The sequence below is a fragment of the Tasmannia lanceolata genome, unplaced genomic scaffold (assembly GCF_043159265.1).
Source record: "Tasmannia lanceolata isolate RefF3 unplaced genomic scaffold, GAP_Taslan_0.1 ptg000005l, whole genome shotgun sequence".
In the NCBI taxonomy this organism is placed as follows: Eukaryota; Viridiplantae; Streptophyta; class Magnoliopsida; order Canellales; family Winteraceae; genus Tasmannia; species Tasmannia lanceolata.
Window position 1 is genome coordinate 3,619,641 of NW_027518682.1, and position 113,669 is coordinate 3,733,309.

General features: G+C 38.9%; 14 protein-coding genes and 4 pseudogenes across 14 annotated transcripts; 16 read left to right on the plus strand and 2 right to left on the minus strand.

Moving 5' to 3' along the window:
• Positions 1–12,444: 12,444 nt before the first annotated feature.
• Positions 12,445–12,861, plus strand: LOC143876902 (mannose-specific lectin-like). The gene has a single exon (XM_077378582.1). The coding sequence runs from the start codon at positions 12,445–12,447 to the stop codon at positions 12,859–12,861; it is 417 nt and encodes a 138-aa protein (XP_077234697.1).
• An 11,822-nt stretch (positions 12,862–24,683) lies between these two features.
• LOC143876903 (mannose-specific lectin-like) lies at positions 24,684–25,100 on the plus strand. The gene has a single exon (XM_077378583.1). It carries the CDS (start codon positions 24,684–24,686, stop codon positions 25,098–25,100), a length of 417 nt encoding a protein of 138 aa, XP_077234698.1.
• Positions 25,101–28,959: 3,859 nt separating this feature from the next.
• LOC143876904 (mannose-specific lectin-like) lies at positions 28,960–29,310 on the plus strand. Its single transcript, XM_077378584.1, has one exon. It carries the CDS (start codon positions 28,960–28,962, stop codon positions 29,308–29,310), a length of 351 nt encoding a protein of 116 aa, XP_077234699.1.
• Positions 29,311–32,782: 3,472 nt separating this feature from the next.
• On the plus strand, positions 32,783–33,133 carry LOC143876905 (mannose-specific lectin-like). Its single transcript, XM_077378585.1, has one exon. The coding sequence runs from the start codon at positions 32,783–32,785 to the stop codon at positions 33,131–33,133; it is 351 nt and encodes a 116-aa protein (XP_077234700.1).
• A 4,739-nt stretch (positions 33,134–37,872) lies between these two features.
• Positions 37,873–38,289, plus strand: LOC143876906 (mannose-specific lectin-like). Its single transcript, XM_077378587.1, has one exon. The coding sequence runs from the start codon at positions 37,873–37,875 to the stop codon at positions 38,287–38,289; it is 417 nt and encodes a 138-aa protein (XP_077234702.1).
• Positions 38,290–40,393: 2,104 nt separating this feature from the next.
• On the minus strand, positions 40,394–41,659 carry LOC143876907 (uncharacterized). Its single transcript, XM_077378588.1, has one exon. The coding sequence runs from the start codon at positions 41,657–41,659 to the stop codon at positions 40,394–40,396; it is 1,266 nt and encodes a 421-aa protein (XP_077234703.1).
• Positions 41,660–45,242: 3,583 nt separating this feature from the next.
• Positions 45,243–45,659, plus strand: LOC143876908 (mannose-specific lectin-like). Its single transcript, XM_077378589.1, has one exon. It carries the CDS (start codon positions 45,243–45,245, stop codon positions 45,657–45,659), a length of 417 nt encoding a protein of 138 aa, XP_077234704.1.
• Positions 45,660–49,805: 4,146 nt separating this feature from the next.
• On the minus strand, positions 49,806–61,691 carry LOC143876909 (uncharacterized; annotated as a pseudogene).
• Positions 61,692–70,532: 8,841 nt separating this feature from the next.
• LOC143876910 (mannose-specific lectin pseudogene) lies at positions 70,533–70,883 on the plus strand (annotated as a pseudogene).
• Positions 70,884–73,505: 2,622 nt separating this feature from the next.
• Positions 73,506–73,922, plus strand: LOC143876911 (mannose-specific lectin-like). Its single transcript, XM_077378590.1, has one exon. The coding sequence runs from the start codon at positions 73,506–73,508 to the stop codon at positions 73,920–73,922; it is 417 nt and encodes a 138-aa protein (XP_077234705.1).
• Positions 73,923–78,231: 4,309 nt separating this feature from the next.
• LOC143876912 (mannose-specific lectin-like) lies at positions 78,232–78,648 on the plus strand. Its single transcript, XM_077378591.1, has one exon. The coding sequence runs from the start codon at positions 78,232–78,234 to the stop codon at positions 78,646–78,648; it is 417 nt and encodes a 138-aa protein (XP_077234706.1).
• Positions 78,649–82,348: 3,700 nt separating this feature from the next.
• LOC143876913 (mannose-specific lectin pseudogene) lies at positions 82,349–82,699 on the plus strand (annotated as a pseudogene).
• A 2,035-nt stretch (positions 82,700–84,734) lies between these two features.
• Positions 84,735–85,085, plus strand: LOC143876914 (mannose-specific lectin-like). Its single transcript, XM_077378593.1, has one exon. It carries the CDS (start codon positions 84,735–84,737, stop codon positions 85,083–85,085), a length of 351 nt encoding a protein of 116 aa, XP_077234708.1.
• Positions 85,086–88,558: 3,473 nt separating this feature from the next.
• Positions 88,559–88,909, plus strand: LOC143876915 (mannose-specific lectin-like). Its single transcript, XM_077378594.1, has one exon. The coding sequence runs from the start codon at positions 88,559–88,561 to the stop codon at positions 88,907–88,909; it is 351 nt and encodes a 116-aa protein (XP_077234709.1).
• Positions 88,910–93,562: 4,653 nt separating this feature from the next.
• Positions 93,563–93,979, plus strand: LOC143876916 (mannose-specific lectin-like). The gene has a single exon (XM_077378595.1). The coding sequence runs from the start codon at positions 93,563–93,565 to the stop codon at positions 93,977–93,979; it is 417 nt and encodes a 138-aa protein (XP_077234710.1).
• A 3,431-nt stretch (positions 93,980–97,410) lies between these two features.
• LOC143876917 (mannose-specific lectin pseudogene) lies at positions 97,411–97,761 on the plus strand (annotated as a pseudogene).
• Positions 97,762–100,403: 2,642 nt separating this feature from the next.
• Positions 100,404–100,820, plus strand: LOC143876918 (mannose-specific lectin-like). Its single transcript, XM_077378596.1, has one exon. It carries the CDS (start codon positions 100,404–100,406, stop codon positions 100,818–100,820), a length of 417 nt encoding a protein of 138 aa, XP_077234711.1.
• A 4,309-nt stretch (positions 100,821–105,129) lies between these two features.
• LOC143876919 (mannose-specific lectin-like) lies at positions 105,130–105,546 on the plus strand. Its single transcript, XM_077378597.1, has one exon. It carries the CDS (start codon positions 105,130–105,132, stop codon positions 105,544–105,546), a length of 417 nt encoding a protein of 138 aa, XP_077234712.1.
• The last annotated feature ends 8,123 nt before the right edge of the window (positions 105,547–113,669 follow it).

A 113,669-nucleotide genomic window follows, 5' to 3' on the forward strand; every position in this document is an offset into this window, starting at 1 on the left:
TTTCTGGGTGGGCGCCCGTGTGGGGCCCGCCACTAGCCTACTACTTTGGCAAGAAGAGACGAGGCCTTTGGCCGACTTAGAAGAAAAAGTAAGAGACTACGTGGCGTCAAGCTAATTGACGTGGCGAAGTTTTAGTGGTTGCTATAAAGTAAATGTATACATACGTGGCATATTTCTGGAACCTTTAGCGTTCAGACGATCTGGACCGGCGTAGCCGCCTTTGCCGATTCCTCGTGAAATACTCGTACCTTTTTTGCTATTAATTTTGGGGGCCCTTGTTGCTACCCGTTGGTTTTAGTAACGCACACCCATCTCTTTTGTTTCTAGAAGTTTCATTGTTCGTAGTGTACAATGAAGAATATTTTGTACAAATACAGAACAGAGTGGTGGCAATACAAAACGAAGCTTCTAAGGATGCCGAGTGTGACGTATTAATATTTTAGCTGGAATTATACTGCGAGACGGTGTTACAAAAATGAAAACTTAGACGACACCCACGACGACTACGTGTGATGATGACAACTATTGAATCAGCCATAGGTGAAAGCTCAATGCTCAATTTCCATTGGGGAGATGATATTTTCACCCCTCTGTAGGATTTTGCGCCCCCCTTTTAACTTGAATTGTGGCAGACTTTAACGCTTTTTGTTGTCAAATCACGTTCAACGCGCAGGGTGCGGCCGGGGGCATAATCCTGAAGGGGGTAAAATAATCATCTCCCTTTCCATTGTCCGGATACAAATGACAGATGGGCATTTGTGGCCGTAGCAATCAAATGGCCTATAGACAACAGGGCATTCAACAAACACAAAGTGGCCTAATCCAATGGTTGGGATCCTTCCGTAGTGATGGCTTATCCCGAATAGTTGAACGATTGGGAATGATTCCGAATGAAGCACTCACCTATGAGCAAACGGTATCCCAACTAGGGGTGTAAACGAGCCGAGCTCGTTAAGCTCAAGAGCTTGGCTCGGGCTCGAACCAAGCTTGAGCTCGGGAGCGGTTCACAAGCCTTCCCAAGCTCGGGTTATATAAAGGGCAATGATATGTTCACACCATCTCATCTTCCCTGGACAGCCCTATTTAGTGTAATTTGACTACTCTTTTTACACCACGGGGGGTGGACCAAGTAACAAATGGGGTTCCAAAAAATAAGTGACATATTTTGCTTCCCCCTTTCACTCTTTGGACAACCCTTTTAGTGTGTATATTAATATATATTTAAATATATTAAATCCTTAACGAGCTGAGCCTGGCCTAGCTCGGGCTTAGCTCGTTAAGGATTGAGCCGAGCTTTTACCGAGCCGAGCTCGAGCGAGCTTCCAACCCGAGCCCAAATTGACACCCGTAATCCTAACCAATGAAATTGCTTCTCCTTTGCCTCTCACATAAGGCGCTTCTTGTAGCAACAATTTCCTATTTTAAAAGTCAAAATATTTTCTTTGATTTCATAAAGATAGCCCCTCATGTGAAAAGTTAAATGTTGCTCGGTTACGGTGTAACGTCCGTAACGGCCTAGTACCCTTCTGACATCATCAGGACTAAGATGGAGTCTAAGATGGAGTCCTCGTATGTTGGTCCTCATCATTCACCTTTTCAGTATTTTACTATTTTCTTTTGGAGGGAAAATCTCCTGTATTTATTGCATCTCACCACATTTACGTTTGGCGCATTGCACGAGGCTTCTTTTGGTTCGTCTCGATGAGTATTTGAACCAACAGTTGGGTTCATTTGGATCATAGTCGTTGGAAATAACTGCAAACGGAAGGATGCTTGAAACGTCGTAAAAAAAATTTCCCGAACAATGACGCCTTTATTGACAACTAATTTGGGTCGGATTTGAAATTTCCTTTAAACCAAGAGTCCCTTGGGTTCGTTTAAATCTTGGCTGTCTCCAATATGCATAGACAGTCAGATCCACGACACGTGGACATCAATATGGAACGATGACGTCTTGTAATAATACCGCATATATGTATGAGATTCCGCTGGTGTACTCCATTATTTCTGCCGGCGTACCCCTGGATTCCGCGGCGTATACCTTATTTCTACTTACACCTTATTTCCACCGACATACACCCTATTCCCACTTGTACACTATTTCTACCGGCGTACCCCTTAATATTCTGGCGGCGTACTCTAGAAGCCGGTAGCGTACTCGATACTTTTGGAACATATGTTTGAACCCAGAAAATTCGACGGCGTACTCTATATTCCGGCGGCGTACTTGATATCTTTGAACGATGGGTGTTTTGAGTATGTGATATTTCGGCAGTAAAACTCTAGAATCCGGTGGCATTCTCAGCCAAAGGAGACGTGAGAAATAATAAAATATTTAATAACGTCGTCGTTCTAAGCCAAAAGTGACGTATTCAATAATGTTACCGTTATAAGCCAAAAGAGTAATGAGGACATAAAGAGAAGTGAAAAGATTCTAAGCCAAAAGAGACATATTCAATAACGTTGCCGTTCTAAGCCAAAAGAGAAGTGAGAAAAGATTCTAATCCAAAAGAGGCTATTCAATAATAACGTTACCGTTATAAGCCAAAAGAGAAGTGAGGACCAAAAGAGAGGTGAAAAGATTCGAAGCTAAAAGAGACGTATTCAATAACGTTACCGTTCTAACCCAAAAGAGAAGTGAGAAAAGATTCTAATCCAAAAGAGACGTATTCAATAATAACGTCACCGTTATAAGCCAAAAGAGAAGTGATGACTAAAAGAGAAGTGAAAAGATTCTTAGCCAGAAGAGACGTATTCAATAATGTTACCGTTCTAAGTAAAAAAAAAAGTCAGAAAAGATAATGATTGACTTTCGGTTTTCAGCGTTCCAAAAAGTTTTCCAACACGTGTCAAGCATCCATCCGTCAATAATTATTTCCGACAACCAATATAGAAATGAACTCAAAGTTTTGTCTGTTCAAATAAACATTCAAACGAACCAAAAGAAGCCTCGTGAAGTGCGCCAATTTAATAGGCAGTAATGAAAAAGGAGGATTCTGCCGATGTCGGAAGCGTATCATGGTCTTTTTACCACCTGATTTTGAAGAATCAACCGTATTTGATGCTAGTTTTAAAAGGTACCCGAAATCCGTTTGATACTAGTTTTAAAAGGTACCAGAAATCCGTAATTCCTCGAAACTTCTACCTCATTCCGTACTTTTCTCATGATCGCTTACACACGGTTACATGGAAAGTCTCAAGGATAAATTGCTTGTGGTAGGGCTGGCAATTTCACCCGAAAAAGAGGGGATCCGCCCCGCCCCGCCCCGTTTGGGGAGGGGATTCCCCGATTTGAAAGGGGAAGGGGAAGGGGAAGGGGAATATAAAAATTCCCCGGTGCGGGGAGGGGAAGGGGAAGGGGATGGAGTTGTCCCCGCCCCGCCCCGCTAATCAATGTCATTTTTTTGTAAATTTTTAAGTATTTTTTTAAAGGAAAACGACTAGAAACTCTGTGGATCGGCTACAAGATTCCCCCAAACATAAACTTAGCTTGTCTTTTCCTTTTAATTAGCTTCTGAGAGCATTTTGGGAACTATAATAACCTTTTCACAGATGTTGAAATAATAAAGACAAGCTGAGAGCCTGAGACGCTGAGTGTATGCAATTATCAAAAAATCGTAGTGCCAACAGAATTTTAGGGTTGGATTGCAGGTTTTAATTTTCAACAAGAAAAATTTAGCTACTATAAATTTGTTTCATGTCAGCACTAGACTGAATTGCAATTAAAGAAATAAGTCATTTGTTGATTTTGTTCTCTTCTCCATTCTCATTTCTCATGCTCATTTGGGGGTTAACATGCTATACAGAATGAGCTAATGAACATTATTTTGCGTGTGTGAGCGCCCACTTATGGACTTTTAAAGTTCATTGTGACTACTGAAATAGTTACTTTTTGCACATTGGCTGCCTGTTAATGAAGGTAATCCTGGTGCTCATTTCCTATTTATCATTCCATAATTTATGCAGAAAATTGCTGAAAGATGAGGTCCTGTTGTTATTTATGTTTGTTGTCTCATCCATGCATTTCTGATTTTGTCCATCTGTTTGTTGATCACATGAATAGAATTATAGCATTCATCACAATATTGTCTGTAATGGACGTAGAAGAAAGAAGCTCTGTTTGTTGGTTTGGTTGGGTTCCAAAGAGGGGGCGGGGCGGGGATTTTGTCCCCGAAGGATGCGGGAAGGGGAAGGGGAAGGGGATTAGATATTCCCCGCGGGGAGGGGAGGGGGATTCCCCACCATCCCCGCAGAGGGGAAGGGGAAGGGGAGGGGGAAAATTCCCCGCAAAGGGGAAGGGTAAGGGGACCCCAACATCCGGCCCCGACCCGCCCCGTTGCCACCCCTAGCTTGTGGCCATGAGGCAGCCTCTTTAATTTTGACTAGCTTTTCCTGTAAACCATCTTTTTCTTCCCTGACAGCGATGGGGGACACGCGTATAGCAAATGAACGTTGGAGGAGCATCCGATCCCTTAATTAATGTGTTAAGCCAATGGGACGGTGCCACGTGCCGGTATTAGGCCAATAATTCAAGCTGCAGTCCAAGGCATCGTTTCTTTTTCCCCAAGGCTAAACGGGAAAAAGGTAATTCATCACGGCATTTCCTCGTGGGTGGTAAGCGCACATATGGAAATAATTTACAAGTGGGTTGGATGTGGATCTCACTCACCCATCTCCCTACTTCTTCAAAGGCCCATTTATTTTATGTTTTTCCTTCTTTGTGTACAGGGTCTTATTATACTTTATATCTTGCTTCTATCATTCCTCTCTCATTCTTTTTAACTTGTCTACCTTTGCCCACCTGCTTTAACAGTGCTGCTCTAGCATTTAATTAAACCATTTTTAAGGCCCATTAATAATGGGTTTATGTGAGGCCCACCTTATGGGCTTATCATGTATAAATAAAAGCCATCCTCATCCACTTCTCAATAGGACATATGAGCATTGATTGGCCCGCCGTTGCCTTTTCAGACCCATGTCATCTCGATGGACCCACATTTGCAAAATATCTGAAACTTATAAGAAAATTATTCCAGTGATCATCACTCATAATTCTTTACGCCCTGTCCGTTTTGGGTTTTGAGAATTGATTTTTAGTGCAAAACTCAAATTTGTGTTTAGACACTAATCGTTTTGGATTTTGAGTCCAAAATTGATTAGTGCACTTAATATTAAATGCAATTTTGGCTCTAAGTTTTGGACTCAAATCAATAATCGAAATCCAAAATGAACAATTTTCAGTACAATAATCCGGTTTTTTACTCAAAATCTAAAACGAACAGAGTTTTAGGGTCAGATGACTAGAGTTCTTGGTAGAAACAAAGAACTATTCTACTTTGTTTTGTTCAACTAGTGGTAGGGTATCCTTGGGTTAGAGATTTTCCTACCTTCTCATAGACAAGTGGAACCTTCACATACACAAGTGGAAGTGTATGGGGACCCATTCGTTAGGGATAAGGAGTGGCTACAATTGATGACATGTCTAGGCAAGGAGTGGCAATTAGTTATATAGTGTGACATAGATTGCCTTTGTGGGGCCATCATCTACAAGTGGGAGGAACCTCCTTCCAAAGGAAAATAGGAGAAAGAAACGAAAAAAATACCCACCTGGAATTATAGATTTAAGAATAGGTACACAGGGATGAGTGGTCTCTATTTTTTCTAGTGACCGAATCTTCAAGAAATTGTAATTCGCTTGAAGGGATAACTAGAAATAAGTATCCCCAACTTTACCAAAATTAATTTATTTAAAGTTGAGACTTATTAGAAGGCTAGATTTTGGAGGTGTTAAGGCTAAATTTCGCTCGCCTTTGTGTGGAAATAGAAGCCGGAAAGGAATATCTTATAGTAATAAACATCCACACCCCCAAATGGCATCCAGTACGAGAAAGTTGAATACGAATGAAAGACCCAGATCTTGCAATACATGTAAAAACTTTAGCCACTCCTCAAACACCTGCCCAAAAGACGAGAAACCAAAAGAAGCAAAGCGTTGGCAAAAATGGAGGCCCATAAACTTAAACAGATATCTCCAAAAAGAAAAGGCCCATCACCCTTACAAATCAACACCAGATCAGGAAAGAGGCCAAGCCCACCACAACCCAGCCCCCCTAACGAACGCCTTCTCAGCTCTTGATATTGCTCAGGAAGAAATTTTGAATAGTGAAGATAACTACCACACAGATTCAGAATGCTCCTCAACCAGTGAGGAAGACATATGCGAAGAAGAAATCAAGGGAAAAAGAAAAACAAACTGTTACGTGTCATGAAGTCTGGTCTTTTGAATAAATTAGATCAGTTTATACTTATCTATTGCTGTTGTAGTTTCTTTTTTATTGGTCATTGGAGTTTTTGTTAGATTAGGATGCTATTTTATTGGTGTTGGAGTTTTAGTTGGTTTAGGACTCTAAATGGTATTGGACGATCATGTAAAAATCTATTTAAAGCTATTGAATGAATAAGGGAAAGGCAGGCAAAAATTATCCCAAAAATTATGTATTGCGCACATATGAGGACGACCATTCCCTCGAAGTAGGTCAAGAGGTCAATCTTCCCTCTAAGAAGATCAATCCGTTGCGAACCAGATCGTGTTCGTAACAAAGTGGTATCAGAGCCGTCAATCATGCGCCATGGGTTGTGAGGATTGGTATTCCTTGCGTGACGATTTTTGCAATATTTTTTTCAGAATTTATGGATGAACAACGACGATTTTCGGAAGGCCTAATCAAAATCAGCACGCTGATCAAGGAAATTCGAGAAGAAAGAAAGCAAAATTTGAAAAATGTGCAAACTGATGTGGGTGAAGGTGATTTAGTTGAACGCTATCCCAAGGTTCATCTTGATTTTGTCGATCCATTCGATCATTCCATTTCTTCAATGCGCCGCTATGAAAAATCCTATTTATTTTCCAATCTGATCACAAGAGATTTTGAAGGTGGAGTTCAAATGATCGCGACCGTCCTTTTTGAAGACGGAAGTCCAACATTACCTGTGTTGGTCAACAAAATCATGTCTAATATGATTTGGGATCCCGGTGGAATAAATTATTTCTCCAACAATCCAACCTTGGGGACAAGGTTGATTTCAAGGGAGGAGGGATGTTATGTGTCATGAAGTCTGGTCTTTTGAATAAATTAGATCAGTTTATACTTATCTATTGCTGTTGTAGTTTCTTTTTTATTGGTCATTGGAGTTTTAGTTAGATTATGATGCTATTTTATTGGTGTTGGAGTTTTAGTTCGTTTAGGACTCTAAATGGTATTGGACAATCATGTAAAAATCTATTTAAAGCTATTGAATGAAGAAGGGAAACGCAGGCAAAAATTATCCCAGAAATTGTGTATTGGGCACAAAGGAGGACGACCCTTCCCTCGAAGTGGGTCAAGAGGCCGATCTTCCCTCTAAGAAGATCAATCCGTTGCGAACCAAATCGTGTTCGTAATACAAACTAGCAGATATCAAGCAGAAGATCACCTCCCGTTAGAGGAAGATGGCCACACCACACAAGCAAAGAGCGACCTCAAAAGTCCACAGAAAACAATAACTTGGAGGATGAAGTGTGGTAGGAGTTGAGAAGAAAGAAGTACATACCCATTCCTCAACGAGGATCCCCCCTAATAGTGGGCTGGATAAAACATTGAGAACAAGCCACCACAATAATAGCTACATTCACGGCAAAACAATCAAAGAGCTTCCACTACGATAACACTACTAAAGTACACCAAATGTCTAGAACTAAGACCTTAATAATTCCCTAACTCTAATACCAATACATAAGTTTCACCAAAACACAAAAATATGTGCTTTTGCATTACAAAAATACCCCTATCTGGTGCTATATATGGGGGTGTTGCTGTTGGGAAAAATTGGTTCAGCGGTGAATGGATTTGAAAATGATGCCGATGAGAAGGAAAACAATAATAATAATAATAATTTTAAAATATAGAGCCAGACACTCTTTAAGACACTAGATTCTTCCACAATCAGATAATATCCAAAAATAAAATGCAAGTAACTCTTGAAATCTCTGCCCAACACACTCTTGTGAAATCAACAGCTGCAATTTGTCGATTGACAATTAATCAAATTCCCTAAAATAAGTTAAAGAATAACATAGAGCTCTTGTTTTGGAAAAGATTCAACAAGAGGACTTGAAAATGAGAGAGAATAATTACTAGAGAGATAGAGAGCACTTTTTTAACTATTTGGAGAGGGATCACTTTTTAAAAAGGATACATATTTAATTTGGTAGTTATTGTTAGGTATAGTGTCGATCGAGAGCATGATTATCAAACATTGGACGAGTTTCTCCATCAATGGTTGAGATCGATCAACCCGCAATAAGAAGACATGTAATTACTCCAAAAGCTTAAGCTGTTGGAGTGGCGTTATTTAATATTTTATACTTTCAAACTCCCCTTCATGTGTGGCCCCTCTTTTTCTTTGGGTTGGCCTACACGTGGCACATGTGCCCCACTTTTGAGTTGACCATTGCATGTGGATTTTTACTAAAAAAAAAACGTTTGAACCAAGGACCTGTTGCTATGATATAATGTGAAAGAACCAGTTACTCCAAAAGCTTAAGCTGTTGGAGATGGCGTTATTAAATCTTTTATACTTTAATAGATCACTTCTAGCAAAAACGAGCGTAGAACCCAACTAATCCCTCCATGCCACATGGCATAGGAGTGGTAGTTTTGCCATTTTAGACAAATAGCCAAAAAAGAGGAAAAGATTGGTAATGTGAGAAAAGGATATTTGTTGGGTTCCACTATAGTTTCCATTCTCGGTTATCATATTATTATTCTAATACAGAACCTTTGAGAGCATCAATCCCAACCATTGGATTAGATTTCTCATCAACGATTGCGATCAACCAATAATGAGGAGACATATAACACACACAAAAAAAAATAGAATATTCTTGAGACTTGAACCCACGACCCATAATAAAGAAAAGGGGGCACAAGTCTATATTTGGATAAAATTCGAGACATGAATATAATTTCTAAAATAGTTGAGCCACAAGAGTATGGCATTTTCATCGTGTGGGGTCCCTCATGTAATGGTTTGGATCAGAGTAACCTTTCAAAAAAAGAAGAAGAAGGAAGGTGGATATTGTGGGTCCAATAAGTTGATAACAAGAAACAGTTGTGTATTGTATGGGTCCACGTACGTTTCTGTTAAACAATGGAAATGCCACTGAAAGTACTTCATGAACCACATAATGGATCCTTCCTAGGTGACCCATTCACATCACCATGCATATCACATGTATGATGGATGCGGTCCTTTTAATTTTTAATCATACTTTTTTTCTTTTTCTATTTTTCTATTTTTCAAAAGTCAAGTCAAAATAACTGGTCAAAGTCAATGGTCAAGGCCGAGCAATCAAAATTTTCAATCACGAACCATTACAAAGTCCGAGCTCTTGAATTTCAAGTTGTTAGTTTGCAACTTCGTAGAAAAATTAGGGAAGTGGTATTTACGCCCCTCTTGATCACTGGGGACACCCAGCACCAATGTATCAAGGACTAAAGGGGTGCTAATGTACTTGGCGTCAGAAAAATCTAGTGGGTTTGATTGTCTGTACACTGGCGCTGGGTGTCCCTGGTGATCAAAAGGGGCGTAAATATCATTTCCCAAAAATTATTGGGGATTAATTTCGGCACTACCCTGTTTTAGTAATGGTACTAATCTCCATGTTTACCCGTTTTTAACCAGTATCAAAGGCTATTACCAATCCCTAAAAGCTCTCAGCAAGCTAATCAGAAAAAATGTACATCAAAGTGATTAGTGCCATCATAAAAACATTGCAGTGTGGATATCACTCCCTGATATTCTATAATATTTTTTAAGAAGTCTAAAGAGAAATGATATTTAAATCCCTTTTCCAGCATTTCCACTGTCTTCTTTTTAAGAAAAAAAAATAACAATGAGAAAATTAATGTCGTCGTTTTTTAGAAAAGACAAACAAAAGATGTGTAAATGTTGAAAAAGGGGTGGAAATTAACATCATTTTTGAAGTTTAAACAACATAATTTCCAGGAATTCCAAGATTTTCATACGACCGAAATTGTGGAGTGTTAGGCCCTGTTCGTTTTAGATTTTGACAACCAATTGTGAGTTCAAATCTGATCATTTGACTCAAAATAAGTGTGTCCAAAACTATACGTCCAATAATAGGTTTTGGACTCACAATCGGTTGTCAAAAAAAAGAAAGAAAAAAAGAACAGGGCCATAGTTGTTAGATTTTAGTGGAGAGGTGATTAGTTAGTTACTAAATGTTGAATTATAAATGATTAAATAGCATCATCTCAAAAGGCTTAAACTTTTGGAATCATTGGTTGTTTCACATGGTATCAGATTTATTGCCTCACGGCAGGTCTTGGGTTCAAAACCCAACAACTCCTTAATATTAAAAATCCACATGTAATACCAACCCAAAAAACGAGGGGCCACATGTGAGGGGGTGTTGAAGTATAAATGATCAAATACACTATCTCTTACTGCTTAAGCTTTTGGAGTAATTGGTTGTTTCACATGTCTATACATTTTTCTAAGGATATTTGAGATTAAAAACAAAATTAGATTATGACGGGTGTTAGCCACCAAAAAACACAAAATTATATGGTGTAGGTACATAGCTGCACGTAATGGGGAGCCGACATAGGTGCGGTCCTTGATCCGTGTTCGTTTTAGATTTTGGCAACCGACTGTAAGTTCAAACCGGATTATCGGACTTAATATTAGTGGGTCCAAAACTGATTATTGAACTCAAAATTATACATTATTTGGAGTACAATAATAAGTTTTGGACTTGCAACCGGTTGTCAAAATCTAAAATGAACACGGCCATAGTTGATAGATTTTAGTGGAGAGGTGGTCGGGGCCATAGTTGCCAAAACGTGATTAGGCAAAAAAATGGGATGGGAAAAATTCGAGTTTAATACGATATTGGTTTAGAAAAACGTAGTAAAAAATTGGAAACACAAAAAAAAATGTGTTTAAAATTATGTCATTTATAAAATATGATGGGGGTGAAATTGGAAAGTTGGCCAAAAAATTGTGTTTAAAACGTCTAAAACATTTTCCTCAAAAAAATAAAATAAAATAGTGTAAAAGTTTTAAACGGACTATTAAACGGCACACCAATAAAGTGTGTTTACAAAAAAACGCAGCTTAAAAGGAAATTTTGCTAGCTACGGTCGGGACCAACTGTTGAAGTATAAATGATTAAATAGCCCCATCTCCAACAGCTTAAGCTTTTGGAGTAACTGGTTGCCTCATGGTGGGTTCAAAACCCAATGACTCTTTGATATTTAAAATCCACGTATAAGGCCAACCCGAAAAAAGAGGAGCCACAGGCTAGGAGTGTTGAATTATAAATGATTAAATAGCACCATCTCTAACAGCTTAAGCTTTTGGAATAATTGGCTGTTTCACATTTCCACATTAATAGTGCTTTCATGCATTTTCTAAGGACAGAGATTAAAATACAAAATTAGATTATGACCGGCGTTAGCCCCTAAAAAACTCGAAATAATATGGTATAGTCTAGGTGCATAGCTGTATGTAATGGGGAGCCGACATAGGTGCGGTCCTTTATAATTAATTTAACCTCATCTTATTATAAAGGCGGCTGTTGTTGGATCAAATATCAAGAGTGACGTTGGATCAAATATCTGAGGCCTAGGTTTGTTGACCTCTTCGGTTGATCCTAATCAACTTATATGTAGTTATGTTGCGTACTGTGCAAAAAAAGCAGTAGTACAACAAACGGAAAAAGAGCCAAAAACAAAAAGACCCTGGTGAGCCCCTTCAGAGGAAACCTATGTATCTGGCTCAATAGATCGTTGCCCTCTTTGGTTAATGATAATGACCCTGAAAATAATAAGAATAGGCAAAGGGAGAGCCTCAAGCTCTGCTTGTTAGCACTTCTATTGCGTGTTTTATTAATGGTTAATGATACTAATCCTTGTATGTTTATACATCCCATCAATGATCAATAGCTAATGAATGAGAATAGTATTATTCCATGGTTTTATATGAGATTCCCAGGTTGGCAACGATTGAAGTAGTCTTGTGAAAAGTAGGCCCTCTTTGTTTCGGATTTTGAGAACTGTGTGTGAGTCCAAAATAAATTATATATTGGACACAAAAGTAATATATTTAAATATTCTTCAGTTTGCAACAAAGTCTCCCCGGAAGAAGAAACCCAAGGTATACTTATACCTCTTCAACAAAAACAATCCGTCCAGGACCTCTTCTATGCGGACAATTTGAGGATTGGTGACAATAAATAAATACATAGTTGAAATTTTCCACATCCAATTTACCTATATAAGGAATACTCACTCTCTGTTTTCTCATCATCTTAGCTCTCATTTTTCTTCTTTATCTTCTCCAACATCACCTTATTCAGTAAGAAAAAAAAAAAAAACCATGGCACGTGCAATCAATGTCGTATCGACCCTTGCAATTCTCTCTCTCCTGTTCTTCAATGTTGTGATCGCAGAAGATATGCTCTTCAGCGGTGAGACCCTCGACACAGGAGCATTCATCGAGAATGGGCCGTACCGGTTTATAATGCAAACCGACTGCAACCTTGTGTTGTACATGAACAAGACAAGGGTACTTTGGGCATCTGGCACTAATGGTAGGGGCACCTCATGTAAGGCTACCTTCCAAGACAATTGCAACCTTGTTGTGTTATCAGGTAGTGAGACAGTGTGGAGCAGCAACATCTCTGGTGGGGGGAACAGTTGCCGTTTGATAGTTCAAGGAGATGGAAATGTTGTCATCTATGGCGCCCCTCTTTGGGCTACTAACACTGTGCAAAGCAGGAAACGCCTTCTCTAAGGATCTCTTTGTTTGTATGCTAGATTATTAAAATATTATTTGTTTTTCCCTTTGGGAGGTGGAAATAAGGTGTGATCTCAAGGTTTGCTCTGTTTAAGTATATTTTTTTATATTGGCATATATTGCGGAAAGTTTTATATACTTTCCATATATTGTTTGAAGAAATATAACTACTAAATTGTCTTTATGAATTCTGTCTTAATTAACTGTATTGTAGTGATTATATGAATTAAGAAACTTACATTTGGATTAAGAGATTGAGTAGCAAGTGTTGGGACAAACTGGTGGAGATGCAAATAGTCAAAGAAACACACAGAGGGTTAGAAATGGGAGTTAGAAAAATGAGAGGTAAGCAAGGCAAGCTGAAGCTTTCTCTCATAGACTTTAATTTCTTTACATATGGAGGTTGCTACCAGGAAATAAATCCCCAAGATAAAATGCCAACACCAAGAGAAAGGGCAGTAACCTGAGTTCAAGACATATAGTCAACCCGCACTTAGAAAAAAGGAAAAAGTGAGAAAGGAGAGAATCATATTAAAAATTGAGACCTTACTCCTTTTATAGAAGATAAAAATATATGAAGACACCCTCTCAATTGAAAGTATCAATTCATTTAAAATAACTCTTGGGGTCTTTCAAAATGAAAATACCATTTCATATTTCACAAAAGAAGTTTCCTTTTGAAAAAACTCATTTTTCAAAATTTAAAAATAAAATATTCTGAAAATATCCAACAGCAAGACCATATGCTGTGCTGATGAACCGAAATCACAATAACAGTCGAGGTCAACAGAGAGCTTATTAGCACCATTGGGGGTTGCGAATAATCAACGGTGCATGGGGGAACATCTTAATAGGCATTCTAACTTTTTTTTGGTAGGAAAGCTGGGATTGACCCTTCCACCTCACGTTGACCATTGAGAAAGAGGGCCCACAATAGGCCCCACTAGGATCTCCCACAATGTAGATGAATTACGACGCATAAGGCAATTTAGTGGCCCCCATCAGAAGAGCATTGGATCTCTGTGAGGATCCCACTCACAACTCACTAGACTCTCAAAGGATGGTTGGACAGCAATTTAGTGGTCCCCACCAGGACATTACCCTGAAGAAGACCATTGGATCTCTGTGAGGATCCCACTCACACCTCGCTAGATCCTTAAAGGATGGTTGGAGGGCAATTTTGTGGCCCCCACCAGGACAATACCCTGAAGAAGACCATTTGGATCTCTGTGAGGATCCCACTCACAACTCGCTAGACCCTTAAAGGATGGTTGGACAATCGGGGTTTCAGACTTTATTGCGCATGAGGAATGGATTGGATCCAATGTATGAGATACAGGGAGGAGACACCATACATAAGGTGCATACACACTTAATAGAAGAAGAGACACCATAATATGGTGCGGTTATGCTTAATTAACATGTGCCCAATAAATACTTAAATCCTATTGGTTGGGGGTTTGAGTTAAAAGCTTAAATCCTAGAAGAATGTTAGACTCACAGGAGCCCTCGCAAAAAAATAGGGAAAGGGCGCCTTCTTTGGTCAAAACTCCTTTATGGCTGTTATGACCGTGATTTTCTGCGCCATCCTAAACTGGTTTTGACCAATGAGGGCGCCCTTTCCCTGTTGTTTTTGCAAGGGCTCATGTGAGTCTAGCATTCCTCTAAATTCCTATTATTTGGGATTTAAGTGATTTACTGTGCATTTGCTCAATCCCTCATTGTGGGATTTATGAGGGATTAGGATCATTCAGTGCACAGGTAGGATCAGGGCAATGGAGTAGGATGACGGACACAAATCACACGCCCAATCACCTTTCCCGTGGTGGTGGGAGCTGAGGATATTAATTTTTTAATATGATTAATTAGCAAAATGGAAGTGAATAGCCTATTCAGGTATTGAAACCCCGTGTATGTGTCTGCATGCATTTATTTTAAAATAGACTAATTGTAGTCATAAACGATTTGCTTGTACTTCATCATTTCTCTAGGAAATTAGCTCTTGGATATTTTATAAAACGAAAAGTATCCGTGCTATAGATGATAGGAATGCTATACTGAAGTGTGCCCTTCCAAAAATACCGTTACAAGGGTGCACCATTGGATCCGCGTCACCCAACTGTATCTACAACATGCAAAATTAAAGGAATGATAAATGCTGTTCAGTAACATGGATCCAATAGGGTGCCCTTGTGGCTGGGTCTTTGCAAGGGCAACATTCAATTTAACGTTCTTCTATATATTATAGGAAAAGCAAACACTATAAAAACGGGATTAGTGTGGAAAATAATGACGGGAGTGAAATGACTGATCTGACGCTTTTCAAGGTTTTTTTTGGGCGCGGATACCCCCGTGCAACGTTAAACGTTAGGATTTAACGTATATGTCACTTTCCACCATTTGACCTCTCTCTCTCTCTCTATCCACACACACAACAGAAACAGTTGGTGGGCCCAACACAAACCGTTGGTGGAATGGTGGGCCCATCTTTGAACAACGTAGGCCCCACCCATACCACACCATAGGATAATCCAAACCGTCCATTTGATGGGCCATAAACGTAAATAGGTTGCGTCCCAAAATATCATTTCCATAGGCTGATCCTAGCCCTCCGATCTAAATAGAAACTACATCTTATGCAACCTCTATAGATTGTAGGGTTGTGATCATCCTATGGAAATGATTTATGGGGCACAACCTATTTACATTGTGGCCCATCAAATGAATGGTTTGGATCATTCTATGGTCTGGACGGTACACTTCACTTTCAAAAATATGGGTGGGGCCTAAATTGGGGGGGGGCGGAGGAGGAGAGGTGGGGTTGGGCAATTGCCTCCCTGAAATCCGGGATTTGTTGGGCCACAATGTGAATAGACTGTAGTATTTTACATTGTGGCCCATCAAATGAATGGTTTGGATCATTCTATGGTCTGGACGGCCTCCTCGGAGAACTCCGAGCAGGTTATTCGACCGTGCTTCAGCTCTTCTTTGATCAAAGCGAAGGTCATGTAGTCGTAACCCTTAAGGGCTGACTTCTGACTAAGGTTCTGGGTGTCCGGCGTTCTCCATTCCAACGAGAACGGCAAGTGGGAGCCCGGCTCGGTGTCCCTAGCATAGAAAAACCTGTTCTTCCATGTGTGAATGGAAGTAGGTATGCCAGTGATCATTTTCACTTCGGGCCGTTGGCTGATATAGATCCAGCCGCCCTCCTTGTGCCTCTTCAGGTGCGCACACATCCTGAAGACGGGTACGGTAGGGTTCCTACGGAGACGAACTCCCAAAAAATAAAGGAAGCCGACCAGCGTCCTCCAAGAGTTCGGCACGACCTGTGTAACCGCCAGCCCGTAGTACCTTAGCACATCGACAAAAAACGGATGCAAGGGAAGCCTGAGCCCGGCCCGGAAGGCTTCTTCGTATAGGCAGAGATCTGCACTATCGTTGCTAGCCCGGTCCCCTTCGACGGCCGCCCTCAAAGTATACCGATCAGGGATACAATATTTGTCCCTGACGGCCTGAAGTTTGTCCGGCCCCAGACGGTTCACCTCGCGCAAGGCCCCGATGTTGTACTGCGGATTGGCCTCCATCCGTGCCTCCGCTATCACCTCAACGGGCGCGCGCGGCAAGTGAGGAATTACTGCCTCAACGTCTTCTTCGTCGCCGCTGGTTTCTACCCGGCGCGGTCCGTCCCCACGGACCGGGATTGTGTCTAAGTCCACAATCACTTCCTCTCCGCTCTCCTCGTCTACAATTATTACTATCTCTTCGTCCTCAACACCGGCCTCCGTAGGCGAGGCCGGCCTCGTCCTCTCCGACGCCCCGGACCCCGTACTACTAGTCGAACCGGACTCCTTTGAGCTAGAGTCCGACTCGGAACTAGTGCTAGACATTAAAAGGGAAGAAAAGAAAAGCTAAAAGAAATTACCGAACTGAAGTGTTGACCGAAGATCTCCGGGCTCACTGATCCGAAGCGGGCAGAAATTTGAATAGCCGAGCAGCAGAGGAGGACAGCAAAATGTGAAAAGTGAAAAATGAGGAGTAAAAACTCCGGTATATATAGGCTGGGAAGAGCGGGAAAAATCCCGCCCTTTTCCCACCAGCCGGAGTGCGCCACGTCACCTACCGCATTAAATGCACCGCTCGCATTAAATGCGCCGTCCGCATTAAATGCGAGGTACAAGTTCCAAAGTGATCAGGCGACAAAAGACCTGCCCGGCCTGGCCGTTCAGCGCCTTAGCCGGACAGGATATGGCGCAATCGCTAGGCGACAAAAGACCTGCCCGGCCTGGCCGTTCAGAGCCTTAGCCGGACAGGATATGGCGCAACCGCTAAAAGCCAAAAGACCTGCCCGGCCTGGCCGTCCAGAGGCTTAGCCGGACAGGATATGGAGCAATCGCTAGGCGGCAAAAGACCTGCCCGGCCTGGCCGTCCAGAGCCTTAGCCGGACAGGATATGGCGCAACCGCTAAACGCCAAAAACCTGCCCGGCCTGGCCGTCCAGAGCCTTAGCCGGACAGGATATGGCGCAATCGCTAAACGCCAAAAGACCTGCCCGGCCTGGCCGTCCAGCGCCTTAGCCGGACAGGATATGGCGCAACCGCTAAACGCCAAAAGACCTGCCCGGCCTGGCCGTCCAGAGCCTTAGCCGGACAGGATATGGCGCAACCGCTAAACGCCAAAAGACCTGCCCGGCCTGGCCGTCCAGCGCCTTAGCCGGACATGATATGGCGCAATCACTATGCGACGGAGGACCTGTCCGGCCTAGCCGCCCCGTTCAGGAGATCTGCCCGGCCATGACGCCCAGGAGGTTTGGCCGGCCAGACTTCTGGTTCAAATTTCGACCGGACTGGATCGCCCAGAGGCTCCTGTCCGGCCGTGCTCCTTCAGGCCAAGCTTCAAGGCCGGCCAGGCCGCCCAGAGGCCCCTGTCCGGCCGCAGTTTTTTCTGGCCCCCGCCTGAGGCCGGCCTCAGCTGCCCAGAGGCCTTAAGGCTGGCCGGATGCTGTTTTAACCCTCTTTTTGCTTCCCCTAGCCGCTGTCACGACCTGGGGGCAACTGATGGGGTCCGAACTCTGCAACCAATTGGCTGTTGACACGTGGCCCTCACAGGGACCACTGCAAAGCCAACACCTGTCCCTGCTAGGTATGAAACTTGGACCAATCAGGGACTTCCACCTGCCCCTCCTAGGTATGAGACCTGGTCCATACAGGGGCCACCACCTGTCCTGGACAGGTGGCTCAGAACCACTATAAATAGCCTTCACTTGTGCTAAGGTGAGGGATCTGGGATCAAAACCCTAAGCTTTTTGCTCTGACATTGCTCTGAATTCCTGCTCATACTGACTTGAGTGTCGAAGCGCCCGTCCGGAGCACCACTCCGGGTTGGTCTTCTGACCCTTTGTCTTCTTGTCTGTGCCCTTGTGCAGCGCAGGACTCCATTAACCCTTCAGCTGTGGCTTGCCAGATCAGCCCTTCCGGCCCTACCATAACCTGTTACCAATTTTAGACCTAACAGTAATAAACATCCACACCCCCAAATGGCATCCAGTACGAGAAAGTTGAATACGAATGAAAGACCCAGATCTTGCAATACATGCAAAAACTTTAGCCACTCCTCAAACACCTGCCCAAAACACGAGAAACCAAAAGAAGCAAAGCGTTGGCAAAAATGGAGGCCCATAAACTTAAACAGATATCTCCAAAAAAGAAAAGGCCCATCACCCATACGAATCAACACCAGATCAGGAAAGAGGCCAAGCCCACCACAACCCAGCCCCCCTAACGAACGCCTTCTCAGCTCTTGATATTGCTCAGGAAGAAATTTTGAATAGTGAAGATAACTACCACACAGATTCAGAATGCTCCTCAACCAGTGAGGAAGACATATCCGAAGAAGAAATCAAGGGAAAAAGAAAAACAAACTGTTACGTGTCATGAAGTCTGGTCTTTTGAATAAATTAGATCAGTTTATACTTATCTATTGCTGTTGTAGTTTCTTTTTTATTGGTCATTGGAGTTTTTGTTAGATTAGGATGCTATTTTATTGGTGTTGGAGTTTTAGTTGGTTTAGGACTCTAAATGGTATTGGACGATCATGTAAAAATCTATTTAAAGCTATTGAATGAAGAAGGGAAAGGCAGGCAAAAATTATCCCAAAAATTGTGTATTGCGCACAAATGAGGACGACCATTCCCTCGAAGTAGGTCAAGAGGCCGATCTTTCCTCTAAGAAGATCAATCTGTTGCGAACCAGATCGTGTTCGTAACAAAGTGCTATCAGAGCCGTCAATCCTGCGCCATGGGTTGTGAGGTTTGGTATTCCTTGCGTGACGATTTTTGCAATATTTTTTCAGAATTTATGGATGAACAACGACGATTTTCGGAAGGCCTAATCAAAATCAGCACGTTGATCAAGGAAATTCGAGAAGAAAGAAAGCAAAATTTGAAAAATGTGCAAACTGATATGGGTGAAAGTGATTTAGTTGAACGCTATCCCAAGGTTCATCTTGATTTTGTCGATCCATTCGATCATTCCATTTCTTCGATGCGCCGCTATGAAAAATCCTATTTCTTTTCCAATCTGATCACAAGAGATTTTGAAGGTGGAGTTCAAATGATCACGACCGTCCTTTTTGAAGACGGAAGTCCAACATTACCTGTGTTGGTCAACAAAATCATGTCTAATATGATTTGGGATCCCGGTGGAATAAATTATTTCTCCAACAATCCAACCTTGGGGACAAGGTTGATTTCAAGGGAGGAGGAATGTTATGTGTCATGAAGTCTGGTCTTTTGAATAAATTAGATCAGTTTATACTTATCTATTGCTGTTGTAGTTTCTTTTTTATTGGTCATTGGAGTTTTAGTTAGATTATGATGCTATTTTATTGGTGTTGGAGTTTTAGTTCGTTTAGGACTCTAAATGGTATTGGACAATCATGTAAAAATCTATTTAAAGCTATTGAATGAAGAAGGGAAACGCAGGCAAAAATTATCCCAGAAATTGTGTATTGGGCAGAAAGGAGGACGACCCTTCCCTCGAAGTGGGTCAAGAGGCCGATCTTCCCTCTAAGAAGATCAATCCGTTGCGAACCAAATCGTGTTCGTAATACAAATTAGCAGATATCAAGCAGAAGATCACCTCCCGTTAGAGGAAGATGGACACACCACACAAGCAAAGAGCGACCTCAAAAGTCTACAGAAAACAAGAACTTGGAGGATGAAGTGTGGTAGGAGGTGAGAAGAAAGAAGTACATACCCATTCCTCAACGAGGATCCCCCCTAATAGTGGGCTGGATAAAACATTGAGAACAAGCCACCACAATAATAGCTACATTCACAGCAAAACAATCAAAGAGCTTCCACTACGATAACACTACTAAAGTACACCAAATGTCTAGAACTAAGACCTTAATAATTCCCTAACTCTAATACCAATACATAAGTTTCACCAAAACCCAAAAATATGTGCTTTTGCATTACAAAAATACCCCTATCTGGTGCTATATATGAGGGTGTTGCTGTTGGGAAAAATTGGTTCAGCGGTGAATGGATTTGAAAATGATGCCGATGAGAAGGAAAATAATACTAATAATAATAATTTTAAAATAAAGAGCCAGACACTCTTTAAGACACTAGATTCTTCCACAATCAGATAATATCCAAAAATAAAATGCAAGTAACTCTTGAAATCTCTGCCCAACACACTCTTGTGAAATCAACAGCTGCAATTTGTCGATTGACAATGAATCAAATTCCCTAAAATAAGTTAAAGAATAACATAGAGCTCTTGTTTTTGGAAAAGAGTCAACAAGAGGACTTGAAAATGAGAGAGAATAATTATTAGAGAGATAGAGAGCACTTTTTAAACTATTTGGAGAGGGATCACTTTTTAAAAGTGTTAGATATTGAATTTGGTAGTTATTGTTAGGTATAGTGTCGATCGAGAGCATGATTATCAAACATTGGACGAGTTTCTCCATCAATGGTTGAGATCGATCAACCCACAATAAGAAGACATGTAATTACTCCAAAAGCTTAAGCTGTTGGAGTGGCGTTATTTAATATTTTATACTTTCAAACTCCCCTTCATGTGTGGCCCCTCTTTTTCTTTGGGTTGGCCTACACGTGGCACATGTGCCCCACTTTTGAGTTGACCATTGCATGTGGATTTTTACTAAAAAAAAACGTTTGAACCAAGGACCTGTTGCTATGATATAATGTAAAAGAACCAGTTACTCCAAAAGCTTAAGATGTTGGAGATGGCGTTATTAAATCTTTTATACTTTAATAGATCACTTCTAGCAAAAACGACCGTAGAACCGAACTAATCCCTCCATGCCACATGGCATAGGAGTGGTAGTTTTGCCATTTTAGGGAAACAAATAGCCAAAAAAGAGGAAAAGAATGGTAATGTGAGAAAAAGATATTTGTTGGGTTCCACTATCGTTTCCATTCTCGGTTATCATATTATTATTCTAATACAGAACCTTTGAGAGCATCAATCCCAACCATTGGATTAGATTTCTCATCAACGATTGCGATCAACCCATAATGAGGAGACATATAACACACAAAAAAATAGAATATTCTTGAGACTTGAACCCACGACCCATAATAAAGAAAAGGGGGCACAAGTCTATATATGGATAAAATTCGAGACATGAATATAATTTCTAAAATAGTTGAGCCACAAGAGTATGGCATTTTCATCGTGTGGGGTCCCTCATGTAATGGGTTGGATCAGGGTAACCTTTCAAAAAAAGAAGAAGAAGGAAGGTGGTTATTGTGGGTCCCATAATGGATCCTTCCTAGGTGACCCATTCACATCACCATGCATATCACATGTATGATGGATGCGGTCCTTTTAATTTTTAATCATTCTTTTTTTCTTTTTCTATTTTTCAAAGTCAACTCAAAATAACTGGTCAAAGTCAATGGTCAAGGCCGAGCAATCAAAATTTTCAATCACGAACCATTACAAAGTCCGAGCTCTTGAATTTCAAGTTGTTAGTTTGTAACTTCATAAAAAAATTATTGGGGATTAATTTCGGCACTACCCTGTTTTAGTAATGGTACTAATCTCCATGTTTACCCGTTTTTAACCAGTATCAAAGGCTATTACCATTCCCTAAAAGCTCTCAGCAAGCTAATCAGAAAAATGTACATCAAAGTGATTAGTGCCATCATAAAAACATTGCAGTGTGGATATCACTCCCTGATATTCTATAATATTTTTTAAGAAGTCTAAAGAGAAATGATATTTAAATCCCTTTTCCAGCATTTCCACTGTCTTCTTTTTAAGAAAAAAAATAACAATGAGAAAATTAATGTCGTCGTTTTTTAGAAAAGACAAACAAAAGATGTGTAAATGTTGAAAAAGGGGTGGAAATTAACATCATTTTTGAAGTTTAAACAACATAATTTCCAGGAATTCCAAGATTTTCATACGACCGAAATTGTGGAGTGTTAGACCCTGTTCGTTTTAGATTTTGACAACCAATTGTGAGTTCAAATCTGATCATTTGACTCAAAATAAGTGTGTCCAAAACTATACGTACAATAATAGGTTTTGGACTCACAATCGGTTGTCAAAAAAAAGAACGAAAAAAAGAACAGGGCCATAGTTGTTAGATTTTAGTGGAGAGGTGGTTAGTTAGTTACTAAATGTTGAATTATAAATGATTAAATATCATCATCTCAAACGGCTTAAACTTTTGGAATCATTGGTTGTTTCACATGGTATCAGATTTATTGCCTCACGGCAGGTCTTGGGTTCAAAACCCAACAACTCCTTAATATTAAAAATCCACGTGTAATACCGACCCAAAAAACGAGGGGCCACATGTGAGGGGGTGTTGAAGTATAAATGATCAAATACACTATCTCTTACTGCTTAAGCTTTTGGAGTAATTGGTTGTTTCACATGTCTATACATTTTTCTAAGGATATTTGAGATTAAAAACAAAATTAGATTATGACGGGTGTTAGCCACCAAAAAACACAAAATTATATGGTGTAGGTACATAGCTGCACGTAATGGGGAGCCGACATAGGTGCGGTCCTTGATCCGTGTTCGTTTTAGATTTTAGCAACCGACTGTAAGATCAAACCGGATTATCGGACTTAATATTAGTGGGTCCAAAACTGATTATTGAACTCAAAATTATACATTATTTGGAGTACAATAATAAGTTTTGGACTTGCAATCGGTTGTCAAAATCTAAAATGAACACGGCCGTAGTTGATAGATTTTAGTGGAGAGGTGGTCGGGGCCATAGTTGCCAAAACGTGATTAGGCAAAAAAATGGGATGGGAAAAATTCGAGTTTAATACGGTATTGGTTTAGAAAAACGTAGTAAAAAATTGGAAACACAAAAAAAAATGTGTTTAAAATTATGTCATTTATAAAATATGATGGGGGTCAAATTGGAAAGTTGGCCAAAAAATTGTGTTTAAAACGTCTAAAACATTTTCCTCAAAAAAAAAAAAAAAAATAGTGTAAAAGTTTTAAACAGACTATTAAACGGCACACCAATAAAGTGTGTTTACAAAAAAACGCAGCTTAAAAGGGAATTTTGCTAGCTACGGTCGGGACCAACTGTTGAAGTATAAATGATTAAATAGCCCCATCTCCAACAGCTTAAGCTTTTGGAGTAACTGGTTGCCTCATGGTGGGTTCAAAACCCAATGACTCTTTGATATTTAAAATCCACGTATAAGGCCAACCCGAAAAAAGAGGAGCCACAGGCTAGGAGTGTTGAATTATAATTGATTAAATAGCACCATCTAACAGCTTAAGCTTTTGGAATAATTGGCTGTTTCACATTTCCACATTAATAGTGCTTTCATGCATTTTCTAAGGACAGAGATTAAAATACAAAATTAGATTATGACCGGCGTTAGCCCCTAAAAAACTCGAAATAATATGGTATAGTCTAGGTGCATAGCTGTATGTAATGGGGAGCCGACATAGGTGCGGTCCTTTATAATTAATTTAACCTCATCTTATTATAAAGGCGGCTGTTGTTGGATCAAATATCAAGAGTGACGTTGGATCAAATATCTGAGGCCTAGGTTTGTTGACCTCTTCGGTTGATCCTAATCAACTTATATGTAGTTATGTTGCGTACTGTGCAAAAAAAGCAGTAGTACAACAAACGGAAAAAGAGCAAAAAACAAAAAGACCCTGGTGAGCCCCTTCAGAGGAAACCTATGTATCTGGCTCAATAGATCGTTGCCCTCTTTGGTCAATGATAATGACCCTGAAAATAATAAGAATAGGCAAAGGGAGAGCCTCAAGCTCTGCTTGTTAGCACTTCTATTGCGTGTTTTATTAATGGTTAATGATACTAATCCTTGTATGTTTATACATCCCATCAATGATCAATAGCTAATGAATGAGAATAGTATTATTCCATGGTTTTCTATGAGATTCCCAAGTTGGCAACGATTGAAGTAGTCTTGTGAAAAGTAGGCCCTCTTTGTTTTGGATTTTGAGAACCGTGTGTGAGTCCAAAATAAATTATATATTGGACACAAAAGTAATATATTTAAATATTCTTCAGTTTGCAACAAAGTCTCCCCGGAAGAAGAAACCCAAGGTATACTTATACCTCTTCAACAAAAACAATCCGTCCAGGACCTCTTCTATGTGGACAATTTGAGGATTGGTGACAATAAATAAATACATAGTTGAAATTTTCCACATCCAATTTACCTATATAAGGAATACTCACTCTCTGTTTTCTCATCATCTTAGCTCTCATTTTTCTTCTTTATCTTCTCCAACATCACCTTATTCAGTAAGAAAAAAAAAAAAAACCATGGCACGTGCAATCAATGTCGTATCGACCCTTGCAATTCTCTCTCTCCTGTTCTTCAATGTTGTGATCGCAGAAGATATGCTCTTCAGCGGTGAGACCCTCGACACAGGAGCATTCATCGAGAATGGGCCGTACCGGTTTATAATGCAAACCGACTGCAACCTTGTGTTGTACATGAACAAGACAAGGGTACTTTGGGCATCTGGCACTAATGGTAGGGGCACCTCATGTAAGGCTACCTTCCAAGACAATTGCAACCTTGTTGTGTTATCAGGTAGTGAGACAGTGTGGAGCAGCAACATCTCTGGTGGGGGGAACAGTTGCCGTTTGATAGTTCAAGGAGATGGAAATGTTGTCATCTATGGCGCCCCTCTTTGGGCTACTAACACTGTGCAAAGCAGGAAACGCCTTCTCTAAGGATCTCTTTGTTTGTATGCTAGATTATTAAAATATTATTTGTTTTTCCCTTTGGGAGGTGGAAATAAGGTGTGATCTCTAGGTTTGCTCTGTTTAAGTATATATTTTTATATTGGCATATATTGCGGAAAGTTTTATATACTTTCCATATATTGTTTGAAGAAATATAACTACTAAATTGTCTTTATGAATTCTGTCTTAATTAACTGTATTGTAGTGATTATATGAATTAAGAAACTTACATTTGGATTACGAGATTGAGTAGCAAGTGTTGGGACAAACTGGTGGAGATGCAAATAGTCAAAGAAACACACAGAGGGTTAGAAATGGGAGTTAGAAAAATGAGAGGTAAGCAAGGCAAGCTGAAGCTTTCTCTCATAGACTTTAATTTCTTTACATATGGAGGTTGCTACCAGGAAATAAATCCCCAAGATAAAATGCCAACACCAAGAGAAAGGGCAGTAACCTGAGTTCAAGACATATAGTCAACCCGCACTTAGAAAAAAGGAAAAAGTGAGAAAGGAGAGAATCATATTAAAAATTGAGACCTTACTCCTTTTATAGAAGATAAAAATATATGAAGACACCCTCTCAATTGAAAGTATCAATTCATTTAAAATAACTCTTGGGGTCTTTCAAAATGAAAATACCATTTCATATTTCACAAAAGAAGTTTCCTTTTGAAAAAACTCATTTTTCAAAATTTAAAAATAAAATATTCTGAAAATATCCAACAGCAAGACCATATGCTGTGCTGATGAACCGAAATCACAATAACAGTCGAGGTCAACAGAGAGCTTATTAGCACCATTGGGGGTTGCGAATAATCAACGGTGCATGGGGGAACATCTTAATAGGCATTCTAACTTTTTTTTGGTAGGAAAGCTGGGATTGACCCTTCCACCTCACGTTGACCATTGAGAAAGAGGGCCCACAATAGGCCCCACTAGGATCTCCCACAATGTAGATGAATTACAACGCATAAGGCAATTTAGTGGCCCCCATCAGAAGAGCATTGGATCTCTGTGAGGATCCCACTCACAACTCACTAGACTCTTAAAGGATGGTTGGACAGCAATTTAGTGGTCCCCACCAGGACATTACCTTGAAGAAGACCATTGGATCTCTGTGAGGATCCCACTCACACCTCGCTAGTTCCTTAAAGGATGGTTGGAGGGCAATTTTGTGACCCCCACCAGGACAATACCGTGAAGAAGACCATTTGGATCTCTGTGAGGATCCCACTCACAACTCGCTAGACCCTTAAAGGATGGTTGGACAATCGGGGTTTCAGACTTTATTGCGCACGAGGAATGGATTGGATCCAATGTATGAGATACAGGGAGGAGACACCATACATAAGGTGCATACACACTTAATAGAAGAAGAGACACCATAATATGGTGCAGTTATGCTTAATTAACATGTGCCCAATAAATACTTAAATCCTATTGGTTGGGGGTTTGAGTTAAAAGCTTAAATCCTAGAAGAATGTTAGACTCACAGGAGCCCTCGCAAAAAAATAGGGAAAGGGCGCCTTCTTTGGTCAAAACTCCTTTATGGCTGTTATGACCGTGATTTTCTGCGCCATCCTAAACTGGTTTTGACCAATGAGGGCGCCCTTTCCCTGTTGTTTTTGCAAGGGCTCATGTGAGTCTAGCATTCCTCTAAATTCCTATTATTTGGGATTTAAGTGATTTACTGTGCATTTGCTCAATCCCTCATTGTGGGATTTATGAGGGATTAGGATCATTCAGTGCACAGGTAGGATCAGGGCAATGGAGTAGGATGACGGACACAAATCACACGCCCAATCACCTTTCCCGTGGTGGTGGGAGCTGAGGATATTAATTTTTTAATATGATTAATTAGCAAAATGGAAGTGAATAGCCTATTCAGGTATTGAAACCCCGTGTATGTGTCTGCATGCATTTATTTTAAAATAGACTAATTGTAGTCATAAACGATTTGCTTGTACTTCATCATTTCTCTAGGAAATTAGCTCTTGGATATTTTATAAAACGAAAAGTATCCGTGCTATAGATGATAGGAATGCTATACTGAAGTGTGCCCTTCCAAAAATACCGTTACAAGGGTGCACCATTGGATCCGCGTCACCCAACTGTATCTACAACATGCAAAATTAAAGGAATGATAAATGCTGTTCAGTAACATGGATCCAATAGGGTGCCCTTGTGGCTGGGTCTTTGCAAGGGCAACATTCAATTTAACGTTCTTCTATATATTATAGGAAAGGAAAACACTATAAAAACGGGATTAGTGTGGAAAATAATGACGGGAGTGAAATGACTGATCTGACGCTTTTGGGCGCGGATAACCCCCCCCCCCCCCCCCCCCCCGCGGCCAACGTTAAACGTTAGGATTTAACGTATATGTCACTTTCCACCATTTGACCTCTCTCTCTCTCTATCCACACACACAACAGAAACAGTTGGTGGGCCCAACAGAAACCGTTGGTGGAATGGTGGGCCCATCTTTGAACAACGTAGGCCCCGCCCATACCTCACCATAGGATAATCCAAACCGTCCATTTGATGGGCCATAAACGTAAATAGGTTGCGTCCCAAAATATCATTTCCATAGGCTGATCCTAGCCCTCCGATCTAAGTAGAAACTACATCTTATGCAACCTCTATAGATTGTAGGGTTGTGATCATCCTATGGAAATGATTTATGGGGCACAACCTATTTACATTGTGGCCCATCAAATGAATGGTTTGGATCATTCTATGGTCTGGACGGTACACTTCACTTTCAAAAATATGGGTGGGGCCTAAATTGGGGGGGCGGAGGAGGAGAGGTGGGGTTGGGCAATTGCCTCCCTGAAATCCGGGATTTGTTGGGCCACAATGTGAATAGACTGTAGTATTTTTCAACTATAGTTATTATCTTTTTCAAAAACAGAGTAGGTCCCACTTCGTATGATGATCCAAACTGTTCATTTGTTAGGCCACAACGTAAGTAGTTAAATCACTGGCATTCTTGGGCTATGAATGAAATAGTTGGTCCCACCCATCAAAACATGAAGTGTAAATAGTGGGCACCATTACATCAAAATCCGCGGTGTAAATTGTGGGCGCCACGTAATGCATGGGATAAGGGGAGATTGTGGGCCCCACCTAAATCGTCTGTCAACACCTTCCTTTAGATATGATTTTTCCTCTTAGATCGAGGAATGTTTAATTTCACTAGGGCACAACCACATTATAATAATTCTATGTGGCGCATCTATATTAAGGCAGTGGCCCCCTCTGTTTTTTATCTGAACCATCCATTTAATAGCCCTTGCTTCAGATCCTGTATGAGAGGGGCATAGTGGGCCCAGCCCTCTCATTATTTGATATTACAATTGCATGATTGGATTTATTTTTGGGCAGTAGGAGATCCAAGATGAAGGATCATGGAAATATCATGTGGGTGTGCTGAGGTCGGTCTTCTCATGCCCTTTAAAACATCCATTTGACTCCTTCACCCTAATGAGATCTTGATCAATGTGTACAAACTCTTGCGATTCTTCAACAAAAGCAGATGACCAGGACTTCTTCTACGTATATTACTTATTAGAGGAACATAGACTTGCATGCATCTTTAAATATATAAGAAAAATGAAATAGGCGCCAATAAACTAATGCAAAGTTGAAATTTTCCACCTACAATTCACCTATATAAGGAATACTTTCTCTCCTTGATTTCTCATCTTTCTAGCTCTCCTTTTCCTCTTCAACTTCATTACTATCTCCTTTCCATTCAGTCAGAGAAGAAGAAAAAAATCATGGCTCGTACAATTGATGTCATTTCGACCCTTGCAATTATCTCTCTCTTGTTCTTCAACAATGCAATGGCAGAGGATATGCTCTTCAGTGGAGAAACCCTCGACACAGGAGCATTCATTGAGAATGGGCCTTACCGGTTTATAATGCAAAACGATTGCAACCTTGTGTTGTACATAAACCAGACAAGGGCACTTTGGGCATCAGGCACTAATGGTAGGGGCACCTCATGTAGGGCTACCTTCCAAGATAATTGCAACCTTGTTGTGTTATCAGGTAGTGAGATAGTGTGGAGCAGTAACATCTCTCGTGGGGGGAACAGTTGCCGTTTGATTGTTCAAGGGGATGGAAATGTTGTCATCTATGGCGCAGCTCTTTGGGCTACTAACACTGTCCAAAGCAAGAGGCGCCTACTCTAAGGATCACTTTCTTTGTATGTTTAATCTTTAAGATATTATCTGTTTTTCCCTTTGGGAGGTTGGAATAAGTTGTGTGATCTCAAGGTTTGTTGCCCTTGGAGGCATGAGACCCGACACCAGTTGTTGTGTTTAAATATATTCTTTTATGTTGGTATTGAGGGAAGTTTTATATATAGAAGAAATAAAACAACTACATTTGTCTATGAATTTTCTCTCTTAAATATATTTAAATTATTGCAAATGAATCATCTACAGATGAGAGTGTTAGAATCATCATATGGAGACGATTTATTACGTACGATTTATCACATTTTGCTATTTAATGTGCCCGTATCTAACAAATCAACTGTATTGAAAGAATTTATATAGCGATGTCTAAATATATGAAAATATTCTATTCATTCCAACAAAATCTCATAAAAACTTAGTTTTTTAAACTGTAGGATTTATATTGGGAAATGATAAATCTTCCCCTTTTCTTTTCATGGACAGCCACTCCAGTGTATGATACAATCAGGCCCCTTGAATCCTTCTCACGTGAAGTATATCAGCCCCTCTGTAGCCATAGATACACCAGAGATGGCTGTACCTAGTAAAAAAAAGAGGGCCAATGACACTTCCCTTCATATTGAGATGGAGAGAAGAACCTCCAACCGAGATGGTAATAAAAAAAAATACAGAAACTCAAGGAGGAAGATGATCAAATATCTCCAATCTCGCCTTCTATATTAACTCCTTCTCTGGCTAGCCAATCTGCTTCCCTATTCGCAGAACAAAGGACATGTTGAAACCGGACAGGATGACAATCCATAGAAATTTTAAAGTCAATGTTTCTTTTTGAACTTAAAATTTGAAGCGAAGATTCAAAATTGAAATATCGCTCTTGTTTTCAAAAGCTCTTATCTTTTGTGTTTTAGTGTGGACGTGAAGTCTGTTGTTTTTCAAAACCAACCTTGTGGCCCACTTCATAGGTCGATCCAAACTGTTCATTAGTTGGGCCACAATGTAAATAGGCTGCAGCCCGGCCCTTAAATCATGGACATAGCCGCAGGGGGATGCAATTGCCTCCCTGAAATCCGGGATTTGTTGGGCCACAATGTGAATAGACTGTAGTATTTTTCATCTATAGTAAAAAAAAAATTTCAAAAAAAGAGTAGGTCCCAATAAGTTGGCCAATCTTTGATAGGGAGTTAGAGTCGGCATCCCGTTTTCTTGAGCTTTTTGATGGGTGTTACATTAAAATGAACGGTTTGGATAAAAGAATATGGACCCCGGAATCTTCGGGCATCTTCTCCGTCAAATATTTCTATCTTATCTTAATGCCTAATGGTGTATCCTCCATCTCATCCAAGGTATGGAAATCTCAATGTCCACCAAGAGTTTGTTTCTTCGGGTGGGCAGTAAGCCACGATCGGATTCAAACAGTTTAACTTCCTATGAAAGCGTGGTATGTTGCTTATTGACCATTGCCCTCTATGCTTGGAAGATGGAAAATCTGTGGCTCATCTTTTCATGCATTGTTCATTTACGCGTCAGATATCTGCTTTCCTATCTATGAGATTTGGTATTGCTTGGGTGTTGCCATTCTCTATCCCAAGTTAGCTGCAGCAATAGGGTTGTGTGCCATGGAGTAAGAAAGGAAAAACTTTGTGGAATATATGTTTGCTTGCGGTGTGATGGGTGATTTGGAAAGAAAGAATTTCTAGAGTTTTTGAAGGGATTGCTAAATCGCCTCATTGGCTTTACTTGAAAATTATTGCCCTATCGATATCTTGGGTGAAATGTCTCCCATCCTTCTGATTTGTATCGGCATTTGATCTATGGGAGGGATGGAGGGTAGTTTGCTTAAGTAGGAAAAATCGGCATCGGATTATTCAGCATTGATAGGCTCCTCCTTTTGGGAAATGGAAATTGAAATTTGATGGTTTGAGTTTTGGAAATCCGGGTCCAGCTGGAGTTGGCGGGTTGCTTCGTAATGAAAGTGATGGAGTTGTGTGGGCCTACTCCGGCCCTTTGGGGAGATGTGATGCCTCAGAGGCAAAAGTGATGGCGGCGTATCATGGTATTAAAAGATTAGATAGTGAGTGTTTGGATAATACCATTGTGGATGGTGATTCCCTCAATGTGATTTGATGGTTGAAAAGAGTAGTGTTGCCTCCTTGGAGATTTTTATCCTTTTTTGATGAATTGAGGATCTAATATTGGGTTCATCTATTACCTTCGATCATGTGGGGAGGAGTGCTAATAGGAAGGCGGATGGGTTGGCTAGAAGTGGGGTTGACCGTTTGGAGTTGGAGTGCTTCGATTTTCTCCCTCCGTAGTTGATTTTGCTGTTTTCGTTTTTTTGTTATTTTGTTTTTTTTCTCTTTTTCTTTCCGTGTATTTTGGGTGCAGTCCATCTCGGTCCCCTTCCCTTTCATAATATACTTCTGCCATTTCAAAAAAAAAAAAAAAAAAGTAGTTCCCACTTCGTATGATGAGCCAAACTGTTCATTTGTTAGGCCACAACGTAAGTATTTAAACCACTGGCATTCTTAGGCCATGATGTAAATAGTTGGTCCCATCCATCAAAACCTGAAGTGTAAATAGTGGGCACCATTACATCAAAATTCGCGGTGTAAATTGTGGGCGCCACATAATGCATGGGATAGGGGGAGATTGTGGGCCCCACCTAACTCGTCCGTCAACACTTTCCTATAGATATGATTTTTCCTCTTAGAACGAGGAATGTTTAATTTGACTAGGGCACAACCACATTATAATAATTCTATGTGGCGCACCTATATTAAGGCAGTGGCCCCCTCTGTTTTTTATCTGAACCATCCATTTAATTGCCCTTGCTTTAGATTCTGTATGAGAGGGGCATAGTGGGCCCCAGCCCTCTCAATATTTGATATTACAATTGCATTATTGGATTTATTTTTGGGCTGTAGGAGATCTAAGGTTCTAGATCGAATGACTAGGAATGTTTGCTCTTCATTCGTGTCATCCACAAGTTGGGGTCCTTTAGATGAAGGATCATGGAAATATCATGTGGGTGTGCTGAGGTCGGTCTTCTCATGCCCTTTAAAACATCCATATTTGACTCCTTCACCCTAATGAGATCTTGATCAATGTGTACAAACTCTTGCGACTCTTCAACAAAAGCAGATGACCAGGACTTCTTCTACGTATATTACTTATTAGAGGAACATAGACTTGCATGCATCTTTAAATATATAAGAAAAATGAAATAGGCGCCAATAAACTAATGCAAAGTTGAAATGTTCCACCTACAATTCACCTATATAAGGAATACTTTCTCTCCTTGATTTCTCATCTTTCTAGCTCTCCTTTTCCTCTTCAACTTCATTCAACTTCATTACTATCTCCTTTCCATTCAGTCAGAGAAGAAAAAAAAAAAATCATGGCACGTACAATTGATGTCATTTCGACCCTTGCAATTATCTCTCTCTTGTTCTTCAACCATGCAATGGCAGAGGATATGCTCTTCAGTGGAGAAACCCTCGACACAGGAGCATTCATTGAGAATGGGCCTTACCGGTTTATAATGCAAAACGATTGCAACCTTGTGTTGTACATAAACCAGACAAGGGCACTTTGGGCATCAGGCACTAATGGTAGGGGCGCCTCATGTAGGGCTACTTTCCAAGATAATTGCAACCTTGTTGTGTTATCAGGTAGTGAGATAGTGTGGAGCAGTAACATCTCTCGTGGGGGGAACAGTTGCCGTTTGATTGTTCAAGGGGATGGAAATGTTGTCATCTATGGTGCCGCTCTTTGGGCTACTAACACTGTGCAAAGCAAGAGACGCCTACTCTAAGGATCTCTTTCTTTGTATGTTTAATCATTAAGATATTATCTGTTTTTTCCCTTTGGGAGGTTGGAATAAGTTGTGTGATCTCAAGGTTTGTTGCCCTTGGAGGCATGAGACCCGACACCAGTTGTTTTGTTTAAATATATTCTTTTATGTTGGTATTGAGGAAAGTTTTATATATAGAAGAAATAAAACAACTACATTTGTCTATGAATTTTCTCTCTTAAATATATTTAAATTATTGCAAATGACATTTCAATTGATCATCCCTTGGCGAATTCATAGAGCCCTCGTTTTGAGAGTAATTGCCATAATAGTAGTAATTCTTATGAATTAAGAGACCTACATTGGGATTAAGAGATTGACTGTAGCAAGACTATATGCTGTCTTGATTAATGGAAATGGCCATAAGACAATGTATCGGGAGCGTTGATCTGATGCACCATAACAAGCGACTCATCCTGATTTGAAAATAATCAATGGTAGGAAACATCTTTGAAGTACATTTATTTCATGTTTCATCGAGGCTTTGATATCCACGCTCTCCTTGCTTGTCTTTTAGTATTTAATGGGCTTTGTGGGTGCTTTTTGGGAACTGTAATAACATGTTGACAGCCTTTAAATTACTAAAAGACAAGCTAGTAGAGCATAATATCAAAACATTGGAGTGTTGATATCATTTCCCATTATATATTTTTTATTTTTCAACATTGATCCGAGGGTCAGTGTCGCATGGGACAAAGGTCATGTAGGTTGTCTCATGGGGATCCACCAAATCAATGGTAATTATAACAAATGGATATTATGTCAGACCAAGGTTGAATATTAATTAAGATCATATTTTGGCAAAGATTGTTTTGATAATAAAAAGATAAACCTATGCTCGGTTTTTATCTCTATTTTACCTTACAGTGGCCGTGGTTGAAGTCACATGTGAATAAACAAATCCTTTGAACCAGTACTGCGAATTAATAAGTCTAGCCTATTATTGTTAGTAACACATCTTTCTGGGTTGATCCTGGAACCGTGATCGAATAAGATACCTTTAAGAGCCTGCCAAAAGAACCTAAACTGTGGATTTTTATCAGTGTTTATCTAAGAGATTAGATGTGCATGTTGCACTGGAACTGGATCATGTAAGTGCCTCCATGCGGATCCACCAAATCAATGGTCTTGATCTCCCATGTTGGCTGTGTTAAATTTAGAATAATACCTCAATAGATACGTAGATAGCGAATGATACATAAATCTTTTAGAAGCGTCTAATTGCTGACCACTTTGATCTAACTCCATGTTCAACTTTCAGATCGATGTTGCTCAATCTCTAAATTTTAGAGATTGCTCAATATTCCTCACTATATAAGAATGAGATCTTAATAGATTTCATAGGTCTCGCTTAAATCCTAAACCTGTTTGTGTAGTGAAGTAATAAGCTCTCAATTATAGTGTAATGAAGTCATAAATTTAATTAAGCTCTCAATTATATTGTCTCTACTTTTACTTAGGGGTGCAACTCGGGTCGGTTTTTGGGCATTTGGGTTGAGCTTTTACCTTAAATTGGGTCGGGTTCGGTTTGATTCCAATTCATTTTTTTACCCAAAGCTCAACCCGACCTGACCCAAGTTGCACCCCTCCTTTTACCTCATAAAAACTTAGATATGAAAGTAAGTTTATTTTTTTTGCAAAAATCATGTTTGCGGAGAATTAATGTTGTTTTCTAGTCTTTGATTTTTAAAAATTTCAAAACCCATGATAACATTACTGACATCTCTCTACATATTATTTACCCTCCATTTCATAGACTCTATCACGGAGATGATTGCATTTATGGAATAATCCTAATTGTCCAATCAACAGCTTACAAATAATGTTCATTTGGAAAAAGAGTAATGCTTGGGAAACCGATTTTACATCTGAGTAGGAAACCTATCAAATCAGTTAATGCCAATACATCGAAGTGACTAAAGCTGTTCGTTTTGTTCGGGCCCGTTTGTTTTAGATTGTGAGAACCGATTGTGTGTCCCAAACTTATTATTGGACTAAAAATTACGTTTAATTTTGGGTCTAATAATAGATTTTGAGACTCTCATTCGATTGTCACAATCTAAAACGAATAGGAAAGGCCCTAGTCGTTCCGTTCGTTTTAGATTGTGACAACCGATTTAGCCCCAAACCGACTATTGATTTGGAATCCAATAATCGTTTACGCCCACAATCTGCTGTCAATATCTAAAACGAACAAGACCTTAGGAAACTCTCCAAAAAGCTGATTATTCACGTCGCACAATTGTTTTTTTTTTGTCCCAATCAGTCTTGCTCTGGTTACTATATCATTTCCCCGAGTGGCTCCTTCGGAGTATATTTGGGTTATAATTCGAAACACAAATATAACACCAAAGGAATTTATAAACTAGTTGAGCCACAAGAATACGACAGCCACAAGAGTTCGACATTTTCATGTTGGGTCCCTCGTATGAATGGTTTTGGATCATAGTAATATTTCTGAAAAAAAAAGGTGGCCATTGTGGGTCCCATTAGTTTACCCCAAGAACCAGTTGTGTTGCATGGGTCCCTTGGTTATGTGAAACAATGGAAATGCCAGTGAACCTCATAATGGATCCTTCCCAGCTGACCCATTCCCATCACCAGGCTTGCATCGCATGTATGATGGAAGATGTCCAAATTTATCTTTCCTTCTCTTCAATTTTTCCCTTTTTTTAATTTTTTTTTTTTTTTGAATGGTCTCCCTTTTTTTAATTTTAATCACACTTATCTTTTACTATTTTTCAAAGTTCAGTCAAAATAACACGTCAAAGTGAATATTCAAGGGTGAGCAGTCAACACTTCCCATCGCGAACCGTTCCAAATCCAATTTCTTGATTATAAAATCGTTAACTTCGAGGCATGGTTTTAAATTTTGGCCGAAATCCGAAATTTCGGATTTCGGTGGGGACCGAAACCGAAATTTGGAAATTTCGGCCAAAATTTCGGAACTTCGAGAATTTCGGTCAAAATTTCTAGAAAATGTAATTTAAAAAAAATAAAATGTTACAAAAATTTAAGGGTCCGAAACCGGTACCGAAACTGAAATTTTAAACCTTGCTTCAAGTAAAAATTATAGGGGATTTATATCGGCACGACCCTGTTTTAGTTATGGTACAGCTCTCGGCAAGTCACGCATTTTAGACCAGATATCGAAGGCTATTACAATTACCAAAAAGCTCTTAGCAGCTAATCAAAAAAGTGTAAATCAAAGTGATTAGAGCCACTATGAAAACCTAATAGAGATGGTATCAGCCCCCAAAACTATAATCTCACGAATGTCTATTTCAAAAAACCTTCTAGGAGGGTTTTTTTTTTTTTTTTTTTTTTTTTTTTTTTTGAAATGGCAAATATTATAAAAGGAGTAGAAGGGACACCCGAAAAGGAATACCCGAAGTTACAGAACAAATAAAAAACTAATTACAAAATAGATAGGACATCAAAGAGGGAATTGATCAGACCAATTCATCGAGTTGCATACCACCCCTATTCTAGCCAACACATCCACCTTCTCATTAGCAAACCTCCTAACATGAATCAACTCAATATCTGATTCCGCCAATATATCTTCCATTTCATCAAAAAGATCCAAAAACCTCGCGGATCCACCCCACACCTCAGCCACCGAATAACATTTAACGAATCTCCTTCAACAACTACATTCTTCCAACAGTCCCTACACACTTTTTTATGCCAGTGAAAGCCGCTTGGACATCCGCTTCCATAGCGTCTGTCACACCTAAAGGGCCCTAAAAAGTCCAAAGAACCTTGCCGGCATCATTACGACATAAACCTCCCACCCTGGCTGGATCAGGATTCCCAAAGAAAGCATCAACGAAGTTTATTTATAACACTCCTTGAGGCGGTGGTTCTCATCTCTAAACAACTTTATTAGCCCACTCACTACTCAAACACACCATACGGCATCCTTCCCAAAGATCAAACACCGAGACTAACCGGAAAGATGGATGGCATCTCGTCCAATTAATAACCAATGCAATTATCCGGATGGCTGACACACCACACGCCATTCTAGGAGGTTTTTTTTAAAAGTCTAAAAAGAAATGATATTTGCTTCCCATTTTCCCTTCCCTTGCATTTCCACCCCTCATTTCCGCCCCTTTTGTTTATCTTTCCCCGAAAATGACTTTTATTAAAGTCAACAAAAAGGTGCAAATGTAGTTGGTTTTAAGAAAAAACAAACAAAAGATCTGAAGCTGTTGAGAGAGGGATGGAAATATCATTTCGAATTCAGAACAATAACAATAATTTCCGGAAATCCCAAGGTGTTGACACCATCATTATCTAAATTTGTAGTGTTAGTTGGTAGATCGATTTTGGTGGAGAGGTGGTCGGGACTAACTTGTCGTATTAAAATCTGCAATAAAATTAGCCTTGTACTTATTGTGAAGGTCTAACATTTGTTACAAAAAATAAAATAAAAACTCTTACGTGTGTACAAACTCTTACGTTTGTATTCGAACTCTTATACCACTTCAATAAAAACATTTGGCCCAGGACTTCTTCTATGCGTACCATTTCAGAATGAATGACAATAAACAAATGAAAAGTTGAAATTTTCCACATGCAATTTACCTATGTAAGGAATACTTTCACTCTCTGTTTTCTCATCCTCTTAGCTCTCAGTTTCTTCTTTATCTTCTCCCCCATCACCTTATTCAGTAAAAGAGGAAAATAAAACCATGGCACGTGCAATCAATGTCGTATCGACCCTTGCAATTCTCTCTCTCTTGTTCTTCAATGTTGTGATCGCAGTAGATATGCTCTTTAGCGGCGAGACCCTCGACACAGGAGAATTCATTGAGAATGGGCCTTACCGGTTTATAATGCAGACAGACTGCAACCTTGTGTTGTACATAAACCAGACGAGGGTACTTTGGGCATCTGGCACTAATGGTAGGGGCACCTCATGTAAGGCTACCTTCCAAGACAATTGCAACCTTGTTGTGTTATCAGGTAGTGAGACAGTGTGGAGCAGCAACATCTCTGGTGGGGGGAACAGTTGCCGTTTGACAGTTCAAGGGGATGGAAATGTTGTCATCTATGGCGCTGCTCTTTGGGCTACTAACACTGTGCAAAGCAGGAAACGCCTTCTCTAAGGATCTCTTTGTCTGTATGTTAGATTATTAAAATATTATTTGTTTTTCCCTTTGGGAGGTGGAAATAAGGTGTGATCTCAAGGTTTGCTCTGTTTAAGTATATTTTTTTATATTGGCATATATTGCGGAAAGTTTTATATACTTTCCATATATTGTTTGAAGAAATATAACTACTAAATTGTCTTTATGAATTTTGTCTTAATTAACTGTATTGTAGTGATTATATGAATTAAGAAACTTACATTTGGATTAAGAGATTGAGTAGCAAGTGTTGGGACAAATTGGTGGATATGCAAATAGTCAAAGAAACACACAGAGGGTTAGAAATGGGAGTTAGAAAAATGAGAGGTAAGCAAGGCAAAACCTTCAGTTTTGTAAAAACTACGTACGGATTTATATTTACTTATAACGATTAAATAACTTATGATTGCAAGTTTATTATAGACATTGATAAATGTAAATGTTGTTGGAATAAAACCAACGAGGTTGGAGGGAGAAGATGAGTTTCAAGAGAAGAAGATTGTTCTCTTGATATCAAAAGCACAAAGAAAATAACCCAAGTTGTTGTACTACTCAAAACCCTTCCAATTTTACTTAAAGAACTTACAAATGAAGAAGATACATAGTCTAAAACATAACCTACATTCCAAATCCGAATTTAATAAGACTTAACTAATCTTAGCTTCCCTAAGTACCACTAACACACTATCACATGAAAAGTAAATAACTAGCACAATTCCAAAGCACAAAACATAGTCCCTAGGCCATTAAATGCCACAAAGGAGATTTCCAATGTGGTCAAGAATCTCCCAAGCCAAGAAGTCAAGTGGATAGATGATCATGATCTAGTGGTCAAGATTAAATTTCCAACAGCCCCCCTTAAGCTAGACCACTACAATACCGAGTTTTGCCTTCATCTTGATGAATGTATCGGTCTTCAAAGCTTTTGTAAAAATATCCACAACTTGATCTTGAGTCTTGCAAAAACGAACGTTGACAACTCCACCATTTACCAAGTCTCGAATGAAATGATACTTGATCCTTATGTGCTTGCTTTTGCCATGAAAAACTAGATTCTTTGTGAGTGAAATAGCCGAACTATTATCACAAAATAAATGTGTACCACGTTCTTGAGGATGTTTGAGTTCTTCTAATATCCATCGTAGCCAAAGACCTTGACAACCCGCCGAAGATAATGAAATGTACTCCGCTTCCGCCGTAGAAAGAGCAACAACCGATTGCTTCTTTGATGCCCAAGATTTATCATCCAACTTTCTTCTTGTTTCATCCGGCAAATGAGAGTAGGCAATACTACCAAAAATTCTCAACTGAGAAACACAAGGCTTATGACCACTCCAAGCTTCTTGAGGAGTCATACCTTGAACACTTTTTGATGATGCCCGATTCAAGAGATAAATAGCACATGCAACGGCTTCCGCCCAAAACATATTAGGCATCCCTTTAGCTTTCAACATACTTCTAGCCAATTCCATAATCGTCCGATTCTTCCTTTCGGCAACCCCGTTTTGTTGAGGTGTGTACCGAGTGGTAAGTTGATGCCGAATCCCATTCTCTTTCAAGAAATTCTCAAAGTCATGAGAAACATATTCACCACCTCTATCGGAACGCAAAGTTTTCAACATGAAACCACTTTGCTTTTCAACCAAGCTCTTGAACGTTTTAAAGCATCCAAAGACTTCCGATTTTTCTTTAAGAAAATAAAGCCATGTCTTTCTACTATAATCATCAATGAAGGTGAGAAAATATCGATTACCTCCAATTGATGTTGTTTGCATAGGCCCGCATAAATCCGAATGCACTAGCTCAAGAGGATTTGATGCCCTCCATGCCTTTTCACTGGGAAAAGAGTCTCTTTGATGCTTTCCAAGTGCACATCCTTCACACACTTGATCTTGGCGGTCGATATTCGGCATGCCTCTCACCATATGCTTCTTGTTCATGAGAGATAAAGTGCTAAAGCTCAAGTGCCCATAGCGAAGATGCCATAGCCATGACATATCTTTGACAATAGTGTTGAAGCAAGGAAAAGCTTCACTTTGAAACTTTAGAGGAAACATCTTGTTTTGAGTCATTCTCACCTTGGCTATGAGAATATGATTCTTGTCTTTGATTTCACATCTTCCTTGAAATGAACATCGTGCCCTTTCATTAGAAGTTGCCCAACACTAAAGAGATTGTGCTTTAGACCGGGAACATAAAAAACATTGGAGATGCGCTTGACGCCTTTCTTTGTTTGAACAAGAATATCACCACTTCCCCTTACGGAAAGCCTCTTGTCATCACCCGTTCGAACTTCACTTTGGAGAGATTCTTCCAACTTTACAAATACGCCTTTGTTGCCGGTCATGTGGTTACTACAACCACTATCAATATACCACGTCTCTTCAAGAGCCACTTCTTGCACATTACAAGCAAGAAAAAGTGTGTCTTCTTCTTTACTTTCTTCTTTCTCATGCATGAAGGTGGAGTCTTTCTTGCTTTCTTCCGCAATCTTCTTTCTACAATACTTCATTGTATGACCAAACTTTTGACAATGATAGCATTGAATTTGGGATAGAGGTCTTCCTCTCCCTCTTCCTCTTGTAGAAGAACCACCTTCATCTTTTTCATATTCTTGATTTCTTTCTCCACCATTTCTCCCCCTTCCACGAAAAGAAATTCTTCCTCTTTCTCTTCCTCTAGAGCCTCCCCTAAAAGAGACTTGAGTTTGAAAAGCTTGTTCTAGAGGAGAAGAATCAAATTGCTTCATTCGTAGTTCATGGGATTGGAGTGATCCCAACAAACTTTTTATGGATAAAGAAGCAAGATCCTTTGATTCTTCAATTGCAACAACAATATACTCAAATTTTCGAGTCAAACTTCTAAGGATTTTCTCTACTATCCTTTGATCTTGAATATCTTCACCGTTTACTCTCAATTGATTCACAAGAGAAATAACACGATTGAAAAAATCTTCAACCGATTCCGAATCTTTCATCCTTAATGCATCAAACTCACATCTAAGGGTTTGTAATCTTACCAACTTTACTTTGTCTTCTCCTTTGTACGATGTATAGAGTGTATCCCATGCTTCTTTTGCCGTAGTCACTGATGAAATTCGTTCAAAGATGACTTCATCTACCGCTTGATAGATAAAGAACAAAGCCTTCTTGTCTTTCTTTCTATTGTCCCTCAACTCATTGAGTTGTAGTGAAGTGAGAGCCGTTTGATCCTCCGGTTCTTCAACGCCGGTCTCAACAATATCCCATAGATCTTGAGATCCATACAAAACCTTCATTTGGATACTCCATTGGTTGTAGTTCTTGCCATTGAATCGAGGAAGTTGAGGTTGCAACATATTGGAAGCCATGATCAACCTTCAACCTATGCTCTGATACCACTTTGTTGGAATAAAACCAACGAGGTTGGAGGGAGAAGATGAGTTTCAAGAGAAGAAGATTGTTCTCTTGATATCAAAAGCACAAAGAAAATAACCCAAGTTGTTGTACTACTCAAAACCCTTCCAATTTTACTTAAAGAACTTACAAATGAAGAAGATACATAGTCTAAAACATAACCTACATTCCAAATCCGAATTTAATAAGACTTAACTAATCTTAGCTTCCCTAAGTACCACTAACACACTATCACATGAAAAGTAAATAACTAGCACAATTCCAAAACACAAAACATAGTCCCTAGGCCATTAAATGCCACAAATGAGATTTCCAATGTGGTCAAGAATCTCCCAAGCCAAGAAGTCAAGTGGATAGATGATCATGATCTAGTGGTCAAGATTAAATTTCCAACAAATGTTACTGCTGCTATTTAACACCCGTGTATATAAAAACAAGAGAAAACGGTTCCTACACATATGTGTAGAGAGTTCTGTACACACTAGCTTAAAATACAGTGGAGGCCCACATTGTTTGGGTGATCCAAGCCATCCATTTTAAAGGCCCTCACATAGATAGGGTGTCTACAAAAAATCAGATCCATAGGATCATCCCAACCCTATGATTTGTGGAGGTAAAATGGATGTCTTTAAACCTTCACAAATTAGTCAATTTTTTGCCTCCACAGTTCGAATGGTTAGGATGATCCTATGGATCTGATTTTTTGTGGGCACCCTATCTATGTGAGGGCCTTAAAAATGAATGGTTTGGATCACCCAAATAATGTGGCCCCCACTGTATTTTAAGCTAGTGTGTAGATAACTTATCTACACATAAGTGTAGGAACCGTTTTCTCTAAAAACAACTATATTGAAAGCATTCATGTAGTGGTATCTAAATATATTAAAAAATTCTACACATTGCAAAAAAATCTTATAAAAAAAATGGTTGTGCACACTCAAAATGGTAGTCTAAATATCCCTTAATCTAAATCCAATGATATTTTGTCACAAACAAAAGAAAGGATCGCTCTGAGCCTCTACATTTCACGTGCATATAGTCAATTTTTTGTGGAAATGCTGCACTATTATAAGTCTAGCTAGCCTATTGCATTTGGTTCGTTTGGAAGCAGCGTAATTGGATGATCCTAAAATCTTGACCAGCAAAGTGTATTGACTCTCGAGAAACCCAACAAAGGAAGCTAAATTGTTCTTTTTATTCAACATTGATCTTACTTAAAGAGAATCCATGTGGCATGGGACCAGGATCATGCGTCCGTGTAGCATGGGACCGAGATCGTGTAGGGTTGCCTCGTGGGGATCCAACAAATCAATGGGGTTTATGACACATGTCTAATATGTGAGATCCAAGGTTGAACTTTAAGATTATATCTTGACAAAGGTCGTTTTGAACGTAAAAACATAAACTTAAGATCTAGTTTTTTATTATCTCTATTTTAATATCATAATGACGAAGTGTACAATGTGTACAAACTTAAATGAGATCATCCAGCTCAATGTGTACAAACTCTTACGACTCTTCAACAAAAACAGTTGGCATGACTTGGTAGAGCACCCATATTTTTAAAAAATTCTCTAACTCAACTCAACTCAACTAAGTCTTTGTCCCAAACTAGTTAAGGTTGGCTAATAAATCCTTTAGAAAATTTTCATGAAGAAGATGGAAAGATTTACCCGGCTCAAATTGACTAAGTCTAATCCCGACACTAGTTGGGTTTGTCTACAGGGATCATTTTCTGCCTATCTCTCCTATCCAATGTCATGCTCTCTATTATGTTCCTAACCCTCAAGTATTTCCTCACTGTTTCTACCCAAGTTGTTTTTGGTTTGTCCCTACCTCTTTTTACTCCATAAACTTCGCACGAGTCACTTCTTTTCACTATAGATTCCAAAGGCCTACGTTGGATATGCCCAAATCATCTTAAGCGGTGTTCTCTCATCTTCTCCTAAATTAGTGCCACCCCCACCTTTTTACGGACGTCTTTATTTTTAATTCGATCTAACCTTGTGTGGCCGCACATCCATCTAAGTATTCGCATCTCCGCTACACTCATCTTATATATGCACATGTTAATTCTTGTTAGCTCAACATTCTGAGCCGTACAGCATGGCTGGCCTCACAACTGTCTTAAAAACTTTTCCTTCAATTTGGTAAGTATTTTACGGTCACATAGAACTCCCGAAACATGCTTTAACTTCAACCAACCTGCTCTTATTCTGTGGTTAACATCATCTTCAATCTCTCCTTCCTTATGTAGGATTGAACCAATTCTGAGCCGTACAGCATGGCTGGCCTCACAACTGTCTTAAAAACTTTTCCTTCAATTTGGTAAGTATTTTACGGTCGCATAGAACTCCCGAAACATGCTTTAACTTCAACCAACCTGCTCTTATTCTGTGGTTAACATCATCTTCAATCTCTCATTCCTTATGTAGGATTGAACCAAGATAGCAAAAGATATCCCTCTTAGGTACCTCATGTCGAGTCATACACTTACTACATCCTCAACCTGCCTCTTTACATTACTAAAGTTGCACTCCATATACTCTGTCTTAGTCCTGTCCAATCTAGAACCTTTGGATTCCAAAGTAGTTCTCCATAACTCTAACTTAACATTAACTCCTGCTTTGGTTTCGTCAATTAATAATATGTTATCTGCAAATAACATACACCACGGCACCTCGTCCTGGTGATATCTGCATTCCACATTTTTTAATTGAAAAAATCCTCTAGATGATTTTTTTTTTTTAACTCCAAAAAGAAATGATATATGCATCCTCTTTTCCCTTTTCCACCCCGAAAATGACTTTAATTAATTAAGGGATTTGGTAGGCGCCATCGCAGAAGGGATTCCACGGCTGTGCTGTCGCATGTGAGAATAAGAAAAAATCTGAGCTTGTGTGGCTGCTCTCACACGCAACAGCCCAGCCGCAAAATGCCTTTTGTGATGGTCCCTAACAAATTCCTTGATTTTAATAAAAATTAACAAAACCGTGTAAATATAGCTTCTTTTAGAAATGACAAACAGAAGATCTGAAGCTGTTGAGAGGGGTGGAGATATCAATTTCCAATTCAAAACAATAACCAAATAATTTCCGGAAATCCCAAGGTATTGACACCGTGTAAGTTGATAGATTTCGGTGGAGAGATTGGTGGGGTGGGGGACTAACTTGGTCTTATTAAAATCTGCACTAAATTCAGCCTTGTACTTACTGTGTGAAGGGGTGAGATGAAGAGATAATATTTAATGTTAGAATAAGTCTGACATTTGCTACAAAAAAAAAAAAAACTTTTACGTGTGTACAAACAAACACTTACGTGTGTGTTCGAACTCTCATACCTCTTCAACAAAAACAGTCCGCCCACGACCTCTTCCCGGCTGACCTGCTGAGAATAAGTGACAATAAATAAATGAAAAGATGAAATTTTCCACCTACAATTTACCTATATAAGTAATACTTTCACCCTCTGTTTTCTCATCGTCTTAGCTATCATTTCTTCTAATCTTCTCCATCAGTAAGAGAGAAACAAAAAACCATGGCACGTGCAAACAATGTCGTATCGACCCTTGCAATTCTCTCTCTCTTGTTCTTCAATGTTGTGATCGCAGAAGATATGCTCTTGAGTGGGGAGACCCTCGACACAGGAGAATTCATTGAGAATGGGCCTTACCGGTTTATAATGCAGACAGACTGCAACCTTGTGTTGTACATGAACCAGACAAGGGTACTTTGGGCATCTGGCACTAATGGTAGGGGCACCACATGTAAGGCTACCTTCCAAGACAATTGCAACCTTGTTGTGTTATCAGGTAGTGAGACAGTGTGGAGCAGCAACATCTCTCGTGGGGGGAACAGTTGTAGACTGATAGTTCAAGGGGATGGAAACGTTGTCATATATGGTGCCTCTCTTTGGGCTACTAACACTGTCCAAAGCAAGAGACGTTTGCTTTAAGGATATCTTTCTTTGCATGTTTAGTCTTTAAGATATTATCTGTTTTTTTCCCTTTGGGAGATGGAAATAAGGTGTGATCTCAAGGTTTGCTGCCCTTGGAGGCAAGAAACCCGACACCCATTTGCTGTGTTTAAGTATATTTTTTATGTTGTTATTGAGGGAAGTTTTATATACTTTCATATATTGTTTGAAAAAATAAAACAACTAAATTTGTCTTTATGAATTTTGGCTCCAACTATATTGTAGTGACTATTATATACGTATAAAGAAACCTACATTGGGATTAAGAGATTGACCAGCAAGACCATATGCTGTGTTGATGAAGGGAAATTATATGATGGGTGGCTCTAGAAAGCCCTATTTTTCAAAAAGTACGGTACGGCCCACTCTATAGGAGGATCCAAACAGTCCATTTGTTGGGAAACAACATAAATAGGTTGTGCCCCAAAAATCATTTCCATAGAATGATCCTAACCCTCCAATCTATAGATCGTTGGGTTAAGATCATCCTATGGAAATGATTTTGGGGCACAACGTATTAGCACTGTCGTCCCTTGCAATTCTCTCTCTCTCTTTCTCTTCAACAATGCGATCGCCAAAGATATGCTCTTCAGTGGGGAGAGCCTAGCCACTGGGGCATTCGTCGAGAATGGGCCTTACCGGTTTATAATGCAAACGGATTGCAACCTTGTGTCGTACGTAAACAAGACAAAGGCACTTTGGGCATCTGGCACGAACGGTAGAGGCACCGCTTGCAGGGCAGTCTTCCAAAACAATTGCAACCTTGTTGTGGTATCAGGTTCCGAGACAGTGTGGAGTAGCAACATCTCTCGTGGAGGGGAACAGTTGCCATTTGATTGTTCAAGGGGATGGAAATGTTGTCATATATGGTGCCGCTCTTTGGGCTACTAATGCGTGTTTGGCGTACCATTTAAAAATCCGTTTGGCATTTGAAACACCGTTTTGGGGTCAAACGGCCGTTTGGGAGTGTTTGGGTGCGCAACCACCGTTTGAAATGCCATTTGAAACACCGTTTTGAACCATCAAAATGGTGTTTTGCAAATGGAGGGGGGGAGGTCCGTTTGCAAAATGCCGTTTTGAACGGAGTTTTTAGGCTGTGGGTTTTTACCTGTTTGCCCTCACCAAAACTCATTTTTACACCCTTTTTTTTCTCCAACCTCTCTCTCTCTCTCTCTCTCTCTCTGGAACTTCCCTAAAACAATGCCCTTTTTGGTCATTTTACCACTAAAACTCCGTTTTGGGGCATTTGCAACCAAACACACAATACCTCCGTTTACCGTTTAAAACACCGTTTTGATCTGGCCAACCAAACATGAAAACGCCGTTTGGCAAAACGCTGTTTTGAACCAAAACGCCATTTTGCAAAACGGCGTTTCAAACGCTATTTCAAACGGTACGCCAAACACACCCTAACACTGTCCAAAGCAAGAGACATTTGCTCTAAGGATCTCTTTCTTTGTATGTTTAGTCTTTAAGATATTATCTGTTTTTCCCTTTGGGAGATGGAAATAAGGTGTCATCTCAAGGTTTGCTCTGTTTAAGTATATTTTTTTATATTGGCATATATTGAGGAAAGTTTTATATACTTTCCATATATTGTTTGAAGAAATATAACTGCTAAATTGTCTTTATGAATTTTGTCTTAATTAACTGTATTGTAGTGATTATATGAATTAAGAAATTTACATTTGGATTAAGAGATTGACTAGCAAGTGTTGGGACAAATTGGTGGAGATGGAAATAGCCAAAGAAACACAAAGAGGGTTAGAAATGGGAGTTAGAAAAATGAGAGGTAAGCAAGGTAAGCCGAAGCTTTCTCTCATAGACTTTAATTTCTTTACATATGGAGGTAGCTACCATGAAATAAATCCCCAAGATAACAACACCAAGAAAAAGGGCTCTGACCTGAGTTCAAGACAACTAGTCAACCCGCACTTAGAGAAAAGGAAAAAGTGAGAAAGGAGGGAATCATATTAACAATTGAGACCTTACTCCTTTTATAGAACATAAAAATATATGAAGGCACCCTTTCAATTGAAAGTATCAATTCATTTAAAATAACATTTCACATTTCACAAAAGAAGTTTCTTTTTGAAAAAAAAACTCATTTTCCAAATTTTAAAAATAAAGTATTCTGAAAATATCCAACAGCGAGACCATATGCTGTGCTGATGAACCGAAATCACAATAACAGTCAAGGTCAACAGAGATCTTATTAGCAACATTGGGGGTTGCAAATAATCAATGGTAGGGAAACATCTTAAAAGGACATTCTAATTTATTTATTTTTGGTAGGAAAGCTGGGATTGCCCTTTCCACCTCACGTTGACCATTGAGCTAGAGGGCCCACCATGGGGCCCACTAGGATCTCATACAATGTAGATGAATTACGATCGCATTAGCCAATTTAGTGGCCCCCACCAGGACATTACCCTGAAGAAGACCATTGGATCTATGTGAGGATCCCACTCACAACTCGCTAGACCCTTAAAGGATAGGTGGACAATCGGGGTTCCAGATTTTATTGCGCGCGAGGAATGGATTGGATCCCATGTATGAGATACACGGAGGAGACACCATACATAAGGTGCATACACACTTAATAGAAGAAGAGACACACCATAATATGTTGGGGTTATGCTTAATCAACATGTGCTCAATAAATACTTAAATCCTATTAGTTGGGGGTTTAAGTTAAAAGCTTAAATTCTATTATTTGGGATTTAAATGATTTATTGTGCATTTGCTCAATCCCTCATTGTGAGATTAGGATCATTCAATGCACAGGTAGGATCAGGGTAATGGAGCAGGATGACAAACACAATTCACACGCCCAATCACATTTCCCATCGTGGTGAGAACTGAGGAAATTAATTTTTATAGGGGAATGATATTTCCCCCCGTCTGACGGATAAAATCCCACCCTTTAACGTTATTCGTTAAGTTTAAAAGGCAAACAACATCGTTAAAAGTGGTGAATTTAACCTCTAGCAGTGAACCATTTCACAGAAACAGTCAACCATTTCACAGAAACAGTCAAAGGGGGGATTTTATCCTTTTTTTTTTTTTGGGGGGGGGGGGGGGGGGGGGGGGTGGGGGGATATCATATCATTTCCCTTTTTTATATGATTAATTAGCAAAATGGAAGTGAATAGCCTATCAGGTATTGAAAACCCGTGTATACACTGCATGCATTTATTTTGAAATAGACTAATCGTAGTCAAAAGCGATTTGCTTGTACTTCATCATTTCTCTAGGAAATTAGCTCTTGGATATTTTATAAAATGAAAAGTATCTGATGCAAGCCTCTCCTAGGCTTCTTGGACTAAGGATCGGGAGAGTGATAGACACACACTCAAATACTCAAGAATTCGGATTCAAGAAAAACAGATTTGCGCAAGTTCGGTAAAATGAGCGTATCTCCCTCGATATAGGTCGGAATGAATTGATTCAAAAGCCAAAATTTTAAGGACTCAAAGATCTACAACGTTGCTGACAAAAGTTTGCTCAGAAAAATACTGGAAAGGGCTTGAAATGGTGATGGAAGTGGATGAATGCGAATTGATAGGTTTTTGGAAATAGAGGGGGCAAAATAGAGAAAGATAACTTCAATGGCTACTCTTCTAGGTTGCCAAGAAAGATAGGTAACATCAATTCTTCTAGATTGATGGTTGCAACTCTTCAAGGATGCAAACAATAGGGGAAAGCTCCTACTCTTCAAGGAATGAGTGAAACTCTTATAGGTTTCAAGGAAAAACTCTTCAAGGTTCAAGGAAAAATGCACTAAGCAAATTTTCATTCAAATATTCAACTAACTCCATTACATATGTTTGATACTCTTTAAATAGAGAAATACATGAGAAAATTTGTTCAAACTAGTCCACTAACTAGTTTAGGGACTCACATACATCATTAATAGTTTAGAAACTCTAAACACATTAACTAGTCAAAGCTAGCAAACATAATCTACCAAAATAGCCATAACTCTTCAATCACTGAGCCAAATTAGGACCATGAATATCTGTTGGAAAGATAATTCAAAGACCTACAACTTCCCAGTTAAGCATTTTCTCTGATTCATCCATCTAGAGGTCCAAAAACGGAGTCCAAAAGTGGTCAGACTCATTAATGCGGGACTCTAGCTCGATCAGCGTGTCCATGATGGTCTTTATGCTTAATGGATTCAAGTTGGACATGGGCCTTGTGTTGGGCTTGGATGCGGGCTGACCTTCTCACTTGCTTAGGATGGTTCATCTGGGCTTCAAACTTGTCAACCTCATGGGTGTGGGCTGCATCATTCCTCCATTGTTTGAAAGAATTCGTCTCTGAATTCGAGGTATCATCATCAGTGGAATCTCCCATCTAAGGTGTCAAATGGTGGACGTTAAACACATCATGTATCTTCATATGGGAAGGAAGCTTGAGATGGTACGCATTGGGATTGATGCGTTCAAGTACTTCAAGTGGACCAAGCTTTCTATCACTAAGCTTGTTGAAGCTTCCAACGGGGTGACGTTCTGGTGGCAAGTAAGCCCAAACAAAATCGCCTGGTTCAAATATGACTTCACGACGCCTCTTATCAATAGCCTTCTTATAGGTCTCAGATTTACTTTCCAGCTTACGATGAACATCTTCATGTATAAGCTTCATTTGAGATACAAAATCTTCAACTTGGGCAATGGGCTTTTCAGCAAATGGAATAGGTGCAATCTAGTGCTGACTTGGGTTGTCGCCCATAGATAACTACGAAAGGGCTGCAACCTATAGAATGGTTCACCGAACTATTGTAAGCAAATTGTCCAAGTGATAGGCGGTTTTCCCAAGAATGGAGATTGTCATCAATCAAGGTTCTCAACAAATTTTCCAATGATCGGTTTACAACTTCTGTTTGCCCATCAGTTTGAGGGTGGAACACAGTGCTATACTGCAGTGTGGTCCCAATACTCTTCCATAATTGACGCTAAAAGTGACTAAGGAACTTCGTGTCTCGGTCTGAAGTGATGGTATTTGGTACTCCATGTATTCTGAAGATTTCTTTGAAAAATAAGCTAGCAATGCGTGAGGCATCCATAGTCTTTCGGCAAGGTATGAAATGCGCCATTTTGGAAAATCTATCAACGACCACAAATATAGAATCCATTCTTCGGTGTGTCCGTGGCAATCCAATGACAAAATCCATGGATATATCCTCCCATGGTGCATGTGGTATAGGCAAAGGCAAATAGAGACCGGCATTTGTAGTTTGTCCCTTACCAATTTGGCAATTTTGGCATCTCATAACATAACGATGTACATCCCGTTTCTGATGTGGCCGAAAGTACTTTGCTGAAACAAGTTGGAGAGTTTTGTCACGACCGAAATGACTTTCATTATGTATCTCACAAATCACCTTTTGCCGAAGAGAGCAATCCGGTACACATAAGCGATTTCCTTTGAAGAGAAAACCATCACATAAGGTGAAATCAACAAACTTCTCATCTTGAGCATATGATATGAGTTTGGAGAAGTATTCATCCTCCATGTATAGCTGTTGGAATGAGTCAAAGCCGAGCACAGTAGTGCGCATGATATTGAGCAAGCTTTTCTTTCGGCTGAGAGCATCGGCAACCTGATTTTGTACACCCGCCTTGTGCTTGATGTTGAAGGTGAAATCTTGAAGATATTCTGCCCATTTTGCACGCCGAGAATTTAGCTTTTGTTGACCTGAAATTTACTTCAATGCTTCATGGTCAGTGTACAAAATAAATTCTCTATGGATTAGGTATTGCCTCCAATGCTCAAGTGTGCGAAACAAGGGATAAAACTCCAAATCATAGGTACTATATTTGAGTTTGGCACCATTCAACTTCTCACTGAAGAATGCAATGGGACATCCTCCTTGACTTAGAACTCCTCATATGCCGGTTCCGGATGCATCACAATGAACCTCAAAAATGAGATCGAAGTTGGGAAGCGCAAGGACCAAGGCTGTACATAACTTTTCCTTGAGTTGTTCAAAGCTTCTTTGGGCTTTAATGGTCCACTCAAAAACACCTTTCTTCATACAAGAAGTGAGTGGGGCAGCAATAGAGCTGAAGTGTGCAATGAATCGTCGGTAGAAGGAAGTTAGGCCATGGAAACTTCGAACTTCATGCACGTTTATTGGGGTTGGCCATTCTTGGATCACATTGATCTTGGCATCATCAACTGAAATCCCTACTCTTGAAATGTTAAATCCAAGGAATAGGACTTGTGGCACCATGAAGTAACACTTTTCAGGGGCTGCAAATAAGCGTGCTTGCCTTAGCAAGCATAACACATCTTGAAGGTGCTGCAAGTGCTCATTAGTAGTCTTACTAAAAATCAAAATATCATCAAAATAAACAATCACAAAACGTCCAAGATACGGCTTTAGAACCTGTGTCATGAACCTCATGAAGGTGGAAGGTGCATTAGACAATCCAAATGGCATGACTAGCCACTCAAATAGTCAATCTTTGGTCTTGAACGCCGTCTTCCATTCATCTCCGGGCTTAATTCGGATTTGATGATATCCTCTCTTTAAGTCTAACTTTGAGAAGATGGTGGTACCAGAAAGTTGGTCCAAGAGATCATCAAGACGAGGGATCGGAAAGCGGTATTTGATGGTGATTTTGTTGATGGCTCTACTATCAACACACATTCTCCAAGTACCATTTTTCTTCGGCACCAAAAGGGCTGGAACGACACATGGGCTTGTGGACCCCGATCCGAGAGAGAGGTGGGGGACGAGCCCTCAGCGGCCTCTAGGATCATCCACGTGTGAATGAGAGCTCTACTAAGGAACTCTCGAAACGGATGCCACCCTCATAGCATAGCACGAGTGGCGATATAAAAGAGATACATCTCGATTCGGGAACAAGTCCGGATTCGAAACGTATCTAAACAAGCTCTGAGTCGCCATCCATGGTATACGGCCATGGATCCTTAAACAAAATATGCTCTGTATACCATGGATAACAAAAAATGAATAGGTTCGTGCCTGATTATGAATGGAGAAGGTCTGAAGAGCACCCTCAATTCGTCCGAGTACAAGCACTTGGTCTCTTATGCCATTTATTATTAACTTTAAAGAGTTTCGGGCGAAAATCATATGAAATAGGAACAATCCTCAGGAATCGTCTACCTAAGCATGCATTTCCTGAGGATAAAGAAATAAGCATACACAAAATGAAATGAAAAATGTGTCATCTAAGCAAAGCTAGGTTATGAGTGGCATGTCTAATGGGTGTCTAAGTTCTGGTGGACATACACATGCAAGTTACAGCTAAAGGTATAGTATCAGTACAAGAAAGTAAGAAAATACATCAAAACACACAACACAAATAAACTCTATACACGACAGGATAAGACAAATCCTAAAACTCTAATGCAGGACTTGACTCGGACCAAGATGACCGTCCATCCCAGCTGCTCTACGTATCCCGACCTCGGGAAGAATCGGAGTCAACGTAGTTCGATGACGTATTCTAACTACGATGCCTAACCATCTAGAACTGCTAACCTAGACTCGATCCACTAGACTCGACTAATTTTTTTAAAGCGTTTTATACGATTGTTTAAATTCAAGTGAATTGTAATTTTTAGGACTCTCTCTATATGCCCTAACTAATGCAAGTTGATTAACCTTAAGCTAATGCAGGTAGGCCCTACATCCTATGTGTAACTAGGCTATGCATCCTAAAGAAAACCACGGGCTGACTATATGCTTCCTAGTCTAGCCATCGGTTTGACTAAATGTCTAACCGATCGACTCGATGCCTCCTAACTCTAGGGACACTCACACGACATGACACACCATATCAATACAAATCAGGACAGCCCCCTAACTCTAAAACACCCGAAACAGCTAGGACATACTCCTAACTCTAGAGGAAGATCTCTTTGAGAAACGGTTTTGAAGAAGTTTTTGTATTTTTGGAAAGTTTGACAAATTTATTTTTAAAGGTTTGGCTGGACCTGCGATATGGATCCCAAGCTGCACTACGTATCTCGTGAAAGAGAATCAAGCAAACGTAGTTCGGAAATAAATTTTCCTAACTACACTAAAAAAAACTTAAAGCTTCCAAATGTTTCAATGCTTCTGAATTTTAAGATATTCAATTGTTTTTGGGTTTCAAATTTCTAATGTTTTTGTGATTTTAAATGATTTCAATGCTCTTGTGATTTTAAGATTTCAATGGTTTATGGATTTTAAAATTTTAAATGTTTTCACCCTTTTGGTCAAAGGCCAAAGGGAACACACAATACACCACCCTAGGGTAAAGGGAAAACCCCAAACCAACAAACTAGTATCTCAAAACAAGTTATAACAATCCACAAACAAGTAAACGAACGTCTCAAGAACAATGAAAATGATCTAAGATCCAAAATAAGCAAAGCTCTAATAAGACTGAGTTAGTCTCTAACCAAGATGAATGATAACAACTCTAAAGGATAAACTTCTAACTAAAATACAAAAGGAAGGGGTGCAAATGAGTCAGAGACTCTCTAATAGCACTACCAAAAGAGAAGGCAAATAAGTCAAAGACTCGCTATTAACACTACCGAAATAGGGGCAAAAATGATTCAAAGACTCGCTAAAAGATGGGGCCACTCTAACATGTGGCTAGGTAAGCCTCCTAAATGGGAAACTCTCTAAATGAGACAAGGCTTGTCTCCAAATAGGAGCTCTGTAAATGAGGCAAGGCATGCCTCCTAAGGGTAAACTCTCTACCAAACTAAAATAGACTCCCAAAGGGGGAGGCTCTAAACAACAAGGCTTGTCTCCAAGGGAGAAACACCTTAATGAGACTAAGCATGTCTCGTAGAAGGGGACTCATGGAACTTGGAAGGTCTAGACATGATTTGGAAGCGATCCTAGAAGTTTAGATGTCTAGGTTGACATATAGCACGGGTTCCACTCATTTAGGATAAAAAATAAAAAATAAAAAAATTGAAAGCACTCTGTAGATCATGCAATTTTCACAAATAAGGCTCTAAAATATAAAGTAAATCATGAAAATTGATTAATATATGATTTGTGACTTGCTAGCATGCTCATCATATCCCAATACAAGCATTAGAATCAATATAGGCTCAAAACAATCTAAAAAATTAAAAAAAAAAAGTGAAATTTCCACCCAACATGTAATTTTCACCAAAAATGGTCAAAAATGCCAAACAAATTATGGGAATGATTCAATATATGATTTGTGACTTGCTAGCATGCTCATCATATCCCAATACAAGCATTAGAATCAATATACGCTCAAAACAATCTAAAAAAGAAAGAAAATATGAAATTTCCACCCAACATGTAATTTTCACCAAAAATGGTAAAAAATGCCAAACAAATCATGGGAATGATTCAATATATGATTTAAAACTTGCTACCAAGCTCAAAACATCCCAAACACTCATTAAAATTGAATAGAGCTCATATTGTCCATGATTTTCAAGAAATGACACAGTTATGTCATATAATGTGAAAATTGCAACTTTGCACTGACTTTTAGACTCCTCAAACATCAAAACCATAAAAAACTCTTCTAATCAAAATTGTAGATCTCAGCATAATAGACACTCTCTTAGTTGACCATTTCGTTTGGATCTGGCCAGAAGTGGCCGGAAAATGGCCTCTTCCGATCCATCGCCATTAAAAGACATATTAGTGTTTTTATTGAAAGTTCGGGCTCAGTTTTGACAATCAAAACATCGCTTCTGGAAAAATTTGTTCAAGGAGAAAGTAATAGAAAATCTTGTGAAGAACATTTTTACCTTTTACGGCTTTGGACGAAACAGACCTGAAATAGCCTAAAAATGGCCAACAAGCTGTTGTTGCAGAAATGACGTAAGTATTTTTTTGACATATTAAAAAACCTTTATGGAAAAATTTGGTCAATAAGATAGTTTTAGAAAATATTATAGCGAACACTTTTTCAGTTGACAGTTTTGAACAATTCCGAGTAGTAGCAGCCCAAAAGTTACTCGACACGATAATTTCTAAAAAAACTTCAAACAAAAACTTCATTATGGATTGAAAACTTTAAACGGGCATAACTCTCTCGTCTTTTGGCCAAATTTGGGCCGCCATATGTCGAACTGACCGGCTTGACGAGATCTACAAAATTGATATGTTTATTTTAGGTGATTTTAAGCTTTAGAAATCCGAAAATAGAAAACAAAGGGCTGGACAGCAAGCATTTAAGGGTATTTTCTAAGCATACAAAGTGAAATAAAAGAAACATTCACTTTCATTGTATGAACAAAATGACACTCAAGCAAACACGAAAACAGGGATGATGCTAATATCATAGCCATATGTTGAGGCATGCATTTTAACCCAATGTTCAAACGAAGTTTGGTTAAAAATTGTTAGGGACAAACGATTAGATGAGCTAAGCTTGTGCCATTATAAGAAACAATGCCAACATTAATAATCCAGGGTCCTTACCACTCCTAAAAAAAGATTCTCACAAAATTCACCTAGAATTAATAGAAACATCACCAACTCATAAGCAAAAATTGAAAGAAAACAGCGTAGGGCTGCTATGGGCATCGCCATTATCAAGGTTTAGACTTTCAAAATCAAGGGTATAAGGGTTGCTGCTATCAAATGAGATGAAGGGCTGCTACTATCAAATGAAGCGGGGGCTGCATTAATGAACTAAATCATGCCAAAACAGGGCTGAATCATTGAGCTGAACTATGCCAAAAACAGGGCAGAGTTGCGGGTTAAACTTATGCAGAAAATGGGACAGATTTGGTGGACAAAATCTGCACAAAACGGGGGCCGATTCGTGCTTAAAAATGGGACTGAATTGGGGTAATAACAGGGGCTGAAATAAGGGACTGATTTAAATAGGAGCTGAAACAAAGGCTGACTTAAATAGGGGCTGAAATGAGGGCTGATTCAAACAGGGCTGAAATGAAATGAAATTCTGCAACTTACCTGTCTAGGAACTTGGCTACTAGCATAGACATTGAGTAGATGGCTACATCAGATGATTGAAAGCTTGTTTTTACTATTTTTGCAGCAGCACCTGTGGTAGTTTGATGCTACTTCTGATGTGGCAGAGACATCTTTACTAACAGATTCCAAGAAAGAACTAGTGGCTTTATTCGGCACACATTGCTCTCAAATTTAAGCACCCAATATTCCTCATTTTCTAGCACAGTAAGTTCTTGGCACATTAGAAACCAAAGGTAATTTTGCATCTAATGAACTTAATATGCTCTTGCTACCCCAGAATTGTGATAGTCTCAGCCAAACCAGCGAAAAACCTTGGTATATGAACAGCGCCTGCACTTTTTGAGCAACTCATTTTGGCCGCACACTTGAAGTTTCAAAAGGCGAGAAAAAATGCTCTTCCATAGCTCAAAACTCTTGCACTAGCTGTGTTCTTCGAAATTGCCTTTTCTTGCTCAATGATGAAAGAAAATTAGCACCGAATCACTCCAACAAATGAGTATATGTTCAAACCTCAGCAAAACCTCCTTTCCAGCTATGATTTCAAATCCTGAGCACAATATGCTTAGAAGTAGATAGGTTTCCACAATCTTGCTGATGAAGAAAATCACTCGATCTTTTCTTCTTCGATGATGATGATGAAGATTAGATTGTTGCAAAAGGTGCAGCCGAAATCTTTGTCAATCTCTAAGATTGGATAAATTTTGGCCGGAATCCGGTGAAGCTTGCCGGAGAAGAAAGCTAGATCTACTTTCTCTCACTAGGAATCTCAAAGCTTCTCTCTCTAAAGGTGCTAAAAAAACCCTAGAAAATGAAGATTTTTTTAAATGAGCTTTCTCACTCTCTATTTATAGAATTCAGACAAAATTTTTGAAACCCGTTAGTTGACGAGGCACCCCCTTTTATGTATTTTAAACTCAGTTTCGGTTTGAAAAAGGTGGTCTCTGAGTAAAAATTTTAATGAGATAAAAAAAAATTCGTGCTTCTCTGGTTACCCAGGGACACCCTCCTGCAGCAAATTACCCATGCTTTATTCCCACCAGGTCACCTCCTGGTCAAGATAATGCACACCCCTTCTGCAACTCTAAATTCACACAACACTACTTACCCCTCTCGTTTGCAATGCAAACCGCGACGGATTTTTCTGAAATTTTAGAGGGACCTAAATGGAACCCTGACCTATGCTAGGATTGATTTTGGGACATCATATTCACCTATTTAAATGATTTTTTAACAAAAGCAAGGGTTTAGGGTTCGGTCAAAATGGGGTGTCTACAGGGCTGAGGCTCTCCCTTATGAAACCTTTGTTCAATAGTTCCATGATTTGCCGTTGTAGTTCTTCATGCTCCACTGGACTCATCCGATAGTGAGCTAGGTTGGGTAAAGATGCACCGGGCAACAAGTCAATTTGGTGCTGAATGTCTCTCATGGGGGGAAGGCCAGAGGGAAGGTCTAATGGAAATATATCTTTAAATTCTTCCAAAAGAGGCTTGACTTGGTTCGGAATGATTGGTGCAACCACATCTTCAATATCTGACTTGTTAAGTAAGATGTATAAAACACTAACCCCTTCCATAGCACTCTTTACATCTTTCATCACAAGAAAATTAGAGGATGGGGAGTTTTCAACCAAAGGAGTTTGAATTGGCTCTTTACTAGGTGCTAAAGTAATCTTCTTTCCTCCATAGTCAAAAGAGTAAGTGTTGCGATACCCATCATGGATTGTTTTCTTATCAAATTGCCATGGACGGCCAAGGATGATATGACTACAATCCATAGGTATAACATCACACCATATCTTGTCAAAGTAGATGGAAGCAATAGAAAGATTGACAAGACAACGTTTGAAAACGGTTACCTCCATACCTCGCTTTAACCAAGACATCTTGTAAGGGGTTGGATGTTCTTTCAACTCCAATTTCAGCTTGCTTGCCGCCACCTCAGAAATTACATTTTCACAACATCCGGAATCAATGATTAATCGACATACCTTTCCATAAACAATGCATGCCGAGTGGAAAATGTTGTTGCGCAACCAACGATTTTCAGCTTCTTGTTTTGGAGTTAGAAAAATTTTCCGCATCATAAGGAACTCACCGGTATCGGCATTAAGCACTTGCTCATCCTCCAAGTTACTCTCATCATCCTTTGGGTCAATATCAGTGTCTTCCTCACCCGGATCATCAGATTGATTTTCCACAAGTAATGCTTTACCCGCTTGTCGCTTCCGACAATTGCTAGCACGATATTCTATCTCACCACATGAATAACAACGCATACCGGTTGTAGAGCTTTGACCGGTAGGAGGGGGTTGATTAGAACCCTTGGGTGGGGCATAGGATTTTTTGATGCTATTGGTGTGTGCACTTGTGTTTCCGGCTTTGTTGGTGCCAACCGCACCTTGAACTGCTCGATTTGTGAAGGATGTGGATTGTTGCTTTCGAGAGCGCGAACGCTCCACCTTGAGAGCTCTTTGGTGTGCATCTCCCAAATCCCAGATGTCAAGAACATCAAGGGTGTCTTGGATATGAAGTTGAAGGCCTCCCAAATACTTGTTCACGAGCATCTCCTCCGGATCTTGAATATTGTTGCGAATTACCAACTCATTGAATTCATTGGTGTATTGTTCCACCGATTGCGTACCTTGCCTCAAATTTTGGTACCGTTGGTACAAATCCCTCTTATAACCTTTGGAAAGGAAGTATTTGCGGATCTTGTCCTCCATCTTTCTCCATCGAGTGATAGGATCCTTACTGGCGGAGTGGCGGGTTTGCTTCTCACGTCTCCACCAAGCTATGGCCTTGCTTCGGAATCGCATGGCAATGATGCCAATTCGACGCTCTTCCGGGACATTTCTATGATCAAAAACTTCATTCACAAGTGTTAACCAATCAATGATTTCATCAGGGGAATCAGTTCCTAGAAATTCTTGAATGTCTCTCTTGATTTCCTTTTCCCAATCCGGTTCTTGAACACCTTGTGTGTGGGGTTGAGGGCGCCTACCTTGTCGCAAAGATTGAACACTTTCTGAAGAAGAAGAATCACTGTAGACACCCCATTTTGATCGGACCCAAGTTCGCTATGCTTGGGCAAAACCCCATCCAATCATCTCCGCCATGTTTCGCATTTTTTCCGTTAAGTGTTGAGAGAGATTATTCATAAGAATCCGAGCAAAAGAGAATTTGGATCCGTTTGGTGGGCCCGCCTTGAGCATTTGTTTAGATTTGGATCAAACAGGGGGGCCCGCACATTGTTTTAGTGAAAAATGAGTTTTGAACTACTTCGATCCAACGCCTAAAGATGACCATCAAGAGAACGGTCAAAATCTCAGAGAAGTCGTTTTAACAACTAATTTTGTTACGATCATCAAGTTGAGTTATTCAGATAAGCCTACAGAAATGATTTAGAGGGGCGCAGCCAATCTACATTATGTTGCATCAAATGAACCAGTTCAGACCATTCTATCGAAATAATTTGGGTCCACATCTATTCCATGTTGAGGCCCACCAAACGATCCGAACCATTCTTGAAAATGATTTTTGAAGTTGTGGATCGTCAAATTGATGGTTGAAATTATTCTAATTAGAATTAATTTTGTGGCACAACTAATTTGCAATATGGATCATCCAAATGGATGGTTTAGATCATCCAATGGGAGAGACTCAGGGGGCCCACATTATGAGTGATCCAAGCCTATCACTTGATAGCCAATTATTTGAATGCTTCAGATCATCCCATAGAAGAGATTTTCGAGGGTGCAACCAACTTACATTTCAGCCCATCAATTGTACAGATCAGATCAGCCCATTGAAATAATTTAGGAGGACACAACCTGCCTAGGTTGGGACCCATCAATTGGATGGTCTGGATCGTCATAGAGGAATGATTTAAGGGGGCGCAATCCATATAGGCAATGGCATATTGCTTGGACGGTCTAGATCATATGGCAAATGATTTAAGAGAAGAAAAGGGTTGCTTGTACAACACTTCATGGAGGGGTATTTTATTAATTAAAGCTAAATATAAAAAAAAAATTTGTTGAAAGAGGGCACACGGTTTTGAACATGGGAATGGGTGTGGTGTTGTTTAAAATAGCAATTTAAAAAAAAAAGGAAAAAAGAAAGAAAAGGGAAGCATGTTGTGATTGAAAAGGTAGCATTTTTTCTTTTCCCTTACATGGAGCCACATGGTTTTGAACATGGGAATGGGTGTGGTGTTGTTTAAAATAGCAATTTAAAAAAAAGAAAAGAAAGAAAAGAGAAGCATGGTGATTGGAAAGGTAGTATTTTTCTTCTTCCCTTGCATGGAGCCATACGGTTTTCAATTTGAGAAATAGTATAATGATGAGTGCATGCTTAAAATATCAATTTTAAAATGATTGCATCACATTTGCTAAAATAAAAAATTGCTTTGCAAAATGTGGATGGCATCTTCTATACACTATTTAGGGAACAACTAATATTTTATGGAAAGAGGCTTTGATTCTTAATTGAACCTACCCTTAATTGAAGGATTGAGGAGAGGGATAGAACAAAAAGAGAGAACTCATTCTCGTAGGGAAAAAACAGAGGAAAGGAGATAAAAACAAACAAAGGAATTCCCACTCCCTCCTACCTTAGAAAAATTTGATCCCCTTCCCACTTGCATATGGCCTAACTGGGCTCCCTTCCATTCCTTAGCATAGCCCGAAACCCACTATCTCAACCGATATCCATTAAACCCTCTACCACCATCTCTTCCACCTTCATCTCTAACACCAAAACCCTCTTCTTCTACTTTATTCCATAACAGCCACCTGAGCTACCCTCTAATTTGGAAATCTGCCCCAACCCATAACCGTGCCTCTTCTTCTTCTACTTCCGACTCCTACCTCCGGTCCTCCACCATTTTGTCATCACTAGGGGGCTGATTGAATCCGGCAAAAAATTCACAACCCGATCTAACTCCGGCGAGACTCCGTGCATCTGGTAATCTCTATTCACAGCGACTACTTCATCGTTTAGTCTGCTGCACATATTGGGGTATGTAGGGTACTTGTGCATGAGTTATTCTCATATGTATGAACTGTTTATAACAGATTTCTGCTGCATGTATTGGTTTGTAGGGTACTTGTGCATTATTTGTTCTCATACGTGTGAACTGTGTATAGCAGATCTATAGGGAGGACTAGTTGTTTGCACATCATTTCAGCTCCTATTTCTGTGTATAAAAATCAGTTTATTCACTTCATTTCAGCCCCACTGTTTTAGCACAATTCTGTCCATGGTTCCCCTCCCGAATCAGTCCCAGTTCTTTCACAACCCGGTCCATGTTGCTGCCCCAGGTTTGCACCCTATTGCTACCTCCGTTTCAGCACAGATTCACCTCTATTTCAGCCCCATTGCTGCCCTTGTTTTAACATAAATGCTGTCCATACTGCTGCTCCCTGTTTCAGCACAGTTTTCACCCATGATTCACCCCATTTTTAAGCGCATCTCTGCCCCAATTTGAGGCACGATTCTGCCCACAGTTCGGTCCATGCTGCTGTCCCAGTTTTGGCACAAATCTGTCCCTATATTCAGCCATGTTTAGCACAAAAATCTGTTCACAACTCACCCTTGTTTTAGCACAAATTATGTCCCCACTTCAGTCCATGTTGCTGCCCTTGTTTTGGGATAAATTCATTCCATGTTGCTGTCCCAGTTTTGGCACAAATCTGTCCCATAGTTCAGCCTCGGTTTTATGCACATTCCTAAACACATTTCAACCCCTGTCTTAAGCACTATTTAGCCCATCAACCAAACTCATCTCATTTTATTCCACCAATTCAGTTTTATGTCCAAGGGGTGAATAAGTCACTGGTAATGCATTCGTTTACATATTTAGTTTACTACACTGGTGTAAGGGCTGTTTGTTAACCCACTGGAAGTTCGTTTTTATTGTGTTTGAAAGGAAAACTGTTATCGTTCATCTTCATTATCTTAAACTGACAAGTACTGTATCTCCTTTCCATTGTGCTTGAACTGAAAATCAAAATCAAGGTCGGTCCATCTAGAAACTTATATTGTGCCTGTCCTTGAGTGATTCACTTTGTGATTTCCACGGTGTTGTCAAATGAGTTTTGGTCCTATGCTCTGCCTTTAATTGAGAATTGTGGAATGGTTTTGCATGCATTTAGGAATTCGTTTTTCTCAGTGGCTAATGTATGTATGTCTGTGTGTGTGAGTGTGTGTTGTGTATATATGTGAACATATGTCTGCGTATATATATGTGTGTGTATGGGTGTGAGTGAGTGTGTATTCTCCTAGGTATGGTGATCTTTGCTGTCCAGTTATGAATTTTTTCCTTTCTCGACCTCAAATACTCAAAACTTTTAAAAAAGCAAACATATCAATCTTGTAGATCTCGTCAAGCCGGTCAGTTCGACATATGGCGGCCCAAATTTGGCCAAAAGACGAGAGAGTTATGCTCGTTTAAAGTTTAGTCCATAATGATATTTTTGTTCCAAGTGTTTTAGAAATTATCGTGTCGAGTAATTTTTGGGCTGCTTCTGATCGGAATTGCTCAAAACTGTCAACTGGAAAAGTGTTTGTTATAATGTTTCCTAAAACTGTCTTATTGAGCAAATGTTTCCATAAATGCTTTTTAATATGTCAAAAACGACTTGCAAGCTTCATTTTTTTTAAACAAACTGTCATTTCTGCAACAGCAGCTTGCTGGCCATTTTTAGGCTATTCCAGATCTGTTTCGTCCAAAGCCATACAAAGAAAAAATGTTCTTCACAAGATTTTCTAATACTTTGTCCTTGAGTGAATTTTTCCAGAAGCGATGTTTTAAGTGTCAAAACGGAGCCCGAACTTTCAGTTAAAACGCTAATATGTCTTTTAATGGCGATGGATCGGAAGAGGCCATTTTCCGGACACTTCTGGCTAGATCCGAACGAACTGGTCAACTGAGAGAATGTCATTCATGCTGAGATCTACAATTTTGATTGGTAGAGTTTTTGATGGTTTTGATGTTTGAGGGGTCTAAAAGTCAGTTCAAAGTTGCACTTTTAACATTATATGTCATGATTGTGCTATTTCTTGAAAATCATGGACAATATGAGCTCTATTCAATTTTAATGAGTGTTTGGGATGTTTTGAGCTTGGTAACAAGTTTTAAATCATATATTGAATCATTCCCATGACTTGTTCGGCATTTTTGACCATTTTTTGTGAAAATTACATGTTGAGTGGAAATTTCACCTTTTCTTTTTTTTTTTAGATTGCTTTGAGCCTATATTGATTCTAATGCTTGTATTGGGATATGATGAGCATGCTAGCAAGTCATAAATCATATATTGAATCATTCCCATGATTTTTTTGGCATTTTTAACTATTTTGGTAAAAATTACATGTTAGGTGGAAATTTTACCTTTTCTTTTTTTTTTTTTTTTTAGATTGTTTTGAGCCTATATTGATTCTAATGCTTGTATCGGGGCGATGAAGGCGCTAGCCCAAGCCCATCCTTAGGGGACTTGCTCAGTCCAAATAGCATACCCCTCCTTTGTATATAGGAGACTTGCCCAGTCTCATTCTCTTGCTTAACCTCATCTTTGTGCGTCGTTTGGTTTTTGGGAGAACACCCTTCTCGGCTTGGCTTCATACCCCTACCCTTATGGGTATTGGGTTGCACATTTGTTGCACCCTAGGGCTAGGTAGCTGTCCGGCCCGGCTGGGTGTTTCACCTTTGCCAACTATGCACATGGTCTTTTATTCTTTTTACTTGTGAGCTTCTCCTTATTCGATAGTCCATTCGCATAGGAGTCAGCCCTGACTAGAGAGTCTTTGACTCATTCATCATTTGTAGTGTTATTACAGTCTCTGACTCATTTGTACTTCCTCCCTAGTGTTATTAGTTAGGAGTTTTTCCATTAGAGACTAACTCAGTCATATAGAGCCTTCCCTGCTTAGGATCTTAGATTGTTTTCTCTGTTCTTGGGGCGCTATCTTTCTTGTTGTGGTTTGTCTCTTTGAGACGCCAGTTTCTTGTTGTGGATCGTCTCTTTGAGACCTTTGTTGCTTGTTTGGGGTTTCCCCTTTTTGCTTTAAGGCTTTGCCTTAGTTTATGGTATTACTTGCGTGTCCCCTTTAAGATTGAAAACATTTAAAGGTCTTGAGCATTGGAAAAGCTTTAAAATCCAAAAACATTAGAAATTTAAATCTCAAAAACATTTGAAAACTTTAAAAATATCAAAAACATTTGAAAAACATAAAAAACCTTTAAAAAATCTTAAGTGTTGAGTGTTTCTTTTAGAAGCGTAGTAGGCGAGTTCGATTTTCGAACTACGTTGGCTTGATCCTCTTCCGAGGTACGTAGTGCAGCTTGGGATTTACATCCCAAGTCCAGCCAAACTTTTTTGTAAATAAATGTTTTAAACCTTCTTCAAAAACCTTTAAAATCTTGTTTTCAAAAGATCTTCCTCTAGAGTTAGGAGTTTCTCCTAGATAGAGAGTTTTAGAGTTAGGGTTTTTCTTTTGATAGGTTGTTTGATTGTTTGTTTGTTGTGTGCTTGTTTTAGAGTTAGGGGTCTGTCCTAGAGTTATAGGAGCGCCTCCGTCCGGTCAGTTGGCGATTCACATCGCCGACTGATGACTAGGTCTTGGATACGTTAGCGATCCCTTGGTTTTCCTTAGGACACACAGCCTAGCTACACATAGGTTGTAGGAACCACCTGCATTAGCTTAGGGCTAACCTGCATTTAGCTAGGACATATAGGGTGTCCTAAAATCTACAATTCACTGGAATTTAAATAATCGTTCAAGAAGCTTTAATAATTAGTCCGGTCTTTTAGATCGAGTCTAGGATAGAGGTCTAGGTGTCTTAGGCATCCTAGCTTAGAATAGGTACGAAGAACTACGTTGCCTTGATTCTCGTGGAGGCGGGGATATGTAGGCTTCTTTGGATGAATACCAGACCATCCGAGGACTCGGGCTAATAATTTAGAGTCTTAGGATTTGTTGTATTGTTATTGTGTGTTTTGATGTGTTTTTCTTATTTTCTAGTACTGATCCTATACCTTTTAGCTATAGCTTGCATGTGTTTGCACATCAGAATTTAGACACCCATTAGGCATGTCACTCATAACCTAGCTATGCTTAGGTGACACATCTTTCATTTCATTTTATGCGCTTATTATATTATCATCAGGAAATGCATGCTTAGGTAGACGATTCCTGATGATTGTTCCCATTTCATATGATTTTTACCCAAACTTCTTTGGAGTTAATAATAAATGGCATAAGAGACCAAGTGTTCGCACTCGGGCGAATTGGGGGCGCCTAACCCCTTCCCCATTCGTAACCAGGCACGGACCTTTTGTATCTCTGGTTATCCATTGCAAACAGAGCATTTGTTTTGGTTCCATGGCATGTCCATGGATGGCGACTCTGAGTTTATTTTAGGTATGTCTCGGTTTCGAGCCCTGGCTCCGGATCAAGACATATCTCTTTCTTTTTATATCGCCACTCGAGCTATGCTATGAGGGTGGCATCAGTTTCGAGAGTTCCTTGGCAGAGCTCTCCTTCACTTTGTGGAGATCTTAGAGGATTGCAGGAGGGATCTCGCGTCCCTCGGCATCGTCCTCAGGATCGGGGTCCACAATCACCATTGGTTCTTCCGGATCTGGAATGGGGTGGATGATTGTTTGCTTCAGCACGAAGATGGTCAACTTCTTGAGTCAAATCATTGATTTGTTGTTGCATATGCTGCTGCAAGTTTTCAGCAAGTGTGTGTACTTCATTCAAGGGGATTGTTCTACCACCTCGACGTCGGGCTTGTCTTGGAGGCATTGTCCTCTCCTCCAAAGCTCTGATACCAAAATGATGCAAGCCTCTCCTAGGCTTCTTGGACTAAGGATCGGGAGAGTGACAAACACACACTCAAATGCTCAAGAATTCGGATTCAAGAAAAACAGATTTGCGCAAGTTCGCTAAAATGAGCGTATCTCCCTCGATATAGGTCGGAATGACTTGATTCAAAAGCCAAAATTTTAAGGACTCAAAGATCTACAATGTTGCTGACAAAAGTTTGCTCAGAAAAATACTGAAAAGGGCTTGAAATGGTGATGGAAGTGGATGAATGCGAATGGACAGGTTTTTGGAAATAGAGCGGGGCAAAATAGAGAAAGATAACTTCAATGGCTACTCTTTTAGGTTGCCAAGGAAGATAGGTAACATCAATTCTTTTAGATTGATGGTTGCAACTCTTCAAGAATGCAAACAATAGGGGACAGCTCCTACTCTTCAAGGAAGGAGCGAAACTCTTCTAGGTTTCAAGGAAGAATTCTTCAAGGTTCAAGGGAAAATGCACTAATAAGATTTTCATTCAAATATTCAACTAACTCCATTACATATGTTTGATACTCTTTAAATAGAGAAATACATGAGAAAATTCGTTCAAACTAGTCCACTAACTAGTTTAGGGACCCACATACATCATTAATAGTTTATGAACTCTAAACACATTAACTAGTCAAAGCTAGCAAACACAGTCTACCAAAATAGCCATAACTCTTTAACCACTAAGCCAAATTAGGACTATGAATATCTGTTGAAAAGATAATTCAAAGACCTACAACTTCCTAGTTAAGCATTTTCTCTGATTCGTCCATCTAGAGGTCCAAAAACGGAGTCCAAAAGTAGTCAGACTCATTAATGCGGGACTCCAGCTCGATCAGCGTGTCCATGGTGGTCTTTATGCTTAATGGATTTAAGTTGGACATGGGCCTTGTGTTGGGCTTGGATGCGGGCTGACCTTCTCACTTGCTTAGGATGGTTCATCTGGGCTTCAAACTTGTCAACCTCATGGGTATGGGCTACATCAGTATCCGTGCTATAGATGATAGGAATGCTATACGGAAGTGTGCCCCTCTAGAAATACCTTACAAGGGCGCACCATTGGATTATTGTGGAAAATAATGACGGGAGTGAAAGGACCGATTTGACCCTTTTCAAGGTCTTACGGGAATTTGAATTCTCTTCCTGGTCTTTTTGTGGACATGTCACGAATGTTTGATCCCTTTCTTCTTTTACAAGGCGGATTCCCGTTTTGCCAGCCGTGATCTATAGGAAAATGTGGGTGGTCGTGGGAAACCCCTCCCGTTTAGTATTTAAACCATATGAATCTAAATTTACTTGTAGTTATTACATACCTTATGAATGCAGGTTTTTTTGCAGCCATTAAATATCACATTTTTCTATTTGCCACCTCATATCTAACAAATCAACTATATTGAAAGAATTTATATAGCGGTGTCTAAATGTATGAAAATATTCCATTCATTGCAACAAAATCTCATAAAAACTTAGTTTTTTAAACTGTATGATTTATATTGGGAAATGATAAATCTGCCCCTTTTCTTTACATGGGACAACCAACTCCAGTGTATGATGCAATCAGGCCCCTTGAATCCTTCTCACGTGAAGTAAATCAGCCCCTTTGCAGTCATAGATACACCCGAGGTGGCTTTACATCCCAAGTAAAAAAAGTAGGCCAATATATCACTTCCCGTTATATTAAAATTAGAGAAAAACCTCCAAGACCGAGATGGTCAGAAGTACAAAAGACAAGAAAGCAATAAAAAAAATACAGAACTTCAAGGGGGAAGATGATCAAATATCTCCAATCTCGCCCTATATATTAAATCCTTCTCTGGCTAGACGATCTACTTCCCTATACACAGAACAAAGGACATGTTGATACCGGACAGGATGACAATCTATTGAAATTTTAAAGTCGAAGTTTCTTTTTGAACTTCAAATTTGAAGGGAAGATTCAAAATTGAAATATCCCTCTTGTTTTCAAAAGCTTTTATCTTTTGTGTTTTAGTGTGGACTATATAGCCATCATTACCTTCGCCTATTTCTGCGGGACATCCACCAACATGGTGGCAAAAGCGAGGGCGCTCTTGGACGGTCTTAGGCTATGCAAAGCTTTCAGAATAGTGAACCTCTTGTTTTCAAAAGCTTTTATCTTTTGTGTTTTAGTGTGGACTATATAGCCATCATTACCTTCGCCTATTTCTGCGGGACATCCACCAACATGGTGGCAAAAGCGAGGGCGCTCTTGGACGGTCTTAGGCTATGCAAAGCTTTCAGAATAGTGAACCTTGTGGTAGAATCGGATAGCAAGGTGTTGATGGATCTCATTTCAAAGAAAGAGAGCCACCCGTGGTCTATCTCCTTTTTCAGGTCGGAAATGATGCTACTCATGGATCAACTTCGCCCCTCCCATCAACACCAATTCAGAGAAGGCAATAAAGTTGCGGATGCTCTTGCAAATGAAGCCGTTATTACCAAATTGAACCGAGTTTTTCAGGGCTGGTCAGAAATGCCAACTACGGCCCGTGGGGTTGCAACATGTGATGCCTTAAGTCTACCAAATCTCCGGACGAGGATGACCTAGGTGGTGGGCGGTATATAGGGAATGTGTTTTTCCCCCTTTTGGGTTTAGATTTAGTGGCTAGGCAACTAGCCCTCGTCTTGTAATTTTGCAAATAGTATATAATATTTTGAGGTCCTCCCCGAGGCCGAAATCTGTTTCAGGTTAAAAAAAAATATAGCCACACACCAAATAAAAACTCAAAACTGACATAGGTAATTATGAGATTTTATATGCAGTCCGCACGTGAAGTCCGGTGTTTTTCAAAACCTACCTTGTGTCCCACGTCATAGGATGATTCAAACTGTTCATTTGTTGGGCCACAATGTAAATAGGTTCCACCCGTTAAATCAGGGAAGTAGCCCGTGGGGCGGGTTGGAAGGCCACAACGTATGTAAATAGTTGGTCCCACCTATCAAAATATGAAGTGTAAATAGTGGGCACCACTACATCACAATTCGAGGTCTAAATTGTGGGCTCCGCATAACGCATGGGATAGGGGGAGATTGTGGGCCCCACCTAAATCGTCTGTCACCTTCCTATTGATATGATTTTTCATCCTAGGTCGGGGAATGTTTAATTTCACAGGGCGCAACCACATTATAATCAAGGTTTTAAATTTCGACTGAAATCCAAAATTTCAGTTAATACCGAAATTTCTGATTTCGGTCAATAACGAAATTTCGGATTTCGGTCAATACCAAAATCGAAATCAATGTTAATCGAAATTTCAGCCTAAATTACCGAAATTTCGGCCTAAATTTATGTAATTTTGGCCAAAATTTCAGGCGGGGTAAAATTATATTATTTTGATTTCTTGGGATTTCGAACAAAATTTTGAAATTTCTGCAAAAATTTCGGTTTCTGTGGCACCTATATTAGGGCAGTGGCCCCCTCTGTTTTTTTACCGGAACCATCAATATAGTAGCCCTTGCTTTATATCCTGTGTGCAGGGTCATAGTGGGCCCGCCCTCTCATTATTTGCTCTTCATTTGTGTCGTCTACAAGTTGGGGTCCCTCAGATGAAGGATCATGGAAATTTCTTGTGGGTGGGCTGAGGTCGCTCTTCTCATGCCCTTAAAAACATCCATTTGAACTTCACCCTAGCATAAAACGTTAATGAGATCTTGAGCAATGTGTACAAACTCTTGCGACTCTTCAACACAAGCAGATGACCAGGACTTCTTCTACGTATACTAATTATTAGAGGAACATAGACTTGCATGCATCTTTAAATATATTAGAAAAATGAAATAGACGGCAATAAACTAATGCAAAGTTGAAAATTTCCACCTACAATTCACCTATATAAGGAATGCTTTCTCTCCTTGATTTCTCATCGTTCTAGCTCTCCTTTTCCTCTTCATCTTCTTTACTATCTCCTTTCTATTCAGTCAGAGAAGAAGAAAAAAATCATGGCACGTACAATTGATGTCATTTCGACCCTTGCAATTATCTCTCTCTTGCTCTTCAACAATGCAATGGCAGAGGATATGCTCTTCAGTGGAGAAACCCTCGACACAGGAGCATTCATTGAGAATGGGCCTTACCGGTTTATAATGCAAAACGATTGCAACCTTGTGTTGTACATAAACCAGACAAGGGCACTTTGGGCATCAGGCACTAATGGTAGGGGCACCTCATGTAGGGCTACCTTCCAAGATAATTGCAACCTTGTTGTGTTATCAGGTAGTGAGATAGTGTGGAGCAGTAACATCTCTCGTGGGGGGAACAGTTGCCGTTTGATTGTTCAAGGGGATGGAAATGCTGTCATCTATGGCGCAGCTCTTTGGGCTACTAACACTGTCCAAAGCAAGAGGCGCCTACTCTAAGGATCACTTTCTTTGTATGTTTAATCTTTAAGATATTATCTGTTTTTCCCTTTGGGAGGTTGGAATAAGTTGTGTGATCTCAAGGTTTGCTGCCCTTGGAGGCATGAGACCCGACACCAGTTGTTGTGTTTAAATACATTCTTTTATGTTGGTATTGAGGGAAGTTTTATATATAGAAGAAATAAAACAACTACAATTTTCTCTCTTAAAGATATTTAAATTATTGCAAATGACATTTCAATTGATCATTACTTGGTGAATTCATAGAGCCCTTGTTTTGAGAGTAATCTCCATAATAGCAGTGATTGTTATGAATTAAGAGACCTTCATTGGGATTAAGAGATTGACGATAGCAAGACTATATGCCGTCTTGATTAATGGAAAGGGCCATAAGACAATGTATCGGGATGCGTTGATCTGATGCACCATAACAAGCGACTCATCCTGATTTGCAAATAATCAATGGTAGGAAACATCTTTGAAGTACATTTATTTCATGTTTCATCAAGGCTAAATCATGGAGGTAGGATCAATCAATTACGAAAGAAAAATGATGCTGACAAACGGAAGAAAGAAATTAAGAAAGAAGATAGCTCTAACCTCTAAGCCCGTACATGTCTCAATCTGTGGCACAATAATGTGTAGGCTATTCAAATTGGATGATCATAAAACCTTGGCCATCAGAAAGTCCTGACTCTTGAGAAACCCACCAAAGGAGCTAAATTATTCATTTTTGTCAACAATAATCTTAGAGGATCAATGTCCCATGGGACCATGATCATGTAGGTTTTCTCATGGGGATCCACCAAATCAATGGCAATAAACACAAACGTATACTATGTCTGGCCAAGGTTGAATATTAAGATCATATTTTGGAAAAGATTGTTTTTAATAAAAAGATAAACCTATGCTCGGTTTTTATCTCTATTTTACCGTATAAACGTAAAACTCTTTCATAACTTGATATATTTGGATTTTAGAAAAATAAAAATAAAAAATAAAATTATATATGTTTTGTGAGCGCCACCTCATATAGGCTATATGAGGTGACACCTTAGGAACTCTATTCTCATATATATATATATATATATGACTCTTTTGTTTCTAAAATATATGCCAAAATATCTGTCTATAAACGGAATCTTACTTGAATTTTATAACGATATAATATCTCTATTCCCGTATGCTTAAGATACCCTTTTTTATTTTCCTTTTTTCCCGGTAATAATGAGTTCTGCTTTCCGATATTCCAACTAAAAAAAGATTGGGTTTCCTTCCTATTTTTTATTGATTACAAAACGATTTAGAGAGTTTTATTTCCACCCAAGCATCCCGATTTAAGGTATGCATCCTCTTCCTTTCATTATTATCCCCTTCCCTCCCTGGCTTTTTATTTGATTATATTTTTGTATCCCGCTAGATTAATGGTTTTGATTTAGTTTTCTTCTACTTCCTTCTACAGATAGATTACAAGTGGGTACTTCATTTGGGTATTTCTTTGTCTGATTATTCACTGCTCTAAGGTACTTCATTTGGGTAAAACAATAATTTTTTTCCGATTTCAAGTCATTTATCTATTGAAAATAATTTGTATGACAATCAAAATAGTTGAGCCATTCAAGTCATGTAACTCTGATGGGCCTATTTGTATTACACATGATAAAAGGTAAATTGAACCAAGGCAGTTCCAACTTTTACTCACAATGATATTTTATCTAGCATTGCATCACTTTAATTTATCATTTCCCTCTAAATCATGGAAAATAAATACTTTTAAACAGAGCATAAAGAAATATTATTCCTGCAATCCAAAGAGGGCCTAAAGAGATTCCACATGACTGTACAAGCTGTTTGTTTTTGACAACAACATGGTTGCCCATCTTATGTTTTCTTTCAAAGGATGATATAAGGTACACAACATGAAAAACTCTTCCATGGTCTCAATTCCATGCAATATTTGCAGCGAGATTTTCTTCTCTTTTTTTCCCCAGCAATACTAATAAATCTACATACTAATGCACCATGTTTCCTTATTTTCAGTATTTATAAAATTAACTTAATTTTTTTCACAATCTTTTCTAATTGTGGTTTTCCTTTTTTCTAAGTATATGATCAGAACCGCTTGATCTATAAAAAATAAGAACCGAGGATTGGTACTGTACAACCCCTGTCAATGTTTTCCTCATTTTTTCTGGTACTCCTTCTTTCTAAGCAGTACAAAAAAAATCTGAGCATGTGTGGCTGCTCTCACACGCAACAGCCCAGCCGCGAAATGCCTTTTGTGATGGTCCCTAACAAATCCTTTGATTTTAATAAAAATTAACAAAACCGTGTAAATATAGCTTCTTTTAGAAATGACAAACAAAAGATCTGAAGCTGTTGAGAGCGGAAGAAGATACTTATACCTCTTCGACAAAAACAATCCGCCCAGGACCTCTTCTATGCGGACAATTTGAGGATTGGTGACAATAAATAAATACATAGTTGAAATTTTCCACATCCAATTTACCTATATAAGGAATACTTTCACGCTCTGTTTTCTCATCCTCTTAGCTCTCTGTTTCTGCTTTATCTTCTTCAACATCACCTTATTCAATAAGAGAAAAAAAAAAAAAAAAAAACATGGCACGTGCAGTCAATGCCGTATCGACCCTTGCAATTCTCTCTCTCTTGTTCTTCAATGTTGTGATCGCAGAAGATATGCTCTTTAGCGGGGAGACCCTCGACACAGAAGAATTCATTGAGGATGGGCCCTACCGGTTTATAATGCAGACAGACTGCAACCTTGTGTTGTACATGAACCAGACAAAGGTACTTTGGGCATCTGACACTAATGGTAGGGGCACCTCATGTAAGGCTACCTTCCAAGACAATTGCAACCTTGTTGTGTTATCAGGTAGTGAGACAGTGTGGAGCAGCAACATCTCTGGTGGGGGGAACAGTTGCCGTTTGATAGTTCAAGGGGATGGAAATGTTGTCATCTACGGCGCCGCTCTTTGGGCAACTAACACTGTGCAAAGCAGGAAACGCCTTCTCTAAGGATCTGTTTGTTTGTATGTTAGATCATTAAAATATTATTTGTTTTTCCCTTTGGGAGGTGGAAATAAGGTGTGATCTCAAGGTTTGTTGCCCTTTGGAGGCATGAAACCATACACCAGTTGCTCTGTTTGAGGGGAGTTTTTTATACTTTCCATGTAGTGTTTGAAGAAATAAAACAATTTAATTTGTCTTTATGAATTTTGTCTCTAACTATATTGTAGTTATTATTATGAATTAAGAAACTTACGTTGGGATTAAGAGATTGACTAGGAAGGCCATATGCTGTGTTGATGAACGTAAACCAGACTAACATTCCAGGTCGAACAGAGATCCTATTAGAAAGATTGGGGATTGCAAAGAATCAATGGTATAGAGGGAAACATCTTTTAATGAATTTTTTTTTGGTGGGTAAGCTGAGCTGTGGAAAATTTTTTTTTTTAACAAGTGAATATTAGCCTATTAGGTACTAACAAACCTATGTGTATGTGCCTTCGTGCATTTGTATGAAATGGAATATTGATTTTATATATAATAGGAGATATTTTATATGGTGTCTGCACATGAAGTCCAGTATTTTTCAGAAACTACTGTGGAGCCCAATTCATAGGATGATCCAGAACGTTCATTTGTTGAGCAACAATGTAAATAGGCTGTAGCGCATACTTAAATCATCTACAGAGGATGGTCAGATCTGTAGAGGACAGCCTATTTATATTTCCAATTAAGAATCTCAATTGATCGGTCGGTTAGGATCATAATATGTGGATGATTTACAGGGTACAGCCTATTTATATTTCCAATTAAGAAATGAACGGTCTGGATCATCATATGAGTTGTGTCTTTTGAAAAATACCGAACTTCAAACGCGCCAGACTATAAGAACTCTATACATAATAGGAATGCTAAATTGAAAAGCACCCTTGTCGCTGGGTTTTTGAAAGGGCGCCCTTCAATTGAGCATTCTTCTATATATTATATTATAGGAAAATATGGGTGGTCGTGGACAAAACCTTCAGTTTTGTAAAAACTACGTACGAATTTATATTTACTTATAACGATTAAATAACTTATGATTGCAAGTTTATTATAGACATTGATAAATGTAAATGTTACTGCTGCTATTTAACACCCGTGTATATAAAAACAAGAGAAAACGGTTCCTACACATATGTGTAGAGAGTTCTGTACACACTAGCTTAAAATACAGTGGAGGCCCACACTGTTTGGGTGATCCAAGCCATCCATTTTAAAGGCCCTCACATAGATAGGGTGTCTACAAAAAATCAGATCCATAGGATCATCCCAACCCTATGATTTGTGGAGGTAAAATGGATGTCTTTAAACCTTCACAAATTAGTCAATTTTTTGCCTCCACAGTTCGAATGGTTAGGATGATCCTATGGATCTGATTTTTTGTGGACACCCTATCTATGTGAGGGCCTTAAAAATGAATGGTTTGGATTACCCAAATAATGTGGCCCCCACTGTATTTTAAGAAAGTGTGTAGATAACTTATCTACACATATGTGTAGGAACCGTTTTCTCTAAAAACAACTATATTGAAAGCATTCATGTAGTGGTATCTAAATATATTAAAAAATTCTACACATTGCAAAAAAATCTTATAAAAAAATTGGTTGTGCACACTCAAAATGGTAGTCTAAATATCCCTTAATCTAAATCCAATGATTTTTTGTCACAAACAAAAGAAGGGATCGCTCTGAGCCTCTACATTTCACTTGCATATAGTCAAATTTTTGTGGAAATGCGGCACTATTATAAGTCTAGCTAGCCTATTGCATTTGGTTCGTTTGGAAGCAGCGTAATCGGATGATCCTAAAATCTTGACCAGCAAAGTGTATTGACTCTCGAGAAACCCAACAAAGGAAGCCAAATTGTTCTTTTTATTCAACATTGATCTTACTTAAAGAGAATCCATGTTGCATGGGACCAGTATCATGCGTCCGTGTAGCATGGGACCGAGATCGTGTAGGGTTGCCTCATGGGGATCCAACAAATCAATGGGGTTTATGACACATGTCTAATATGTGAGATCCAAGGTTGAACTTTAAGATTATATCTTGACAAAGGTCGTTTTGAACGTAAAAACATAAACTTAAGATCTAGTTTTTTATTATTATCTATTTTCATATCATAATGACGAAGTGTACAATGTGTACGAACTTAAATGAGATCATCCATCTCAATGTGTACAAACTCTTACGACTCTTCAACAAAAACAGTTGGAATGACTTGGTAGAGCACCCATATTTTCAAAAAATGCTCTAACTCAACTCAACTAAGCCTTTGTCTAGTTAGGGTCGGCTAATAAATCCTTTATGCTCTGTTTGGTTGCCCGGTTTTTTTTGTTCCTGGGAGTTTTGTGGGAGAGTAAGTTAAATTTTGGTCCCATCCCATGTTTGGTTGCCTTTTAGCACTAGGTTTATTTTAATCCCACTCTTGTAATGATTACTTGTGGGGTGAATTTTTTAATCTCACTTTTGTAATGATTGCCTTTTCATCCCATCCCAAGATAACTCCAGGAACAAAAATAAACTCAGGAACCAAAAATAAGCTTGAGAAGAATTTTTTTCTACCCAACAGTTCAAGCAACCAAACAAAGGTTTTTTTTTTTCCCACCATATCTCCCAGGGTATTTTTTTCTCCCACATAACCAAACATGGGATTTTTATTTTACCAGAATACTTCCAGGACTTTTTTTTCCCCCACCTATCTCCCAGGGTATTTTTTTCTCCCACATAACTCCCGGGAACAAAAAAAACCTGGAAACCATACAGAGCATTAGAAAATTTTCATAAAAAAGGTGAAAGGATTTACCTGGCTCAAATTGACTAAGTCTAATCCTGACACTAGTTGGGTTTGTCTACAGGGATCATTTTCTACCTTTCTCTCCTATCCAATGCCATGCTCTCTGTTATGTTCCTAACCCTCATGTATTTCCTCACTGTTTCTACCCGAGTTGTTTTTGGTTTGTCCCTACCTCTTTTCACTCCATCAACTTCGCATGAGCCACTTCTTTTCACTGGAGCATCCAAAGGCCTACGTTGAATATGTCCAAACAATCTTAAGCCGTGTTCTCTCATCGTCTCCTAAATCAGTGCCACCCCCACCTTTTTAAGAACGTCTTTATTTTTAATTCGATCTAACCGTGTGTGGCCGCACATCCATCTAAGTATTCGCATCTCCGCTACACTCATCTTATATATACACATGTTGCTTCTTGTTAGCTCAACATTCTGAGCCGTACAGCATGGCTGGCCTCACAACTGTCTTATAAAACTTTTCCTTCAATTTGGTAGGTATTTTACAGTCGCATAGAACTCCCGAAGCATGCTTTAACTTCAACCAACCAGCTCTAATTCTGTGGTTAACATCCTCTTCAATCTCTCCTTCCTTATGTAGGATTGAAGCAAGATAGCAAAAGATATCTCTCTTAGGTACCACCTATCCAGTCATACAGTTACTACATCCTCCCCCTGCCTCTTTACATTACTAAAGTTGCACTCCATATACTCTGTCTTAGTCCTGTTCAATCTAGAACATTTGGATTCCAAAGTAGTTCTCCATAACTCTAACTTAACATTAACTCATGCTTTGGTTTCGTCAATTAATACTATGTTATCTGTAAATAACATACACCACGGCACCTCGTCCTGCTGATATCTGCATTCCGCATTTTTTAATTGAAAAAATGCTCTAGAAGATTTTTTTTAACTCCGAAAAGAAATGATATATGCATCATCTTTTCCCTTATTTCCACCCCTTTTGCTTATCTGTTCCTGAAAATGACTTTAATTTAAGGGATTTGCTAGGCACCATCGCAGAAGGCAGTCCGCGGCTGGGCTGTTGCAGGTGAGAATAAGAAAAAATCTGAGCATGTGTGGCTGCTCTCACACGCAACAGCCCAGCCGCGAAATGCCTTTTGTGATGGTCCCTAACAAATCCTTTGATTTTAATAAAAATTAACAAAACCGTGTAAATATAGCTTCTTTTAGAAATGACAAACAAAAGATCTGAAGCTGTTGAGAGCGGTGGAGATATCAAAGTCTCCCCGGAAGAAGAAACCCAAGGTATACTTATACCTCTTCGACAAAAACAATCCGCCCAGGACCTCTTCTATGCGGACAATTTAAGGATTGGTGACAATAAATAAATACATAGTTGAAATTTTCCACATCCAATTTACCTATATAAGGAATACTTTCACGCTCTGTTTTCTCATCCTCTTAGCTCTCTGTTTCTGCTTTATCTTCTTCAACATCACCTTATTCAGTAAGAGAAAAAAAACATGGCACGTGCAGTCAATGCCGTATCGACCCTTGCAATTCTCTCTCTCTTGTTCTTCAATGTTGTGATCGCAGAAGATATTCTCTTTAGCGGGGAGACCCTCGACACAGAAGAATTCATTGAGGATGGGCCCTACCGGTTTATAATGCAGACAGACTGCAACCTTGTGTTGTACATGAACCAGACAATGGTACTTTGGGCATCTGACACCAATGGTAGGGGCACCTCATGTAAGGCTACCTTCCAAGACAATTGCAACCTTGTTGTGTTATCAGGTAGTGAGACAGTGTGGAGCAGCAACATCTCTGGTGGGGGGAACAGTTGCCGTTTGATAGTTCAAGGGGATGGAAATGTTGTCATCTACGGCGCCGCTCTTTGGGCAACTAACACTGTGCAAAGCAGGAAACGCCTTCTCTAAGGATCTGTTTGTTTGTATGTTAGATCATTAAAATATTATTTGTTTTTCCCTTTGGGAGGTGGAAATAAGGTGTGATCTCAAGGTTTGTTGCCCTTTGGAGGCATGAAACCATACACCAGTTGCTCTGTTTAAGTATATTTTTTTATGTTGGTATTGAGGGGAGATTTTTATACTTTCCATGTAGTGTTTGAAGAAATAAAACAATTTAATTTGTCTTTATGAATTTTGTCTCTAACTATATTGTAGTTATTATTATGAATTAAGAAACTTACGTTGGGATTAAGAGATTGACTAGGAAGGCCATATGCTGTGTTGATGAACGTAAACCAGACTAACATTCCAGGTCGAACAGAGATCCTATTAGAAAGATTGGGGATTGCAAAGAATCAATGGTATAGAGGGAAACGTCTTTTAATGAATTTTTTTTTGGTGGGTAAGCTGAGCTGTGGAAATTTTTTTTTTTAACAAGTGAATATTAGCCTATTAGGTACTAACAAACCTATGTGTATGTGCCTGCGTGCATTTGTATGAAATTGAATATTGATTTTATATATAATAGGAGATATTTTATATGGTGTCTGCACATGAAGTCCAGTATTTTTCAGAAACTACTGTGGAGCCCAATTCATAGGATGATCCAGAACGTTCATTTGTTGAGCAACAACGTAAATAGGCTGTAGCCCATACTTAAATCATCTACAGAGGATGGTCAGATCTGTAGAGGACAGCACATAATAGGAATCTCAATTGATCGGTCGGTTAGGATCATAATATGTGGATGATTTACAGGGTACAGCCTATTTATATTTTCGTGTCTTTTGAAAAATACCGAACTTCAAACGCACACAGAATATAAGAACTTTATACATAATAGGAATGCTAAATTGAAAAGCACCCTTGTCGCTGGGTTTTTGAAAGGGCGCCCTTCAATTTTGGTTGTGTACACTCAAAATGGTAGTCTAAATATCCCTTAATCTAAATCCAATGATTTTTTGTCACAAACAAAAGAAAGGATCGCTCTAAGCCTCTACATTTCACGTGCATAGAGTCAAATTTTTGTGGAAATACGGCACAATTATAAGTCTAGCTAGCCTATTGCATTTGGTTCGTTTGGAAGCAGCGCAATTGGATGATCCTATAACCTTGACCAGCAAAGTGTATTGACTCTCGAGAAACCCAACAAAGGAAGCTAAATTGTTCTTTTTATTCAACATTGATCTTGCTTAAAGAGAATCCATGTGGCATGGGACCAGGATCATGCGTCCGTGTAGCATGGGACCGAGATCGTGTAGGGTTGCCTCATGGGATCCAACAAATCAATGGGGTTTATGACACGTCTAATATGTGAGATCCAAGGTTGAACTTAAAGATTATATCTTGCCAAAGGTCGTTTTGATAGTAAAAACATAAACTTAAGATCTAGTTTTTTATCATCTCTATTTTCATATAATAATGACGAAGTGTACAATGTGTACAAATTAACTTAAATGAGATCATCCAGCTCAATGTGTACAAACTCTTACGACTCTTCAACAAAAACAGTTGGCATGACTTGGTAGAGCACCCGTATTTTTAAAAAATGCTCTAACTCAACTCAACTCAACTAAACCTTTGTCCCAAACTAGTTAGGGTCGGCTAATAAATCCTTTAGAAAATTTTCATGAAGAAGGTGAAAGGATTTACCCGGCTCAAATTGACTAAGTCTAATCCCGACACTAGTTGAGTTTGTCTATAGGGATCATTTTCTGCATTTCTCTCCTATCCAATGTCATGCTCTCTGTTATGTTCCTAACCCTGAAATATTTCCTCACTGTTTCTACCCAAGTTGTTTTTGGTTTGTCCCTACCTCTTTTTACTCCATAAACTTCGCACGAGTCACTTCTTTTCACTATAGCATCCAAAGGCCTACGTTGGATATGCCCAAACCATCTTAAGCGGTGTTCTTTCATCTTCTCTTAAATTAGTGTCACCCCCACCTTTTTACAAACGTCTTTATTTTTAATTCGATCTAACCGTGTATGGCCGCACATCCATCTAAGTATTCGCATCTCTGCTACATTCATCTTATATATGCACATGTTGCTTCTTGTTAGCTCAACATTCTGAGCCGTACACCATGGCTGGCTTTACAACTGTCTTATAAAACTTTTCCTTCAATTTGGTAGGTATTTTACAGTCGCATAGAACTCTCGAAGCATGCTTTAACTTCAACCAACCTGCTCTAATTCTTTGGTTAACATCCTCTTCAATCTCTCCTTCCTTATGTAGGATTGAACCAAGATAGCAAAAGATATCCCTCTTAGGTACCTCCTGTCCAGTCATACACTTACTACATCCTCACCCTGCCTCTTTACATTACTAAAGTTGCACTCCATATACTCTGTCTTAGTCCTGTCCAATCTGGAACCTTTGGATTCCAAAGTAGTTCTCCATAACTCTAACTTAACATTAACTCCTGCTTTGGTTTCGTCAATTAATACTATGTTATCTGTAAATAACACACACCACGGCACCTCGTCCTGGTGACATCTGAGTTCCGCATTTTTTAATTGAAAAAATGCTCTAGTAGATTTTTTTTTTTTAACTCCAAAAAGAAATGATACATGCATCCTCTTTTCCCTTATTTCCACCCCTTTTGCTTATCTATTCCTGAAAATGACTTTAATTTAAGGGATTTGCTAGGCACCATCGCAGAAGGCATTCCGCGGCTGCCCTGTCGCATGTGAGAATAAGAAAAAATTAACACGCAACAGCCCAGCTGCGAAATGCATTTTGGGATGGTCCCTAGCAAATCCCTTGATTTTAATAAAAATTAACAAAACCGTGTAAATATAGCTTCTTTTAGAAAAGACAAACAAAAGATCTGAAGCTGTTGAGAGGGGTGGAGATATCAATTTCGAATTCAAAACAATAACCAAATAATTTCCGGAAATCCCAAGGTGTTAATAGATTTCGGTGGAGAGATTGTGGGGGCTACCTTGGTCGTATTAAAATCTGCGCAAAATTCAGCCTTATACTTACTGTGTGAAGGGGTGAGATGAAGAACTAATATTTAATGTTAGAATAAGTCTGACATTTGCTACCAAAAAAAAAAAAAACTTTTACGTGTGTACAAACAAACACTTACGTCAGAGCCTCCTTTCAACTGTCAAAAAGGATTCACCCACATAAAGGCTTTACTTCCTTGGTTTTCTTGGCTACTCAAAGCCTCCTTTCAGCTGTAATTGAAGACATGAATGGATCATTGTATCTTAGATTGTAAGGGCTGAAGCCCCGCCTGTCGGCCCTTATGTTCTGGCCTCTTGGCCCCCTTGTAATGTTTCTATCTTTTTAATGCTATCTGGTAAGGGTCTTGCCTAACCCCAGCTTACCTATCAAAAAAAAAAAAAAAAAAAAACAAACACTTACGTGTGTGTTCGAACTCTCATACCTCTTCAACAAAAACAGTCAGCCCAGGACCTCTTCCCTGCTTACCTTCTGAGAATAAGTGACAATAAATAAACGAATAGTTGAAATTTTCCACCTACAATTTACCTATATAAGTAATACATTCACTCTCTGTTTTCTCATCGTCTTAGCTCTCATTTCTTCTAATCTTCTCCACCATCAGTAAGAGGAAAAAAAAAAAAAAACCATGGCGTGTGCAATCAACGTAGTATCGACCCTTGCAATTATCTCTCTCTTGTTCTTCAACAATGCAATGGCAGAGGATATGCTCTTCAGTGGAGAAACCCTCGACACAGGAGCATTCATTGAGAATGGGCCTTACCGGTTTATAATGCAAAACGATTGCAACCTTGTGTTGTACATAAACCAGACAAGGGCACTTTGGGCATCAGGCACTAATGGTAGGGGCACCTCATGAAGGGCTATCTTCCAAGATAATTGCAACCTTGTTGTATTATCAGGTAGTGAGACAGTGTGGAACAGCAACATCTCTGGTGGGGTGAACAGTTGCCGTTTGATAGTTCAAGGGGACGGAAATGTTGTCATCTATGGCGCTGCTCTTTGGGCTACTAACAGTGTCCAAAGCAAGAGACGTTTGCTCTAAGGATCTCTTTTTTTGTATGTTTAGTCTTTAAGATATTATCTGTTTTTCCCTTCGCGAGGTGGAAATAAGGTGTGATCTCAAGGTTTGCTGCCCTTGGAGGCAAGAAACCCGAAAAGTAAATTGTTTGTATATTTTTTATGTTGTTATTGAGGGAAGTTTTATATACTTTCATATATTGTTTATAAAAATAAAACAACTAAATTTGTCTTTATGAATTTTGGCTCCAACATTGAGATTAAGAGATTGACGAGCAATAGTAGTGACTATTATATAGTAGTGACTATTATATAATAGTAGTGACTATTATATAATAGTAGTGACTATTATATACGTATAAAGAAACCTACATTGGGATTAAGAGATTGACCAGCAAGACCATATGCTGTGTTGATGAAGGGAAATTATATGATGGGTGGCTCTAGAAAGCCCTATTTTTCAAAAAGTACTGTACGGCCCACTCTATAGGAGGATCCAAACCGTCCATTTGTTGGGAAACAACATCAATAGGTTGTGCCCCAAAAATCATTTCCATAGAATGATCCTAACCCTCCAATCTATAGATCGTTGGGTTAAGATCATCCTATGGAAATGATTTTGGGGCACAACGCATTAGCACTGTCGTCCCTTGCAATTCTCTCTCTCTTTCTCTTCAACAATGCGATCGCCGAAGATATGCTCTTCAGTGGGGAGAGCCTAGCCACTGGGGCATTCGTCGAGAATGGGCCCTACCGGTTTGTAATGCAAACGGATTGCAACCTTGTGTCGTACATAAACAAGAAAAAGGCACTTTGGGCATCTGGCACGAACGGTAGAGGCACTGCCTGTAGGGCAGTCCTCCAAAACAATTGCAACCTTGTTGTGGTATCAGGTTCCGAGACAGTGTAGCAACATCTCTCGTGGGGGGAACAGTTGCCGTTTGATTGTTCAAGGGGATGGAAATGTTGTAATCTATGGTGCCGCTCTTTGGGCTACTAACACTGTCCAAAGCAAGAGACGTTTGCTCTAAGTATCTCTTTCTTTGTATGTTTAGTCTTTAAGATATTATCTGTTTTCCCTTTGGGAGTTGGAAATAAGGTGTAATCTCAAGGTTTGCTCTGTTTAAGTATATTTTTTTATATTGGCATATATCGAGGAAAGTATTTAAACCATGAAGTGTAAATTGTGGGCACCATTACATTAAAATTCGCGGTGTAAATTGTGGGCGCCATGTAATGCATGGGATAGGGGGAGATTGTGGGCCCCACCTAATTCCTCTGTCAACACCTTCCTATAGATATGATTTTTCCTCTTAGATCGAGGAATGTTTAATTTCAATAGGGCACAACCACATTATAATAATTCTATGTGGCGCACCTATATTAAGGCAGTTGCCCCCTCTGTTTTTTATCTGAACCATCCATTTAATAGCCCTTGCTTTAGATCCTGTGTGAGTTGGGCATAGTGGGCCCGGCCCTCTCATTATTTGATATTACAATTGCATGATTGGATTTATTTTTGGGCAGTAAGAGATCCAAGGTTCTAGATCATTTGCTCTTCATTCGTGTCATCCACAAGTTGGGGTCCCTTAGATGAAGGATCATGGAAATATCATGTGGGTGTGCTGAGGTCGGTCTTCTCATGCCCTTTAAAACATCCATTTGACTCCTTCACCCTAGCATAAAACGTTCATGAGATCTTGATCAGTGTGTACAAACTCTTGCGACTCTTCAACAAAAGCAGATGACCAGGACTTCTTCTACGTATACTACTTATTAGAGGAACATAGACATAGACTTGCATGCATCTTTAAATATATTAGAAATATGAAATAGGCGCCAATAAACTAATGCAAAGTTGAAATGTTCCACCTACAATTCACCTATATAAGGAATACTTTCTCGCCTTGATTTCTCATCTTTCTAGCTCTCCTTTTCCTCTTCAACTTCATTACTATCTCCTTTCCATTCAGTCAGAGAAGAAGAAAAAAATCATGGCTCGTACAATTGATGTCATTTCGACCCTTGCAATTATCTCTCTCCTGTTCTTCAACAATGCAATGGCAGAGGATATGCTCTTCAGTGGAGAAACCCTCGACACAGGAGCATTCATTGAGAATGGGCCTTACCGGTTTATAATGCAAAACGATTGCAACCTTGTGTTGTACATAAACCAGACAAGGGCACTTTGGGCATCAGGCACTAATGGTAGGGGCACCTCATGTAGGGCTACCTTCCAAGATAATTGCAACCTTGTTGTATTATCAGGTAGTGAGATAGTGTGGAGCAGTAACATCTCTCGTGGGGGGAACAGTTGCCGTTTGATTGTTCAAGGGGATGGAAATGTTGTCGTCTATGGCGCAGCTCTTTGGGCTACTAACACTGTCCAAAGCAAGAGGCGCCTACTCTAAGGATCACTTTCTTTGTATGTTTAATCTTTAAGATATTATCTGTTTTTCCCTTTGGGAGGTTGGAATAAGTTGTGTGATCTCAAGGTTTGCTGCCCTTGGAGGCATGAGACCCGACACCAGTTGTTGTGTTTAAATATATTCTTTTATGTTCGTATTGAGGGAAGTTTTATATATAGAAGAAATAAAACAACTACATTTGTCTATGAATTTTCTCTATTAAATATATTTAAATTATTGCAAATGAATCATCTACAGATGAGAGTGTTAGAATCATCATATGGAGACGATTTATTACGTACGATTTATCACATTTTGCTATTTAATGTGCCCGTATCTAACAAATCAACTGTATTGAAAGAATTTATATAGCGGTGTCTAAATATATGAAAATATTCTATTCATTCCAACAAAATCTCATAAAAACTTAGTTTTTTAAACTGTAGGATTTATATTGGGAAATGATAAATCTTCCCCTTTTCTTTTCATGGACAGCCACTCCAGTGTATGATACAATCAGGCCCCTTGAATCCTTCTCACGTGAAGTATATCAGCCCCTCTGTAGCCATAGATACACCAGAGATGGCTGTACCTAGTAAAAAAAAGAGGGCCAATGACACTTCCCTTCATATTGAGATGGAGAGAAGAACCTCCAACCGAGATGGTAATAAAAAAAAATACAGAAACTCAAGGAGGAAGATGATCAAATATCTCCAATCTCGCCCTCTATATTAACTCCCTCTCTGGCTAGCCAATCTGCTTCCCTATTCGCAGAACAAAGGACATGTTGAAACCGGACAGGATGACAATCCATAGAAATTTTAAAGTCAATGTTTCTTTTTGAACTTAAAATTTGAAGCGAAGATTCAAAATTGAAATATCGCTCTTGTTTTCAAAAGCTCTTATCTTTTGTGTTTTAGTGTGGACGTGAAGTCTGTTGTTTTTCAAAACCAACCTTGTGGCCCACTTCATAGGTCGATCCAAACTATTCATTAGTTGGGCCACAATGTAAATAGGCTGCAGCCCGGCCCTTAAATCATGGACATAGCCGCAGGGGGATGCAATTGCCTCCCTGAAATCTGGGATTTGTTGGGCCACAATGTGAATAGACTGTAGTATTTTTCATCTATAGTAAAAAAAAAATTTCAAAAAAAGAGTAGGTCCCAATAAGTTGGCCAATCTTTGATAGGGAGTTAGAGTCGGCATCCCGTTTTCTTGAGCTTTTTGATGGGTGTTACATTAAAATGAACGGTTTGGATAAAAGAATATGGACCCCGGAATCTTCGGGCATCTTCTCCGTCAAATATTTCTATCTTATCTTAATGCCTAATGGTGTATCCTCCATCTCATCCAAGGTATGGAAATCTCAATGTCCACCAAGAGTTTGTTTCTTCGGGTGGGCAGTAAGCCACGATCGGATTCAAACAGTTTAACTTCCTATGAAAGCGTGATATGTTGCTTATTGACCATTGCCCTCTATGCTTGGAAGATGGAAAATCTGTGGCTCATCTTTTCATGCATTGTTCATTTACGCGTCAGATATCTGCTTTCCTATCTATGAGATTTGGTATTGCTTGGGTGTTGCCATTCTCTATCCCAAGTTAGCTGCATCAATAGGGTTGTGTGCCATGGAGTAAGAAAGGAAAAACTTTGTGGAATATATGTTTGCTTGCGGTGTGGTGGGTGATTTGGAAAGAAAGAATTTCTAGAGTTTTTGAAGGGATTGCTAAATCGCCTCATTGGCTTTACTTGAAAATTATTGCCCTATCGATATCTTGGGTGAAATGTCTCCCATCCTTCTGATTTGTATCGGCATTTGATCTATGGGAGGGATGGAGGGTAGTTTGCTTAAGTAGGAAAAATCGGCATCGGATTATTCAGCATTGGGAGGCTCCTCCTTTTGGGAAATGGAAATTGAAATTTGATGGTTCGAGTTTTGGAAATCCGGGTCCAGCTGGAGTTGGCGGGTTGCTTCGTAATGAAAGTGATGGAGTTGTGTGGGCCTACTCCGGCCCTTTGGGGAGATGTGATGCCTCAGAGGCAAAAGTGATGGCGGCGTATCATGGTATTAAAAGATTAGATAGTGAGTGTTTGGATAATACCATTGTGGATGGTGATTCCCTCAATGTGATTCGATGGTTGAAAAGAGTAGTGTTGCCTCCTTGGAGATTTTTATCCTTTTTTGATGAATTGAGGATCTAATATTGGGTTCATCTATTACCTTCGATCATGTGGGGAGGAGTGCTAATAGGAAGGTGGATGGGTTGGCTAGAAGTGGGGTTGACCGTTTGGAGTTGGAGTGCTTCGATTTTCTCCCTCCGTAGTTGATTTTGCTGTTTTCGTTTTTTTGTTATTTTGTTATTTTTCTCTTTTTCTTTCCGTGTATTTTGGGTGCAGTCCATCTCGGTCCCCTTCCCTTTCATAATATACTTCTGCCATTTCAAAAAAAAAAAAAAAAAAAGTAGTTCCCACTTCGTATGATGAGCCAAACTGTTCATTTGTTAGGCCACAACGTAAGTATTTAAACCACTGGCATTCTTAGGCCATGATGTAAATAGTTGGTCCCATCCATCAAAACCTGAAGTGTAAATAGTGGGCACCATTACATCAAAATTCGCGGTGTAAATTGTGGGCGCCACATAATGCATGGGATAGGGGGAGATTGTGGGCCCCACCTAACTCGTCCGTCAACACTTTCCTATAGATATGATTTTTCCTCTTAGAACGAGGAATGTTTAATTTGACTAGGGCACAACCACATTATAATAATTCTATGTGGCGCACCTATATTAAGGCAGTGGCCCCCTCTGTTTTTTATCTGAACCATCCATTTAATTGCCCTTGCTTTAGATTCTGTATGAGAGGGGCATAGTGGGCCCAGCCCTCTCAATATTTGATATTACAATTGCATTATTGGATTTATTTTTGGGCTGTAGGAGATCTAAGGTTCTAGATCGAATGACTAGGAATGTTTGCTCTTCATTCGTGTCATCCACAAGTTGGGGTCCTTTAGATGAAGGATCATGGAAATATCATGTGGGTGTGCTGAGGTCGGTCTTCTCATGCCCTTTAAAACATCCATATTTGACTCCTTCACCCTAATGAGATCTTGATCAATGTGTACAAACTCTTGCGACTCTTCAACAAAAGCAGATGACCAGGACTTCTTCTACGTATATTACTTATTAGAGGAACATAGACTTGCATGCATCTTTAAATATATAAGAAAAATGAAATAGGCGCCAATAAACTAATGCAAAGTTGAAATGTTCCACCTACAATTCACCTATATAAGGAATACTTTCTCTCCTTGATTTCTCATCTTTCTAGCTCTCCTTTTCCTCTTCAACTTCATTCAACTTCATTACTATCTCCTTTCCATTCAGTCAGAGAAGAAAAAAAAAAAAATCATGGCACGTACAATTGATGTCATTTCGACCCTTGCAATTATCTCTCTCTTGTTCTTCAACCATGCAATGGCAGAGGATATGCTCTTCAGTGGAGAAACCCTCGACACAGGAGCATTCATTGAGAATGGGCCTTACCGGTTTATAATGCAAAACGATTGCAACCTTGTGTTGTACATAAACCAGACAAGGGCACTTTGGGCATCAGGCACTAATGGTAGGGGCACCTCATGTAGGGCTACTTTCCAAGATAATTGCAACCTTGTTGTGTTATCAGGTAGTGAGATAGTGTGGAGCAGTAACATCTCTCGTGGGGGGAACAGTTGCCGTTTGATTGTTCAAGGGGATGGAAATGTTGTCATCTATGGTGCCGCTCTTTGGGCTACTAACACTGTGCAAAGCAAGAGACGCCTACTCTAAGGATCTCTTTCTTTGTATGTTTAATCATTAAGATATTATCTGTTTTTTCCCTTTGGGAGGTTGGAATAAGTTGTGTGATCTCAAGGTTTGTTGCCCTTGGAGGCATGAGACCCGACACCAGTTGTTTTGTTAAAATATATTCTTTTATGTTGGTATTGAGGAAAGTTTTATATATAGAAGAAATAAAACAACTACATTTGTCTATGAATTTTCTCTCTTAAATATATTTAAATTATTGCAAATGACATTTCAATTGATCATCCCTTGGCGAATTCATAGAGCCCTCGTTTTGAGAGTAATTGCCATAATAGTAGTAATTCTTATGAATTAAGAGACCTACATTGGGATTAAGAGATTGACTGTAGCAAGACTATATGCTGTCTTGATTAATGGAAATGGCCATAAGACAATGTATCGGGAGCGTTGATCTGATGCACCATAACAAGCGACTCATCCTGATTTGAAAATAATCAATGGTAGGAAACATCTTTGAAGTACATTTATTTCATGTTTCATCGAGGCTTTGATATCCACGCTCTCCTTGCTTGTCTTTTAGTATTTAATGGGCTTTGTGGGTGCTTTTTGGGAACTGTAATAACATGTTGACAGCCTTTAAATTACTAAAAGACAAGCTAGTAGAGCATAATATCAAAACATTGGAGTGTTGATATCATTTCCCATTATATATTTTTTATTTTTCAACATTGATCCGAGGGTCAGTGTCGCATGGGACAAAGGTCATGTAGGTTGTCTCATGGGGATCCACCAAATCAATGGTAATTATAACAAATGGATATTATGTCAGACCAAGGTTGAATATTAATTAAGATCATATTTTGGCAAAGATTGTTTTGATAATAAAAAGATAAACCTATGCTCGGTTTTTATCTCTATTTTACCTTACAGTGGCCGTGGTTGAAGTCACATGTGAATAAACAAATCCTTTGAACCAGTACTGCGAATTAATAAGTCTAGCCTATTATTGTTAGTAACACATCTTTCTGGGTTGATCCTGGAACCGTGATCGAATAAGATACCTTTAAGAGCCTGCCAAAAGAACCTAAACTGTGGATTTTTATCAGTGTTTATCTAAGAGATTAGATGTGCATGTTGCACTGGAACTGGATCATGTAAGTGCCTCCATGCGGATCCACCAAATCAATGGTCTTGATCTCCCATGTTGGCTGTGTTAAATTTAGAATAATACCTCAATAGATACGTAGATAGCGAATGATACATAAATCTTTTAGAAGCGTCTAATTGCTGACCACTTTGATCTAACTCCATGTTCAACTTTCAGATCGATGTTGCTCAATCTCTAAATTTTAGAGATTGCTCAATATTCCTCACTATATAAGAATGAGATCTTAATAGATTTCATAGGTCTCGCTTAAATCCTAAACCTGTTTGTGTAGTGAAGTAATAAGCTCTCAATTATAGTGTAATGAAGTCATAAATTTAATTAAGCTCTCAATTATATTGTCTCTACTTTTACTTAGCGGTGCAACTCGGGTCGGTTTTTGGGCATTTGGGTTGAGCTTTTACCTTAAATTGGGTCGGGTTCGGTTTGATTCCAATTCATTTTTTTACCCAAAGCTCAACCCGACCTGACCCAAGTTGCACCCCTCCTTTTACCTCATAAAAACTTAGATATGAAAGTAAGTTTATTTTTTTTGCAAAAATCATGTTTGCGGAGAATTAATGTTGTTTTCTAGTCTTTGATTTTTAAAATTTTCAAAACCCATGATAACATTACTGACATCTCTCTACATATTATTTACCCTCCATTTCATAGACTCTATCACGGAGATGATTGCATTTATGGAATAATCCTAATTGTCCAATCAACAGCTTACAAATAATGTTCATTTGGAAAAAGAGTAATGCTTGGGAAACCGATTTTACATCTAGGAAACCTATCAAATCAGTTAATGCCAATACATCGAAGTGACTAAAGCTGTTCGTTTTGTTCGGGCCCGTTTGTTTTAGATTGTGAGAACCGATTGTGTGTCCCAAACTTATTATTGGACTAAAAATTACGTTTAATTTCGGGTCTAATAATAGATTTTGAGACTCTCATTCGATTGTCACAATCTAAAACGAATAGGAAAGGCCCTAGTCGTTCCGTTCGTTTTAGATTGTGACAACCGATTTAGCCCCAAACCGACTATTGATTTGGAATCCAATAATCGTTTACGCCCACAATCTGCTGTCAATATCTAAAACGAACAAGACCTTAGGAAAAACTCTCCAAAAAGCTGATTTTTCACGTCGCACAATTGTTTTTTTTTTGTCCCAATCAGTCTTGCTCTGGTTACTATATCATTTCCCCGAGTGGCTCCTTCGGAGTATATTTGGGTTATAATTCGAAACACATATATAACACCAAAGGAATTTATAAACTAGTTGAGCCACAAGAATACGACAGCCACAAGAGTTCGACATTTTCATGTTGGGTCCCTCGTATGAATGGTTTTGGATCATAGTAATATTTCTGAAAAAAAAAGGTGGCCATTGTGGGTCCCATTAGTTTACACCAAGAACCAGTTGTGTTGCATGGGTCCCTTGGTTATGTGAAACAATGGAAATGCCAGTGAACCTCATAATGGATCCTTCCCAGCTGACCCATTCCCATCACCAGGCTTGCATCGCATGTATGATGGAAGCTGTCCAAATTTATCTTTCCTTCTCTTCAATTTTTTCCTTTTTTTAATTTTAATCACACTTATCTTTTACTATTTTTCAAAGTTCAGTCAAAATAACACGTCAAAGTGAATATTCAAGGGTGAGCAGTCAACACTTCCCATCGCGAACCGTTCCAAATCCAATTTCTTGATTATAAAATTGTTAACTTCTAGGCATGGTTTTAAATTTTGGCCTAAATCCGAAACCGAAATTTGGAAATTTCGGCCAAAATTTCGGAACTTCGAGAATTTCGGTCCGAAATTTCTAGAAAATGTAATTTAAAAAAAATGAAATGTTACAAAAATTTAGGAGTCCGAGACCGGTACCGAAACCGAAATTTTAAACCTTGCTTCGAGGAAAAATTATAGGGGATTTATATCGGCACGACCCTGTTTTAGTCATGGTACAGCTCTCGGCAAGTCACGCATTTTAGACCAGCTATCGAAGGCTATTACAATTACCAAAAAGCTCTTAGCAGCTAATCAGAAAAGTGTAAATCAAAGTGATTAGAGCCACTATGAAAACCAAGTAGTGCTGGTATCAGCCCCCAAAACTATAATCTCACGAATGTCTATTTCAAAAAACCTTTTAGGAGGGGTTTTTTTTTTTTTTTTTTTGAAATGGCAAATATTATAAAAGGAGTAGAAGGGACACCCGAAAGGGAATATCCGAAGTTACAAAACAAATAAAAAACTAATTACAAAATAGATAGGACATCAAAGAGGGAATTGATCAGACCAATTCATCGAGTTGCATACCACCCCTCTTCTAGCCAACACATCCACTTTCTCATTAGCAATCCTCCTAACATGAATCAACTCAATATCTGATTACGCCAATATATCTTCCATTTCATCAAAAAGATCCAAAAACCTCGCGGATCCACCCCACACCTCAACCACTGAATAACATTTAACGAATCCCCTTCAACAACTACATTCTTCCAACAGTCCCTACACACTTTTTTATGCCAGTGAAAGCCGCTTGGACATCCGCTTCCATAGCGTCTGTCACACCTAAAGGGCCCCAAAAAGTCCAAAGAACCTTGCCGGCATCATCACGACATAAACCTCCCACCCCGTCTGGATCAGGATTCCCAAAGAAAGCACCAACAAAGTTTATTTTTAACACTCGCGGTGGTTCTCATCTCTGAACAACTTTATTAACCCACTCACTACTCAAACACACCACACGCCATCCTTCCCAAAGATCAAACACTGAGACTAACCGGAAAGATGGATGGCATCTCGTCCAATTAATAACCAATGCAATTATCCGGATGGCTGACTCAAACACACCACACGCCATTCTAGGAGGTTTTTTTTTTAAGTCTAAAAAGAAATGATATTTGCATCCCATTTTCCCTTCCCTTGCATTTCCACCCCTCATTTCCGCCCCTTTTGTTTATCTTTCCCCGAAAATGACTTTTATTAAAGTCAACAAAAAGGTGCTTTTAAGAAAAAACAAACAAAAGATCTGAAACTGTTGAGAGAGGGATGGAAATATCATTTCGAATTCAGAACAATAACAATAATTTCCGGAAATCCCAAGGTGTTGACACCATCATTATCTAAATTTGTAGTGTTAGTTGGTAGATCGATTTTGGTGGAGAGGTGGTCGAGACTAACTTGTCGTATTAAAATCTGCAATAAAATCAGCCTTGTACTTATTGTGAAGGTCTAACATTTGTTACAAAAAATAAAATAAAAACTCTTACGTGTCTACAAACTCTTACGTTTGTATTCGAACTCTTATACCACTTCAACAAAAACATTTGGCCCAGGACTTCTTCTATGCGTACCATTTCAGAATGAATGACAATAAACAAATGAAAAGTTGAAATTTTCCACATGCAATTTACCTATAGAAGGAATACTTTCACTCTCTGTTTTCTCATCCTCTTAGCTCTCAGTTTCTTCTTTATCTTCTCCCCCATCACCTTATTCAGTAAAAGAGGAAAATAAAACCATGGCACGTGCAATCATTGTCGTATCGACCCTTGCAATTCTCTCTCTCTTGTTCTTCAATGTTGTGATCGCAGTAGATATGCTCTTTAGCGGCGAGACCCTCGACACAGGAGAATTCATTGAGAATGGGCCTTACCGGTTTATAATGCAGACAGACTGCAACCTTGTGTTGTACATAAACCAGACGAGGGTACTTTGGGCATCTGGCACTAATGGTAGGGGCACCTCATGTAAGGCTACCTTCCAAGACAATTGCAACCTTGTTGTGTTATCAGGTAGTGAGACAGTGTGGAGCAGCAGCATCTCTGGTGGGGGGAACAGTTGCCGTTTGACAGTTCAAGGGGATGGAAATGTTGTCATCTATGGCGCTGCTCTTTGGGCTACTAACACTGTGCAAAGCAGGAAACGCCTTCTCTAAGGATCTCTTTGTCTGTATGTTAGATTATTAAAATATTATTTGTTTTTCCCTTTGGGAGGTGGAAATAAGGTGTGATCTCAAGGTTTGTTGCCTTTTGGAGGCATGAAACCATACACCAGTTGCACTGTTTAAGTATACTTTTTTATGTTGGTATTGAGGGGAGTTTTTTATACTTTCCATGTAGTGTTTGAAGAAATAAAACAATTTAATTTGTCTTTATGAATTTTGTCTCTAACTATATTGTAGTTATTATTATGAATTAAGAAACTTACGTTGGGATTAAGAGATTGACTAGGAAGGCCATATGCTGTGTTGATGAACGTAAACCAGACTAACATTCCAGGTCGAACATAGATCCTATTAGAAAGATTGGGGATTGCAAAGAATCAATGGTATTGAGGGAAACATCTTTTAATGAATTTTTTTTTGGTGGGTAAGCTGAGCTGTGGAAATTATTTTTTTTTAACAAGTGAATACTAGCCTATTAGGTACTAACAAACCTATGTGTATGTGCCTGCGCGCATTTGTATGAAATGGAATATTGATTTTATATATAATAGGAGATATTTTATATGGTGTCTGCACATGAAGTCCAGTATTTTTCAGAAACTACTGTGGAGCCCAATTCATAGGATGATCCAGAACGTTCATTTGTTGAGCAACAACGTAAATAGGCTGTAGCCCATACTTAAATCATCTACAGAGGATGGTCAGATCTGTAGAGGACAGCACATAATAGGAATCTCAATTGATCGGTCGGTTAGGATCATATTATGTGGATGATTTACAGGGTACAGCCTATTTATATTTCCAATTAAGAAATGAACGGTCTGGATCATCATATGAATTGTGTCTTTTGAAAAATACCGAACTTCAAACGCGCACAGACTATAAGAACTCTATACATAATAGGAATGCTAAATTGAAAAGCACCCTTGTCGCTGGGTTTTTGAAAGGGCACCCTTCAATTTAGCATTCTTCTATATATTATATTATAGGAAAATATGGGTGGTCGTGGACAAAACCTTCAGTTTTTTAAAAACTACGTACGAATTTAAATTTACTTATAGCGATTAAATACCTTATGATTGCGAGTTTATTATAGACATTGATAAATGTAAATGTTATTGCTGCTATTGAAAGCATTCATGTAGTGGTATCTAAATATATTAAAAAATTCTACACATTGCAAAAAAATCTTGTAAAAAAATTGGTAGTCTAAATATCCCTTAATCTAAATCCAATGATTTTTTGTCACAAACAAAAGAAAGGATTGCTCTAAGCCTCTAAATTTTTGTGGAAATGCGGCACTATTATAAGTCTAGCTAGCCTATTGCATTTGGTTCGTTTGGAAGCAGCGTAATTGGATGATCCTAGAACCTTGACCAGCAAAGTGTATTGACTCTCGAGAAACCCAACAAAGGAAGCTAAATTGTTCTTTTTATTCAACATTGATCTTACTTAAAGAGAATCCATGTTGCATGGGACCAGGATCATGCGTCCGTGTAGCATGGGACCGAGATCGTGTAGGGTTGCCTCATGGGGATCCAACAAATCAATGGGGTTTATGACACATGTCTAATATGTGAGATCCAAGGTTGAACTTTAAGATTATATCTTGACAAAGGTCGTTTTGAACGTAAAAACATAAACTTAAGATCTAGTTTTTTATTATCTCTATTTTAATATCATAATGACAAAGCGTACAATGTGTACAAACTTAAATGAGATCATCCAGCTCAATGTGTACAAACTCTTACGACTCTTCAACAAAAACAGTTGGCATGACTTGGTAGAGCACCCATATTTTCAAAAAATTCTCTAACTCAACTCAACTCAACTAAGCCTTTGTCCCAAACTAGTTAAGGTTGGCTAATAAATCCTTTAGAAAATTTTCATGAAGAAGATGGAAGGATTTACCCGGCTCAAATTGACTAAGTCTAATCCCGACACTAGTTGGGTTTGTCTACAGGGATCATTTTCTGCCTCTCTCTCCTATCCAATGTCATGCTCTCTGTTATGTTCCTAACCCTCAAGTATTTTCTCACTGTTTCTACCCAAGTTGTTTTTAGTTTGTCCCTACCTCTTTTTACTCCATAAACTTCGCACGAGTCACTTCTTTTCACTATAGATTCCAAAGGCCTACGTTGGATATGCCCAAATCATCTTAAGCGGTGTTCTCTCATCTTCTCCTAAATTAGTGCCACCCCCACCTTTTTACGGACGTCTTTATTTTTAATTCGATCTAACCTTGTGTGGCCGCACATCCATCTAAGTATTCGCATCTCCGCTACACTCATCTTATATATGCACATGTTACTTCTTGTTGGCTCAACATTCTGAGCCGTACAGCATGGCTGGCCTCACAACTGTCTTAAAAACTTTTCCTTCAATTTGGTAAGTATTTTACGGTCGCATAGAACTCTCGAAACATGCTTTAACTTCAACCAACCTGCTCTTATTCTGTGGTTAACATCATCTTCAATCTCTCCTTCCTTATGTAGGATTGAACCAAGATAGCAAAAGATATCCCTCTTAGGTACCTCATGTCGAGTCATACACTTACTACATCCTCAACCTGCCTCTTTACATTACTAAAGTTGCACTCCATATACTCTGTCTTAGTCCTGTCCAATCTAGAACCTTTGGATTCCAAAGTAGTTCTCCATAACTCTAACTTAACATTAACTCCTGCTTTGGTTTCGTCAATTAATAATATGTTATCTGCAAATAACATACACCACGGCACCTCGTCCTGGTGATATCTGCATTCCACATTTTTTAATTGAAAAAATCCTCTAGATGATTTTTTTTTTGTGGCACCTATATTAGGGCAGTGGCCCCCTCTGTTTTTTTACCGGAACCATCAATATAGTAGCCCTTGCTTTATATCCTGTGTGCAGGGTCATAGTGGGCCCGCCCTCTCATTATTTGCTCTTCATTTGTGTCGTCTACAAGTTGGGGTCCCTCAGATGAAGGATCATGGAAATTTCTTGTGGGTGGGCTGAGGTCGCTCTTCTCATGCCCTTAAAAACATCCATTTGAACTTCACCCTAGCATAAAACGTTAATGAGATCTTGAGCAATGTGTACAAACTCTTGCGACTCTTCAACACAAGCAGATGACCAGGACTTCTTCTACGTATACTAATTATTAGAGGAACATAGACTTGCATGCATCTTTAAATATATTAGAAAAATGAAATAGACGGCAATAAACTAATGCAAAGTTGAAAATTTCCACCTACAATTCACCTATATAAGGAATGCTTTCTCTCCTTGATTTCTCATCGTTCTAGCTCTCCTTTTCCTCTTCATCTTCTTTACTATCTCCTTTCTATTCAGTCAGAGAAGAAGAAAAAAATCATGGCACGTACAATTGATGTCATTTCGACCCTTGCAATTATCTCTCTCTTGCTCTTCAACAATGCAATGGCAGAGGATATGCTCTTCAGTGGAGAAACCCTCGACACAGGAGCATTCATTGAGAATGGGCCTTACCGGTTTATAATGCAAAACGATTGCAACCTTGTGTTGTACATAAACCAGACAAGGGCACTTTGGGCATCAGGCACTAATGGTAGGGGCACCTCATGTAGGGCTACCTTCCAAGATAATTGCAACCTTGTTGTGTTATCAGGTAGTGAGATAGTGTGGAGCAGTAACATCTCTCGTGGGGGGAACAGTTGCCGTTTGATTGTTCAAGGGGATGGAAATGCTGTCATCTATGGCGCAGCTCTTTGGGCTACTAACACTGTCCAAAGCAAGAGGCGCCTACTCTAAGGATCACTTTCTTTGTATGTTTAATCTTTAAGATATTATCTGTTTTTCCCTTTGGGAGGTTGGAATAAGTTGTGTGATCTCAAGGTTTGCTGCCCTTGGAGGCATGAGACCCGACACCAGTTGTTGTGTTTAAATACATTCTTTTATGTTGGTATTGAGGGAAGTTTTATATATAGAAGAAATAAAACAACTACAATTTTCTCTCGTAAAGATATTTAAATTATTGCAAATGACATTTCAATTGATCATTACTTGGTGAATTCATAGAGCCCTTGTTTTGAGAGTAATCTCCATAATAGCAGTGATTGTTATGAATTAAGAGACCTTCATTGGGATTAAGAGATTGACGATAGCAAGACTATATGCCGTCTTGATTAATGGAAAGGGCCATAAGACAATGTATCGGGATGCGTTGATCTGATGCACCATAACAAGCGACTCATCCTGATTTGCAAATAATCAATGGTAGGAAACATCTTTGAAGTACATTTATTTCATGTTTCATCAAGGCTAAATCATGGAGGTAGGATCAATCAATTACGAAAGAAAAATGATGCTGACAAACGGAAGAAAGAAATTAAGAAAGAAGATAGCTCTAACCTCTAAGCCCGTACATGTCTCAATCTGTGGCACAATAATGTGTAGGCTATTCAAATTGGATGATCATAAAACCTTGGCCATCAGAAAGTCCTGACTCTTGAGAAACCCACCAAAGGAGCTAAATTATTCATTTTTGTCAACAATAATCTTAGAGGATCAATGTCCCATGGGACCATGATCATGTAGGTTTTCTCATGGGGATCCACCAAATCAATGGCAATAAACACAAACGTATACTATGTCTGGCCAAGGTTGAATATTAAGATCATATTTTGGAAAAGATTGTTTTTAATAAAAAGATAAACCTATGCTCGGTTTTTATCTCTATTTTACCGTATAAACGTAAAACTCTTTCATAACTTGATATATTTGGATTTTAGAAAAATAAAAATAAAAAATAAAATTATATATGTTTTGTGAGCGCCACCTCATATAGGCTATATGAGGTGACACCTTAGGAACTCTATTCTCATATATATATATATATATATATATATATATATATATATATGACTCTTTTGTTTCTAAAATATATGCCAAAATATCTGTCTATAAACGGAATCTTACTTGAATTTTATAACGATATAATATCTCTATTCCCGTATGCTTAAGATACCCTTTTTTATTTTCCTTTTTTCCCGGTAATAATGAGTTCTGCTTTCCGATATTCCAACTAAAAAAAGATTGGGTTTCCTTCCTATTTTTTATTGATTACAAAACGATTTAGAGAGTTTTATTTCCACCCAAGCATCCCGATTTAAGGTATGCATCCTCTTCCTTTCATTATTATCCCCTTCCCTCCCTGGCTTTTTATTTGATTATATTTTTGTATCCCGCTAGATTAATGGTTTTGATTTAGTTTTCTTCTACTTCCTTCTACAGATAGATTACAAGTGGGTACTTCATTTGGGTATTTCTTTGTCTGATTATTCACTGCTCTAAGGTACTTCATTTGGGTAAAACAATAATTTTTTTCCGATTTCAAGTCATTTATCTATTGAAAATAATTTGTATGACAATCAAAATAGTTGAGCCATTCAAGTCATGTAACTCTGATGGGCCTATTTGTATTACACATGATAAAAGGTAAATTGAACCAAGGCAGTTCCAACTTTTACTCACAATGATATTTTATCTAGCATTGCATCACTTTAATTTATCATTTCCCTCTAAATCATGGAAAATAAATACTTTTAAACAGAGCATAAAGAAATATTATTCCTGCAATCCAAAGAGGGCCTAAAGAGATTCCACATGACTGTACAAGCTGTTTGTTTTTGACAACAACATGGTTGCCCATCTTATGTTTTCTTTCAAAGGATGATATAAGGTACACAACATGAAAAACTCTTCCATGGTCTCAATTCCATGCAATATTTGCAGCGAGATTTTCTTCTCTTTTTTTCCCCAGCAATACTAATAAATCTACATACTAATGCACCATGTTTCCTTATTTTCAGTATTTATAAAATTAACTTAATTTTTTTCACAATCTTTTCTAATTGTGGTTTTCCTTTTTTCTAAGTATATGATCAGAACCGCTTGATCTATAAAAAATAAGAACCGAGGATTGGTACTGTACAACCCCTGTCAATGTTTTCCTCATTTTTTCTGGTACTCCTTCTTTCTAAGCAGTACAAAAAAAATCTGAGCATGTGTGGCTGCTCTCACACGCAACAGCCCAGCCGCGAAATGCCTTTTGTGATGGTCCCTAACAAATCCTTTGATTTTAATAAAAATTAACAAAACCGTGTAAATATAGCTTCTTTTAGAAATGACAAACAAAAGATCTGAAGCTGTTGAGAGCGGAAGAAGATACTTATACCTCTTCGACAAAAACAATCCGCCCAGGACCTCTTCTATGCGGACAATTTGAGGATTGGTGACAATAAATAAATACATAGTTGAAATTTTCCACATCCAATTTACCTATATAAGGAATACTTTCACGCTCTGTTTTCTCATCCTCTTAGCTCTCTGTTTCTGCTTTATCTTCTTCAACATCACCTTATTCAATAAGAGAAAAAAAAAAAAAAAAAAACATGGCACGTGCAGTCAATGCCGTATCGACCCTTGCAATTCTCTCTCTCTTGTTCTTCAATGTTGTGATCGCAGAAGATATGCTCTTTAGCGGGGAGACCCTCGACACAGAAGAATTCATTGAGGATGGGCCCTACCGGTTTATAATGCAGACAGACTGCAACCTTGTGTTGTACATGAACCAGACAAAGGTACTTTGGGCATCTGACACTAATGGTAGGGGCACCTCATGTAAGGCTACCTTCCAAGACAATTGCAACCTTGTTGTGTTATCAGGTAGTGAGACAGTGTGGAGCAGCAACATCTCTGGTGGGGGGAACAGTTGCCGTTTGATAGTTCAAGGGGATGGAAATGTTGTCATCTACGGCGCCGCTCTTTGGGCAACTAACACTGTGCAAAGCAGGAAACGCCTTCTCTAAGGATCTGTTTGTTTGTATGTTAGATCATTAAAATATTATTTGTTTTTCCCTTTGGGAGGTGGAAATAAGGTGTGATCTCAAGGTTTGTTGCCCTTTGGAGGCATGAAACCATACACCAGTTGCTCTGTTTGAGGGGAGTTTTTTATACTTTCCATGTAGTGTTTGAAGAAATAAAACAATTTAATTTGTCTTTATGAATTTTGTCTCTAACTATATTGTAGTTATTATTATGAATTAAGAAACTTACGTTGGGATTAAGAGATTGACTAGGAAGGCCATATGCTGTGTTGATGAACGTAAACCAGACTAACATTCCAGGTCGAACAGAGATCCTATTAGAAAGATTGGGGATTGCAAAGAATCAATGGTATAGAGGGAAACATCTTTTAATGAATTTTTTTTTGGTGGGTAAGCTGAGCTGTGGAAAATTTTTTTTTTTAACAAGTGAATATTAGCCTATTAGGTACTAACAAACCTATGTGTATGTGCCTTCGTGCATTTGTATGAAATGGAATATTGATTTTATATATAATAGGAGATATTTTATATGGTGTCTGCACATGAAGTCCAGTATTTTTCAGAAACTACTGTGGAGCCCAATTCATAGGATGATCCAGAACGTTCATTTGTTGAGCAACAATGTAAATAGGCTGTAGCGCATACTTAAATCATCTACAGAGGATGGTCAGATCTGTAGAGGACAGCCTATTTATATTTCCAATTAAGAATCTCAATTGATCGGTCGGTTAGGATCATAATATGTGGATGATTTACAGGGTACAGCCTATTTATATTTCCAATTAAGAAATGAACGGTCTGGATCATCATATGAGTTGTGTCTTTTGAAAAATACCGAACTTCAAACGCGCCAGACTATAAGAACTCTATACATAATAGGAATGCTAAATTGAAAAGCACCCTTGTCGCTGGGTTTTTGAAAGGGCGCCCTTCAATTGAGCATTCTTCTATATATTATATTATAGGAAAATATGGGTGGTCGTGGACAAAACCTTCAGTTTTGTAAAAACTACGTACGAATTTATATTTACTTATAACGATTAAATAACTTATGATTGCAAGTTTATTATAGACATTGATAAATGTAAATGTTACTGCTGCTATTTAACACCCGTGTATATAAAAACAAGAGAAAACGGTTCCTACACATATGTGTAGAGAGTTCTGTACACACTAGCTTAAAATACAGTGGAGGCCCACACTGTTTGGGTGATCCAAGCCATCCATTTTAAAGGCCCTCACATAGATAGGGTGTCTACAAAAAATCAGATCCATAGGATCATCCCAACCCTATGATTTGTGGAGGTAAAATGGATGTCTTTAAACCTTCACAAATTAGTCAATTTTTTGCCTCCACAGTTCGAATGGTTAGGATGATCCTATGGATCTGATTTTTTGTGGACACCCTATCTATGTGAGGGCCTTAAAAATGAATGGTTTGGATTACCCAAATAATGTGGCCCCCACTGTATTTTAAGAAAGTGTGTAGATAACTTATCTACACATATGTGTAGGAACCGTTTTCTCTAAAAACAACTATATTGAAAGCATTCATGTAGTGGTATCTAAATATATTAAAAAATTCTACACATTGCAAAAAAATCTTATAAAAAAATTGGTTGTGCACACTCAAAATGGTAGTCTAAATATCCCTTAATCTAAATCCAATGATTTTTTGTCACAAACAAAAGAAGGGATCGCTCTGAGCCTCTACATTTCACTTGCATATAGTCAAATTTTTGTGGAAATGCGGCACTATTATAAGTCTAGCTAGCCTATTGCATTTGGTTCGTTTGGAAGCAGCGTAATCGGATGATCCTAAAATCTTGACCAGCAAAGTGTATTGACTCTCGAGAAACCCAACAAAGGAAGCCAAATTGTTCTTTTTATTCAACATTGATCTTACTTAAAGAGAATCCATGTTGCATGGGACCAGTATCATGCGTCCGTGTAGCATGGGACCGAGATCGTGTAGGGTTGCCTCATGGGGATCCAACAAATCAATGGGGTTTATGACACATGTCTAATATGTGAGATCCAAGGTTGAACTTTAAGATTATATCTTGACAAAGGTCGTTTTGAACGTAAAAACATAAACTTAAGATCTAGTTTTTTATTATTATCTATTTTCATATCATAATGACGAAGTGTACAATGTGTACGAACTTAAATGAGATCATCCATCTCAATGTGTACAAACTCTTACGACTCTTCAACAAAAACAGTTGGAATGACTTGGTAGAGCACCCATATTTTCAAAAAATGCTCTAACTCAACTCAACTAAGCCTTTGTCTAGTTAGGGTCGGCTAATAAATCCTTTATGCTCTGTTTGGTTGCCCGGTTTTTTTTGTTCCTGGGAGTTTTGTGGGAGAGTAAGTTAAATTTTGGTCCCATCCCATGTTTGGTTGCCTTTTAGCACTAGGTTTATTTTAATCCCACTCTTGTAATGATTACTTGTGGGGTGAATTTTTTAATCTCACTTTTGTAATGATTGCCTTTTCATCCCATCCCAAGATAACTCCAGGAACAAAAATAAACTCAGGAACCAAAAATAAGCTTGAGAAGAATTTTTTTCTACCCAACAGTTCAAGCAACCAAACAAAGGTTTTTTTTTTTCCCACCATATCTCCCAGGGTATTTTTTTCTCCCACATAACCAAACATGGGATTTTTATTTTACCAGAATACTTCCAGGACTTTTTTTTCCCCCACCTATCTCCCAGGGTATTTTTTTCTCCCACATAACTCCCGGGAACAAAAAAAACCTGGAAACCATACAGAGCATTAGAAAATTTTCATAAAAAAGGTGAAAGGATTTACCTGGCTCAAATTGACTAAGTCTAATCCTGACACTAGTTGGGTTTGTCTACAGGGATCATTTTCTACCTTTCTCTCCTATCCAATGTCATGCTCTCTGTTATGTTCCTAACCCTCATGTATTTCCTCACTGTTTCTACCCGAGTTGTTTTTGGTTTGTCCCTACCTCTTTTCACTCCATCAACTTCGCATGAGCCACTTCTTTTCACTGGAGCATCCAAAGGCCTACGTTGAATATGTCCAAACAATCTTAAGCCGTGTTCTCTCATCGTCTCCTAAATCAGTGCCACCCCCACCTTTTTAAGAACGTCTTTATTTTTAATTCGATCTAACCGTGTGTGGCCGCACATCCATCTAAGTATTCGCATCTCCGCTACACTCATCTTATATATACACATGTTGCTTCTTGTTAGCTCAACATTCTGAGCCGTACAGCATGGCTGGCCTCACAACTGTCTTATAAAACTTTTCCTTCAATTTGGTAGGTATTTTACAGTCGCATAGAACTCCCGAAGCATGCTTTAACTTCAACCAACCAGCTCTAATTCTGTGGTTAACATCCTCTTCAATCTCTCCTTCCTTATGTAGGATTGAAGCAAGATAGCAAAAGATATCTCTCTTAGGTACCACCTATCCAGTCATACAGTTACTACATCCTCCCCCTGCCTCTTTACATTACTAAAGTTGCACTCCATATACTCTGTCTTAGTCCTGTTCAATCTAGAACATTTGGATTCCAAAGTAGTTCTCCATAACTCTAACTTAACATTAACTCATGCTTTGGTTTCGTCAATTAATACTATGTTATCTGTAAATAACATACACCACGGCACCTCGTCCTGCTGATATCTGCATTCCGCATTTTTTAATTGAAAAAATGCTCTAGAAGATTTTTTTTAACTCCGAAAAGAAATGATATATGCATCATCTTTTCCCTTATTTCCACCCCTTTTGCTTATCTGTTCCTGAAAATGACTTTAATTTAAGGGATTTGCTAGGCACCATCGCAGAAGGCAGTCCGCGGCTGGGCTGTTGCAGGTGAGAATAAGAATAAATCTGAGCATGTGTGGCTGCTCTCACACGCAACAGCCCAGCCGCGAAATGCCTTTTGTGATGGTCCCTAACAAATCCTTTGATTTTAATAAAAATTAACAAAACCGTGTAAATATAGCTTCTTTTAGAAATGACAAACAAAAGATCTGAAGCTGTTGAGAGCGGTGGAGATATCAAAGTCTCCCCGGAAGAAGAAACCCAAGGTATACTTATACCTCTTCGACAAAAACAATCCGCCCAGGACCTCTTCTATGCGGACAATTTAAGGATTGGTGACAATAAATAAATACATAGTTGAAATTTTCCACATCCAATTTACCTATATAAGGAATACTTTCACGCTCTGTTTTCTCATCCTCTTAGCTCTCTGTTTCTGCTTTATCTTCTTCAACATCACCTTATTCAGTAAGAGAAAAAAAACATGGCACGTGCAGTCAATGCCGTATCGACCCTTGCAATTCTCTCTCTCTTGTTCTTCAATGTTGTGATCGCAGAAGATATTCTCTTTAGCGGGGAGACCCTCGACACAGAAGAATTCATTGAGGATGGGCCCTACCGGTTTATAATGCAGACAGACTGCAACCTTGTGTTGTACATGAACCAGACAATGGTACTTTGGGCATCTGACACCAATGGTAGGGGCACCTCATGTAAGGCTACCTTCCAAGACAATTGCAACCTTGTTGTGTTATCAGGTAGTGAGACAGTGTGGAGCAGCAACATCTCTGGTGGGGGGAACAGTTGCCGTTTGATAGTTCAAGGGGATGGAAATGTTGTCATCTACGGCGCCGCTCTTTGGGCAACTAACACTGTGCAAAGCAGGAAACGCCTTCTCTAAGGATCTGTTTGTTTGTATGTTAGATCATTAAAATATTATTTGTTTTTCCCTTTGGGAGGTGGAAATAAGGTGTGATCTCAAGGTTTGTTGCCCTTTGGAGGCATGAAACCATACACCAGTTGCTCTGTTTAAGTATATTTTTTTATGTTGGTATTGAGGGGAGATTTTTATACTTTCCATGTAGTGTTTGAAGAAATAAAACAATTTAATTTGTCTTTATGAATTTTGTCTCTAACTATATTGTAGTTATTATTATGAATTAAGAAACTTACGTTGGGATTAAGAGATTGACTAGGAAGGCCATATGCTGTGTTGATGAACGTAAACCAGACTAACATTCCAGGTCGAACAGAGATCCTATTAGAAAGATTGGGGATTGCAAAGAATCAATGGTATAGAGGGAAACGTCTTTTAATGAATTTTTTTTTGGTGGGTAAGCTGAGCTGTGGAAATTTTTTTTTTTAACAAGTGAATATTAGCCTATTAGGTACTAACAAACCTATGTGTATGTGCCTGCGTGCATTTGTATGAAATTGAATATTGATTTTATATATAATAGGAGATATTTTATATGGTGTCTGCACATGAAGTCCAGTATTTTTCAGAAACTACTGTGGAGCCCAATTCATAGGATGATCCAGAACGTTCATTTGTTGAGCAACAACGTAAATAGGCTGTAGCCCATACTTAAATCATCTACAGAGGATGGTCAGATCTGTAGAGGACAGCACATAATAGGAATCTCAATTGATCGGTCGGTTAGGATCATAATATGTGGATGATTTACAGGGTACAGCCTATTTATATTTTCGTGTCTTTTGAAAAATACCGAACTTCAAACGCACACAGAATATAAGAACTTTATACATAATAGGAATGCTAAATTGAAAAGCACCCTTGTCGCTGGGTTTTTGAAAGGGCGCCCTTCAATTTTGGTTGTGTACACTCAAAATGGTAGTCTAAATATCCCTTAATCTAAATCCAATGATTTTTTGTCACAAACAAAAGAAAGGATCGCTCTAAGCCTCTACATTTCACGTGCATAGAGTCAAATTTTTGTGGAAATACGGCACAATTATAAGTCTAGCTAGCCTATTGCATTTGGTTCGTTTGGAAGCAGCGCAATTGGATGATCCTATAACCTTGACCAGCAAAGTGTATTGACTCTCGAGAAACCCAACAAAGGAAGCTAAATTGTTCTTTTTATTCAACATTGATCTTGCTTAAAGAGAATCCATGTGGCATGGGACCAGGATCATGCGTCCGTGTAGCATGGGACCGAGATCGTGTAGGGTTGCCTCATGGGATCCAACAAATCAATGGGGTTTATGACACGTCTAATATGTGAGATCCAAGGTTGAACTTAAAGATTATATCTTGCTGTAGACACCCCATTTTGACCGGACCCAAGTTCGCTATGATTGGGAGAAACCCTATCCGATCATTTCCGCCATGTTTCGCATTTTTCCGTTTAGTGTTGAGAGGTTGAGAGAGATTATTCATAAGAATCCAAGCGAGGGAGAATTTGGACCCGTTTGGTGGGCCCGCATTGAACATTTGTTTAAAATTCGAATCAACCGAGGGCCCACATTGTGGGGCCCACGTTGTGGGGCCCGCGTTGTGGGGCCCACATTGTGGGGCCTCAGTAGGGCCTCTTGTGAGGCCTCTTATGAAGAACAATAATGATGGATTCTCCACTAAAGAAACATGATGGGCCCTCCACTAAGAACAATAATGATGGATTCTCCACTAAGAAACATGATGGGCCCTCCACTAAGAAGAATGATGGTGGATTCTCCACTAAGAAACATGATGGGCCCTCCACTAAGAAGAATGATGATGGATTCTCCACTAAGAAACATGATGGGCCCTCCACTAAGAAGAATGATGATGGATTCTCCACTAAGAAACATGATGGGCCCTCCACTAAGAAGAATGATGATGGATTCTCCACTAAGAGGGACAACATGATGAGCTCTCCACCAACACATCTCTCTCTCTCTTTCTCTCCCTATATATATCTTCCTTCCCATCCATAAAAAAGAGGAGAAAAAAAGGAGAGATTTATCTTCCATTATCTTTTTCTCTTCCATTATCTCTTCCAATCACTCCCTCCAATCCCTTTCCCTATATTCTTCTTCCATTAGCTCTCCCAATCACCTCCCAATCCTTCCCTCTAAGAGAAAGTGAAGACGGCGGAACGGATCGGCGGCAACATTTTCTTTGCTAATTGAAAGGGTAAGACAAAGCGTATATCCGAGGATTACTTACCCTAGAGACAAGGAGAGCTAGCAAGGTTGGTATTCCAAAACCCTCTTTCATATATCTTAAACTAGAAGCATGCTAGGATTGAATTTGTGATTTATTTTTATTTTTTCTTATTGTTATTCAAAATATGTTTTTTTCAATCTCTGAGTGTTTTGAACATTAAGAAGTGTAGAAATCTGGAATTTCGAAGAATTTTGACTTCGTTTTGACCGTAATTTGACCTTTTGAACTTTACCCTCAAAGGGGTAAAATTCTAAAGATTGAATTTAAGAAGATGTCAACATAGATCCAAAATCAATGAAAATTTAAACATAACATAATTGTAAGATTTTGAATTAGTACGAATTTCTTTATGAATTCTTGATTTGATTTAAAGGGTTTAAAAATTCATTTAACTCTAGGGGTATTTTTGGAAAAAACCAATTTTCAAAAACTCTATAATGTTTTCAAAAGTGAAATTTGGATGAGATGCAAATTAAAGCTAATCTAATCTCCCGTGAATTTTTCAAGATTTTTGGTTTCTGTTGGATATTTGTTTATGATTTTTTACGTAAAATCATGCATGCTGTATTAAATCTGATAAAAATAGTAAATTGCAATGAAAACTTCTGAAAATATTTGTTTGATAATTACTACTGGAATTACATGTTTTCATAAAGTTTAAACTGATTTGGATTTGATTTACTATGTGTTTCTTTGTTAATTCATAATCTGGATGGATATTTGTAAAATCGTAAATTAATAGTAAATCATTTTTAAAATTTATGAAACTTTTACAGTAATCCTTTCTTATTGTAATACACATACTATAGAAATTTCATATTGTTTTGAATTGATTTGCTATACGTTACTGTGTTAATTCACAATCTGGACAGAAACTTTCAACATTGAAAAACTAATAGCAAATCACATTTAAAATCTATGAAATTTTTATTATAATCTTATATAATTAAGGAGAAGTTACTGTAAAAATTTCATCTTGTTCTGAAAAGATTTGTTATATGTTGATGTGTAAATCTACAATCTGAATTGAAACCTTTTAAAATCCTTGAGTAAATTGAATTAAAATCAAATTGTTTTAAAAATTTCCAGATCATAATATTCCATCACATATTCAATCATTAAATTATCAAAATAGAAACCTTAGGAATCACTGATTTCCTTTGTAAAATCCTGATGCTGTGATTAGTTTGTATGTTTTATTTTCTCATCACATTTACTCAAACTTAATCTAACAAAACCTGAAGGCATCATAGATTGCGCGAACTTATTGCACACACTTACATCACTTGCATCTAAACCCCTGCATCTCACATGCACACACGTCCTATTTTAGGAACCCGGAGTGTTATCTAGCATGGTTGACTGGGATTTCATCACCTGGTGCCTCTGTGCTAGAGAAGCATTCCACCCTTAGCCTAGTACCTTTATGGTACGTAAACGGATCTCTTGTTCACGTACTGATACGCCGGACACTGGTACAGTATATCGAACATGGATTCGCGCTAAGGGAACTCTTGGCCTTACCCCTAGATTAACCCACACATGCATGTAGTATACGAACACATGTGCATCACGTGTGTGAGCCTAGTTTAGGATATCCTACCCATTTGTGTCTAGATTAGGCCGTAGTCCATCTTCCAATGGCTACGATCGGTCCTAGGTACACAAACAAAGTCATGAGTCGAGATCCTTTCTCCACTCCGCTAGATTAGGGTTAGGGTTGATGCCTTCAGGTAACACTGATAAAATGTGTGAAGATTAAAAAACTTTTCCTTTGGGGTTAGGATGTAAATCCCATTCATTTCCAAAGATCTCATAGGATTAGTCATTCATGATCCATCCGTTGAAAGCAATCTTATGCTATCTCATCTCATCTTGATCACAGATTTTCAATCTTCTATTATATGATTCGATCGCGTTTCCATATCTTTTAGAGAGTCTTTTGACTCATCTGTCTTTAGCTGTTGTCAGTGGAGTCTTTGACTCGTGTTTTCTTTTCCTTTAGAGAGTCTTTGACTCATATATCCTTTAGTTGGTGTTAGTGGAGTCTTTGACTCGTGTTTTCATCTCTTTTAGAGAGTCTTTGACTCATTTATCCTTTAGTTGGTGTTAGTGGAGTCTTTGACTCGTGTTTTTCATCTCTTTTAGAGAGTCTTTACTCATTAATCCTTTAGTTAATGTTAGTGGAGTCTTTGACTCGTATTTCTTTTCTTTTAGAGAGTCTTTGACTCATTCGTTCTTTTGTTGTATTACTAGGAAGTCTTTGACTCATTGGTTCTTCTGTTGGCGTTATTTGGGAGTCTTTGACTCATTCCTCCTCTAAGTTGTAGTATTAGAGAGTCTCTGACTCATTTGTTCCCCTCTTTAGTGTTGTTAGTTCGGAGTTTCTCCTTTAGAGTTGTTGATTACTTCGCTTTTGATTAGAGGCTAACTCAGTCTTATTAGAGCTTTGCTTGCTTGGGATCTTGGATCGTTTTCTCTCTTCTTGGGACGCTATCTTTCTTGTTGTGGTTTGTCTCTTTGAGACGCTAGTTGCTTATTCGGGGTTTCCCCTTTTGCTTTAGGGCTTTGCCCTAGTTTATGGTATTACTTGCGTGTTCCCTTTAAGATTGAAAATATTTTAAGGTCCTGAGCATTGGAAAAGCTTTAAAATCCAAAAAAAATTAGAAATTTAAAACTCAAAAAACATTTGAAAACATCAAAAACCTTAAAAAAAAATCTAAAGTGTTGAGTGTTTTCTTTTATAAGCGTAGTTTGAGAGTTCGTTTCGAACTACGTTGGCTTGATCCTCTTCCACGAGGTACGTAGTGCAGCTTGGGATCCACATCCCAAGTCCAGCCAAACCTTTAAAAATAAAAATTTTAAATCTTTCAAAGTTACAAAAATATTCAAACCATTTTCAAAAAGATCTTCCTCTAGAGTTAGAAGTATGTCCTAGCTGTTTAGGTTGTGTTCTAGAGTTAGGAGTTTGTCTTGATTTGTATTGATATGGTATGTCCTGTCGTGTGAGTGTCCCTAGAGTTAGGAGGCCTCGAGTCGATCGGTTAGACATTTAGTCGAACCGATGGCTAGACTAGGCATATAGTCAGCCCGTGGTTTTCATTAGGTTGCACAGCCTAGTTACACATAGGATTGTAGGAACCACCTGCATTAGCCTAAGGCTAATCAACTTGCATTAGTTAGGGCATATAGGGTGTCCTAAAATCCACAATTCACTGGAATTTTAATAATCATACAAGAAGCTTTAATAACTGGTTCGGTCTTTTAGATCGAGTCTAGGATAGAGGGCTAGATGTCTTAGGCATCATAATTTAGAATAGGGCATCGAACTACGTGGGCTCCGATTCTTCCCGAGGCCGGGATACGTAGCGCAGCTAGGATGGATGGCCATTCTGGTCCGAGTCCAGTCCTGCATTAGAGTTAGGACTTGTCTTGTCCCGTCATACATAGCATAGATTTGTGTCTCATGTTTTGATATGTTTTCTTACTTTCTTGTACTGATACTATACCTTTGGTTGTAGCTTGCATGTGCGTGTCCACCAGAAACTTAGACACCCATTAGGCATGTCACTCATAACCTAGCTTTGCTTAGGTGACACATTTTTCATTTCATTTTACGTGTTTATTTCTCTATTCTCAGGAAATGCATGCTTAGGTAGACGATTCCTGAGGATTGTTCCCATTTCACATGATTTTTACTCAAACTTCTTTGGAATTAATGAAAATGGCATAAGAGACCAAGTGCTTGCACTCGGGCGAATTGGGGGTGCTCTCAGACCTTCCCCATTCGTAACCAGGCACGAACCCATATATATTTCTGGTTATCCATTGCACAGAGGATTTGATTTTAGGGTTCCATGGCCTATCCATGGATGGCGACTCTGAGTTATTATAGGTATGTCTCGGTTTCGAACCCCGGTTCCGGATCAAGACATATCCCTTTTTTTTATATCGCCACTCGTGCTATGCTATGAGGGTGGCATCCGTTTTGAGAGTTCCTTGGCAGAGCTCTCCTTCACACGTGGATGATCCAGAGGACGGTGCAGGGGCCTGTCTCCTCACCTCATCGTCCTCTCCGGATCGGGGTCCACAGGCTGGCGACTCTGCTGGGGAGTTCTTGAAACATTGCCTAACTCTTTAAAAATGCCATTTTTATTAACTTTGGAGAAATTTGAGCTAAAATCATTTTAAATGGGAACTCTATCGTTAGAATCCAGGGGCACCAGGTAGGTGCGTAATTAAAACAAAGGATTCACACACTGCACATCATGCATTGTCATATTTTTTTTTATTTTTTTATTTTTTATTATTATTTTTCATTGTTTTTCATTATTGGCTCCATGGGATAGATTCAATGCGTGCCTGACTGGGATGTTATTACATCCTGATGGTACTGTTGAATCTATTTCCAAGCTATGCGCCAGCGCTGCAGCATATTAAGTATGTTTCATACGCATAGTACCCATTAGATTGAGTCCGGAGCCCTACTTTGTTTTATATATATTATATATATACTTACTGACCTAGTGAAGCCCAACTAGGGAGTACCCGTGTGTATATTGCATTCATATAGGGTCGAACATCTGTTGCTTACACATGTGGAGCCTAGAGGAGCTTTGCCCCATTTGTAGACTAGGGTAGCTCATTTTTACATTGCTACAACACTGTCCTAGTACACTCACCAGTCTGTCTTGAGTCGAGACTTCCTTGACTCCGTTAGATTAGAATTAGGGCTGGTGCCCCTGGTTAGGATTTGTGTGTATGTGTATTTACTTATATATACTGATTATGTATATTATGGTTCTCCTCTTAGTCAGAGATTCCTTATTCCTTTCAGTCGGTTATATCCATTCCGAATTTAGATCTAGATCTAGTCAGTGGATTTTGACCGTCATTACCTTGGCCGAGTTTAGCCCTTGATCTGTTGATTATAGGGTTTGACCCATTGTTGTATATTCTCACCTTTGGTTAGTCCATCTGTTGATCACCCTTCTCTAGTAACCGTTATTCATACCTTTCGATTGAGCTAGGGTGATCCCTTGTATAGTCGTTATGCTGCCGGATTTTATCCAGAACATTTTGAGCATGACGGCTACTCTTTAGAGTCAGTTTACTTAGTCTGGACCTTGACCTCCTCGTATAGCCGTTGTGCTGCCGAATTTTTCGCAACACATGTTGAGCATGATTGCTATCCTTTGGAGTCAGTCTGCCTTGTTTTGATTCTCATGTATACATCATTCAGTAGGATTAGATCCTTACCCGTTTTGTCTTGAGATCTGGCCGATAGCTCGTTTGCTGTCCTTATGACCATGATCTACCATTTCATCTCATATTGATCGTACAGTTGTTGATATCCATCATTCAGATTTTAGATCTGGTCTTTGACCCTACTTTTGTCATTCTTATGGCCATGGTCTATTATCTGAGCCATTGATTTTTCATTGATCCATGTTTACCTATCATATATCTTTTACCCTTGGATCATATCGAAATCATTAATGGGAAAGTTTGATCTTACCTGTATTCTTTGAGTGCATGATCATTGCTGAGATCGAAACTTATTTAGATTATGGATGTTTATCGTTCCTGACTCTTTCATTCCCAAAAGAAGAGCATTTATACTCAAATGAGACTTCAAGGTGTGGATTGAGAATTCATTGAAACCCTGTTGATGTAGGTCATAATATCACTGTCTATTTCGCTTTGACCTTCATAGACAATATTTCTTTGATTTTTAGAATAAAATACCCTTTGGTGTATTTCAAGATTACTCTTTTCTCTGTTTGTTCAGAATCTTTATCCCATGACTATTGATCTAGTGTGTGTGCTTCCAAGTCAAGAGTCTATGTTTA

Excerpts from the sequence above, each read along its gene's own strand:
- LOC143876902 (XM_077378582.1), top strand. The coding sequence starts at position 12,445 with ATGGCACGTGCAATCAATGTCGTATCGACCCTTGCAATTCTCTCTCTC.
- LOC143876903 (XM_077378583.1), top strand. The coding sequence starts at position 24,684 with ATGGCACGTGCAATCAATGTCGTATCGACCCTTGCAATTCTCTCTCTC.
- LOC143876904 (XM_077378584.1), top strand. The coding sequence starts at position 28,960 with ATGGCAGAGGATATGCTCTTCAGTGGAGAAACCCTCGACACAGGAGCA.
- LOC143876905 (XM_077378585.1), top strand. The coding sequence starts at position 32,783 with ATGGCAGAGGATATGCTCTTCAGTGGAGAAACCCTCGACACAGGAGCA.
- LOC143876906 (XM_077378587.1), top strand. The coding sequence starts at position 37,873 with ATGGCACGTGCAATCAATGTCGTATCGACCCTTGCAATTCTCTCTCTC.
- LOC143876907 (XM_077378588.1), bottom strand. The coding sequence starts at position 41,659 with ATGGCTTCCAATATGTTGCAACCTCAACTTCCTCGATTCAATGGCAAG.
- LOC143876908 (XM_077378589.1), top strand. The coding sequence starts at position 45,243 with ATGGCACGTGCAAACAATGTCGTATCGACCCTTGCAATTCTCTCTCTC.
- LOC143876911 (XM_077378590.1), top strand. The coding sequence starts at position 73,506 with ATGGCACGTGCAGTCAATGCCGTATCGACCCTTGCAATTCTCTCTCTC.
- LOC143876912 (XM_077378591.1), top strand. The coding sequence starts at position 78,232 with ATGGCACGTGCAGTCAATGCCGTATCGACCCTTGCAATTCTCTCTCTC.
- LOC143876914 (XM_077378593.1), top strand. The coding sequence starts at position 84,735 with ATGGCAGAGGATATGCTCTTCAGTGGAGAAACCCTCGACACAGGAGCA.
- LOC143876915 (XM_077378594.1), top strand. The coding sequence starts at position 88,559 with ATGGCAGAGGATATGCTCTTCAGTGGAGAAACCCTCGACACAGGAGCA.
- LOC143876916 (XM_077378595.1), top strand. The coding sequence starts at position 93,563 with ATGGCACGTGCAATCATTGTCGTATCGACCCTTGCAATTCTCTCTCTC.
- LOC143876918 (XM_077378596.1), top strand. The coding sequence starts at position 100,404 with ATGGCACGTGCAGTCAATGCCGTATCGACCCTTGCAATTCTCTCTCTC.
- LOC143876919 (XM_077378597.1), top strand. The coding sequence starts at position 105,130 with ATGGCACGTGCAGTCAATGCCGTATCGACCCTTGCAATTCTCTCTCTC.